The 144,179-nt window shown below is 41.1% G+C and overlaps 4 protein-coding genes across 15 annotated transcripts; 1 reads left to right on the top strand and 3 right to left on the bottom strand.

Moving 5' to 3' along the window:
• Positions 1-56,470: 56,470 nt before the first annotated feature.
• C4BPA (complement component 4 binding protein alpha) lies at positions 56,471-86,388 on the bottom strand. 2 transcript variants are annotated; one of them, XM_025429760.3, is made up of 12 exons: positions 86,274-86,388; positions 75,466-75,629; positions 74,309-74,494; positions 73,373-73,472; positions 69,915-70,000; positions 69,329-69,523; positions 67,507-67,689; positions 66,636-66,836; positions 61,419-61,604; positions 57,771-57,944; positions 57,406-57,581; positions 56,471-56,878 (listed from the first exon to the last, which is right to left on the bottom strand). In XM_025429760.3, exons 2-12 carry the CDS (start codon positions 75,623-75,625, stop codon positions 56,705-56,707), a joined length of 1,821 nt encoding a protein of 606 aa, XP_025285545.1. In that variant the 5' UTR covers positions 75,626-75,629; positions 86,274-86,388; the 3' UTR covers positions 56,471-56,704. The 2 variants fall into 2 exon arrangements, with proteins under 2 accessions (XP_025285545.1, XP_025285544.1); XM_025429759.3 differs by lacking the exon at positions 86,274-86,388 and adding an exon at positions 84,223-84,384.
• A 2,118-nt stretch (positions 86,389-88,506) lies between these two features.
• Positions 88,507-100,562, bottom strand: C4BPB (complement component 4 binding protein beta). Its single transcript, XM_025429758.3, has 6 exons — positions 100,027-100,562; positions 99,310-99,480; positions 97,603-97,779; positions 90,380-90,473; positions 89,269-89,395; positions 88,507-88,717 (listed from the first exon to the last, which is right to left on the bottom strand). The coding sequence occupies exons 1-6, from the start codon at positions 100,082-100,084 to the stop codon at positions 88,577-88,579; spliced, it is 768 nt and encodes a 255-aa protein (XP_025285543.1). The 5' UTR covers positions 100,085-100,562; the 3' UTR covers positions 88,507-88,576.
• Positions 100,563-105,184: 4,622 nt separating this feature from the next.
• On the bottom strand, positions 105,185-129,306 carry PFKFB2 (6-phosphofructo-2-kinase/fructose-2,6-biphosphatase 2). Of its 10 annotated transcripts, none has more exons than XM_025429752.3 (17): positions 129,147-129,306; positions 128,423-128,558; positions 127,715-127,822; positions 122,153-122,278; positions 121,551-121,647; positions 121,051-121,117; positions 120,847-120,921; positions 120,429-120,485; positions 119,419-119,543; positions 117,437-117,644; positions 116,845-116,991; positions 116,100-116,204; positions 115,261-115,390; positions 114,461-114,523; positions 113,932-113,996; positions 113,104-113,283; positions 105,185-107,211 (listed from the first exon to the last, which is right to left on the bottom strand). In XM_025429752.3, the coding sequence occupies exons 3-17, from the start codon at positions 127,800-127,802 to the stop codon at positions 107,179-107,181; spliced, it is 1,566 nt and encodes a 521-aa protein (XP_025285537.1). In that variant the 5' UTR covers positions 127,803-127,822; positions 128,423-128,558; positions 129,147-129,306; the 3' UTR covers positions 105,185-107,178. The 10 variants fall into 10 exon arrangements, with proteins under 10 accessions (XP_025285537.1, XP_025285532.1, XP_025285533.1 ...); XM_025429747.3 differs by having other exon boundaries at positions 127,712-127,822; positions 129,147-129,305; XM_025429748.3 differs by lacking the exon at positions 129,147-129,306 and adding an exon at positions 129,001-129,133 and having other exon boundaries at positions 127,712-127,822.
• A 1,870-nt stretch (positions 129,307-131,176) lies between these two features.
• Positions 131,177-139,418, top strand: YOD1 (YOD1 deubiquitinase). Of its 2 annotated transcripts, XM_025429757.3 has the most exons (3): positions 131,177-131,282; positions 132,056-132,215; positions 133,613-139,418. In XM_025429757.3, the coding sequence occupies exons 1-3, from the start codon at positions 131,274-131,276 to the stop codon at positions 134,314-134,316; spliced, it is 873 nt and encodes a 290-aa protein (XP_025285542.3). In that variant the 5' UTR covers positions 131,177-131,273; the 3' UTR covers positions 134,317-139,418. The 2 variants fall into 2 exon arrangements, with proteins under 2 accessions (XP_025285542.3, XP_025285541.3); XM_025429756.3 differs by having other exon boundaries at positions 131,204-132,215.
• The last annotated feature ends 4,761 nt before the right edge of the window (positions 139,419-144,179 follow it).

Raw genomic sequence — 144,179 nt, 5'->3', positions numbered from 1 at the left:
TCCTGCTTTGCCTAAGATTAGTTGACCATTAGTTGTGGGTCCATTTCTGGGTCTTTAACCTGTTCCATTGATCTGTGTGTCTATTTTTGTGCCCTTCCCATATAGTCTTGATGACTACAGCTTTGCAATACAGCTTTATGTTTGGATTTATGATGCCTCCTGCTTGGCTTTTCTTTTTCAAGACTCCTTTGGCATGGGAATCTCTCCTTTCAGCTGTAATTTCCTCAAATAAACCTTCTGCCCCTTTTTCCTCTCCTTCTGGGAGTCCTATGATATAAATGTTCTTATATTTCAGGAAGTTGCTGTGTTCCCTAAGTCTGCATTCATGATTCAATATCTTTCTTTCCACCTTCAGCTTAATTGTTTTTCACAGTTTTATCTTCTATATCATTTATTCATTCCTCTGCTTCTTCCATCCTTGTGGTCATTACCTCCAGTTGGTTTTGCATCTCAGTCATAGTATTTTTTACTTCAGCCTGACTAGTTTTTATGACTTCTATCTCTGTAGTAAGGGGTTGCCTGGTGTCCTCTATGCTTTTCTCAAGCCCAGGTAATATCCTTATTATTATTGTTTTAAATTTTGGATCAAGTATATTACTTATATTTGTTTCGATTAGATTCATGGCCATGAACTTTTCTCATTCTTTTTTGGGGGATAAATTCCTCCCTCTTGGCATTTTGTCTAGGTTTTTGCTTTCTGTGTATTAGGAAAACCTGTTATGTTTCCTGCTCCTGAGAGTAATGGCTTTATTAAGAAGAGGTCATACACTGTCTAGTGCCTCCTGCTTCAGGAAATGTTTCTGGTGTATGATCTGCTGCTGTGCTTTGGCTGCTCTTTCCCTCAGGTCAGTCCTCTGCAGAGTTTCTCCTTGCCTGCAGTGGGGAGGGTTTGAACCTTTTCCAGAGTCTGGTGAGTTTTAACTAGGCGCACTCTGGTTTGCTTGTTAAAAGAGGCCTGCTGATATTTCCACTAGAGCTGAAGCTTTGCACACTCTATAGTCCATAGACATGCTGCGTGTTGGGGGTTTGTGCTGGTGTTCTGGGGGAGGGGCCTGTTACTCTAGTTCTCAGGCACACTTGCCCTAGTAAAGAGGCACCTGCAGAGCACAGAGAGGTAGAGCTTGGTGTGAGCAGCCCTAGCCTCCAGTGTTGACACTGTGCTGTTCACTGAAGTCAGTCTGTGCTATTGGGTGGGGGAGAAAAATGGCACCAGGCCTCTCCTTCCCCAAAGAGTGAAGTTTGCACCCCCCCTTCTGTCTGAGAAGCCCTCCCAGAAGAGCAATCTCCTTTCCTGTGTCCCAGACATCCCTCATATTTGTGCCTTCATTCTGTCTTCATCTGGGCCATCTGCCTGCCTGGCCATGCAGGGCACCTGTGTTTTATTCCAGGCAGGCCAGGTGAATTCCCAAACTCCAAACTTTAGGGACCTGGCATGATGTGAACACATGCTTTGGGGGAGGGTCTCACCTCGCTGGGGCTGGTGCTGGTTTGTCCCAAGGCAGTTGCAGGAGCTTAAAGTTTGGAGTAAAACACAACAAAAATCTGGTGTCTAGGTTAGCCACACTCAGCAGATGTCTCCGCCCCTATGCTAAGGAATGGGGCAGTGCTATTGTGCCTGCTCGCTCTTTTGTCCCCTGAGATGCCTGCCCTTCCCAGATGTGATCCAAGAAGGGAGAACTCTCTCTCCCCGTCCATACCAGGGGATCCTCAGATTGCACCCTCCACTCCTGAGCCTCTGCCCTCCTCCACAGGAGCACTGCGGTACCTGCTGGGCTCAATACTAGCCAAGGCACTGACTTCTGACATCCAGCCTTTGAGCTCTGCTGGTTGAAAAACTGATGATAATCAGCCTGTCTGGTTTTCCTAGTCAATGACTTTGGGGAAGTGTTTACGTTGTGTGATCCCCCATATGCTGTCCTCCCTGTCTCTCGCTCACCTCTCTCCATGATCAGGGCTCAAGTCAATTTGATTAATAGATCAGTCACAAGAACATAGAAGAGTAGAAGAAACTCCCTATGCCCTACACCCAACAAACTCCCCAAATGGAAGATTAGCTATTTGGTCCTTATTGAGGATGTGTGCTTCTCATTCTAAGTTCATAACCATTCTAACTGCATGACAAATGTCTCAAAGCTAATGAGTAGGAAAAAGGAACCTGCTAAGTTATGGCAACAGTTTCCTCCTCTTTATTTTTTTATGTATGTCTTTAAGTTTTTTTTATCTCCACACCCATATGAGGCTTGAACTCACAACCCTGAGATCAAGAGTTACATGTTTCACCAAATAAGCCAGACAGGCACCCCATACTTCCTGCTCTTTAAAAACAATGATGAATATGACCTGAAACAAAAGGCTCTACTTCTCACTTCTGGCCTCTGAAGCCTGAGAAAAGCAGGGTATGGACTTCTGACCTATTAACCCTACCAAGTTCGTAAACTTGAATTCAAACAAAAACAAAATGTTTTCTATTCATTGGAGAAGGAAACAGCTCTAGAAGACATTTGTTGCTCAACTCATAAATATTTAATTAAATCCAAGAGTGATTATTTGGGATAAACTCGGAATAAATGAGCTATATAATAAACAATGAATAAATCTATCATCTTAAAATATTTCTGCTCACCCACCTCAAGCCCCCTTAGCCAATTGGATTTGCTTTCACTTCTCTTCCTGGCCCTACTGCCAAATTTTGTTCCCAACCTGCTACTTAAGCTTTCAATTTCCTTCATCCCTGCTACTTACTCCTACAACCTTAAACAAAACCAAACAAAACCAAAAACAAACAGGCCAAAACCATCACCCCTGCTTTCCCTTCAAAATAATCCAAGTGACTCCAACCCTGCTGCCCACCATCTGACTTTCCTGCTAGGCCCACACCCCACACCCACAACTGGCCTGTTGGAAGAGTTTACCTTTATTTCCTCCTATTTTAACAGAAACCAAGCTATCTTGATAATACTTCATGCCTGACTGCCTTTTCTTATGAAATCCCTACCGTCTACTCCTACTTTTTTTATGATAGAAGAGAAATTTATATCCTGTTGTGCCTTTAAACCCATCAATCTACTTTCATTTAAAGTCTTTCCAACCCTAGATTTAATTACTTCCAGAATATAAACACACAGTCCATATGGCTCTTATGATCACATTTGCTCTCCAATTTTTTTCTTTTTTTTTTTTTCTTTCTTTTTGTCTCAAGGAATCCATCTTCTCAGCTGAAGCTGGGATAATCTTTCTAAATTGCATATCTGATTATATTATTTCCCACTTTGAAACTGTTTAATGATTCTCTGTAACCTATTGGGTAAATTCTAATCCTCTCACATGCTTGGAAGTCACTTATTATGGCATTGTTCTAATTTTACTTTCTGCCATGTTCTACTCAAAATTTCATACCTTTCACTCCAGCCATGCCAAACTGCAGTCCATCCACATCTACATTCAGGGGTCTGCTTCTGCCCAACACCTTCCAGGGTAATTGATAATCCTCTCCATTTCGACACACACATCGGGGAAGCCCGTTTTTCACTTTTTAGGTGTCATAAGTATTTTCTACTATGTGTGTCATGCCACAAAAATTCCAGTATGACTGCGGCAAGAACAGAGTATATCTGGGGATGGATGGCTGGTTCATGGCTTTTCAACTATATGTGATCTGACCGGGGTGGTAGCCAGAACTCTCTTAGGGCCACGAGTTCTCTGAGCCTCCTGGACCAGAGTGTGACACATGGGTATTTTAATAACTGGCACCACCTTAAGTTGGTATTATTTAAACTATGGTTCAGTAATTATTTAGTAAAATGGGAAGAAGATGATCTTTAGTAATAAAAAAATGTGTTAAATTATGTTAAAACTTGTAATATGGGATTCCTGATATCATCATGAGTATTCCCATCACCCTAGCTAATACTGTTTGCAATATATCACATACTGATAAGTACGTTATATCCATTATTTCCTTTGTTCCTCAGACTATTTAATTCTACTCTTACCGCACTTCAAGTCACACCTCCACTCACTTCTGCTATTTCTAATCACCCTAACCTGCCATACTTCTCCTTTTCGATAGCAATCACATTCTAATGTATCGTTTATCTATTTATGGTGCCTACTGCTCTTTTTCTGTCTTTTCTTTACAGAATATAAATTCCACAAGGCATCACGCTTTAAAAAAAGTTCTACCCGATTGTAAAAGCACGTAGTAGGAATTCTATAAATATTTGCTTCTCTAGTAGCCAAAGTTCTATGAAATACACAATATTTTTTTAATACACAATATTTTTAAATCATTTTACAGTAAGGAAATTGAGACACAGAGAAGTTAGCATATACAGCCTCTTTCTTGGAAGACTCAGATTTTGGAGTATTCCAGAATCTACTTTCTTAACATCACACGGAAAGTAACATAGCAATTTATTTGGAATTATCATCCGTCTTGCTCACAAAGGCTAGCAGCCCCTTTTACAGATACAGTCATTGAATATTATTTAAAAACTCATGAAAACATCAAATATTGTTTAGGAAACTTTATTTCTGGTTTTTATGTTCCAAAGAGTGCTTCCCTTTTTAACATTGTTTATATAGTCTCTTTAGGTTTTATTTGTCTCTGTTGTGGTGGTAATTTTCCAAACCAGGAAACTATTTTGGGAGTATATTTAGGGTGTTTAAATTTAGATAATAAACTAAATTGCTTGTTCCAGGCAACGGAGTCATGCTTTCTATGGTTTCAGAATTCTAACTGCCAAATACAAAGGATTGTCAGCCAGATGGTTCTTTTTGGTGGTTACTGTCAGAGCTTTTAGCAACATGCATTCCCATGTCACAAATATCTCCACAGAGACAGGATACAACCAGCAAGGGCCAGTGAGTTCATTTTTTCTAAAGGATGTCAGCATATAAATGCACCAGGATGAAACTAATACGGATTTTTTTCTACTAAAGAAAAACATATTCCTCCTGTGTCTTCTCTATTCTCAATACTTCACCATAATACTACTTCACTTGTGACATCAGGTGCATGGGTTTTCCGCACACTAAGCAATTTTGCGACACCAGCTGGATACCTGACGATTCGATTTAATCCTGACACTATCTACCTGGTGATAGTGTCAGATCCCTACTTTAAGGGGTCATTCCTACCAGATTGCTCCCCACCCCACTTAGATGCCAATCACAAGTCCAGGTCGTCACCTGTGCTTCTGACCTATTGGTATAAATTGGAGGTCCCTAGGACACCCTCCTAAGGTTCCATTAATTTGCTACTCAGGAAATCACTTTACTTACTGGATTGCCAGTGTATTATAAAAGGATATAACTCAGAAACAGCCAAATGGGAGGTATGTTGGAAGGGGTGAGGACGTTCCATGCCTTCTCCGGCACCACCTACCTGCATTTCCACGTGTTCACCACCCCCAGATGCTCTTGGACCCAGTCCTTTGTTGCTTGTTTTTTTATGGCAGCTTCATTACATAGGAACAATTGATTAAATCATTGACCACTGATGATTGAACTCAATCTCTAACCCCTCCCTTCTTCCCTGAAGTCAGGTGGTGGGGCTGTAAGTTCCAACCCCATTGTAGAAAAAAAACCCACTGTGCTGGGAAATTGATAACATTGTTTGCTTTCTGGATAACTGTAAGGAATTATTCCAGCACTACTTTGATATACTGTGTCTGACCCTGTTCAGTGAACACAGATGTGGAGAGCTCTGAGGAGAGCTTTAAAAATGGATAGTCACATATAAATTGTGAGCCTTGAGAGGTGAAGCCATTCAAGTGGCAAAGTGGCCCCTGGAAGCAGAATGAGCTGTGTCCGGGAAAGCTTGAAGTTTGGCTTTAAGGTCAGAAGTGTACCACTTTTGAAAGGGTGTCTCCAAGGGCGCATCAAATATCTATTTTGGCCTGGTGGCAAAAGGCCAAGTGTCAGAGTATAATATTTGATCAAAGTGGAAGCCAAAGCTTGTTATGAGTACCATGGAATGTATTTGGATGCTGGAGAGAAAAAAAATTAGATATTTTGGGTAAACCAAAACAGTGTAACAGTTATTGCAAATACATCATGAAAATGTAATAGTCAAACATTTAATATTTACTGATCTCACACAGGAACAAAAATTTATCAAGATTTTATCAGCGCTGTCAGCTGCTGGACTGTTCCTCTGGCTTTTGGGCTGCCTCTGTGTGACACTTAAGAGATCTTCATTTTTGACCGAGGTCAGGAAAGCAAGCAACTACATTTTTTCTTACCAATTTCATTCTTCATATGTCTTATAATAATTTATTATATTACAATTGATGATACTTTATCATGAATGTCACATAGGATTTGGAAGTTTTTATCTCTTTTTGTCAAGCTCAAAGTGACAGCATTGACGTTCTTCTTTCTATTCTGCTTTGGTGAATTCCTCAAGGACTTGTGTAAAAACATAGTGGCCTAAAGGAAATAAAATAATTCAATACAGCTAAGAAAGATCTTTTTGTTTAACACAATAAGTGCTATTCCAGAACAATTCTCACTCTGATGCAAACTATTGTTTTGCCTTGTATAATGATTTAATTTCATTAGATGTTTGTTGGTTGGAAAATTATGTTTTCCTTAAAGTTGTCCTTATTATGCACTGTCAATATTTAATATTAACTGTCAAACTATTTCCCTACTTATTTAAATATTCAAACATTTTTGTACATACAATCAATAGGTTTAACAATGACTTATCACCGTAATACACATAAAGCATATTTGTAATAATACGTGTGTAGTATATATCCTTCAACAGACTGATAGAATCTTAATATAAAGCACATAAGGAGACTTTTCACCGAGTTGCATCTAGAATATCTACTGCCCATATTTAAAAGAAAATGTTCAGCAGTCAGTATACACTCCCATATTTAAAAGAAAAACTTCAGTAGTGACTCTACATTTCAACAACATTCTTTTTTCTTTACATTACCATCATTGTTATTTGGATTAGATGTGATCACATATAGCCTTGAGACATGCCAGAAATTATACTGCAAGAGGCATTCAGCTATTTGGCCTTTTACCAGACAAGGCTGAAAAGCAAATTATGATCAAGTACTGAGGCTACTAGGTGCATCTCTGGTATCTGTACCACTGAAATGGTAAAAAGGGGCTGGAGGGGAGTTGCTCTATTGTGAAATCGAATGTGATAGTGTTTCCGGGACACATGAACGGGGGTAGGTGCATGCATTCCTGGTCTGGGTGCATTGTCAGAAGTAGTAATGAATGGAAGGATGTCAGTTGTAGGCACATCACCAGAGACCCCCTGGGCCCTGCTCAGCATTTTGTAAGTACACCCTAATTGTTTGGATTATCCGTTGACAGGTTCTAGGTAAGTAGTCATCAAATATTGTTTACCATGAATCTTTTTACTTTGGTAGAAATAAAAAAATAATAGCCTTAGTCACGACTCCCTTTTAGACATGCACCCAAATAGTGTTCAGAACCACCTGTGACCTCTGGGAGCAGAATGTTAGGTTCTATGTGTATAACTGTTAATTTCTTCCACCTTCCCCATGAGTCAGGGTGTTAAAAATACCATCTCTTCCAATCATTCTAAAAGCCCATATTACTCATAAAAGATAGGAATTGCATAATAAGCTTTACATTGACTTTATATTTCCCTCCCATATGAACTCTGAAGTTTGGAATAAGGGCAGCCCTGGGAGGGTTGGGAGGCTGTAGAGGAAGGACTCACGAGAGGGAAAACATCTCCAGCAGAACTTTGCCTAATTAGCCTTCAAGGATTACTACCTCCTGGAGCCAGTAGGCTTGATCCTCTCTTGGGATCATATTTTAGGTGGGTAGGAGGTGGCAGGGAATAGAATGTGGCCACAAACTAGACTTAGTAAATGGCATGATAAAGGAAACATAGATTTACAGCAAAATACCTGAGCTCCCCTCCAGCCCCTTTGGAGGACCAGGCACCCTCATCAACCAGACAGACCAGTGATGGAATTGCAGGCCCCAGGAGGCAAGAGCTAAGGCAGAGAGTCCTGATCTCCAGAGGGCCAAGGATATCATTATTAGAGACCACTCAGGGATTTGGATGGAAATAAAGAGCCATGTGCCCAAGGGACTCAGGAATACCTGAATTATGCCTTGCCAAATACACCCTATCTTCTTTGTCATCACTCTATCCCCTCCCCTGCTCCCTTGTGTGGCTCCCTCACAGGGAGATGTAGGATCAGGAAATTACCCTCGCTAGTGCTTGGCCTCTCATTTCCTTGAGTTCCACAGCTCCAGTGATATTCTCCTCACTCAGCACCTTTTCCAATGGCCATCCTAGACTTGGTCATTACCCAGAACTCTTCTACTCGAAGAATAAAGAATTCAGATATGCCATTCTATGACTACAACCTTTTGTCTTTCCAGTTTGGTCATCCCTAATAGTTTCCTGCCATTGAACTTGTTTCTCCCCACAACATCACTATCTATCAGCCACTCTTTGGACTAAGGGTCAATGCACCATTTCAGTCTTGCTTAATATCTTAAGCTGCTTTGTCTTTTGGCCCCTTTGTTATATTCATCTAACAAAATCCAAGCCTTAAATGAATCAGGGCTCTGCTGTTTTAATCAGCAGAGGTCCTGGGGAAAAAAAAAAAAAAAAAAAAGCCCTTAACATTAGCCAGATTGGTACCACTATAAATTGATGTCTACCGGCTTCACCAGGGCCCTCAACTCTTTTCAATAAGGTTGCTCTTAATAGTTTCTATAACACTCTCAACGCTTTTTTTCCTTTCTTGAGATGCAGACCTTATTTCTTCCCTCTCTTTGAGGAAGTGTTCTTACCTCCTACTTAAGTGGGAAAACAGAAGCCATAACATATACCTCATATACAACCAAACAGCATCCAGACCTGTTCTTCCCTTTTCCCCCCATGCCCATCCTCCCATCTGAGGTCATTTTCAGCAACTGAGTTCTGAATCTCATCCATAGAGTTCTGAATCCCATCCACTATGGCTTTCTCAGGAGAACCATGTTACTCTCCTGTGCCAATCTCCTCCACACTACACTGTCTAGTGCAACCAATCTACCCTTTAACCTGATGCACCACTCCAGCTACTGCCCTCTGTCTTTACTCTCTTTAGCAGCCAAATACAATTTTTGTTAGTCTTTAAAATTATACCAGTGTTTTCATTATGTATATATAAAGTTATGGTCATTATATATAAAAAGACACTCATATTACATGAGTATAAAATGCCAAATAAATACTCTCTCTTCCCAGACTTCCCTCACATATATATCCAGGAGATAACCACTACGAAATTGTGCATATATGCATGTAATGGACATGGGTGCATAAGAATTTCTTACGGGGGGGGGCACCTGGGTGGCTCAGTCAGTTAGTGTCGGACTCTTGGTTTCGGCTCAGGTCATGATCTCAGGGTTGTGAGAGTGAGCCCCAACTCAGGCTCTGTGCTCTGTAAGGAGTCTGCTTAAAGATTCCCTCCCTCTGGCCCTCCCCCCACTTGCATGTGCACTCTCTGTCTCTCTCTAAAATAAGTAAATAATGATAAATAATGATAAATAAATAAAAGCATTTCTTACATGAATCGAATCATAGGATACATGCTGTTCTGCAACATGCTTTTTTCATTTTATGTATTTTAGATATCTTTCCACAGCAGTACATATAAATACATCTCATTCTTAATGTCTGCGCTAAATTTTAACTGTTTTTTTTTTAATATTCACAGCTCTGTCTTCAGAGACTGTAACAGTGCCCAGCACGTAGTAGATACTCTGTGAATATTGGTGAATGAGTGAATAAATTCCACTGTTTATAAGCACATCGTATTGGAAACTCAGTCCTCTGTTGATATTTGGATTATCTTCAGTGCTATCTTTATTGCTATCATCGGTAGACTTGGCTTTGCTCCACGCAAGACCATTCCTCCTCTATTGAAGCCTCGGGCTCCTTAGATCCTCCTGACTTTCTCTGCCTGGACTCCTGTGCCCATGCTCGTTAAAATAGGCTCTGCTTCCTCTGTGATCAGCCAAGAGATTGCCCTTAATTGGCATCAACAAGAAACCCAAGAGGAGTAAGCACGTATGATTATGTCGGTTTTGGAGGAAATTTGTGTAGTCACACATGTGGTACTCGTTAGTGTGGGTCACCAGTGATTCTGATTCCTCGCCTTCCAGGCACATAGTAGGATTGTTCTTCCCTGTTTCCTTTAAAGTGACTTGCTTTTTCCAGTAAAATGTGCAGTCTTCTTAAAGAGCCTCTTAAAGAGAGGCCCATGTTCCAGATATATGACTCTTCATAAGGGTGGTCATGTCATGTTCCCTGTCCCCCGTGGCAGAGGCTCATTTTGCGTGGGTCCCAGTGCAGATCCCACCTCACTCTCTGCGATGCCTGCCAACACGAGGTGGGCATTTAGCATTAGTAAGAAATACATCTTGTTTTTAAAGCCCCTGAGACTTGGGGATTTTTTGCTATGGGAATAAACCTAGCTCCTCCCAACTAATGCACATAGCGAAGGAACACACTGGGTGCTGTACAGCTTCTGAAGGCATCCTGTAGGGCCACTGCTTTATTTCTTCCCCCAAGGCTGGGCTGGGCACTCCGGGCACCTCCCATGGGGCCCATGTTCCAGATATATGACTCTTTTTTAAAAATATTTTACTTATTTATTTGAGAGAGAGAGAGAGAGAGAGAGAGAAGAGAGAGAGAGAGAGCACAAGCAGGGAGGAGAGGGAGAAGCAGGCTCCACACTTGAGCAGGGAGCCCTACATGGGGCTCCATCCCAGGACCCTGAGATCATGACCTGAGCTGAAGGCAGACACTTAACTCACTGAGCCCTCCGGGCACCCCAATATATGACTATTCTTTTAAGTGCAGTCCATCCATAGCCTCTGTGACTGACTTTTTCTGATAAACATGTTCTCTATCCACTGCTACTTCTCTTCAAAACATTGTTATCTCAACAAGTCTATTACACATTTCTCTCTCAGAGAAATTGCAAAAAGACAAAATATAACAGTTATTTTCAGGGATATTCTTATCTCCCCCATCACCCTCACCCAGAACAACAGTTCCACCAGGGCCCTGCACGTAATGTCTCTGAAACTCGTTTCCTGTTCCCTCGCTGGACCTGGTTCGTCACTGCCATGGGGAAATCCAGTCACTTGGGGGACTCCTGTCCCGCCCAGTACAGAGAGAAACTCCTTGGTATCAGAGGTTCTGTAACAACAGTAGAACAAACGTTTCATCACACCTCCTTTCCATCCCCACTCACATCCTGAGCTCAGGTCTCCCTCCCTGTGACTGGAAATAATGTGTTGGGTGAGTACCTCTTCAAGGTCTGTCAATTTTGCCTGAGTAGTCTACCACAAAGGCCACACCAACCACCATTTGAACAAAATAATAAAAAGTAAATTATTTCATGTGCGACAGCCCCAACTGGTTCTTTGTAAGCTGAATGTGTCCCATATATAATGAGCCCCGTGAAATGCCTGGGGCTGATACTCGACAGATCTGGGGCAAATACTTGAAAACTGCCAGATTGATAACTGCAACCCTTTCTGTGCTTTAGCTTAACAAACTGCTAGCAAATTACCAGGGTATTTTGATTGGCCTTTGCAGCAAAACAATCCTAAAATTTAGTCCCCTAAAAAAACTACTTATACTCAAGGATACTTCCTGGTGGTCTTTCTGGTATGGCTCAGGCTCTCCTGGTCTTGGTTAGACTAGCTCATGTATCTGTGGTCAGTTGGTGAGTTAGCTGGGGACAGGCTTGTCCCAGTGGCCCACTCACGTGTCTGGCAATTGGCCGCTCTCAGTTGAGCAAAGAAGGGGAACCTGTCTTTCCCCACCCTGCAGGTTAGCCTGGGCTTATTCACATGGTGGTGAACATGGGGTTCTAAGAGCAGCAGCAGGGCAATAATCCTCATGCCTAATGATTTGCAAGACTGCTTACATCATATTTGCTATTTTTGTCCCGTTGGTCAAATCAAATCAAAGGCAGCCCAAACCCTCAAAGGGTGAAGAAAGACTCTACCTCTAATAGGAGGGATTATTAAGGATGTGAATACAGTGACAGAAAGCAGCCATGGCCATTTTTAAAATTAATTTATTATTATTTTTTTGCCATCTGCCATAAAGAAGGCGGTCTCCATCCCAGGCCTCAGGCTTCCTCTGCAGATTTCCTGCTGAGAGGTGGTGAATCCACTCAGTATATTCATTCCACTCTCACTAGGACCCTTCAGAGGCCTAAGTCACTGCTGCCTCATACCCAGTTCCACAAATCTGCACTGGTGTTCATAGCACTAAGCGGCTATTCTCTATGACTTGGGATAAAAGTCTGTCACTCACACAGTCATCAAAATTGATTTTGAATCAATAACTTGATATTTAAAGTTTTGGTAACTCACCATTACTATGTACATTTTCAATAGCTGGAGGAATTAGAGCAGTGAGGAATTTTAATTTCTATTACCTCCTCACTTACGATACTGGCATTCCTGTAATATTTCACATTCTACTTTTAGATAAATACACTTCTCTCTTTTATTTGGCATTACATTCTCTGCACATTTCTCCTTTAATGGCTTCCAGATTCCAAGGTACATTTTAAAAAGTTAAACATGCCCCTAAAAATATGAAAACATTAACACATATTTGTTAGCATTTACATTGTAGAAAACCTAGAATTGCATTATATAATACAGTAGGCATTAGCCATAGGTGGCTATTGAACACTTGAAATGTGGCTAGCTCAAATTTAGATGTTCTGTGAATAAAAAAAATATAAACTGAATTTTGAAGATAGGAAAAGAATGTTAAATATCACATTAATACTTTTATGTTGGTTACATGGTAATATGAGAATATTTTTGCAAATTTGGGGTTAAAGAAAATATATTATTAAAGTTAATATCACTTGTTGATTTTTATTTTTCTTCATGTAACTAATACAAAATTATACAAAGTAGCTCACTCTCATTCTCAGAACTTATTTCAGAATTTAATCTAGGAAAAATAAAGGTGAAATGCTATATATTAATACCAAATTATATTTGCAAACAAAACATTATCAAAGATAAAGTTTATTACATAATGATAAAGGGGGTCAGTTCATCAAGAAAACATACAAATTCTAAACATTGGTGCCCCTAGTAATAGAGCTACAGAATACATAAAGCAAAAAATGAAAGCTGAATGGAAAAATATATGAATCCACAATTAGAGTTGGGAATTTTGATATTCCTCTCTCAATAATTGGTAGTTCAAGTAGACAGAAAATCAGCAAAGATAGAGAAGACTAGCAGCCAACTTGACCTAACTGGCATTTATAGGAAATGCCATTCAACAGCAGCAAAATACACAAGTATTTTTCAAGTGCACATGGAACCTTAGAAAGATCACATTCTGAGCTTTAAAACATGTACACATTTTAAAAGGATTCAAATCACACAGAACATGTTGTCATACTGGAATTAAGTTAGACATCTATAACAAAAGTACACTTGGAAAAGACCTTCAAATACTTGGAAATTAAAAAACACACTTCTAAGTAACCCATGGATCAACGAAGATATTGGAAAGGAAATTAGAAAGTATTTTGTACTGAATGAAATTGTAGCACAACGTATTGAAATTTGTGGAATGCCAGTATTGAGGTTCTCACAGTGAAATTTATAGTATTAACTGCTTATATTTGAAAAGAAGAGGGGCACCTGGGTGGCTCCGTCAGTTAAGCACCCCGTCTCGATTTAAGCTTAGGTCATGATCTCAGGGTTGTGAGATCAAGCTCTGTGTTGGACTCTGGGCATGAAGCCTGTTAGAAGTCTCTTTCTCCCTCTCCCTCTACCCCTCAACCTCATCTCCATCTCTCTCTCTCTCTAAGAGAAGAAAGAAAGAAAGAAAGAAAGAAAGAAAGAAAGAAAGAAAGAAAGAAAGAAAAAGAAAGACCGACTTATGTCAATGACTTCAGCGTCTATCTTAAGAAACTAGGATCAGAGGACCCAATTAAGGGATGCCTGGCTGGCTCAGTTGGTAGAGCACACAACTCTTGATCTCAGGGTTCTGAGTTTGAGCCTCATGTTGGGTGTAAAGATTGCTTAAAGATAAAATTAAAAAAAAAATAAAACCTGATTAAACCCAAAGTAAGCAGAAGAGATAACAATCACAGCAGAAACCAATGAAATGGCAAAGAGAAAAATAAATTGAATACAAAAGCTGGTTCTTTGAGAAGATGAACAAAATTGGTAAACCTATAGCCAGGCTGCTCAGAAGGAAAAAAGAGAGAGAGAGGAGAAGCTATGAATTAGCAACATCAGGAATGAGCATCACTACAGATTCCGCAACTACGAAAAGGATAAGGAAATCATCATTATGAAAATTAGTAAGGTAAATGCTACAGCATGTTACGTGAGTGTGGACAGAAAAGAAGTCTCCCACACAGTGAAGTAAAGTGATTCTAGAGCAACTTTCCTGAGCGTAGATCCAAGAGAAAGCCCCAAGCAGTATCATAAAGAGACACGTACAAGGATATTCACCACAGGGTTGTATGGGGTCCAGGGGAGTTGAAGGGAGCTAAGAGCTCATCACAAAGGAAGTGAATAGGCAAATGTAGGAGATACAGGTGTGGAATATTATGCCGCATTCAGGAGCAAGGACCATGAGAAACATATTCACATCCCAAACCTGTATGCGTGTTTGAGGGCATCTATCTTGAATTAAAGTGGGTTCCTGGAATTAAAGCAGGAAATGGGAATGGCAATCAAGAGATAAGAAAAGGCAGAGGGATGTTTACAGTCACCACAGATAACAGTTTCCTGTGAGCTAAGGAATATGCACCTGGTGTCCAGAAAGAGGGAAATAATCGCCTGAACACTACCAGGTAAACCCATTGCCCTTTACAACCACTAGGATATAATGAAATGAAAAGGAAACTTAACTCACTTTAGGAAGTAGACTTGTGCAGGGCACTCATATTATATGACATAGATATCCTAATGAAAACTAGGACAAGGAAAAAAAGAAAAGAAGGACAAACTGATTTTTAGTAGGTGATCATTTACTTCGGATAGCCTGACAAATCCAGAAAAGTACAACTCTAAGCTGAGCGATATGAAGTATTAATAGTTCCACATTCCAGGGCCACTATGTGTATTAGCAAGTTTTACCAAAGTTGTATATTGGAATAAATGATGGCATTTCAGTGGAGCTGATAAACGAGGTTTTCTTTCTAGAGCTGTAGACAAAAGCAAACCTTTTCTCCATCTTCTCGGGGGGAAAAGGTGCAGTATTATCTAAATGATTTTCTCCTTGCCTCTCTTGCTCTAGTTTTTCAATTTTCAGAGGCAGTTTATGTAAGTCTAGGACCGTTTTGAGTTCTGGAGACTTGAGAGACAGGGTAAACACTTTTTTTTTCCCTTTCAGGACTATCCCATAATCTTCAGGGACTTCCTAAAGAAGGAAAATCAAAAGGATGATTCCTCAAAATTTCTCAAAATCTCCATCCTTGTAAAAGGTTGTGCTTCTTCCGGAAATTGTGTGGTAGGAGGAAGATCAGATGATGAAGAATGACCACAGGACTGAGTCATGGACAGGACACTCCAGAAAAATACTTTGGGTCCTTAACAAAATATTTCCCTGAGAGCTGAGGCCACATCTGTTCGTTGGTAATTAGAATCAGCTCAAGCAGAGAGGGAATTTAATCAGCGAGAAGATCCCCTGAAAACATCTATGAGAACAAGCGGTATGTCAGTTCTGTTGACCAACTAGAAATGGAACAAAAACACATCAAATACTGGGGAAAATGCGAGGGCTAAGGCCAGGATACCTGGTCAGTAGACTGTCCTGTTCATAGACCCAGGCTGAGCTGTGATAAAATCCATGCAATAAACTTTGCTTCCACTGCAGACTCATCACAATTCTTCAAGGGGGAAAGAACCAGTAAGCACCTTATAAACTAACCCCAAGAACTGAGATAGTCCTTTAGGATATATTATTACTTTTCCTATTTTCTGAACCGTTCTATTTTCCTGTAATTTATTTCAAGGTGTCATAAGACATAAAATTCATTGAACGAGTGTAGTTCACCCTCTTGGACTTGTGCACATCCAGCTTCCAAGGTTTGTTCTCTAAGCAAAAGATACTGTGGGAGCCAACCATCCTATAGCAAGGATCACACTAGATGGTGACAGTTTCAGGGGAGACACACTGATCTTTCTCCACAGACAGATTTCCATTCAGTATATCTGGTTTTAGGCACAAAGGTATAATCAAAACACATTTTCTTAGCATCTTGAGTATCTCAGAGAAAACACATTTTTTAACACTGATAATTTCATCATAAAAGGGATAAGAAATATTGCTGAGTTCTACTTTTTTTGTACCCTACTGGATCCACTACTACTTCCTCCAACAACACCAGCTCTACCAACACTCCCACCGGCTAGTATTTACTGAGCACCATGTGCTTTGCACATTACATGTATTATTTCATGAAAGCCTTCAGAGACGCCATGAGGAAAGCAAGGCACTATGGTTATTCCCATTGTAGAAATGAGGAAACTGAGGCACAGGGAAGCTAAATGCTTTGCCCCAAATCACATAGCAACTTTTAAATGGCAGAACCAGAGTGTGAACTCAGGGGTGTTAATTCCAGACTCTGAGCGATTCTGCACCATTGGACCTCTCTTCTCACCTCAGTTTACCCCTGTGTAAAATGAAAGCAATGACAGCAACTCAGCTCTGGGAATCACTATGAGTAAAATGACCCAAACAACCTGCCTAGGAACACTTTGCTTAGTCTACTATTATCTTCACAGTGTCCTTGTTTCATTCTGGGTGATGCTGCCTCCTTGATTGGTAAAAGAAAGAGGACGAGAGACTTGTTTGATTTTGGTTTTTGACTCACTAAAGAAAATAGCACACAAGTAAGGGGATTTATTGGAAGACTTTCATCCTTCCTAATCAATGTCATTGCCCCATAAGACAACTTGGAATAATTCACAAAGTAGGGGTGCGTGCCAGGTTACCATGCGGCCGTGAATTAAGTGGGTATATGGATGGATGGGTGGATATCTGGGGAAACATAGGGACTCCTCACCTTGTACAGAACAGTTTTTTTTTTTCGATAAATTTAAGTCTTCAACAAAATGTGTGCATGTTTACTATAGTGTGCACATTTTAAACACTTAACAAATGTTAACTCATTTAATCACCCCAAACAACCCTAGGAGGCAAGCGTTATTATTATTATCCCCATTTTACAAAGGGTGCAACAGAGAGGTGGAGTGGGCAGGAGCAGAGTCGGTGCTGTGGTCTTGGCAAATATACTGTCCCAGCTGAGAGAATGGTTACTTGGGAACAGAGAGGAACCTTATAGATGATAAGGCTTAGAGTCAGCCACTAAGGAGTCCTTTTCTTTTTTCTTTTTTTCTCTTTTTCTTTCTTTTTTTTTTCTTTCTTTCTTTCTTTCTTTCTTTCTTTCTTTCTTTCTTTCTTTCTCTTTCTTCTTTCTTTCTTTCTTCTTTCTTTCTTTCTTTCTTTCTTTCTTTCTTTCTTTCTTCTTTCTTTCTTTCTTTCTTTCTTTCTTTCTTTCTTTCTTTCTTCTTTCTTTCTTTTTTTGAAACTGAAGTTACTCAAGAAATACCTGTGACAAGGAGACATTGTTCTGTGAATACTTGTAAGGACTGCGCAAATCCAGAATCGCCCAAGCACCTCCCTCCCTCTCCATCACCGCCAACAATGCTCTCTGGTTTTGAATCTTTTCTAGAAGAGAATCTTGGGAGAGAAGTTTTTTAAATTACTTGAATGGTGAACTAAGAATGAGTTCACATGAAAAGACATTGTATAAGATTTCATAAGCTCTTATTAGAGCACTTAATAATACATTTTAGTGCATTGGTAAATCCAGATACATTTAAAGAAATAGCTTTTAGGGAAGATGTCTTACTGAGATTAAGAAAGGTTTCATAATTGTGTATTTTCTGTAAATAAAAGGTTGAAACCACAGTGCATCCTTGAGGTTTTTAGAAAAGCTTTTTCCTGGTCTTGCTCATTGAAAATGCATGCTCAGCATTCTGCTATCATGCTTTGCGTTCCTATGTCTGTATCTTTACTTATGCAATCCCTTATCCCTACCATTTCCTTGATCCTTCTTCCCAGTATCTAATTCAATTCCCACCTTCCCTGCTCTTTTTGGTGTCCTTGGGCCCAAATTCAACATGTAGGGGGGTGGGCTAGCTTGGGCCGCGGGGGCCAGGAAACCATTCTCCATACCTTCAGCAAGCAGTACCCCCAACACCAGCGGGGTGTCCTACCACAGATAGCATAAGATCCTGCCAGACTGCACCTGCCCCCAACTTCAGACACCAGTCTCAAGCCCAGCAGCTTACCTGCACTTCTGACAGACTGGCTGTAAGTCAGGTTTCCACAATCCCCTCATCAGGTTAACTAATTTGCTAGAGAAGCTCACAGAACTCAGAGAAACATTTTACTTACTAGATCACCAGTTTATTGTAAAAGGAAGTAACTCAGGAACAGCCAGACAGTGTAGAAGCACAGGGCGAGGCCTGCGGGAAGGGCAGGAGCTTCCATGCTCTCTCCAGGCAGGGCACTCCTACCATCTCTGCGTGCTCACCGAGCCAGAAGCTCTCCAGATTCTGTCACAGTAGATTTTTATGGCAGCATCATTCCTTAGGCAAGATTGATTAAATCATCGGTCATTGGCGTTGATCCAATCTCCAGACCCTCTCCCTTCCCTGGAGGTCAGGGGCTGGGACTGAAAGATTCAACACTCACAGCATAAGATTGGTTCCCCAGGCAACCAGCATGAGGTACTTCACAAAAGTCATTACATAACCCAAGACACCTTTGTTGTTATCACTTAGGAAAAACTCTGGGTTTGTGGAGCTCTGAGCCAGGAACGGTGATCATCGGAATGACCAAATAGATGTTTTTCTTATAAATTACAACATCACCTCTGTGAACCTCTTCGACTGCCTTTAGCACGCAACAATCTTTGGTTTTTCTGAACTACCTTGTTAGTAAAAACAAGAATATTTATCTACGTAGCAAGCAGTGTGTTAAGCACTTCACTTAAAATATTCCATTTAATCCTCAGAAGAACTATGTTAAGTATTACGATGGTCCTCATTTGTAGATGAAGAAACAGACTAACAGAATAAATAAATTATAAATAAAAAGAGTAAGTAAATACATCACCCAAGGTTACTCAAGGAATGGAGTACAATTCAGGTCTATTTGCCTCCATAATCTGTGCTCTTAGCAAGATTCTTTGTCTCACTGATTTTGGAAGTTGTGGTGTGTGTGTGTGTGTGTGTATTTGTGCATCTATGTCTATGGATAGATAAATAAATGGACAGATTTTTACTATAACTTTTGCACTTTGAGAGCAAGGAGCATATTTCACACCTCTCCATGCCATGGACACTTAGCATACTCCTCTGAGAAGAGTAATTCTCAAATATGTATTTGTGTGAAGTTGATATTGTTACCTGTGTAGGAAGTCTAGAGCTGAAATATGGCATTTTCTGAGCTTCATACAAAATAAATTTTTGTTAACAGAATGGACACAAGATTGTTGCACCAAAATTCATGAAGAATATTAAGGCATATGCTGGCATCTTGTTGGGATCCTAAGGCACAGCACATGAATAGTTAAGTCAAAATACTAAGCAGAGTCTGGCAAATGTCAGAAGGTAGCAGACAATAGGTAATATAGGAAGAGAGAAAGAATACCGAGGGTTATATAGGTCAGGAAAATGGCTCCTGATATCAGGAATCAGAACGGGGTAGGTAGCTGTATTGGATGGTAGAAGGCATTTTGTATTAGGGGAGAATTATATTAGCAAGAGGGAGAATGAGTGAAATGTATGGAAATATTCATAGTAGATGAACTGGACTAGAGAATCATATGGGGCAGAAGTGAGATAAGTTGAGATAGAGTACAGCAGGTTTTGAACAACACGGGGTTAAAGACATAATTCCATAAACAATGGAGGGATTTTTAAAGGAATGAAAAATAAGGAATTTATTTAAAAAATAATTGAATAACTCACAAGACTTATTGACGAATAGTGTGTGGCCTTCCTTTGTTGACTTAGTCAACATGGAATAAGAAACAATGAACATGAAAGATTGGTAGAATAAATATACCACACACATGTGTGCAAAAGAAGAAAGAGAATTTGACTATTTATTAAATCTGGTCAAAACCCACCAGATCCAATTCTCAGCCACAAACTTGAAGGCATTCATGATTCCACATTGACTCCTTTGCCTAACTTTCAGTCTTCTCTTGATGATTTTCATCTTTTGCTATAAAAGAAATTTTCAAAAGAAAGATGTCTCCATACCCTTCTTTGAAAAAACTGCCCCAATGTCACCAGGGTATTAAGGCATTTCAAAAAGTCTAAAAAATGATAGTTCCAACTTTAATTTCTTTAGGCCTATAGGAATCAATCAGCACATCTTCCCTCATATACAAAATCTTGTATTTTAATGCTACAAGAGCTGGTATGGGAATCTCTGAATAAATATTTTAAATCTCAGGTTAAAAATTAATGCAAAAATCATAAGAGAAAAGGAAGGTTCTGTAAGTTCAAAAAGACTTGAGAGATGTATCAACCAGTTGCAATATGCAGACACTATTTGGATTCTAGTTTGAACAAATAAACTGTTCGAAAAACATTTATGAGACAATCAGGAAAATTTGAACACTAGATATTTGATCTTACAGAATTTTTATTTAATTTAAGGTATGATAATAGTTTGTGGTTATGCTTTTAAAAACAGAATGCTTATCTTTTTTTAAAGATTTTATTTATTTGAGAGAAAGAGAGCATGAGTGAGGGGCAGAGGGAGAGGGAGAAGCAGACTCCTTGCTGAGCAGGGAGCCTGATGCAGGGCTTGATCCCAGGATTCTGGGATCATGATCTGATCTGCAGGCAATGGCTTACCCAGCTGAGCCACCCAGGTGCCCCAGAATGCTTGTCTTTTAGAGATTTTAGAGATACCTATTGAAATAATTAGAGCTGAAATACTATATCTAAGATTTCCTCTAAATAACTTAGAATGGGCAGTGAGTGTAGGTGTGGCTTAAAAAGACTGACCATGACATGATATTTTTTTAGGGGAGGTGGGGAGAGAATCTCAAGCAGGCTCCATACCCAGTGTAGAAACCCAGTGAGGGGCCCTGTCTCATGACCTAGAGATCATGACCTGAGCTGAAATCAAGAGTCAGTCACTTAACCCACTGAACCACCTGGGCTGCCTGAGTTGATAATTACTCAAGTCAGGACATGAGTACATGGAGTTTTGTGTATGTTTTAAGAGGGGAAAATGTAATCATTATTGCCTAATTTAAAAAATCACCCTTAATTCATAAATATTCATTTATTTAAAACTTAATGAAATATTTCAGTCACCATATTTCCCCATGGAGTCCTACAGATACTGACTGTCTAACTTTTTCAGTGTTGATTAATTTATATATCCTTTGTGGGAGGTATAACCTGTTTTATTAATGTTAATCCTTATTAACAATAAAATTGTTTTATCAATGGTAAAATACATTGTTCATTAATTTCCACTTTGTTAATGAAAAGATTGAATTCAAAAGTATTTTCAAAAGGTTTTAATAATTTTTGGCATATGTTACTACCATTCCTAGAGAAAACAGTTTCTTTAGGAATTTTTTTTAATTTATTTATTCATGAGAGACATAGAGAGGATAGAGAGAGGCAGAGACACAGGCAGAGGGAGAAGCAGACTCCACGCAGGGAGCCTGACGTGGGACTCGATCCCAGGTCTCCAGGGTCATGTCCTGGGCTGAAGGAGGTGCTAAACCCCTGAGCTATCCGGGCTTCCCGAAAACAGTTTTTGATATACATTCCTTCCTTTATTTTTTTTAAGTGAGTTTTTTGTCCCAACTATTTTTGTTTGTAATTGTCACATTTTTACCATCTATAAAGCAAATTGAAATTGGAATTGTTTTCACTAATCATGAGAAAATTCATTAAAGTCTAAATTTATGAGTCATGTGTATAAAAGCCCTATGTAAACTATTAGACATTTCATAAGTGTAGTTGTACTTCTTGCAGTTTGGTAAGTCATTGTCATAAATTAATCAACCTTGAAAAAGTTTGACATACTGCAATCTGATCATACTTCTAGAATTTCTAGTAAGGAATACATTTGCAATTATTGGTCTAAACTACTCTCTCTTCACTAGTTGATCATTTCTCTGCTGTTTGTCTTGGGCTTGAAGCCAGTAACTGCCTTACTCACCAGGTAGGCGGGCTGGGTAGAGGAAGCCCAACAACCCGCCCGCCCCAGGAGAGAGGTGGGGAGTGGCTCCCTGGAGAGGCCTCATGACTTCTGTGGAGCTTGCACCAACAGAAGCTTCAAAGTGTCAGATCTCCCCTGGAAATTTATCTGGAAGAAAGAGAGTCAACGAGCAGCAACACTTGCCAAACTGGAGTTGAAATGTGTGCAATCGTCAGCAAAACCCTAGGGCAAAGTCCAAGACTAAGGTCTGAGTTAGGGACAAGCTGAGCGGAAGGGGGTAGAATTAGGGCTCTAGGAACCACCTGAGTCAAAGGGCACTTGAAACCTCTATGCCAGCATCCGTGGCTGGATGCCAGGTGCATGTAGACTTGTAGGACTCTGGCGGTATTTAGAAGTTTAACCCTACTCTTTTCATGGTAGGAGTGAGAAATCGCTATCTAGAAATGTAAATAATTTCTTTCCTTTTAATAAACAAGGGACGGTAAAAGAGCACTTTGGTTCAGAGTGGGCAGCCTCAGCAACCCCCAGAGCAAAACTTGAGTAAGATCAAGCTGAGGGCTAAGTCCAGTGGAGTCTGAAACTTAGTAGGAGAGCAAGCTATTCCTGAGAAGCAGTAAGTATCAGGAAAAGGTGTGACTTCAGTGACGCATTTGGTCTGGCAGCAGCAGAATGAAATTAGAAAACACACAAAACAAAACAAAAAAAAATGTTAGAGAAAGTTAAACCTCTTTCCTGAAATTCTAAAGCCTAGTAGGGAGAGAGAAGTCAGAAAAGACTCAGCATACGGGCTGGCCTGAAAAAAAAATTTCCTTGGACAATCTTTGAGTGGGACATTCATTTTTCTTATTCCTGATTTGCCTAAGACACCTAATGAAGCACCCTCGGGTGCCATTCTAGTCTGTTAGATAAGGAACAGTGGTGCCTGAAGCATCAAGAAAACAAACCCAGGACATTGAAGGGGTTTGGGTGGTGAACTATGAAGAGAAGAACGTTCCATAAGACCTTAAGAATATTTGGAATGAAAAAACAAAAACAAAAACAACAACAACAAAAAAAGAATATTTGGAATGTGTTCAATTGGCCAATAGATAGATATACCCAGTCCTATGTTATGTCCCTGGCTAAAGCAACAAATAGTAAGTATCTGGAAACAATCTTCCTGAGGTCAGCTGCAGACCATTATAGGGTTCAAAATCCAAAGTGCTTAGATCTCGCTAGAGATAAGTGGGTAAATTATGATGTAGTATTGGTTGCGGCACAGTTAAATTTCAACCTTCCTGAAAGAAAGGCAAATAAATTCACTAGGAATTTGCTTTACTTTAGAAAAAGTATCCAAGACAATACTAAACATAAGTTAGAAGAAAATAAGCAATTAAAAATACTCACTAGGGATCCCTGGGTGGCGCAGCGGTTTGGCGCCTGCCTTTGGCCCAGGGCGCGATCCTGGAGACCCGGGATCGAATCCCACATCAGGCTCCCGGTGCATGGAGCCTGCTTCTCCCTCTGCCTGTGTCTCTGCCTCTCTCTCTGTGACTATCATAAATAAATAAAAATTAAAAAAAAATACTCACTAGACTATTTTGGAAGGCAGCTATGCTCACCACTATACCACCAACGCGGTGCCTCACTAGACTATTTTGAATTATTCTACTAAGCACCTAATATGTTCTAAGCATTTTCTACAAATATTTCCATTTAATCTTACAACAATCCTGTGATTTTGTTTTTAAGTAGGCTGCATGCCCCACATGGAGCCCAATGTGGGGCTTGAACCCAGCACCCCGAGATGAAGACCTGAGCTGAGATAAAGAGTCAGATGTTTGACTGACTGAGCCACCCAGATGCTCCAGTCATGTGATTTTTTAAAAATTTTCTCAAAAAAGGTTAAGTAACACTTGTCAAAAACTTTACAAACAATCAGTGGCTGAGCCAGAATCTGAACTGAATACATGCTTTCCACCATTACCTAGTACTTTTAAAATAATGTAAATAATTGTCAAAAAAATAGATAACTATTTAGAGACAAGGGACACAGGAAAATGTGTTAAGATCCAGAATGCAGAAACACTATCTCCTTCCTCCAAACCACAAAAGGACTCAATCAAGAGCTATTGAGTGAATGTTTACATTGATACAATCTACTGTTTCTTATTCAGAGCTTTACACTCATGTGTGAGTGTATGCAGTTCTGTACAATTTCATCACACGTGTAAGTGTGTGTATCCACCATGACAGTCAAGATACAGAACAGTTCCATTACTAGGAAGATCCCTCATGTTGCTTTTTTATGACCACATCCACTTCCCTCCTGGCCATCTCTCCAGCCCTAACCCCTGGCAACCACGAATCTGATTTCCTTTTCTAACATTTGGTCATTTCGGGACTCCTGGGTGGCTCAGTGGTTGAGTGTCTAGCTCAGGACATGATCCCGGAGTCCCCAGATCGAGTTCCGCATCGGACTCCCCCCGAGGAGCCTGCTTCTCCTTCTACTTGTGTCTCTGACCATCTCTCTGTGTATCTCTCATGAATAAATAAATAAAATCTTTTTAAAAAATGTATCATTTCAAAACTGTATAGAAATAGAAGGATGCCATAGGTAATCTTTCGGAATTCGATTTTTTTTTTTTTACTTAGCATAATTTCTTTGACATCCATTCAAGTTATTTTATGTGTCCATAGTCTGTTCCTTTTAACTGCTGAGTAGTATTCCACAGTATGGGTGTAGCATAGTATGTTTAACCATTCACCTATTGAAGGACATCTGGACTGTTTCTAGTTTTTAACCAGTAGGCATAAAGGTGATAAGAACATTCATGTAAGGTTTTGGTGTGAACATAAGTTTTCATTTCCCTGGGACAAACAAAAGGAATGTACTTGGTGGGTCATGTAGCAGTTGCATGTTCATGTTTTTAAGAAACTGTCAGACTGTTTCCAGAGCAGCTGTACCATTTTACCTTACTATGGACATGTGCACATGACCTAGTTTCTCTACATCCTTGCCAGCATTTGATGTTGTCACCCTTTTTAATTTTAGCCTTTCTGATAGCCATTCTTGGAGTCTTAATTTCCATGTCCTTAATGGTTAATAATGTCAGACATCTTTTCACCTGCTCATTTGCCATTTATGTATTCCCTTCAGTGAAATGTCTATTCATGATTTTTGCCTATTTTCCAATTGGATTGTTTTGAGAGTTCTGTATCTATTCTAAATATCAGTCCTTAGTCAGATATGGTTTGAGGATATTTTCTCCTAGACTGTAGCTCATCTTTTGCCGCTTTCACATGATGTCTTGCAGATAAAAGGTTTTCATTTTAATGAGGTCCAATTTTTCCATTTGTGAATTGTGTTTTTGGTGTCAATTCTAAAAACTCTTGGCTTAGCCATATATGCTAAGATTTTCTCCTATATTTTTTTCTAAAACTGTTACGGTTTTGGAGCACCTGGGTGGCTCAGTCGGTTAAACATCTGCTTTGGCTCAGGTCATGATCTCCGGGTCCTGGGATCAAGCCCTGTGTCAAGCTCCCTGCTCATCAGGGGGTCTGCTTCTCCTTCTCCTTTTGCTCATTCTCTCTCTCCCTCTCAAATAAATAAATAAAATCTTTAAAAAACAATAAAAAAATAAATAAAAGTGTTACAGTTTTATAATTTACATTTAAGTCTTAGATTCATAATGTTTCTCCAGTGCTTTATTCTAAAAGTTTTTCTTTTTATGTTTTATATGTAAGTCCAAGATTGATTTTGAGTTCATTTTTATATGTGATGTGAAGTTTAGATCAAGGTTCATTTTTTGCCTCTAAATGTCCAGTTGCATACCATTATTTGTCAAAAAGGCTACCTTTCCTCCATTGATTTGTTTTTACATTGTCAAAAATCAGTTGAACATATTTGTGTATAAATTTGTTCTTCATTGTCTAGCATGGGCTACTAATTTAATGAGTATTTATTTGAGCCCCTACTATAAGCCAAGAATTCTAGGTGCTGAGGAGGCAACACCACCCCAAGCAGACAAAAATTCCCATATTCATAGGGCTTATAGTATAGTGGAAAAGAGGATCTACACAGAAATAGAAATTAGTGTGTAACAAAGTCAGAAAAAGAAATACTATGGAATTAAAATAACATAAGGTGGTAGACAGCCATGTGTGAGCTCTATGAAATAATGTGGTTAAAGAAGGCTTCTATGAATAACTGATATCTGAGCAAAGACTTAAATTAGTATGGGAGTAAACTGTGCAAATATCCAGGGGAGATTTTTCCATGAAGAGAAAACATGTTCTGCAAGTTTAAAAAACTACGTAGGTGTAAGAGTCTGGAGAATATGTGTGTGAGTTTCTGTGAGTTTTATCCTCCCACCGATAACTGTTAAAAATTCTAGAAAAGATAGAAGGTGAGGGGAAAGCCTACTTGAAGGGACCAGAGCATGAACCAACACAGAGTGTGTTTCCCATTTGTTATGGCAGCTAAGCTAAGAGAAAATGGCATTTGGCATGGTGAGGGATGGCTAAAACTTAATGGAAAACCAGTAGTCTTTCTGTCCTGAAGAAAGTTCCTGTTGCTTCAGGACAGAAAGAGTTTGGAGCAACAACAGCCACTGCAAAATGAAAGGACACCTAGTAATTAAAGAGCCAGAGAGGGGGGCCATACTGTGTAGAAACTTTGCCCAAATGGCAGCTGATTTCTAAATTGCTCATTAGGGGGGGGGACATACTGAAAATGGCCCAGCTGAGGAAAAAGAACAGATTGGAGCTGCTATTTAAGACAGAATTTTCAGTTTGGATCCAAATAAATTGTCTGCTTAGACAAACAAACAAACCCCTTCCTTTTAGAGGGCTACCACAGAATCCATTCCCAATGTCCAGGATACAATCCAAAACTAGTCAACATATAAAGAAACTACAAAGCCTAAATAAAATAAACATGTAACAAATAACCAATAAAGCCATATTATAGAAAAATTCCCATAATCCTAACATAATTTTTTTCCCATTCTCTCAAAAACATTTCAAAGGAAGAAGCAATTAAATCGCATGGCTGATTAGATATAGAGGGCAAGAAAGACGAGGTCATGCAACCTGTGATCGTTAGTCATGGAGAGAATGGTACTATTCTAGAGAAATATAATAACTTGGCTGCAGAGAGTTATCAAGATAGGCCTAATGGCCTGTTCCTTTGATTTCAGGAGGTGTCAGTAAGTAACCCTTGTTCTCATTCAGGAAGTATTAGCCAGGGCTTTGTTAGCCAAGGAGGCCCTCTCCATCTTCATACCTGCGGTCACCTTGTATACTGATGAGGTACACCTGGCCTAGATGAGTGGGCTCAGCATTTATCAAAAGCAGCCAGTGGGGAGAACTGTTCCAATGTTACAAGGCAATGCTCAGAAAGGAACATTTGAATTTCCAGAAATTCTGATGAGACTCCTGCTCAGAGGAAACGATCTCAACAGTACATTGACTATGATTTCGAAGTCTAGAAACTTGACCTTTGCCTAACTTGGAAAATGTGACTGATCTTTCTGCCCTATGCCCTGACCTCGAGGACTTCCTTCCCCATATTTGTATCTTTTCTGTAAGTACGTGGTTTGATTATTCAAGCATTTGACCTTCTCATCATTCTGGACTTCCTCTTAATAATTGTCAATACTGTAAATACCATCACTGTGTAGATTAGTGCTAACAGTAGGAATGATGCAGAGTCTCCACCTTTATTATGTCTAAATTTCTGTGAAGAAGTTGGGACAATGAAGCAATATGCTATTGTGCACCCAGATTATTTTACCATCCATAGTTTGAGCTACCTAAAGCCTTGAGATGTTTAAATGGAGGTAGAAATTACCAGTGGGACATAAAAACTATACCCCTTGTCCTAAGGATAGGAAAAATGTGGAGAAGACTACCAACAGAATTGAATGCCCTGGCTATTGTTTACCACACGAGTGAAAATCAGTGGGCCAATAGGGGGCAGCCAAAATAGCACAGATAAAACTTCTGGATACTGGGTTTTGTTTCTTCACCAGGATAGTGATACATGGGTTGTTTTGTTTTATATAGTTGCTTTTTCATTCTTTTTTTTTTTAAGATTTTATTTACTTATTCATGAGAGATACGGAGAGAGAGAGGCAGAGACCCAGGCAGAGGGAGAAGCAGGCTCCATGCAGGGAGCCTGATGTGGGACTTGATCCCGGGACCCCAGGATCACGCCCTGGGCCAAAGGCGGGCACTAACCACTGAACCACCCAGGCGTCCCTCATTCTTTCTCAGTACGTAACCACTGTATCTATACTTGAAATTTCTTATGAAAAAGCCTGATCCCTGGTGTATTTATAAGTAGGGGATGTGTGTGTGTGTGTTTTCTTGACCAACTTTAATTCTTAGGGAAATCAACAAACACTTAAAACATCCAACCAAATTTTTCTCTCCCAACTTTGCTCTCTAAGAAACAAAATTCAGCTGCAGCTTCTTTATTTCTGCAAAGCCATATTACATTTAAAGTTCATAGTCAAATAAGCAAATGCATTTCTAGAGAGGTCATTTGTTTTTTGCAATTTTTATGCCCTGTGGTATATTGAAATCTTGTTCTTTTGCTATCTGCATACATATTTATGGAAAAATATCTCATCAGTTTATGATGTTTATGCTTTCATATTAAAGGGCTTTTTGTTTTATTTTTATTTTAAGAAATTTATTCAATTTTTTTAAAATAAAAAAAAACAGTTTAGCCATTTCTCTTACCCCCCTCCTTACCCCTTATCTCTGTCAACTGCCAATTCCTTTCCCTGCATCTATGAGCTTAGTTATATGTATATTAGATTCCACATATAAGAGAGATCATATGGTGTTTGTGTTTCTCTGTCTGACTTATTTTACTTAGCCTAATGGCCTTGAGGTCCATCCATGTGGTAGTCCAACCATACACTGTTGTTTTAATTTTAATTTCTCTGGTAATTAATGAAATTGATCATCTTTTTATATGTCTATAAGCCAGTTGAATATCCTTTATTGTGGAAGCTCTTCGGGTCTTTCTCCATTCTTTTGGTGGGTTGATTATATTTTTCTTATTTATTTGGAAGAATTCTCTGTGTATTTTGAACAGAAGTCTTTGGTTGGACATGGGTACAAATACCACTTCCCAGCCTGGGGCTTGCCTTTTCACTCCCTTAATGGTGTCTGTAGTAGTGTGCTGGTACTGCCATAGCAAACTATCACAGATTGGGGGTCTTAAACCACAGAGATTTGTATTCTCACAGTTCTGAAGACTAGAAGTCTGAGATCAAAGTGTAGCAGGTTTGGTTTCTTCCGAGGGCTGGGAGGGAGAATTTTGTTCCAGAATATGGTCATCTCTCTGCATGTACACATGGCTAAGTTCTGTGTGTATGTGTCCAAATTTCCTCTTCTAAGGAGGACACAAGTCATATTGGACTAGGGCCCACTCTAGAGACTTCATTTGAACTTAGTCACCTTTTTAAAGACCTTATCTCTGAATACAGTTATATTCTGAAGTACTAGAGCACCACAGGCTTGAACATATGAATTTGTGTTGGGGGGTGGGGGGGCAATTTAGCCCAATTTTTTTTTTAGAGATTTCTTTTTTGAGATATAATTAACATTTCACAAATTCAGCATTTTATAGTGCATAATTCATATGGTTGTGTGACCATTACCACTAATTCCAGAACATTTTCATCACTCCAAAAAGAAATCCCAGACCCTTTAGTAGTTACTCTTCATTCTTTCCCCTCTCAGTCCCTGGCAATGGCTGATTTCCTTTCTGTCTCTATAGATTTGCCCATTTGGGACATTTCATATAAATGCAATCATCACCTTTGTGTCTGGCTTCTTTAATGTAGCATCATGTTTCAACGTTCATCTGTGTTGTAGAAGGTGTCAGAACTCCATTGTTTTTAATGCTGAATGGTATTCCATTGCATGGATAGGTCACGATTTATTTATCCACTTATCGGGTGGTTTGTTTCTACTTTTTGGTTATTATGAATAATGCTGTTATGAATGTTTGTATTTGTATGAAGATATGCTTTCAATTCTCTTGGGTGTAGAACTAGAAGTGAACTGCTGAGTCATAGAGTAACTTCAAGTTTTTGAGGAGCTGCCAAACAGTTTTTTTTGTAACAGCCACATTATTTTCCATTCTTCCCAACAATGTATGAGTGTCATCCTAGATGGTGGAACATGGGGTGTCATTATGGTTTTGATTTGTTTGATGATGCTGAGTAGCTTTTCCTGTGTTTATTGGCCATTTTTATGTCTTCTTTGGAGAACCTTAATAGTGTCTTTAAATGGACGGAAATGCTTATTTTAATATTGATAATTTATAACTTTTTTGATAATACTTTTTATATTGCTGTCTGTAAGAGGTATTGCCTACTTTAAGGTCATAAACTTTTTCTTCCATATGTTACCTTTCACATGTAGATCTATAATCCACTTTGGATTTCTTTTGGGCAGAGGTAAGGTAAGGATTGAGATACAATTTTTCCATATGGCTTTCCAATTGACCTAGAAAATATGAATTGGGGATCCCTGGGTGGCGCAGCTGTTTGGCGCCTGCCTTTGGCCCAGGGCGCGATAATGGAGACCCGGGATCGAATCCCACATCGGGCTCCCGGTGCATGGAGCCTGCTTCTCCCTCTGCCTGTGTCTCTGCCTCTCTCTCTCTCTGTGTGTGACTATCATAAATAAATAAAAATTAAAAAAAAAAGAAAATATGAATTGAAAAAAGCATCCTTTCCATCACACTGAATTTGTCACAATTTATTTATTTATTTATTTTTTAATTTGTCACAATTTAATATTATGTTAAATATTATATATAATTTATATTTGCCTTAATCTATTTACTTCTGGATTTTTTATTCAGTTGCATAATCAGCTTGATTTTATTTGTACCAGCATCACACTATCTTAATCTAGCTTTATAAACCCGTCTTTAAATCAAGCAGTATTAGTCTTCCAGCTTTGTTTTGTTTCAAGATTATCTTGATGATTCTTGGCCCTTTTCATGACTCTGGGCTTTCCTGTTAAACCCAGAAAAGAACAACAGATCACTTATTGTTGGTTTGTGGTATCATAGAAGGAATTACATTCAGCAGAGAATTTTTAAAACTAATCTTTTGTACTAAGTCTTACCTCATGGAACTTTAAACATCCCTTTATGAAATGATTATTGAACACTTACTGTGAACAAAGCCCATAAATGAAATAATAAGTGTACTGTGTCAAAGGTTAGTTCTGCCATCAATGAATAGTGGTCAAGTCAAAGGTGTTCAGTAGAACCAAAGAGCTAGAAATGTGCAATATAAAAATAATAGTATGTAGACAGAAGTTGACAGGTGTAAAGGGCAGTGAAATTGGATATAGACTTAGAAGCACTCATTTTTTTTTTAAATTTTACATGGTACACATAGGTAGTAGAAACTCAAGGGCACCTGGGTTCCTCCGTTAGTTAAGCATTTGCCTTTGGCTCAGGTCATGATCCTGGGATCCTGGGATCCTGGGATCAGGAACTGTATCAGGCTCTCTGCTCAGCGGGGAGTCTGCTTCTCCTTCTCCCTCTACCCCTCCCCCTTGCTCATGCTCTATCTCTCCCTCAAATAAATAAATAAAATCTTTTTTAAGAAAAGAAAGAAAGAAACTCAAGAGAAAAGAATGAATTTGATATATCAATCCAGAGGGAATTACAGAAATCTCAGGAGACAATGAGCATCCCCAAAGAAAAACACCTATAGATACATGTCCTATTTAAAAAAATTTTAAAAACATACACATAGTTAAACCTTCTTGCTGCCCATCTTGCTACAAAGAGGTTCACCATTGGAAAAGCCTTGCTCATTCATTCAGAGACATCAGTCAATATGTAAAGGTCTCATTCTTTTTTATGAGCAGAAAGCCAACAATATATAAAAAAAAAAAAACAACCCACCCTATGCTTAATACTTTCAGAGACAGAAAAAATTATATTGTATCCATTAGGAAAGAATAGGATACCACTTAAAAGGAACATGTAGAGACAACTAAAGGCTCTTGGAAATTAAAATGAAATAGACTTTTAAACTTCAGTAAAGGTCTTAAAATACAAGATCAAGAAGATCTCCCAGAAATAGAACACAAAGAAAAAAAAAAACATATGGGAAGTAAGGCAGAAAAGGTTAAAACAATATTTTACTGAAGCAAATTCCAGGGGCAAGAGGTAGGAAGACAGAAACAAAGAAGACAAGACAAAATAAAACCAGAAAATAACAGAAAAAAAATTCTAAATTCTAAGACGTATGTGTTTCCAGATCAAAAATTCCCAGAAGGTACCCATGTTGATGCACAAAGAGCACCCTAGAGCAAGGCCACAGAGATAAAGAGTATATAGTAAAATCACTGGAGCTGGGGGGGGGGGGGGGAGGGTGGAGATCAATAACACTGTATCAAGGATTGGAATACCATGGACTATTTTGTAGCAGCACCAGAAGGCCAACTACAATGGATAAATGCCTTCAAAATTCTGAGAGAAAAAAAAAATTCTGAGAGAACCTGGACTTTTATGTACAAGTAATCTATCAATTAACCATGAGGGTTAAAAAAAAAAAAAGATTTTAAAACATGTAAGGATGTTAATTCTCAGGCACCTTTTCTTAGGCATTTTGTGAAGGATCTTTTCCAGAAAAAAAAGGAGGAAATAAACCGAAATACATGAGGACTTGGAATCAAAGTAATGAAGAGCATAGCGAAGGGAAGACCTAAGATTTAAAAGTAAACACTTCATTTCAGAACCACTGAGTAGACAGCCTGGAAAGGAAATCTCTAAGAGGGGTGGCATGGAGGGAGGTGGTACTGAAATGGTATCTGCAATATCTGAACATACTCAGAAATTAATTGCTAGACTATAAAAGATCTATTGGAGCACATAGCAAGAATCAATAACAGAAGCAGAAAACAGCCAAAAAGCAAGATAAAATATTCAAGTCATAAAAATTAAAGCATTTTCTGGTAACAAAATACATTCATGAGTATTGAATGCTTGGCTTCAATACTGCTTGGCTTACTGTGTGTTAGCAGAGATTACAATTTGCTCAGTCATAATAAGGTAAACACTGAGTATAATTCAATCAAGGGGTAGGATACAACTACACTGAGGGAAGATGATAATTATAAAAAAACCTAAACTCTATTCTCTCCAGATTGTAAGTTGATACGTAATGTTGAAAAAAATAAACATAAGTAGAATGAGAATATCATTTGGAAACCTGTAGATAAATACCCTAAGAAAGTGCTAAAGGAGTTGAAAGTGGTTATTTTGGGGGCATACGACCAAGAGATAGGATTGCCAAAATACCAGTTTCCATTACAAATCTTTTTGGATTGATTATTTGACTTTTTAACTACTTGCTTGTATTACTTTAGTAAAACAGTAAATTACTAAAAAATTAGAGTTGCATAAATAATAATAGAGGTTTAAGTCAGTTATTTAAAGCCATAAAGATAAATCACCAATAAGAGAAAATAAAATTAAATGAGACTGACCAATGGAGAGAGAGAAGTGAGGAAAAATCAGAGCTAGACTGATCATTTTATAGCAGGAAATCAAAATATTTGTGTTAGAGAGAAAAAGCCAAATGACATAGTGTGTGCTTCCTCTTCAGAATAAATAAGTTCACCAGTAGAAAAACTCAAAACAGAATGGGACTTAGGCAGAAGGAGAGAAGAATTTCATTTTCATTTTTTATATATACCTTCATGAGGCTTTGGGTCTCATTCATAAATATATATATATTATAATTATGTGTAATTAATTTGGACTTAACAAATACAAAGGTTACGATGTAATTCACATCAGTGTGAAAATGTCTCCACAAAAGCCCTCCAGAGACTGCAGGGAAGGACACATGGAAAGGTTCATATTTCAGAGATTTTCCTGAATCTTCTCTATAGCTTGGTGTCCAGACCTGGAATGGATGGCCCTTTGTTTGTGTACATTCATGAATTTTTGGATATAAAAGCCCTGAGACTAGGGAAAGATGGTGAGCTAAACTGCTCTCCTTAATAAAGTGAAGGGAAATGAATTTCTGGGGCAGTGGTAGCAAGGATAGATAAAGTCTGACAAGGAGAGATTTGAGAAGGGTAATTGGCAGCCCCGAAAAGCCCAGAGGCTGACAAGGTCATGCAGGGATAGTCAAGAGATTCCTGGTGGCAGGAAAAGGCAACGGTCTTTTAAGATCACCGTTCTGGAACATTCACTGGGGAAGTCCTGTCTTGTTTAGTCAACCCTATTAGCCCTCTGCGAACTCTGAAGTTTTAGGAAAAGTCTTCTACAAAACTTTCTCGTGTGACAGCTGTTTTAAAGAAATCCAAGAAAAGAGGCGATGTTCTGTATTATGGATCAAGATGTAGTGGAGAAGCAGAGACCAGGAAAGCAAGCATGAGTAGAAATGCGACTTCAGAGGAGGTGAAGGATTGACAGGAGAGGTGACGTCAGAAATAGAACTTTCCCAAGAGTATCCAGAGCTATAAGAAGGATACAAGAGGGCCAAGCCTCCAGGAGCTCTGCCTACCACCCTCGGTCCCTCCTAGCATTTCTGTGGGCTCCTCTGCAGGCTTCCATGGGTTCTGGTTTCTCATGGTCCTACCTTCTCTTCTCTTGAGGGCATTCCCCTCAGGCTGCTAGACAGTTTTGTCTCACAGAGAGAGCTGGATGCCCCAGGCACTTGTGTGCACCCAGGGTGGCCCTTCACCAGTATCTGATAGGTACTGCAGAATGAAAGCCCAGTTCTTTTACCTGGAATTGGGACAAATTAAGCAAATTCATGATCCAGAGTTCCCTTTGGGGACAAGTCTAAGCCACTTTCTGTAGGACTTTCCCTGATCACCATGCTAGGGTCCTTCTCTGTCCTGTCCTGCTCACTCTACTCCTTTTCCTGTTTCTCCTTAGAACAACTCCTTAATAATTACTTGCACATGATTCCTTTTCTCAGGGTCTGCTTCTGGAGAATCTTATCTAAGAGAGACACTAAAGCCATTTTAATTGGAATATTAAGAAGAGAGTTGGAAGCCTTGGCCATGCCCAAGGGGAGTGCTGGGTGGCACCAAGATTAGGCTTTCAAAGACCTGCAAGGTGATTAATATTGGGTGGAAGGGATGTCAAGCAAAACGAAATGTAAAGAAGTAATAAGTTGTTCCAGAGAAATACTGGTGATCAAATAGAGAAGGAAAGCAGAAGACCTGGAGGAAAATGTGATGTTTGGCCCTGGCAGTGAAGGATGGGTAGGAAGTAAAGATGTAGGGTCAAGACAACTCAGCTAAGGCACAAGTATATATTTTTGAGGACGATATACACTCTGTGATACAGTAAAATAGGAAAGGAAGTTAACTAGAGAAACATTAGGAAGTGATTTGTATAGGGCCCTAATTTTTCATTTTACAGGTATCAGGGTGAAAACAGGGACCCTGGATTTTTGACAAGTGGTTATTTATTTCTGTCATTCCACCATGTCCTGGACAGCAGAAGCGTAGGCTGAGCAAAGATACAAATCAATAGCTCCACATTATTGGTGGCACTTAGAATATCAACAGATTCTTCTACAATGGGTATTTTTTTTTTAAGCAAACAGTACTTAAGGAATGATTAGTAGAGTTACTAATGACAAAAGTATACCTAATTCTCTATTTTTTGGGGGGAAGGTAGAAGGAGAGACGTACTGGTTTCAAAATGGCATTCCTCTTCATATCCGACCCTTGCCTGGGTGTTCAGTCTCCAGAGACAGCTTATGCTCCTCCAGGGCCTTTTCATGTCCTCTGGTAGGGGAGACACTGCAGGAGCTTACTGCGGACTAGCACTTGCTCCCAGCCCATCTGGACTTCCTAAAAGAGATAAAAGGATAGATTTGGAGACTTCTCTCCAACTGTGAAAGTATCAGATTTCTTCAGGATGCCTCAGTGATGACAGGAAAAGGAACATCAAGCCCATTCTCAGGACTGGTGAAGGAAAAGATAGCTAGTCTGGGCAGAGTGCCCAGCACTGCACCAGCACAACTCAGATGGGGTGAATAACAATTGAAGCAGGGAAGGAAGGAGGCAACTGAAGGAATGGTTCTGACCATTCTATGCAAAAGCATAGCATGCATTGTAGAAAATACAGGACTGGGGGCCAGGTCACCTGGATCTATGGAACCCTCCTACCTCGGGGCTTGGTTCTTCTCTCTATAAAATGAGAGAATCAGGACTTGCTTTAAGGAGTTCACCAAGTGCTGTGAGGATGATTTCCAAAGTGATCTAAACAACTCGTGAATCCTAATACAAGTCAGAGTCCATCCATCTTGGTTGACAGGGCTCTGACACTGGCTACGATTTTGAGACCATGGTAGGACATCCTGAAATGTGTGCCACTTACCCACTTACACTTGGGCACTGCTGGGAACCAGATTCCATTCTCTGAGCAGGTAATACTTTGAGAACCAACTACACCATTGCCAGTGTCACCGGGGCAGTAATACTTTCAGGCTCAACATACTGGTCCTTATCCACAGATCTCCATTTTCCATGTCTGGTTTCAGACACAGAGCTGTAATGGAAACACAATTTTGATCATCTTATGATTCTCAGCATAAAATCTTATAAAAGTGAAGAATCCTGAGGGGGTGAGAAACACTGATAATAAATTATACCTGCATGCTGAGAGTTGTTCTCTACTTCCATTAATTGTATGATAATAATAACAATAATAATAATAATAATAAATAATGTTATTTTATATTCTATTCTCAACATAATACACTATTTTTTTAAAGATTTTATTTATTTATTTTAGAGAAAGAGTGAGAGCATGCAAGCTGGGGGTGGGAGGGCCAGGGCAGGAGGGAGGGAAGGAATCTCAAGCAGACTCTACACTGAGTGTAAACCCTGACTCAGGGCTCAATCTCATCACCCAGATATCATGACCTGAGCTGAAACCAAGATTTGGATACTTAACCAACTGAGCTTACTCAGGTGCCCCATAAAACACTATAACTATCACCATTTGGCTAGAGAAAAAAATTAAGTACAGTTTATGTGACTTGTTTAAGGTTCCATAGCTTTTAGGTGGCATGATTATGATATAAACCTAAGTACTGTGGTCCTAGAATTTGAGTTTTTAAAACTACTGTATCTCAAAACGTCACTCTTTTTGTGATCCTAAATATGTGACTTTTACTCACATACTCTTAACATCTTCCTATGTTAAATGAAAATAATGATGGGAAATTAGCCCTTTGAGTTGTTATTAGCAGTGTGATTTTTAGAAAGGCACACCTCATCTTGGTGGTCAGCCAGAAATCTCTTATTAGGTCAACCTCACCATGAGAAGATGAACGGCATGCATGAGGCTCTCTAATGGAGATAGCAGACACCTCAAGGAGGTTTGGATTTTATCCGTAAGAGTAGTCATTTAAAACGGATCAGGTACTTACTAAAATGTTGCTAAATCCTCACCGAGTGTCTCAAATCAAAAATTGCTATCTCTGTGTGCCTACATACACAGGCACTTGAATTATGCCAAAGGTAGCGGTGGAAACTACGGTTCACTTAATAAGAGGTACACAGTTAATTGATTATCCGCTGGGGAAAACCAAACTCCCCCCCCCCCCCACTTTCTACTATAAACACATAGGGATGTCAAGTGGTCGGTGATATCATTGTGAAAGGTAAACAGTAAAACTCTGTAAGAGAACATTGGTGAATACTTTTTGTTGTATTTTGTTGTTGTATAGAATATTGCCTTGTGGTAGGCAAACATTTCTCAAACAAGACACAAAGGTTTCTAACATCAAGGAAAATATTGATAATTTGAAATAAATTGGAATTTATAATTTACGTTTATCAAAACTAGAACACTCATAGCCTATGGGTAGAAATAGAAATTGTTATGATCACTTTTGAACAAAATTCAGCATCATCTATGAAAGATGAAAATGTGTACACTTCACAAAACAGCAAATCTACTCCTGAGTTTATGCCTAACAGAAATATGAGGAGGATCCTTGGGTGGCTCAGCAGTTTGGCACCTGCCTTCCACCCAGGGTGTGATCCTGGAGTCCTGGAATCGAGTCCCATGTCAGTGTCCCTGCATGGAGCCTGCTTCTCCCTCTGCCTGTGTCTCTGCCTCTCTCTCTCTCTCTCTCTTTCTCTGTGTCTCTCATGAATAAATTTTTAAAATGTTAAAAAAAAAAGAAATATGCACACATTAGTACCAAGGGACATGTACAAAGTGTTCATAAGAGCATTATTCATAATAGCTAAAACAAGAAAAACTCAGACTTTTATAAAATACCTAAAATGTAGCATATTCATCCAGAAGAACATTATAAAGCAATGAAAATGAAAAACAAACAAACAAACAAACAAACAAAAAAACTATCACTATGTGTAAGAACATAGATGACTTTCCAAAAGTAATGAAGAAAGAAGCCAGGCACAGAAGAGTACAAGCATGATTTCCTTTATACAAAGCTAAAAAGTTGGCAAGACTAATCCATGGAGTTAGAGGGTGGGAGAGAGACAATCAAGGATTTCCCAGGATGAAAAGGTACTTTGAAACCAAAAAAAAAAGAGCAAGCCATTGTGTGCGCTTTACACAGTTTTATTCAGGATAATTTACTGACAGGAGGGGAATCAGGAAGACAACAATCCAGGCCCTGCGCAGCTATTCTCTGGAAAGTCTGGCCTTGAGTCCACATTATTTTTCAGATGTTTCATGGGCCACTGAAGGGAGATGGAGGGCGCCCATGCACCTGATTGATTAGATCTTGTGGCGCCATCTATAGGTCAGTAAGAGGAAAGACTATTTTATCTCTAAGACTCAAGGGAGGCCAAAACCGGCCTCCCCTCCATGGGCCTTGGTGGGCATTTCTAAGGATGAGCCAGGAACACACAGCCCCGGGGGAGGGCATCAAGCGAACATGAACAAGAGGTAGGGCCAAAGATGGGGTCAGGATTGTCATCACTCCTACACGTGGTGTCGGTATAGCGACGTCTTGGGGGAGAGTCAGGAGTCACTGCAAGAGGACATGTGGTGCTTCAAGGGTGGGTTCCCCTTGTGGTAATTGTTCACCTTCACACCTAAGATTTGCACACTGTTCTGTAGTAGGTTACATTTCAATTGAAACTTTTATTAAAACGAACAAAAAGTGGTCCTCTAGGTTACCTCTGAAAAGGTATGCATTGGTAACCATGGTTACTTCCAAGAGTGATAAGCTGGGTGATGGTTCAGACTTTTAAAATATTGTACCCTAGGCATGTGTTAACTACACGAAATGAACAAATACGGTAAAAAAAAAAAAAAAAATAAGTGTTTCCCTAGGCTGGGAAGAGACTGTATGGTCAGAACTTTCACGGAGGCCCCATGGTTTTTGTCAGGGGCCATCAGTGAGTTTGAAGTTACCTTTACATTCAGGGGCTGGAGAGGACCAGTGGGAGTTCCTGCAGGTGATTTTAGGCTGTCCAACCAGAATGTATCCTTCGTCACATTCATATGGCACCACGGTAGGTTGGGAGAAAAACGAACTCACGTCTTTATGGGATCCATGGGCAATGCATGGAACTACTCTACAATTTTGAATGGTAAAAAGAGAAGGGTGGGAGACAATGAGCTAGAGTCTAATTTAATTAACAATTCAGAGTGAGGGACTCTTCCGATTTGATAGAGTGAAATAAAATTATACTGCAGAGGTATATCTCATTTCCTTGACAAAGTCAATAGGAATGATTTACTGAGATCTTAGCTACTTGCTGTATTAATCATCTTATATATGTTAAGCAAATTAATCCTCACTCTAACTCTCCGAGGTGGTATGATCATCATCCCAAGGAAACACAACCTTAAAGGGGTCAGATATCCCACATAAGGTCACAGCTGGTAAGTGCCGGTAACATCCATCACACTTAGGGATTAAGCTGAGGTTTGTATCAAAGTCCACTGGTACTTTCTGGAATGTGACTATTTTCTGCTCTCTGTAGCAATCATTGGGTACTTACTTTATATGGCATCAATGGATATTTAAGGCCATAAAATGGAAGTTTTGGTTTAAGAACAAAACTCATGCAACGTCAAGTAACATCCCATAATTAATGAAGTAGGTAGCTCAGAATCTGTTAGAAAGCTCTTAACTCCTTCACCCAAATCAAAGGTACAGGAAGATTAGGAATTGTTTAAATTCAGATTAGTCCCACGTAAGGCAAAGTGTGGGTACATTTCTCCTTCACACTGACAGAGGGGCTCCGAGGAGCCCGCTGAGAGAAGCCAATATATCTCTTATTAATTTGGAGGTTACATCAGACACAGTGGCTTCGCATCAAGCTCCTGCCTGGGAAATCTAAAATGCAAGAGTGGGCTGCCTTAGAGGCTCTGCTGGTGAGGGTGGAGGACAGATTTCTGTTGCTTGGAGATTGGCCTATATTCCTGATGTTATTGGGAATAAAGAATGAGCAAGTACTTCCAGTGAATTGGAAATGGGATCCATGAAAAGGACAGCCCTGGTGGCTTTGCCTTCAGGCCTGTGCAAAAGGACCCCCTGAGGTGGGAAGAAAGCCTCAGTAAAAGTAAATCTCCAGGAGTCACGAGGTATTTAGGAGATAGGAAAGAGGAAATGATCAACCAGAGTTGGAGATGGATCCAGGGATCAAGCGGACCAGAAAATTGCAGTTAGCAGATCCTCGGTGATGATGAAGGCCCATGGGCAAACCACAACAGCAACAACAACAAAACACAAGAGGGAGAGCAAGCTTGAAACACTCTTGACGTGAAGCATCAGCGCAGCTCAAGCACTGTTTCCCTTACCTCTGCTCCCCTCAAAGCTTTAACTCTGAGGGGTTCAGAAAACATAAGAGCAGTAATTCCATAGAAAATTCTCTTTTAGTAAAGAGGAAAAGGAATTCACCTGTGTATGAGTCAACAGCTTCCATATAGCATTTCTTAAACTGCAGATTAAGCCCTTCCATAGACATAGAAAAAAAATGGCTTTTAATTTATGACCAAGCACACACAGAGAGTTCTGTACTCCACTTTCAGGTACTATCATGGAGGAATACTTGCAAGGGAGTTAAAAAGATAAGGTGTCGCTACATATGTAGTTATACCGCAGCACCAGTCACTCTAGTGCCAGATTAGGACAGGAAATGAGTTCTGTAGGAGAAGGTGTTCGCAGTAATGGAGGGGAGGCCTCCAAGGGTAAGCTGGAGATATGCCTTGACCGCCGGGTGGAAGCTGAGTGGTTGATAAGATAGGAGAGGCAGAGCAGTATGGGCAGGGAGCAGAGTCTGGCGTCAGGAGCTGGTTACTGTGACCGGAGGGTGACTCAGGTCAGACATTAAGTACCTTTTCAGAGGGTTGGGGCCATGGGAACTGGGACAAGATGAGGGAACAGAAGGGAAAAGGGGAAGGGAAATGGAAACCTGAAGAAATAATTGAAAGACGTGACAAATTCGATGAGGCCTTCCTCTGCCACCTCAGACTGGAGGAGAAGAGAACTAAGAGATGAGGCTGGAGGACCGGAAGATCCCCTGAGCACAAAACCCTTTACCCGGTAACAACTCTACCGCCTAGATCAACACTGCCGCTCAATACTTTTCATGCATCTGATGGGAAAAATCTTCTCCCAGATATTGCTTCCTTAATTAGCGCATGCTGCCCCCCTGCCCACGCTCAGGGATGAGGAAAGCATGGCTTCCACATTTTTATATCAACAGGCCACCTCACAGAGGAGCATTTGGCTAATTATGTTAGGGTCGGGATTTTCCCTCTAAGCTATATCAGATCCTCAGTTTTTAGGCCACAATAGCTGTTTCATAGAATATGTTTATAAATATTTTTAAGTATGAAAATTAATGACCTCAGATAAATAATGTCAGTTAACAAAAGAGGAAAAATACCACTTTGCTTAAAGGACATTTCCACTTAAATAACAGAGCAACAAATTAATTTCCACAGCAGCAGGCCTTCCATCTTGTTCTTTTTTTTTTTAATAAAATAATTTTTTATTGGTGTTCAATTTACCAACATACAGAATAACACCCAGTGCTCATCCCCTCAGTGCCCGTCACCCACTCACCCCCACCCCCGCCCTCCTCCCCTTCCACCACCCCTAGTTCGTTTCCCAGAGTTAGGAGTCTTTATGTTCTGTCTCCCTTTCTGATATTTCCCACACATTTCTTCTCCCTTCCCTTCTATTCCCTTTCACTATTATTTATATTCCCCAAATGAATGAGAACATATAATGTTTGTGCTTCTCCGATTGACTTACTTCACTCAGCATAATACCCTCCAGTTCCATCCACGTTGAAGCAAATGGTAGTTATTTGTCATTTCTAATAGCTGAGTAATATTCCATTGTATACATAAACCACATCTTCTTTATCCATTCATCTTTCCATGGACACCGAGACTCCTTCCACAGTTTGGCTATTGTGGACATTGCTGCTATAAACATCAGGGTGCAGGTGTCCCGGCGTTTCATTGCATCTGTATCTTTGGGGTAAATCCCCAACAGTGCAATTGCTGGGTCGTAGGGCAGGTCTATTTTTAACTCTTTGAGGAACCTCCACACAGTTTTCCACAGTGGCTGCACCAGTTCACATTCCCACCAACAGTGTAAGAGGGTTCCCTTTTCGCCACATCCTCTCCAACATTTGTGGTTTCCTGCCTTGTTAATTTTCCCCATTCTCACTGGTGTGAGGTGGTATCTCATTGTGGTTTTGATTTGTATTTCCCTGATGGCAAGTGATGCAGAGCATTTTCTCATGTGCATGTTGGCCATGTCTATGTCTTCCTCTGTGAGATTTCTCTTCATGTCTTTTGCCCATTTCACGATTGGATTGTTTGTTTCTTTGGTGTTGAGTTTAATAAGTTCTTTATAGATCTTGGAAACTAGCCCTTTATCTGATACATCATTTGCAAATATCTTCTTCCATTCTGTAGGTTGTCTTGTAGTTTTGTTGACTGTATCCTTTGCTGTGCAAAAGCTTCTTATCTTGATGAAGTCCCAATAGTTCATTTTTGCTTTTGTTTCTTTTGCCTTCGTGGGTGTATCTTCACCGATGACATGATACTCTACATAGAAAACCCAAAAGCCTCCACCCCAAGATTGCTAGAACTCATACAGCAATTTGGCAGTGTGGCAGGATACAAAATCAATGCCCAGAAATCAATGGCATTTCTATACACTAACAATGAGACTGAAGAAAGAGCAATTCAGGAGTCAATCCCATTTACAATTGCACCCAAAAGCATAAGATACCTAGGAATAAACCTAACCAAAGAGGTAAAGGATCTATACCCTCAAAACTATAGAACACTTCTGAAAGAAATTGAGGAAGACACAAAGAGATGGAAAAATATTCCATGCTCATGGATTGGCAGAATTAATATTGTGAAAATGTCAATGTTACCCAGGGCAATATACACGTTTAATGCAATCCCTATCAAAATACCATGGACTTTCTTCAGAGAGTTAGAACAAATTATTTTAAGATTTGTGTGGAATCAGAAAAGACCCCGAATAGCCAGGGGAATTTTAAAAAAGAAAACCATATCTGGGGGCATCACAATGCCAGATTTCAGGTTGTACTACAAAGCTGTGGTCATCAAGACAGTGTGGTACTGGCACAAAAACAGACACATAGATCAATGGAACAGAATAGAGAACCCAGAAGTGGACCCTGAACTTTATGGTCAACTAATATTCGATAAAGGAGGAAAGACTATCCACTGGAAGAAAGACAGTCTCTTCAATAGATGGTGCTGGGAAAATTGGACATCCACATCCAGAAGAATGAAACTAGACCACTCTCTTGCACCATACACAAAGATAAACTCAGAATGGATGAAAGATCTAAATGTGAGACAAGATTCCATCAAAATCCTAGAGGAGAACACAGGCAACACCCTTTTTGAACTCGGCCACAGTAACTTCTTGCAAGATACATCCACGAAGGCAAAAGAAACATCTTGTTCTGATGAGTTCTCTCAAACACTTTCGCTTCTCAGTCTGGCAAAGGTTTCCCTACATTTCCATAACAATGTCTTATCATTTATGTAGCGGTTTACAGTTCACAACGTGCCCTGTAATAATACCTCAGAAAATTTACTCAACATTGAATAACAGAAAATGTATTTTAAAATTTTTATTTATCATTACTTTTTAATCCCAGTGTACTTAACATACAAGATTAGTTTTAGGTGTACAATACAGTGACTCAACACTTCCATAGGACACCCTGGTGCTCATGAGGACAAGTGCCCTCCTTAATCCCCATCACCTATGTCACCCGTCCCCCACCCACCTCCCCTCTAGTCACCATCAGTTTGTTCTCTAGCGTGAAGAGTCTCTTTCTTGGTTTCTTTCTTCCTTCCTTCCTTCCTTCCTTCCTTCCTTCCTTCCTTCCTTCCTTCCTTCCTTCGTTTCATTTCTTAAATTCCACATATGGGTGAATCCTATGGCATTTGTTTTTCTCTGACTTATTCTACTTTGCATTATCCTCTCTCACTCCATCTGACAACAGAAAATAGGTTTGCTTTTCAGATGGAAATTATTTCTAATCAATCAGTAACCAAGTTTGGGGATGGCATAATTAACCTATCTGGAAAGAAGATTGGTTTGAAGGATTTTGGAGCACTGAAATATAAGAAATTGATCTGAAAATTCAAGATTATTCCTTGCCTAAAGCCTCATAAGGATTTTTGCATATCAACAACACTTTTTTTTTTTTATTCTGGACATAACAACAGCTGAATTAAAACAATTTCCTTTATATTTAAAAATTCTTCATTTTTATTAATACACAGGTCATTAGATGCTCTCAAAAACATTATGAAGTACTATTTGCCTATATTCAGTTAATTCTTAATTGGGTACTCATCCTCCATATCATAGAGAAATTACTCTCCTTTCCCCATAACTACTGTACCCACCACACAGGCCAGAAGGGCACATCAGTAGGGTCAAGACCCCAAAGAGGTACAGAGCTGGGAAGGTGTTCTGCAACTTGGGGGCGGTGGCACAGTCCTCGGACACTTGAACCAGTATGAAGAAAAGAATTCTAAGTAACAATTGAAATGGTGCCCAAGCCAAACTAACCAGCCTTGGCAAAGCCCAACTGTGTGTCACTAAAGGGGAGAGACGGGGGAGTGACCAGGTGCTAAGCACAGCTCTGACAGGGGTAAACGGATAAGGTCCCCTTCTTGGAGAGAGAAATGGGAGGTCCTCTGGGATCTGTCTATAGTTACTGTTATAATCCTCAGACTCCCTTGCTGTTCAGATGGAGCACCTGTTGAGTTCCTTTCTGGATATACCCATGATTCCTCTCTGGGTAAACAAGAGTAAAAAAGGCACAAGGCACTGTGGCTCACAAGGCACAGTGTATGTTGTGGCTTCTACAGGAATTAGAAGTCATAGCATGAGACACAATAGAATGTCTGAGAAGTGGTGCCTGTTTGGGAAATGGTTTCTGTGAATAGAAGTAGGTATAACTTTCCCATAGAAGAATGGATTTTTTTTTAATTTTGAAAATTAAATTTCTTTCTAGATCACACATAGTCTAGTCAGAACAGAGTAGTATGAGTCTCTCAGTGTGAAAATACTCAAGGATCCAGTCCACACAGTTACAATTACAATTACAGTACTTCAGTAGGCACTGCTTTTTCCTAATTCCTGGGTTTTATAAGGTACATAAAACACCAAATGATTCTCTCTGTGAAACTGTTCTAGTGTGGAAGTTATCCTAGTCGGTGTTTGCAACACAGAAAAAGCATGCACTGAATGTTAAATGGTTGAGGATGATTAATTAAGGAGAAAGAAAGATTTATTATGACTCATCTGAATGATGAGAACCCAGTATTTTGCTTCCAAGCATGAAAGACAGCTGAATGGAAGGCACATTTGTTACTCGTCTTGGATTGTTAACCCCAAGTCTAAGTTTCCCTTAACTCTGGGATTGCCTGGCTAGTCATCTAGATCATTTCCTAAATTTAGTCTGAAGTGGGACAGATGAAGCTACCAACTGGGATTCTACTTCTTGCCCACCAACTGTGGATATCTGTTCTGGGAAGAGACAGAGATGGTTGTCTGAACAAAAGAGTAAACTCTGAAAATTGTCCTAACATGAGCTTCATCACTCAGCTGAACTGGAATGACCACTACATACCAGCAATAGCCAAAATGCTTATTCCTCAGAAATAAGAATTACCAAATATAGCTGAACAAAATTCTTTGGAATATTGAGGGAAGCACAATTAAATTTCAACTTCTTAAAGAAAAAAGAAAGCAAGTAAATCCACTAAATGATTGCTTCCTTTAGAACAAGGAACCACAATAAAAAGAACTAATTTAAATAATCAGTCAACATGTTGCATTAACTTACTTTTAATATTTAAGCATGTAGAGTACCATTACTTTACATAAATTATTATAATGAATCTTCAAAAACATGTGACATGGCTCTTGCCTTCCTTGTTGCATAGATGAGGAAACAGGTTCAGATAAATTAAGTAAACCATCTCCCCCAAACTCCTCAGATAATTAGTGGCTAAGTCAAATTCTGAACCCAAGATTTATACTAAAATCCAAGTTTTGTCTCTAAACCAAAATAATTTGTACTTTTTGGCCAATAACGTTTTCCTGTCAGGGCACAGAACTAGCCATTTGGGAGTAAATCAACACTATTGGCTTTTACCCAATGGTATGTCCATCCTCCAGACACTGCTGGCACTGCAATTAATGGCTTAGACTTGTGACCTCCAAAACATGAACTGTGAGGACAGAAGCCACCTCGTTCCTAATATAGGAAGTTACACCCCACTCCCCCAGGAGAAACCAATGCCTGACTGAGCTTAGGATACAAAAACACTTGCCTCAAGTCTGGATGACTCTGTGGTAAAATTGATGCCTTAGAGCCCACAGTGGATCAGGTGAAGTCTACACTTAACCTGTGAGTACATTTTTGCTCAGCTACCCTCTTGTTCCTTTTCTACCCTGAAAAGCACACATCAAAAATTCATATGCATGTGAATCCCTTCTAGAGAAACTCACTGAAGACAGTTGATGCCACAAATGGATCTAAAAACCAAACTCTAAGAATGAGATTCTAGAATGAGATCACCCACCAGCCAAATGACAATCAAGACTCCATCACTAGTGAGAGGTAAAGTATCCATAGCCCTGTCTTACTGTGGCATTGCAACTATGAACATTTTCACCTGGTAAACTGTCATGAAATATAGATGGGAAAAGATGCATTGGCTAGTGAAATATCTCCGACATTTGAGAAGTGCAGTGGAAATAGGATTGTGAAAAAGAGTTGTGAAATTGAGTGGCTGAGTACTGTCGATGCAAGCTCAGCACCCCTTAGCTTAAAATGAAAGTTCAAGGCAATCAATCACAATTCAAATCCAAGTGTGAAATCCAGAAGTTCACCTCCCTCCCAGCTAGTATTTAAATAAATTCTTATCTTAGCTTGCTTAGAGACTAATTATGCTACGAGCTAGGGACAAGATATAATCTTAAAACAATAGTAAAACTTCAGTAAAAAATAAATTCTTAGCCTTGGCAAGTCTCTACTAAAAGTCAAGACCCTCATGGAAGGAGTGGTATCTCTAGACTTGGCATTAGGATATCTGGGTAGATGACCACAGAGCCTTGAACTCCAGATTTCCCTAAGCCCAAAGAGCTTATATGATCGGCCCACTTTCCCTTGTTGTAAGAGAGTGCTCCTGCTGCTTGAAGACCATGCAAAGGAATCAAATACATCGGATATCTTATGAGATCATAACTACTCTCCTCAAGATCTGCCACCATCTCACCTCCAGACATCAGACCAATAACTGAAATCAAATCTTGGTATGAACTGACTGGGGACACGCTGAGTCTGCTAAGAGAGGAGAGGAATCATATACAGGATCGGTGAGACCAAAGTAGCATGTGTTAGGACTTGGGAGGGTATGCCTACGAGGGGATCATAAAGCTCTATAAGGGAGAGTTTGTCAGGATGGAGACACTGTTCCACAACACAAGATAGCAGTGCAAGTGCCCTGGGAGTCAGTTGTTGTGTGCTTCTGGGATGCTGTTGGAAGCTTAGGGAAAATAATGGTCAAAAATGATATAAAGATGCCAGAACTGCTGAGGCAAACTAAGTAGAAAATGATTAAAGACTCATAGACATAGGAACAATCTATGTTAGGGGCACCAGTGGCTCATTCAGTTAAGTGTCTGCCTTTGGCTCAAGTCATAATCCCAGGCTCTGGGATCAAGCCCTGAGATGGGCTCCCTAATTACTCAGTGGGAAGTCTGCTCTTCCTCCTCCTGCTTGTGCTCTCTCTCTCTCTCTCTCTCTCTCAGACAAAAAAAATAAATAAGTAAATAAAAAATAAAAAAATAATGATTTATTTTCTAAAACCAGAAGACGTGACAGCTATTTTCTTTATGAGAACCCTAGGATGTACCATTTACCAGGACAATAAAGAATGCACCAATGGCAGGGACCAATATTACAGAGCAACTATATTCTGGCTACCTATCTGTAGGCTGCATTTTTGGTAAGAGATGCTATTATCAAATGTAGCTGCCTAATAGCAGTGGGGATTATAGAACCCAAGAATAGCAGGACTAAGTAATAGCACTTAAGCTACAGAAGCAGACTAGGTGAAAAATACTGGAGGGCAGGACTAAGTGATACAAGACTGTGCCTAGGATGCAAAATCAAAGAAGGCACTCATTCTCAGGGCTGTGCAAGTACTGACCCCCAGAATGAGTGCCTACTTCAGAATAAGGCATGTAAGGCACCAGGGTTGGGAGACAGCCAGGAGAGAGGACATCCTGACCTGTAGGAATCTCTGAAGAAGGTTAATAGAATATGGTGTTCCATAGGGTAAAGGTCTGCCAACATAGGTATCGCATGATCAAAAAAGGCCAAGAATGAATGATCTAAAGACTGAGATAAGCCATTCCAATAAAAGTCATGATCTCTTGCCCAAGTATTTTTTTTTTTTAACTTGGCAATTTTCTCCCCCCATCCTCAGGCTTAAAGTAAGGACAGATCCCTATGGGGAAGGACCATGTAACACCATAGGAAGTACATATAGTAGTATTTCTCCAATCCTTTCCCAAAGGAAACTTCAATGATTTACTCTAGTAATTGTGTACTAGGATATTTTAGAGAACTTGTTGGATCTGAGCTGTCTGTAATGCCTGGGAACAAAAAGTATCTCCATGACCCCAGTTAAAATAGGAGCTACAGGAGCCAGGCAATGAAAGGATCCCTAGTTCATGTTTATCTCACAATGATCCATTGGGTTTATGGGCCCACAGGGCAGTCATTTCTGTGGCTCTTAAGTGTATATAGTTTGCAGTAGTTTGTAGGACACTCACATTAGTTCTCTGACCTTTGAAAAGAGAGCTATCAAAGCAAGAAAATCCATGTAAAAAAATTTACAAATAATATTTAATACTGAAACACTGAATGATTTTCCCTTACGACTAGGAATCAAAGCAGGGATATTTATTCTCATCATTTCTATTCAGCAATATATTGGAGGTCTCAGCTAATGCAATAAGACAAGAAAAACAAATAAAAAGCAATCAGTTTGGAAAGACAGAAACAAAACTGTATTTTCAGACAACATGATTGTTTATTTGGTAAATGCCAAAGAATTTATAGAGAATCTGTGAGTACTTATGAAAGAATCTCATAAGGTCACAACATACATGATCAATATATAAAAGTCAATTGTATTTCTATATACTAGCAATGAAAAATTGGAAATTAAAATTTAAAAAGTACTACCATCTTAAGAGCAATATGCTACATGACAAAGGCCATTTCCAAAAGATCACACAACATAGAATTCCATTTTGTAAGACTTTGTCAAAGTGACAAAATGATAGAAATGGAAAAGATATTAGTAGTTACCAGTGGTAGGTATGGGTCAGGGGAAGGAGGTGAGTATAAATTTAGAAAGGTAATTCAAGGGGGATTGAGTCCCTTATCAGGCTCACTGCATGGAGTCTGCTTCTTCCTCTGCCTCTGTCTCTGTCTCTCTCTGTCTCTGTCTCTGTGTGTGTCTCTCATGAATAAATAAATAAAATCTTTCTTAAAAAAATTAACTTCTATCTCTTTCATAATTTTGATTTTTCATTTTTATTTTAGCAATTTAAATTATGCATATCTACTATAAACTGATATATTCTAACTCTTTTTGAAATTATTATGTTTCTACTGGTTACTGAATTTTAAACACAGAGGAAAGAAAAACTACTTAAGAAAACTCTTTAGCAAGAAAAATTTTCAGTTATATAAATATGCGTTATTTGTTAATTATAAATATTTATAGTGAATGATGTTATTTTTTTGACAATGTTATTTTTAAGCCTAAAAATATCAGTATCAGACAGTTGATGATCTGCTCAAACGATGAGAATAGAGTATTAGGAGCTATTCACAAGACCATTTTTGAATCGGATAAATTTTTGGAAAACACTGTTCCTTTTCTGACCATTTGCATCCCTCATTAGAAAACAGCAGCTCAGGGCACCTAGATGAATCAGTCATTAAGCATCTGTTTATTGATTTCAGTGAGTCAATCTCAGTGGATCTCAGTGCCCTGAGATGGAGCCTAGTGCTGGGCCCACACTCAGCGGGGAGTCTGCTTAAGATTCTTTCTCCCTCTTCTTCTGCCCCCCACCCCGCCCTGCTTGCACACTCTCCCTTCTCTCTCTAAAATAAATAAATCTTAAAAATAAAAAAGGAGTAAAGAAAATAGCGGCTCAATCCATAGTCTCCATTCATATATTCTTTTTTCATATATAAATTTTCATCTGAAAGTCTCTGATTTACCACCTTCTTTCTCCCCAAGATATTTTCTACGCATGGGAGAAATCACTTCAAGAAGGATAGTAAAGCCTATCAATGCTGACAGGGTCAAAGTAATGTTGCATTAGAAACAGGCCAAGGTGGAACACCTGGGTTGCTCAGTGATAGAGCCTCTGCCTATGGCTTAGGGGTCAAGTCATGATCCCAGAGTCCCAGGATAGAGTCTGCCTTTGGATTCCCTGCAGGGAGCCTATTTCTCCCTCTGCCTGTGTCTCTGCCTTTCTCTATGTGTCTGTCATGAATAAATAAATAAAATATTTAAAAAACAAAAAAACAGGCCAAGAGGTTTAGGAAGAAGCAGAGATGCAGTAATGCCATTTTACATGCAAAAAATTCTAGTTAATAAAGAAGCAGGCAGGAAACTGGAGATCTTTTTTGTAAGAAACTAAACAGCAACAGAGAAGACACCAATAAACACTGATATTTGGGGAATCCTCTGAATGTGTTAGGGTCTAAGTTAAGTTGCTAAAAAGAAAAGCAGAGGTTTATATCTCTCTTATGCAACAATCTAGAGGCAGAGACATATTCAGGGTGGTCAGCCACTCTGTTCAAGGAGGTCATCTCCGGATGAGGCCCCTGCTTCCCTGTCACTCTAACATCCCCTGGGGCGTTATCCTCATCAGCATGGTACAAGCTTACTCACCAGCACCCTTTAGGCATTTCAGAGTGAAAGACGTAAAGTAAGCAGCTTCCTTTTTAAGAAAATGACTAGGAAATTATTCCAAGGGATCATGTGTACTGCTGACATTTAAAGGAGTGGGAGTAGTTCTATTACTTAAAGAAGGTAAATCCAGAAAATGGATACCAGGAAACAATTAGCAGTCTCTGCCATAGCTCCCCGAAAGAAAAGCTTAGCTTACTGTCTAGTCTCCTCATATACATAGAACTTAAATCATCTTATGTGGACATAAGAATGAACATATAATATAGAATCATCAATAACAGAAGTTTGCTAAGACTGGAACTTCCAAGGACACTATTAGCAATATTCTATAATATCTATGAGTAGTCCATGTATTCATAGCTTGTGAACATTTGTAAAATTGATAAAACAATTAAAATACAAAGACAAGGAAATATTCCCAAAGAACATGGGGGGGGGGAGGCAAAACAGAGATGAAGGTATAGGAAACAGGAAGAAAAAATTATAAAAATTATAATTATAAAAATTATAAGCTTGACAAAGAGATCCAACATGTGACCAGTAGGATATCCATAAAGAAAGAGAAAAATTAGAGAAGAGAAAATTACTGAAAAAACTGTACAAAGAAAATTTCTCAGAAATAAAGAATGAGTTTCCTTATGGAGGAAAAGAGAGAAAGAGAAAAAAAAATCCTGTACACTCTATAATAAAAATGGCTTCTGACTTTTCAGCTGCAATATTGGAAAATACTATACAAAGTAGATACTCTTGAAAAGTCCTAAAAGAAAACTATTTTTAACCAGTTTTCTACACTCAATGAACTTATCAACCGACTATTCAAATAAAGACAGTTTCAAATATGCAAAAGTTCAGTATTTTACTCTCTAGGGACCATTTCCTAGGCAGCTCATTGAGGAAGTCCTCTAGTAAAGAGAGGAAATAAGCCAAGAAAGAAGGAAATGTGAATCCAAAAGCAAAAACAGAGCAGGAAGGTGAGTATTACAGATGTGAGAGCACCTGCTCATACTGAAGTGTGTGGCAGACACTGTCAAGTTCCTGTTGATATCACTAGGGCTCTACTGCTTTGGCACACTCTGGACAACTTCTAGAAGTTAGTATCTGCTTTGCTTGTCCAGGCTTTTTCAAGAACTATTGAAGGCTATTCTGACAACATAACAGCAGGTCAAAAATACAGGTAATTAAAACTTCCCAGTAGCAGATCTTAATATCCATAGAAATCACTGTATCAATGCCCTAGCTCCCTTGCCCTTTGAGCAGGATAGCTCTCAGATAGTGACATCCCTTCATAGTTTCCCCATGGATTCAGTTCATCCAGAGGTGAGTGGCTTGACAATGCACCTCTTATTGGCTCCCTTCCCTTCTCTGTCTCAGTGCTCCACTCAATTTCTGAAATATTCATACAAACATTTTGAGCACATATATAGCTATCCATCCAAGTATCCATCCATCCAAGTATCCATCCATTCAAGTATCCTGAATATATAACGCATTTAAAATATCAATTTTCTAATTATCTAACACTCAATGAACTCAAGAATGAGTTTTTACAAGCAGAATGAAGTATGACACAACACAAAATACAAGAAGGTTTCCATTCTATTCTCTTTTTTTTTTTTTTAAACTTTTTTTTTTTTTAATTTTTATTTATTTATGATAGTCACAGAGAGAGAGAGAGAGAGAGGCAGAGACACAGGCAGAGGGAGAAGCAGGCTCCATGCACCGGGAGCCCGACGTGGGATTCAATCCCGGGTCTCCAGGATCGCGCCCTGGGCCAAAGGCAGGCGCCAAACCGCTGCGCCACCCAGGGATCCCATCCATTCTATTCTCAAAAAAGTTTATTCTAATGTAAATGAACAGTGAAATACTTTGTTTAAGACATAAAACGAGTTCGAAAATCACCTAACAGAGAAAATCGGTGGCTTTAAAAATTACTTTTTAATGATTGAAGACTTCTGGGAGATGCTAGGTGGCAACAAGAAGGAGGTGGGGAGGGTTTAGTCACGCTGGCTCGTGGGAGAAGATAAGTGAAAATTAGTGAGAGCAAGTAAATGAAACAGATAGTTACTCATATCTAACCCTAAGGAACTGGTTAACATCCTCTTTTTTTCCAGGCTATGCAGACCTTGGAAGTGCATAGAAAGCACCACTGCAGGAAGCTGGATACATAAAATGGACATCTGTCGGTGGCGTGGCCACACACGTGGCTCTCCAGCATCTTAGGGATGGTGGAAGTGGTAAAAAAGATACAAAAGATACCAAGAAGAGACATGTCACTGAGGAAGAAGTACATGAGGCTGTGGAGATGAGGGTCCAAGAGGATGGCCAGGATAGGGGGCAGATTCTCCATGCACCCAATCAGATGCAGGCTGGAGGACAGAGCAAAGAGCCCCCACTCTGCAGCGGCTGCTCAGTAAGGCCGAGGAGGGTGAATGCAAAGATTCAGGACTGTTTGTCCATGTGCAGGCAGTTCTAAAGCCAGAAACAAGGTCATCAACTGTGAGTGCCCCCACCCGGGGTGGGTGAGAGAGGGGGGAGAAACAGATTATCGTACTCATGTCCTTCCCATCCACCTTTTGTGGTGCATCTCACTAACCTCCTGAGCCTCGGCTCCCTCATTGGATTCAGGGGACTAATAATTCTAACCTTTTGGGATCATCACCAGGATTAACTAAGAAAAAAATGTGTAAGGAGCTTAAATCCATGCCTGACATATACAATATGGGCAACTACTTTGTTAGTGGGAACTTCTAGTGATGCTGTCAAAATAAAGAGTGATATGTAAAATAAAAAATAAAATAAAATAAAATAAAAATAAAATGGGCATCTGGTTGAGTTTCCTTGGCTTACAATAAAATAGCTCCTGCTAACATGAGACTACACTGGCAATCCAGTTTTGCTTGTGTTTTTGTTTTTTAATGTGATACAGCTGCCCCCCCCCCCCCCATGGCAAAGAAAAGGCAATGATTTTTCTGTATGTTCTAAAATTTATTTTTAATATTTGGTATAAAATTATTCAGTCTCCTTCCCTTCCTCTTCCTCCAAGCATCACTGAGCATCAGACAGAACAAATTCCTCTTTTATAAATTCTCTGAGAAGGCTCTTCTGTGCATCCTTAGCCTCACCTACAACCCTGGTTTTCAGGAAATAAAGTGGAAAATGATATTTAAAATGCATATGAATTTAAACAACAAGTAGCAGATTTCCTCCTCTTGAGAAAATGGCTGAGGCACCCCAGGGGCTCCTGGGACATCCTCTTGCCCCAAACCAGCAAGGAAAACTCACTCTTTGTCATAATGGATTTTTAACTTATTTGTAAATTTTACTCAAGGTATTTTTCAGGCAGGCTTAGGAAATGTTTGATTTATGAGGCAGCAGGTAACAAAAGATACACTGTAAGCCCAGGGTCCAATGGGAGATGGAAAGTTGAATGACTCTCTAAGAAAGTGAAGAGAATTCTGTTTGGAGCCAACTAATAGCACATAATGCAAAGGTCTGATCATGGGAGAAGTCTGAGTAGAGAGAGAGACAGGCCAGGAGAGATGTCAGAGGAGAGCCAGAGAGAAGAGGCAACTGTGGTAGAGGCCAGCAGAGCTCTGTCCATGTCCCTGCCCTGGAGGCTACAGCAGGCAGTGCCATTGGGCCCTGGGATACCAGGGTCTCTGCACCAGATGGCGATCCCTGTCCACAGGAGCCTGTTCCGGGGGCCCACAGTGTTGGCTATCCAAGCTGTTGGAGCAAGTCTTCACCAACGAGAGGAGGGAATTGGTAGCCAAATGCCTCAGGTCCTCAGCCTTGGAAAGACTACTCAGAACCGTGTCCCACGTGCTCTCAGAGCACGGTCGGCATTGTTGAGCTCTGTTAACTAACCAAATAATCACCCCCCAAAAAGCTCCTTCCTTCACTTGTATACTCTCTGCAGAGTATAGTTGGTGAAATTAAAACAAAAAGAGGCCAACATTCCTCCCTAGAGGTGTGTGTACAGAGAAGAGACAACCGAAGGAATGGGGACATGAATGAGAGATTTCAGAGGAGGTAAACCCTGGAGGAGGTGGTGAGTAGAAGAAACAAGAGTCTCCAGGATACCCCCAAGATATATAGGTATCCAGCTATACAGATGGGGGTTGCTCCTCATGAGTGGGATACTTGCTCAGGCCGTTTGACTTTTCTATTAAGGAGAATGGGGACCAGATAAGATGGAGGAGCTGGGAACACACAGAGGCCACCATGTGGGCCTCATCCATCAGGCTTTCAGAGTTTGTTCTCTCAAAGTGGAGTAAGGAGGCCCAGACACAAACATGAATCCCTCCCCTGTGAGGCAGAAGTTGAGAGGTAGTATCAGTGAGGCAGAGGGTGAGTGCATGGGGTTTGGTAAAGGGCATGACTCCCTTCAAATGGGGAGAATGGAACAGGATTAGGGAGGGTGTTGACATTTAATCTCAAATCTCAGGATATGCACCTGTGGAAGTGTGCAGGGAGGCAATCGGGGAAATGCTTTGCTGGGAGCCCACATCCGTGTCCAAGGCCCTTACAGGAAAGGAAATGTTTTAGCTTTATGTAATGGCTCTGTGTGGGGACCTCATTAAGGACAGAGTCCTAATGACCACAAAGACAAAATCATCTCTGACCCATAAATTTTACTTGGAAAAGCATGTGCACTTTGTGTCCAGAAGCAAAGGCATGAACTACAAGATAATTAATAAGTTTACAGTCACAAAGCATAGATGTGAACAAGTGATTCTTTCTAGACATTTATTGCCTTGAATGGTGGTGCAAAGGGGACCGGAGAGTTGGAAACCTGAAGTGGTCTGTATTGTATAGAAGGCAGCACATTTTTCTCCCTCTTTTGAGGGAAATCAGACTGGTGACTGCACAGTCGATTCCTTTGCCCTGTCTCTCTGTAGTTCCAGTAGTTCAATATCCAAAGACAATTTATATATCTCCAGGGCCATTTTCACATCCTCTGGGTTGGGGAGACACTGCATCGTCTTTCTGCCTTTGAGGATATGTTCACAGCCTTCAGGGACCACCTAAAAGAGACGTAGGTGTGAGTGGGATTGAGTGGCTTCTCTCCAGATCAAGAAGGAGCAGGGTTGGGGGTATCTTCTGACAATGACAGGACTACAGGCCCAGGGTCAAGACCAAGCCCAGGACTGCCTGGTGAGCAGGTCCCATCACCATTCTCTCCAGAGGGATAGGGACCTGTTCTGAGACAGCTTCGCAGGGGGCTTCTGTGAGGATAGAGGCTGTGTCTGAGACCATCCAGAAATGGAACACAATCTATTAAATAGTCTAGAAAGAGTCAAGTTAGGACTCAGTACTCCCAGGCATCTGAGACCAGAGGGGCTCAGCTTTTCCTTATTTTCCAGTGAAAAAGGAATACTCATCACTCCCACCTGAGCACAGGGCTTCAAGAAAAAAGGGAGTTCCTTTGAAGGATTCAGATGACTCCCGACAAGTCAGATCTCACCATTGCTGGCTGGAACAGTGCTTGCGGGGAGGCCTCATTTTTAGGGTTGGATAGCACAGGATATTTTTTTTGAATCGTGCCACTTACCCATTCACACTTGGGCATCTCGGGGTACCAGGTTCTGCTCTCTAAGCAAGTGATACTTTGGGGACCAACCAACTTATACTTAGAGTCACACTGGATGGTGACATTTTCGGATTGAATATACTGATCCTTATCCATGGACAGCGTTGCGTGGGCTATTTCTGGTTTCAGACACAGAGCTACAATGGAAACATGGTTTTAAGCAATATGTGAATCTAAGAAAAAAAGACATGACAACAGGCTAGGATTATAAGAATTGACTATCTGAACATAGTAATGATTTCAAATAAACCAAATCAAATCAAATCAAATGTTTCTGTGCTTTTGTGATACTTCCACCACCTGACTGAAAAGGGAGCTGGAGTTACCTTTACATTGAGGGACTGCAGGTGACCAGCGTGAGTAACTACAAGAGAGTCTAGGCTCCCCAACCAAAGTGTATCCTTGGTGACATTTATATATCACTTCTTCTTTTTTGAATACACTGAATCCATTTACTCGTTCATGATATCCATGGGGAAGAAAAGGAGGATAATCACAACCTTGATGGTGAGAGATAAAAGTGAGAGAGCATGAGCTTGTAGAATATAAAAATGACATCCCAGAATCTGTGTGTTTTAGAAGGCTTCATTCTGTCCTGTCATATTCTCTATCCATAAGATCATTCAGCCAAAACCAAGACCTGTGCTACCCTCCTGTAAGCCTCAGGCTGAGGAACCATCATGGCTCCACCATTAGGCCACTTGGTGGTCATCTCTAACATCTTCAAAAATATAATGAGAATGGAAAAAATTACTACTTTGTTCAACCCCCACATTGAGTTCTTGACCTATGGGGTAAGATCTGTCATATCTAAGAAGTCAAGTAGAAACCACTGATACTGTCCTTACCCAACCCCCTTGAAGCAAAGACAGTATATTTAAAAAATACATCATATACCAAGGTGGCAGATGAAATGGAGCAATTGGTGCCACTCTTAAAGAACTAAAGCTGCCTTCCCATCATATTGCCACTTAATTCCCCAATCAGTCTACAAGAAAATTAAGATTCTGAGAATTACAGTAGACTATTGAAAACTCAACAACATTTTAGTTCTCATTTCAGATATGGTATCTTTGTTAGAGTAGATTTTTTTGTATCTATAGGTAGATGGGGGCCACTGGTCTAGCAGATGCCTTCTTTTCATCCCTATCAGAAAAGAGGGCCAGAAACAATTTGCATACACACAGAAGGATCAAATCACACATTTATAGTTTTAGCTCTGGGGTATGATAACACACTTGCCCTTGTCATGATAGAGTCTGAAAATACTACAGTTATCTGTACATCTACATTGATCCAGTATATCAAGGGCATCACGTTAATTCTGTAAAATTTGTCCAGGTTCCTGGTGCAAACTTCCTAAAATAAACTCTTATAAATTCCTAGGTGCTGAGAACACTAAGAACATCTTTTGTTCTTTTGAGGCAACGCTTAGTGGCTCCTGGATTAGTGCTAGTCACCAGAAAGATCAAGTCATGATGAAAAGCTTAGAGGCTTAGAATTTTTCAGGCCTTCTCTCCTCTCCAAAGAGGGGAGAACTTGGAAATAGTATTAATAATTGATCAGGCCTATAGTGAGCAAACCTTCCTAAAATCTCCCTATTGTTCAGAGAGCTGCCAGGTGGGTGAGCACATCCATGTACTGGTGGGGGATACACCCCAAATCCACAGGGACAGAGGCTCTTGTGCTTGGGACCCTCTTAAAATTCACCCTATGCATCTCTTCATTTATATCCTTCACTATATCCTTTAATAAAATGGTAAATATTTCCCTGAGTTCTGTGAGCCACTCTAGCAAATTAATGGAATTCAAGAAGGGAGCCATAGGAACCTCCAATTTTAGCCAAGTTGAACAGACTTTGGTAATAACCTGGGGACATACTACCCATAATTGGCATCTATAGTGGGAGGCAGTTTCGTGAGACTGAGCCTTCAACCCGTGGGATCTGACACTATCTCCAGGTAGATAGTGCTGGAATTGAGTTAAATTATAGCACACCCACATGGTGTTGTAGAGAATTCTTTGTTGCAAGAAAAAAAAAAAAAAAAACCCTCAGGGCACCTGGGGACCTCTGTGGTTGAGCGTCTATTTGGCTCAGGTTGTGATCCTGGGGTCCTAGGATTGAGTCCTGCATCAGGATCCTCACAGGGAGCCTGCTTCTCCCTCTGCCTGTGTCTCTGCCTCTCTCTCTGTGCCTCTCATGAATAAATAAGTAAAATCTTAAAAAAAAAAAAAACCCTCAACCATTTGATCACCAGAAATGTTGAGTATTCTGTGTGAGTAGTAAAAGAGACACACAAGAAAAACATGGGAAGTGAAGGGGAAGACTGGGTTTTTCCAACTCCCATAATGATGCTCCAGAATATAGAAGATAAGGATTCAAGGGTTGCCATATCAATACAGTCTTTAGAGGTCCAGGACTCAGGGCTTGCTAGGCTATCCCATCCAAACTAATGGGATGTGCACATTGCACCATAAAAAAGCTTGTATAACATCATGTAGAACTTTCTAGACTATAGAGGCAGTACATTCTGTACTTGACCAGTGATGTCACAAGAAGAAGAGGAGCAAAGCAGTGGTATGGATGAAGAACAAGCATGGGCACAACAACATGGACTCCCATTTACCACGGCTGTCCCTGAATCTTCTAACCAGCCACAATGCTGAGCCACATACCCCTAATATGATACCAGCCCTTGAGATAACAACAAAGCCACTTGGTAGCTAGTTGACTGTATTGGACCCCTTCTGCCTGAAAGGGACAAATATTTATTTTGACAGAAATAGACAAGTATTCTAGGTATGGGTTTGCCTTTTCTGCTTGTGGGACTTCAGTCAGCACTGTTATCTGAAGGTTAGAGTGCTTAAATAATTGGCATAGAATTATACTATGTGGGACTAGAAGACCTACTCACAGCAAAAGAGGTGTGGTACTGAGACTATGGCCATGGAATGTACTACTCACATTACAGACTACATCACCCAGAACCTGTAGACCTGTTGGACATTGGAATGGCCTGATAAAGGCACAGCTGAAGTGCGGGTTGAGGGGCAATATTTAATGGTGATGAGACTTTACAATATGACTTTGCCATATCTTTCAGAACACAGTATCTTGAACCACTTTAGATCTCCTTTGGGCTCCTACCTACACACAAGGCAAGAAGAAAAAGCATTGCTATTCAGCAGGGGTAATTGTTCTTGGTCATCAAGAGATAGAGCCATGGAAAAACAATGGGAGAGGTAGAACTGTGTTTAGCACTGACGTACTCTTGGTGAGGGATAGGTATCTCACACTGGGGGATCGTCTGAAGGAGGACTTAGAGGTAGCAGAAGGAAGGAAGTTTGAGGAAGACAGGAAGCAAGTTTAGAAAAATGGGTTCGAAGAAATGTGAGTGGGTCTTCAGCCATAGATTTAGGCATATGGACAGAAAGAAGAGAAGACAATAAATACCAAGAAACAGAAGGCAATCATGGAAAAGTTCAGCTGATCTATTTGATGTGGCCTATTTTTCCTGATCCAGGAAAGAAAAGAAAAGCAGCAAGGTCAAGAGAATGGGAATAAATAATGAGAGGGGGAGGGGAAAGAAATTTGGACCGGGGGTGGGGGGGTGGGGGGAGTGGGCAATGCTTTTTAACAAATTTATCCACTCCAAAAATCATGCAAGGTATACATATTCTTTTTACCTAATTTGAAGCCTTCCCTTAACAATCTCCATCACTTTGATATGAAGAAACATGGAACAAACTGAGGGTTACTGGAGGGGAGCAGGAATGGGGGGATGGGATAACTGGGTGATGGACACTAAAGAGGGGGCACTTGATGGAATGAGTGCTGGGTGCAATATGCAACTGATGAATCACTAAACTCTACCCCAGAACTAACAATACATTCTATGTTAACCAACTTGAATTTAAATTTAAAAAGAAGAAAAGAAAAGAAAAAAATAACATAAAATTCCATAAGCTCTTACTTTCATCACATGTTGGTGTTTTGGGATTCCATGTGCCATCTCCTTGGCATCTAGATTCACGTTGGTATTTCTTATAACACTTGTATAAAATTGTGTCTCCAAGGAAATAAGTACAGTTATTCCTAGAACTAGTTCTTGATCTAATGATTTCACCATTCTCCAGCTTTGGTACTGGGCAACATATCTCTAAAAAAATAAAAAGTGAGGCTAATGGTTAGTAAAATCACTGCAACGAAGATCCTATGGATAATAAGCTCATTTCTGCCTTTTGAAGATTTCACCACTGAAGAGAGATTTGGGAAACAGAAAAGGAGAACTGAGACACTTTGGGTCTGCTTTCACTGTCCCTGATTGCTAAGGTATTCCAACCCAGTCACTTCCCTCCAGCTAAATAATTTCACTGGGAGCCTCCAAAATGAGACATTGAATGAAACTTGCATGAAAATGTAAATTTTCAGAAATATTCAAAAGCAATAACAAATAACATCATCCATTGCTTATGGCTTCATTAGGGTTACATCACTATTAACCTCTCTTAATACCTTACACTTCCTCAGTCACGGGAGGAAAAATGTCCTTGAAAGCTTATATCCACCTGACAGCTAATGCACAAAAATAAATTATTGCAAATGACCAGGATTTTACTTTTTTGATGCTGAATATAAGAGAAATAGCTACTCAAATTTCATTTTTAATGCAATAAGAGCTGCTATGAAGATATTTTTTATTCATTAGTAAAAATACTTTCAGGTAGAACTTGATATTGCTTGATTTAAGAGAAAGTATCAGAGCAGATTAAAATGCCCTATTCACATAAGGAGCTTGACTAGCACTATATATAATAGGGGTCTTTTTTGCATATGCAAATATTATTACCACTCATTTATTTGTGAATTACAATAAAAATACCCAATATTCATGTTTTCTAAATTATAACATTAGTGTATATGTAATACTGTAGAAGATACTTTTAAATATTTAAGTCATGAATCCAAATCCACACTGAATCAGATTTTCTGATACCTAGGACAAATAACCATTTCACTTCTGCTTTTTAAGTGGTTAAAAAATATCCTTTATTAAATAATTAAATCAATAAAACTATAGTTTCTAAAATAAATATAATTTTAAAGTAGGTTTTTAAATTCCCAACAAACAATTCCAGGGCCAAATGACTTCACCATTCACAAGTGAATTCTATCAAACATTCAAAGAAAAGTTAATAGTTATTTTTCTCAAACTGTTCCAAAAATAGAAGAGGAAGGAAAACTTCTAAATTAATTCTACAAGGTCAGTATTACCTTGATACTAAAACCGGACAAAGACACCACAAAAAAGAAAACTGCAGGCAATACTCCTGATGAACAAAGATGCAAAAATCCCCAACAAAATTTTAGCAAATTAAATGTAACAATACTTTAAAGGGACCATTCAGCATGATCAAGGGGGATGTATACCAGGGATGGAAGTATGGTTCAATATTGGCAAATCAATGAATGTGATATATCAAATTAACAAGAGGAAAAAATTCTTAAAAACATATGATCATTTCGAAAGATGCAGAAAAAGTACTTGACAAAATACAACATCCATTCATAACAAAATGTCTCAACAAAGTGGGTGTAGAGAAAACATACCTCAGCATAACAAAGGCCACATATGAAAAACTCATAGCTAACATCATACTCAGTGGTGAAAAACTTTTCCTCCCAGATCAGAAAACTTTTCCTCCAAGATCAGAAACAAGACAAAGATGCCCACTCTTGCCACTTTTATTCAACACAATACTGCAAGTCCTGGCTGTAGCAATCATACAAGAGAAAGAAATAAAAGGGATTCAAACTGGTAAGAAGAAGTACAGCTGTCACTATTAGCAGATGACATGATACTGTATATAGAAAACCCTAAAGACTTCACCAAAAAAACTATTAGAACTAATAAATTCGGAACTGTTGCAGGATATAAAATTAATATATAAAAATATATTGTGTTTCTATATACTAACAACAAAGTAGCAGAAAGAAAAATTAAGAAAATTCCATTTATAATTGTACCAAGAAGAATAAAATACTCAGGAATAAATTTAACCAAGGAAGTGAAAGACCTCTACTCTGAAAACTATAAGATATTGATGAAAGAAATGGAAGATGACACACAAAGAAGGAGTGATATACCACGCTGATAGTTTGGAAGAATTACTATAATTAAAATGTCCATACTACCTAAAACAATCTATACATTTAATGTAATCCCTATAAAGATACCAATAGCATTTTTTCACAGAACTAGAACAAGTAATCCCAAAATTTATATGGAACCATAAAGACTTCTAACAGCCAAAGCAATCCTTAGAAAGAACAAATCTGGAAGTATCACAATCTCAGATTTTAAGACACACCACAAAACTATAGTAATGAAAACAGTATGGTACTAGCACAAAAATAGACACACAGATCAATAGAACAGAATAGAGAGTTCCAAAATTGGAACTACACTGGGGAGTAAAGGCATGCTTATAGAGGCAGGTAATCTATAGCAAAGGGGGCAAGAATATACAGTGGGAAAACACAGTCTTTTCAATAAATGGTATTGGGAAAACTAGACAGATACGTGCAAAAGAATGAAATTGGACCACTCCCTTACACCATACACAAAAGTAAACCCAGAATGGACTAAAAACCTAAATGTGAGACCTGAAACCATAAAACTCCTAAAAGAAAACATAGGCATTAATCTCTTGGACACTAGCATCAGCAACATCTTTATGGATCTGTCTCCTCAGGCAAGGGAAGCAAAACCAAAAATAAACTATTGGGATTACACCAAAGTGAAACACTTTTGCACAGTGTAGAAAACCATTAACAAAACAAAAAGGCAACCTACTGAATGGGGGAAGATATCTGTAGACAATATATTCTATAAGGGGTAAATATCCAAAATATGCAAAGAACTTATCAAACTCAACACTGAAAAATCAAGTAATCTGACTAAAGAATGGGCAGAGAACCTGAATAGACATTTTTCTAAAGAAGACATACAGATAGCCAACAGACACATGAAAAGACGCTCAGCATCACTCACCATCAGAGAAATGCAAATCAAAACCACCATGAGATATCACCTCACATCTGTCAGAATGGCTAGTATCAAAAAGATAAGAAATAGCATGTATTTGGTGAGGATGCAGTGGAAGGGGAATCCTTGTGCACTCCCAGTTGGAATGTAAATCGGTGCAACCAAGATATGCGGCAACCCAAATGTCCATTGATAACAGATCAAGAAGATGTAGATAATTGAATATTACTCAGGAAAAAAATAAAATAAAATCTTGCCATTTGTGACACATGGATGGGCCTAGAAGGCCCATGACAAAGAACCGACAAATCAGAGAATGACAAATACCATATGATTTCACTTATATGTAAAATCTAAAAAACAAACAAACACAGGCTTTTAAATGCAGAGAACAACTGGTGATTGCCAGAAAGGAGACTGGAGGATGGGTGAAAAAGGTGATGGCAAAAAAAAAAAAAAAAAAAAGTGATGGCAATTAAGAGGTACAAACTTTTAGTTATAAAGTAAACAAGTGGGATCCCTGGGTGGCGCAGCGGTTTGGCGCCTGCCTTTGGCCCAGGGCGCGATCCTGGAGACGCGGGATCGAATCCCACGTCAGGCTCCCGGTGCATGGAGCCTGCTTCTCCCTCTGCCTATGTCTCTGCCTCTCTCTCTCTCTGTGTGTGACTATCATAAATAAATAAAATCTTTAAAAAAAAAAAATAAAGTAAACAAGTCATGGAGATGAAAGGTACAGAAGAATATAGAGAATATAGTCGGTAATATTGTAATAACAAATGGTGGCAGATAGTGACTTTACTTCTTGTGATGAGCGCTAAGTAATGCACAGAATTGTTGAATTCTGTTGTACACTTGAAAGTAATATAACATTGTATGTCAACTACACCTCCGTAATAAGAAAGAAGAAAAGAAAACGATGGAGAAAAAAAGAAGTAGGTTTTTAAACATGTATAAATAAATATTCATTTATATAGAAAAATTAGGGTATAATTACAAGTCGCTATTTTGTATTCATTAAGGAGAATCCTCAAAGGCTTGCACTTATTAATACTTTGTTATTTAAGTGGTGGCAATCATTGTTAAATATATTTTAATTCAGTAATTTTGTTAAAACTTTTCAACTTTTCAATCATTGTTAAATATATTTTAATTCAGTAATTTTGTTAAAACTTTTCAACTTTTCAATCATTGTTAAATATATTTTAATTCAGCAATTTTGTTAAAACTTTTCAATAAAACTTTTCGGTTTATTGCCCCCAAATGAGTCTAAATAACTGCAATTAAACCTTGAGTCCTACTGTGAAATGAATGGTCTTCCATTGGGTTGATCTAAACTACTGTTTTTCATTACTTGTTCATTTTATACACTTTTCAAGTTCCAATCTGCAGACTAAAGTTCTCTATATCCTGGGCCTCTGTGTCTTCACCTCTAAAATGGCAAGATTCTGATGTGTGGAAGGAAACATTTTCTCCCTCTGTCATCAATTCCACTGAAGCCCATAAAATTGCATCTGCCTGTCTTTCAGCCCCTCACACATTCTCTCAAAAAGAGAAAAGACATCTTGAGATTGAAGAAAGTCTCCTTTTTATCCTTCTGAGGCAGGAGTACTGGGTCAGGGATCAGGGGTCAGGGGTCAGGGTCTGTCTTCTAGAGGCAGGTCACAAGACCCAGCTCCTGCAGCCCGCAGTCCCATAGCTCAAAGACATGAGACACAAGTCACTTTGCAGCTGATTGAATTCATGGCTGTTTCACACACTTTCTTTCTATTAAGCACCCCAAAGTCTACACTGGGGAGTAAAGGGTGATGATGGAGGTCTGGCTCTGGTCATTCTTGAGCAGTATTCTCCATGCTACTTTCACCAGTGATGAAGCTAATACTCAGTCTGCATAATGGTTCGCTTCTGTGTTCCTTCTGTGTATCCATGTCTCATTTGATTTTGAAATGGGATAAGGAAAAAGGTTATCGTTTCTCAGCCCCTCCAAGACTTTCATGATCCTTTCTGACAATAATACTTCGCTCTTCTGTTGAATTATAATAATGCTGAATTTATCTCAAAAGATAAAATTGCATTCATTTTAAGAAAAAAAAAGTCTATGCTGGGCACTTGATATACAAAAAGATTGAAGAAACAGAGACTCACCCTTACATTCTATGTGTGGGGTCCAAGTCAAATTTTTCTGACAGGTCAGAGTTGTAGGACCATCTGAAGCAGGTTCATAGCCAAAATGGCACCTGTAGCTCAATGTCGTTCCAATACTAAACATTTGCTGTTTTTTTGACAAGAACGAGTTTTGTCTTTCCCAGTAGGCATTTGGGATGTTTGGTAACTCAGGACAACTATCTGTTCGTAAAGGAAAAACAAAGGGAAAAGACGTTACTGAGAATGCAACAGTGATCATCACCAAGCCCGTCCTATCAAAGGATGCTATGTGTTCATTGTGCAGCAACCCTCTTGCCATGGCTGATGCAGCAGCCACATCAAAAAACAAACTAGCACCAAGTTATCATTATCACTATTAACATAGTTTTTAATGATCCACATGGTTTATAGTTGCAGAGTGTCAGAATCATAGCTAGTCCATATAATATTTTTGTGGAAGTTAGAAAAAGGCATCTCCCCCACAGTCACTTTGCTATTTATCTTTCAAGTCACTTATCATAATGTAATGATTTTGATAGAACAAAACAGTTTCCTACTAACTGCAAGAAAATTATTGAAATAAATACACTAATCCACAATGTCTACAATGCTGATGTCTCCCTTTAGGGTTGGAGTGTTCACAATCTGTACAACTGTATACGGGAGCCTTTTGTGATATTATGTAAGTCCTTGCCCAGTGTACCGTAACCTTTCTTTTTTCCAACAACTAGAAAAAATAGACCCAATTACTGTTCTAAATTTAAATTTCTACTGTGGTTCATGTGAATTTAGGCATGCAAGTATGCCCCCACCAACATTTCTGGGTCATTTAGATGCCAAACATTGAAATTCCTTCATGGTCCATACTTACTGAGCTCACAAGTGGGAGGAGGAGGATTCCATTCACCATCTTCTCCACAATAGATTAACTTGCTTCCCTTGAGAATATAACCTTCATTGCACTCAAATACCATGTTGTTTTGGTAATTATAGGTGGGTCTAAGTCCAGAGATTATTTTTCCATTTCTAACCTCTGGCCTAGAACAGATGATTTCTAAAGAATCACAAGAAAAGAGAAGTGGGTTGTCAAAGAGAAAGGGCAATAAGAATGGTACTTGCTATTGCTAATCCAGTTTCAACTATAACACAAAAGCCTCAAACAGTATATGTCAGGTAGATACAAGGAAAACTTTTTTTTTTAAGATTTTCTTTATTTATTCATGAAAGACACAGAGAGCCTGAGACACAGGCAGAGGGAAAAGGAGGCTCCTTGTGGGGACCCCGATGGGAACTCAATCCCAGGATCCCAGGATCACAACCTGAGCCAAAGGCTGACGCTCAACTGCTGAGCCATCCAGGTATCCACAAGGAAAAAATTTTAAAGCAAACATAATTGCAGCTTTTAAAAGCCGCGGTAAAATGAGGCCCCCTCATATTGGTTCTGTTATGATACGATTGTGAATAACTCCAGCTTACTCAAGGAAAACTTGCCCTATATAACCTAGAAGAAACACATCCCTCAAAGTCCTCAAATCCTCCGCTTACGGTGGCCTACTTTTCTGCATGATTTTGGTATGGGACAGTGGCCCATGGTAATGATATGGTGGTCATGAGGAGGAGGCAGCCAGGCATCAGCAATCGGTGCTCTCACAAAGAACCAACTGCCCACCAGCTACCATATCAGTCCTGCCACCCTGATTCGTCATGGCTAGGATTGAAGCTACCTCCGCTACTTGGCTAGATGGTTGCAACTAGTGTCTATGTGTTGAATTTTGTCCCACTTTGAATCGTTGTCCATTCTGTAGTCAGACTTGTCTTTCTGAAACGCAACACATTTACTTCCCTGGTTAAAGCCTTTCAATGTTCACCTTTGCTCCGAACTCCTCAGAGTGACACATGAGGCCCTTCGTAACCTGCTATTTCAGTCTCTGCCATTTCCACCTCTTGCTGTCTGGATTCCTGGCATTTTGAATCGTTTGCAGTATCATGTTTTTTCATCCCCTGATTTGATCGTGTTCTATGGTGAATCAGAATTGTAAGGGATATCCCATAGGCACTTAGGAGCAAAGGAAGATGCCTCATATTAGCCAACTAACAATACACAATAGAGTTTCTAATTTAATTACCATTGGCCTTGTTCTATAAGCACTTGAGATGGACATTATAACCACTAACCAATATTCCCACTTACTCTCCCTGAAGAGACAAAAGGCAATATTCCTCAGTTTCCTCAAGGTAGGGTCTACACATTATTAGTTTGGAACAAAAGGCTGTAAAGTGATAGGTGTTCACTTCAGACCAAAGCTCTTTTAGGGAGCCAGGGCATAATTTACTTTTCTCTCTTCACCTACTGAACAGATTTTGAAAGCACGTTTTGATGTGGAAAAACCACAAGATCAAAGTAACCTGGATTGCTAAGCTTCTCACTAAATTAACTTGTAGACTACAGCTGGCCCTGGATGAGCAGCAGACTCCATATGAATGAAAATCAACTTGTACTTTGCAAAGCCATGAGATATTGGTGCTGTTTGTTACTGCACACCAGTACATCATACACAAATATTGGTTGAGCAAATAAATGACTGTGTTGCAGCAATAATTCATCTTGGAATCATTCCCTTTCTCCCAACAAATTTACCTACCTTTTTCTTTTAAACAAACAGTTCAAACCAAAATTCATCACTCTGACTTACTTTTACAAATAGGAGGACCTGGGCTCCAGACACCTATTGTTTTATTTTCCACCATGCAAGAAATGGAGGCTTTGCCTAACATTGAGAAGTTGGGGTCACATCTGTAGGTGACAGACGAGCCATATGTGTAGAAATCTTCATCTCCACCACTGTGCTTCCCATTGTCAATGTTGGGAGGTGGCTCACATTTAGCAACTGAGGGTGAGTGAAGAAGAAATAATCAGGGCACCTAGTATCTATCGTGGCATCTAGCATTCATGATGAAAATTCTTTTTGTTTTAAAATTTTTATTTATTTATTCATAAGAGAGAGAGAGAGAAAGAGACAGAGAGAGAGAGACAGAGAGAGAGATGGAGGCAGAGGGAGAAGCAGGCTCCATGCAGGAAGGCTGATGGGGACTCAATCCCAAGACTCCAGGATCACGCCCTGGGCCAAAGGCAGGTGCTAAACCACTGAGCATACTGAGCCACCTGGGAATCCCCTAAAAATTCTAACAGAGGGTACAAGAAGCAACAAAGATGCACTAGAGTTTTATTTTCTAACATGGCTTAGGTTTACAGTTAAGTCAGAAAAAGTCTTTACTTACTTATACATAGTGGGAGAGGATCACTCCAATCAACTCCTTTATCTTGGATCTCACAATAACTAGTAGCTGGGCCAATTAAAATATATCTGAATGAGATAGTATTGAAGATTTTAATGAAATTTTTCTTATCCTAAATTAAGTTGAATAAAAGGGTCTGAACAAATGAACAGGTTATTCAATAGTAAAAAGGAAGAAAGAATGTTTTCCAGAGAACATTTGCCATTGAGCCTTCCATACAACTAAAACTTCATCATTGCAATGAGCTGTGTGTGTGTGTTCATTCCCTCTTATATTCTGGAATCTGTTATTGGGGAGCAGCTATATATTATGCATGGAGTTCATCCAGAGCTCAACCAGCACAATGTCGGGTAAAAGACTCATTTGAATGTGTTCCACAATTTTGTCTAAATGACAGTACCAGCCAGGTTACCAGCCCCAAACCCTCAGGCCCTCTGACATGCAGCCTCCCTCTGACTTCCAGATCTCACCTTCTCCAATATACCCTTAACTCCCCCATTCACGATCCCCATTTTTATGGCTCTTGGCAAATTCTAAGCCTTCTTCAGTTTGTCTTACTGCCCTCTGTGTATCATGGTAACAGAAAGAGCTTTGTCCGTATGTTTTAAAATGATAATCATCAAGGAATAAATGTACACTATGATTGAATACTATCTTCAGCAAACTAGAGCCCCTGGGATTTATTTAGTAATAACTTAAAGAAAAATGAACCTTTTAATAAGATACAAGACAGTGAGAATCAAGCATTTTTTTATCTTGAAATTTCTTAAAAATCTAAGTTTTCTAAACTACCCAGGAAACCAAGGGAAAGGTATGGTTTCCGGTTATTCCAGTAGGAACACTTCAGCATTCCAACAGCACTTCCCTTCTGAATCGTCTCACTTTCCATCTGGGGAGCCATACACAGTAAGAGATAAATAAGGATTCATGTGAGAAAACCAAACAAAAGGAAACAACATTAGAGGAAAATGTTAAACGCAGATGACAAGCAAAGGACAATCAGCATATACTTAGTTGGAGAACCTGAAGAAGGAACACAAAACAGAACAAAACAGGTATTTTAAAATGTATTTCAAGTAAGCCTTAGAGAAATAAAATAATACTTAATCTACATTTGAAAATAGCAGTACATAGCAACAAAGTATTGAACTCAATGGCCTGTGTCAAAAAAACTAAAATTACTAAAGATCATTTTGAGTGAAAACCACATAAAATACACAAAGGAAGGGCACCCGGACTTCCCCTTTTCTTCCTGAATTCAGGAGATAAAACTCTCATGTGAAAGATGCTCTCCCTATACAGGAGGAAAAGAATAATCTTATCACCAGAGATGGGGAGGTGAAGCCAAGAGAAATCTGTACAAATAGACCTCGTCAAAATAACTCTTATCTTCCTGTAGCCCTCCCATGGATTTTTGTTCCTTTTCCACAATTGCTACTTTTGGTTCAATCTACTATATAAAGACTGTGGCCTAACCACTTTTTGGGTCTTAGTTTTCATGAAGGTTCCCATGTACATCAAAAATAAAATTTGTGTGCTTTTCTTCTGCTAATCTGCTTTATGTCAATTTAATTCTCAAGCCCAGTCAGAGACCCTAAGACCATAGAGGAAAAGTTTTCCCTTCCTTATACTAGCCTATTCTTGTCCAGGGAGATTCAACGTAAAAACAAACAAACAAACAAACAAACAAACAAAAATCTATTCTTCAAAAATTAAGTTAAACACTAATCCAGCACTGATTTTAAAATATGCCTAACTTCTTTAATATATAGAAAAATAAACAAGTACTGTCAGGAAATTTTTTAAAAAGCAATAAGGTGGAGTACTCAAATTGGGTATTAAAACATATTATAAAGCCTGAAATGTGTATATGAGTATGTAGACAAAATAATGGCATTGAATAGAACATATGCAGATACATACAAGATACATTTGAGAATTTAGTATAATATTAAAAAGCTTCCTCAAATCAGTGAACTGAAGATGGACTTTCGAGATAATGTGAAAGTCATATGGAAAAATATAGCCTAGGATATTTACCTTACACTGTAAATTATATATTGACTCCAAATGGATCAAAGCTTTAAACATTAAAAAAATATGAAAACATAAAAATAGCAGAAGAATTCTAGGCAAATAGTTTAAAATCCTGTGCTGGAGAAGGGCTTTTACATGAAGACCTAAGGGATGCCTGGGTGGCTCAGCAGTTGAGCGTCTGCCTTTGGTTCAAGGCATGATCCTGGAATCCTAGGATGGAGTCCCACATTGGGCTCCCTGCATGGAGCCTGCTTCTCCCTCTGCCTGTGTCTTTACCTCTCTGTGTGTGTGTCTCTCATGAATAAATAAACAAAATATTAAAAATAAATAAATAAATAAATAAAGAGATAAAATCCAGAAGCCATTTTAAAAAGAGAATTTTATAAATTCGAAGCATAAAACAATTTTTCCCTGAAAAGAAAAAATGTATCAATAGCCAAGTCAAAAGAAAAATAATATACTCAACTCCTACCAGAAACAAGTCCTAAACCCTAATATGCATATATATATGTTCATGTATGTATGTATCTATCCTAGAAATTAATAAAAATTTCATGAAATTAATTGAAAAAATAGGCAAAGGATATGCCAAATAGTTCAAAAACTAATACAAATATCTCTTGAACACACAAAAAAATATGCTCAACCTCACTCATAATAAGAGAACTATACCTTGACAGTATACCATAAGATTTCATTTTTACCTCTTAAATTGGAAAATTTTTGAAAATTTCACATTTTCAAAAGATTGACAACACAGTTGGAAAGTTTATGAAGACACAGATGTTTACATACTCTGTAAAACATTGTAACCTCTAAGGAGAGCAATTTGGCAAAAATCTTTCAAATTTTCAAATATGTGTACTCATTGACCCAGAAAACACACTCTAGAAATTTACCCTACTGATATAACTACATCTGTGCAAAATTATATATGTACAAAATGATGCATCAGAGCACCGATCAGAATAGCAAAACATTGGAAACATCTGTGGATCCATCAGATTGTTAATCCGCGACACATCACAGGATAACATTCTGTGAAGCTGTAAAGGCGAATCAGTGAGGTATTTCTATGCACAAATGCGATACGATGTCCTATGCATATTGATGAGTCAAAAATAAAGCAAGAATCAAAACTACACTTGTCATTGGAGAGGTGTAAAATAAAAACGTACTAATTTTTAGCTTGAATTTGTAAAAGCAAACACCAGAAAGATACATAAGAAACCAATAAAAGTGGATCCCTGTATAAGGACATGAAAGAATGGGGTGGATGGCAAGAGGGTAGAAGTGAGAATTCTCAGTGTATATGGTTTTACATCATTTTTACTTTTGAAAAATATGAGCTATTTATGAAAAATTAATTTAAAAGCATTGTATCTAGACGGCTTCACACTCACCCTTCTGAACAAACGAATTCCAAGTGTGATCCAAACAAGTGATCTGGCTTAGCTATCACTTGCCCATTTTGTAATTCTCCTGGGTTTTTGCATCGTCTCTCTGACAGAAAAATTAAAATGATAATTAGTGATTCCGAGTACTCACAGATAAGGCATTAGAAAAGAAGACCGAGTGATTATCTTCGACAGAGGCTTCCAGAAAGATCTGGAGGTTGAGATCCAAATTTATGTCTGATCCCGACTCACTGAATTTTTACTTTGGAGGATAAATGATTACAAAATTTGATCTCATGTTTTTCTGGTACATTTCACCAACAGTGAAAAACAGTTAAAACTCTGTGGTAATGGAGTCTGTGGTCCAGGACAGTAGGTCACTGTTCAGGGAGCTACGCTCCATTCCGGATCTGTGGTACGTACTTCATATTGAGGCATGCATGTCCTTGGTCACAAAAGGGACAACACAAAGTGTAAATACCCTCACTGTTGGGAGGATATTACAGAATTTATTCTCAGCTGTAAGTGAATCACAGAATCTTCTCTCAAACATAGCAGATATTTTGGGTGAAGTTTCTTTGGAAACCACACTGCCTCTCTCTAGCTACATAACTTTTTGTAACTTTGGAGAGAATGAATCTGGGTCTCAAAATATTAAAATTCAATTTGTAGTTCATCTCAGAAGGAAGTGTTTAGTGAGTTACACTGTAAAGGATAAGCTTCTTTTTCACTGCAACTAGGTAATTCATAATTTCTGCTTTATTTGGTTTTTAGTTTATGCTTTTCCAAAAAGCAGCACATGTATGTACTTTGAGATCAGTGACTTAACAACGATGGTTTCTTAGTGATCAAAGATTCTCATCTGGTCATTCTCTTAATTCCTGAGACAACTTTGCAAAGAAAGGAAAAGTATAGGTAAGAAAAATAAATGTTCATACTTACTGGTACAGAATTCAGAGTAGTTCCATGTGTCATCCAGACAGGTAAGAGTCGAACTTTTATAACTAACCCTACCGTAGCCGGGACGGCAGGTGTATTTTACGGTAGCTCCAGGGTTGAAGTGTGTCTGATTTACCACAGTTGTCATTGGAAAAGCAAAGAGTAAATTTGGTGGAGGGCCACAATCTCCTGGAGAGTAAAAAGGACAAAGAGAGCCATCAGTTATGGCTTGAAACACACATCTTAATGTTTCAGTAGTATGATTTTCAGATCAAGGGCCATGCTTTTCTCCTCTAATTAAGAAAAATAACAACTCCTATTGTCCCCATTGTTCGACGAATCCAGTGAGTGATCACTAATGTCCATTTGCTGACAAATGATAATGATGAAAGGCAGAAATGTTTCATTCCCTTTCTACTGTAAATGAGATAATTTATCCAAAGGATGGCAGACATGATTTTATCTACCCATCAGATTCCTTCTATCTGCTGACCCAGAGATAGCTGGACAAAGCCAGTAGTTCCTACAATTTTCCTCAGTAGAAACATTATTTAATCAATAATAACATTATGTAAGATTGGTTGTCTTGGGAAAGGGAAACTAGGTGGCTGGGAGATGGATAAAAACCACATTTTTAATCTGCATCTTTTTGTATATGTTGGATGTTGAATGATGCAAAGGAAGATACATGGAGTCCTGGAAACATAAAGATTTTAATTCAGCTTTCCTTGCAAAAATTAAATAGGGGATTAAATTACCTTACAGGAGACCTAGGAGAAGTCTTTACTTATTTCTCCTCTCTATTCTGGATAGACCTAGAGGCAGTGAAAATTGTTCAGTTGGGCTGATAGATCCCACACACTTGTTTTAAGTCATGGTTGGGAGACAAATTGTTTTGGAAACTCCTGGAGGAGAAATGCTAGGGGGCATTCTAGTCTAGAAAACTATCCCTTTTGTGGATAAAACAAATTCTCTCTACATCCCAAATAATTCCAAATCCGCTTAAATGCCAAATTCCAAACTCCTGGTGAAATAAACCTCTTGTTGCTGAAGGTGGCTTTTTACCAAAAGCTTAATCATCTGTTCATCTTAAAAGCAAATGGGTGGATGATCTTGAAAGTTTGTTGCTGATCTGAACTTATCTCTCTATTATTACTCACCAAGAACAGTAGCCAATAGAGCAGCGACCAAGGTCATTTGGAACAGAGTTGGATCAGAGACTTTCCATAACCTAGACAAGGGCCGAGCTGCCATTTTCTCATTTCTGTGAAGGATCCCATTTGGAGCTCTGAGGTGCTTGACCTGATGATTCCCCCACATTTTTCTGCCAAAAGAACTCAGTTTAATCAGCAGTCATTGATTCCTAGTTGTCATAAAGCATGAGGATAAATACTATGGGTACGGTCCACATCTTCAAGGAAATCATGGCCTGGAGTAGAAGGAAGCACATGCACATAAATGTTCCAACACAAGGCAGGGGGTGTCAGCCTTGGCTCAGAGGAGAGATGGGGAGGTGGTTGCTAAGAAGGGACAGATTATAGATGTGTCTGAATGGGACACAAGAGGCAGGTTTAGGAATGTATAGATGCTACCCTTTAGGGAATAAAGAACCACTGTTTTTCATTTTGGATTTTGTTTTCCCTTTGTGTTTTTAAGATTTTGTTTATTCATGAGAGATACACAGAGAGAGGGGCAGAGACACAGGCAGATGGAGAAGCAGGCTCCCTGTGGGGAGCCCAAGGGGGACTTGATCCCAGGATCCTGGAATCAGGACCTGAGCCAAAAGCAGATGCTCAACCACTGAGCCACCCAGGCATCCCTTTGTTTGCTTTTAAGCTAAGAAAGGACTCATGATTGCACTTTAAAAAGATCATTGTGAAATCAATCAATCAATCAATCAATCAATCAATCATTGTGGCAGATGTGTACCTGATAGACCACAGTAAACAAAGAGAAGAAACTGGACGGTTGAGGAAGAAGACTATTGCAATTGTCCAGGTGAGCCGCAGAGATGGTCCAAACCCAGAAAATGGCAGAGGAGGTGGAGAAGAGGGAACAAATTGGAGACAAAATAATAACAAAGGCAAGAAAATGATGAGATGGAGAAAAGGAGTCAAATCTTTAGAGTACTGAGAGTTCCTCATGACAACTGTCGACAGAGGCAATAGACATTCATGCAATTTGCAGTTTTAAGAGAATGGTTTATGGAGAGATACGTATATATGTATGTGTGTTATACATGCAGCTGTATAAAGAGAAAGAAAAATATTTATGACAAATTGTACTTTCATATTTGATCACAAAATTTAAAGACTTCTTTATTTTTTTAATTTTTTAATTTTTTATTTTATAGAATCTTTTTTATATATAAATTTATTTTTTATTGGTGTTCAATTTGCCAACATATAGAATAACACCCAGTGCTCATCCCATCAAGTGCCCCCCTCAGTGCCCGTCACCCAGTCACCCCCACCCCCCGCCCACCTCCCCTTCCACCCCCGTAGTTCGTTTCCCAGAGTTACGAGTCTCTCATGTTCTGTCTCCCTTTCTGATATTTCCCACTCATTTTTTCTCTTTTCCCCTTTATTCCCTTTCACTATTTTTTATATTCCCCAAATGAATGAGACCATATAATGTTTGTCCTTCTCTGATTGACTTATTTCACTCAGCATAATACCCTCCAGTTCCATCCACATAAAGACTTCTTTAAAGCAAAATCACGAAGACCCCTTTTCACTGCCACTCCTGTTCCCTTTGGGAAAAACAATCTATCTTAAATTTACATTAGAAAGAGTCCTTGTCCTTAAAGGAATATTCAAAGTTAACTCCCAAAGAAATACTGAATTTCATTGTTTATTCTGATACCTGTTATAACCAGGCGATTCTCTATGCCCCATGTGTTCACAATTCATACGATGCGTGAATCTTTTGAGGGCCTTCAAAATTTCCCTCAAAGATGCTTCTGTCCCACATTTTACAGGAAGAGACAAGTTTCTAATGACTCTTCATACCATAGGGGTGGGCCTAACTTCTTCATTGAGTAATGACTCATTTGGTCTTATCTTTCTAAAATTCAGTTCTGCTAAAGCTATTCTTCCAAAGACTGTCAGTCTACCTTGACAGACACCCTGACCCCTGAGCTCTGGACGTGGCCACTAGGACAATTCCACCAAAAAAGAAGTTCAACCTGATGATCCACTTGCCAAATGCATTTGCTTACTAAAATATGTTTACAGAATCTGTACTGAATACCTTGATGTGGTCTAAAGAGGTGTTAGGAGTCAGGATCAGCATTTGGGGCCCTGACACACCTCCTTTCTTTTTTGTTTGCCCCCTTCCTCCTCTCCCAACCTCTGGACTCTCTTCCTCTTGCCTTAACAATCCAGATGAGATGGAAGACAGATGGGGATAAGGGTAGTTCCAGGTAGTGAAACCCAGTCCATTAAATCATCCATGAAATTTGCAAAATATAAATTTCTCCCATCCAATGAAAACTGTTATGAATTGTAAAACCTATAGAAATGAGTTTCTTTCCTTTTTTTATGAGTTCAGAGAGTTGGTATGGTTGCTGAATTTCAGTGAACTTGGAGAGATTTAAAAATATACCACTAAAAAATAGAGAATAATAAAAATATACCAATATAAAAATATACCAAAAATATACCATGTATTTTTTTAAAATTTCAAAATAAGCTGGAAACTGTTTTTAATTTTTTAAAAAATGAAGAAAACTAAAATAAAATAAAAATACCAATATATTGACATCATAGAATTTGACTGTAAAAACTCAAGAGGCTGATAGTATAAAGTGCAAATTGCCCATATGAATTGTTGCAGTTCTTATGTTCACAATAGAAGCATATACATTGTATATACTCAGGAAAATGAGTATATATACTCATATACTCAGTATAATATACTCCTGAGTATATTTATAAAAATATAGCCATAAGACTACATCCTTACTTTTAAGAATTGAAAAGAAATACTTAAAATGCTGCTACAAAGAACATATTCATTAGCTGTGTTCGAAGAGAATATATTTATAATCATTGAGTAGACTCAAAATGAGTATTTAAAATGATGTTCAGTAAGTTGATCATCTGATGAACTTAGCAAATTGATCTCAGTGAACTGATCCTTCAGGAGTTGGCATTCACTCAACTGGCTTCTGGCAAGGAGTTTTTCAGTTGTGTGGTATGAGCCCCCAGGGTTTGGCTGTGCTGGACAACCTGGAGCTCTCATAGTCCCAAACATTTTCCTGTAACGCACCCCTGCCCATATCACCTGCCCTCTTGTCCTTCTTCCCTCTCCAATTCCTACTCGTTCTGCCCGTCTTTTCTCCAGTGATTCCTCCTTTCCTCCTGGCCAGCCTTCATATTCTAATTACAACTCGGTGTTTATCATTTTTGTTCAGCTGTGGCCTATCACTGACATCTGAAGTCTGTCTTCAACTCTAGGCCATAAGGTCCTTGAAGTCAGAGGTGGGTTCCTACTTGCCTCTGCCCCACCTAGTACCTAGCACCCTGCCTCCCACAGTTAAGGCGCTCAATCCATGTCTGTTGAAGTTACATTCAAAAGCACCTAGTGATAAAATGCTTTGAAGAACAATAATACTGTTCCACGTCCATAGTTACTCTTAACAGCATTTGTTTTGTCAAGGTCAGATTTTAACTGACTTTAATAAGCAAGGCACACCTGTATCTTCATGAAAAAAGACCCCAGTGATTTTACTCTAAGCTCTTCCCCATCCTTAAACTGAAGCCATCAAATCCTCAGTCATTCACCAGAGGACAGTGAGGAGGGAAGGAATGGACAAAGACTAGTTCTCCTCCCTCCACAGGTTATAAAAGAGGAGAAAAGGCAGCCATCCATACAGACCCTGCATTGTGCTGAGGAATTCATGTCACTTGGCCTCACACTGAGGCCACAGACAACAGTGCTGGAGACACAAGAGGAAAGTATGTGGCCAGACCATGAAGCACGGACTCTGGAGTCAGATCCAGGCTATGTGGATTGAATCCTGGCTCCAGCAGATGGGAACCGGTATCCCTGGGCAGGATACTCTACTCCACTAAGCTTCAATTTCCTCCTTTATAAAATAGGAATGAGGAATATACACATTTCTCAGAACTGCTGAGAGCCATCTTGGCTCGGTGCACAGATGGCACACAGAAAACATTCAAAAGAAATGTCAGAGAAGAAAGTGAAGGGATTGGGACCATGTGCCAACCCCACCTGAAGTCAAAACATCATCATCAAAATGATGTATGTATGGGGCACCTGGGTGGCTCAGTCAGCCTCTGACTCTTGATTTTGGCTCAGGTTATGATCTTAGGGTCTTGAGATTGAGCCCAGAGTCGGGCTCTGTGCTCAGTGCAGTCTGCTTGCCTGTCTCCCTCTGCTGCTCCCCGTGCCTGGTCTCTCTCTCTCTCTCTCTCTCTCATAAATAAAAATAAAATTTAAAAAATTAGTGATGAAAATTACAATGACATTTGGCTGCATCACCAGGTACTTCAATTAAACTCCAGTGCAGAGGAAAGCCCACTGGACTTGGGCCAGAAGCCATCAGTTCAGTCTTCACCGTGGCCTTTGGCGATGGTGACATGCAGGGCCACCTGCAAAGCAGAGACTCTGGAGCCCAAAGGGGCCTGTCCTGGGGCTTCTTCTTCCCCCAGTTTTCACTGTCTTCCTGAGAGGAACTCGCGTAGTCCCATTGATATTGACCATCACCCATGAATCACTCACAGACCTCTGGGCCCAGCTGTCTTCTATAAGTGCAAGAACTTACAGGCTTCATAAACTCAGTTGTTAATAAAAATCTTACTTGACCCTATTCAGTCCCATACATAAATTTTGAGTCTTTGGGCCCACCTCCATTGATCTTGTCACTAGCAACTGGAATTCCAGTGTTTAGCTTTGAAATAGTGAACATTTCTAAAAATCAGTGAAAGAAATCCCAGCAAAGTAAGGAGAAGCTATTTTGTCTTCCCCTGTAGCTGCACAAAAGACGACATCCTCATCAAAACGATGACCTTGCAAATATTATTTCGGGACTTTAGAGATCATTGCTCTGCCACTTGAACAAAACTTTTCGATTATAGACTCCGGAAAAGTCTATCATTCTAACTGGTTATCTTCACAAATTACTTTTTTGTCTGGGATAATATTTAAATTACATTTCTGTTTTTGAGTGTGACAAATACCTGTGAGTGTTCTTTGCAAATCCAGAAATAGATGATTACAATTTTCATTTGTAATTCTGAAAGTAAATTCAAACTTGTCTCTTTGTTGGACTTCTCTCTCTCTCTTTCTTTAAAAGATTTTATTTGTTTAGTTATTTACTCATTTAGTGAGTGAGCTGTTTGAGTAGGAGGAGGGGTAGATGGAGAGGGAGAAAGAGAATCTCAAGCAGACTAGACTCGGGGCTCAAGCCCAAGACCATGAGATGAGGAGCTGAGCTTAAATCAAGAGTCTGATGCTTAACTAGCTGAGCTACTCAGGCATCTTGTTAGATTTCTTTTTTTAAAATATCAGCTTTATTGAGGTATAAGTGCCTAAACTGTGAGATATTTAAAGTGTATATCATGGTGATTTGACACAGGTACACCTAGTGAAAGGACTGCCTCCCTTTCAGCCACCCATTTTGTCAATGAACATGTCTATCACCTCAATATTTATCTTTTTTTGTGTGATAACATTTAAGTTCTACTCTCTTAGCAAATTTTAATTATACAGTACAGTGTTATCAAATATAGTCATCATGTTTTACATTAGATCCTCAGAACCTCTTTATCTTACAGATGAAAATTTGTATCCTTTTACCAAGCTCTCCCTATTCCCTACCCCCAACCCCTGGCAACCGATTGTTGAATTTCTTATTTAAGCAAAATCCTTTTTTTATTGTTTTTTACGCTTAAGGTATAATTCCAAGGTTTACATCAGTTTTCTAACTGCATCATTAGTATCTCCCATGTACCTTGAATCCAATGTATCCCAAAGGAAACCCACTATCTTCTCTCCAACACACTTGACCTCTGTGTTTTCTGTCTGGGCTAAGGTAATCATCTCCATCCAGCCCCCCTGGACTAGAAACCTGAGCCATCCTGGCCTCCTCTCTCTTGCCCACCACTGCCCCCCATGTTCAGTCTCCAAGTCCCATTACGTTGGCCATAGCAGCACTAGAATCTGCACTCTTTCCTACACCCACCCCCCTTCCATAGTCTGGATTTATGTACTTATAATTTCCTTCACCCACCCTAGACCACCACTAAAGCCCCTAAACATTTGTAAACCAGCTTGTAGGCTGATTCCAAAAAAGCAATTTACTTAAAAACTCCAATGGTCCCAAATTCACTAGGTTTCCATACCTCTCCCAACCTTCCTCTGCTTCTACTCACTTGAAACACTGTGCCTTAACTTCGTGAAGGTTTCTATCTTTCTCAAACACATTCTGGATCTCTTTAAAGATTTTTTTAATTAATTAATTAATTTATTTATTTATTTATTTATTTATTGAGAAAGAATGCATGCGAGAGAGCACAAGTAGGCAAAGCAGCAGGCAGAGGGAGAGGGAGAAGCAGACTTGTCATGGAGCAGGGAGCTTAACACTGGGGCTGGATCTCAGGACCCTGGGATCATGACCTGAGCTGAAGACATATGCTTAATGGATTGAGCCACCCAATTGCCCCATCCTGGATTTTTTTTTAACTCTTACAAGCATTTGCATATAACATCTCTTGTGCACGGATGCTCTTGATTCACTGTCCAGATCAAATGTCACCTCCTTAATGAAGTATTGTCCAAACCCATCGAGAAATATGAGTCACTTCTATGCTCCCCTAGTATTTCCCTGATACCTTAATCGTAATACCACATTGTATTGTTTCTATTCACTATTCACTTACTTCCTAAAATAGATTGCAGGTCCCATGAAGACATGAAGATGTTAATTCAACTTCTTAATTTGCTGACCTGATACTGTAACTATAATAGCTTATCCAATAAATGTGAAATAAATAAAACTCAATATAGTTTTATCTTCAGAGCAAGAATGACTAACTGCCTTACTGAAGACCAAGTGGAATAATGTCTATGAAGTGTTTCATAAATTTTGGAGAGATAAATAATACAGTGATCCCACTTCCCTCACTAGTTCTCAGGTTGTACGGTGGCTCAGTGGGCCAGGGGTGGCATCCGCAGTTCACCATCATGATGCCTGTGGTCCATCAGTAGAACCTGCACAGGATTCAGCAAACCACAGAGGATGGGGCGACTAGGACTTGAGAGTTAAGGAGACCCGAATTGGAGCCCCAGTCACACTACAGTCTAATCCTATGATCTTGAAGAAGCCATGTCAGCTCCGTGGGTCTTAGTTTCTCAACTCTCAAACGATGACAGTAAACTTATATCATCTTTCCATTCCATACAAAGTCTGGAATGCTATTAGCTACCCACTGAAAAGCTTAGACTTCCCAGGCAAATGCCCTAATATTTTGATGACATCTTCACCTTTTAAATTCCTATAGAAGTGAAACCAACTCAAGAGTTATAGCCAACATGGCAGGTCTCTGATGGCTTGCACAGTGCAGCACAATTTGAGAGGCACTGGAAAAATCCTCAGCTCCCAACTTTCTCCTTCCATTAAAGATTACTTTTTTAAGTCCATGTATTTATTTTGTCTAAACTCTAAAGCATACATACGTCCTGGGGTGCCTGGGTGGCTCAGTCAGTTATGCATAGCAGTAGCAGCTTCAGCTCAGGTCATGATCCCAGGGTCCTGGGATTGAGCCCTGAGGTTGGGCTCCCTGCTCATCAGGGGAGTTTGCTTCTCCCTCTCCCTCCTGCTCATGTTCTCTCTCAAATAAATAAGATCTTTAAAAAAAAAAAAAAAAAAAAAAGGAAAAAAGCTTGCCTACCTTTGGAAAGGGTAATATTTTTCTCCAGTCTCAGCTCCTTTCTTATAGCTGCACACTCAATCACATCACTTCCAGATCCCAGAAAGAAATTGCTTACACACTTTCACTTCCTTCCTGGAATCTCTTTATCTATCAGCTTCTTCCTTGTGTGCTCATATTATATTCAAGTGTATCACTACACTTAAGCCTAACCTTCTGTGATGCTTCTGCTCATTCTAGATATTCTATTTTTCATTCTCTTTGTAATACTGTATTTAGAGAGACAGAACAGGAATCAGCTAAGAGTGGTTGAGGAGTCAAAAATAAGAACAAGAATAGTACTGTGTCTTGCCCCACCAAGGGAGAAGGAAACTTCAAGAAAGAAGAGTAATCAACATTGCTGAATTCAGAGAAGTGAGGAAGAGAAAGGAGGTGAGAACAACTAAGGTTTCTAGCTTCAGAAAGCTAACTGGAGGCTGAGCAACATCCTTCTTATTACCAAATCAAAAGATCTTTGCTGTTGATGGTGGAGAGGATGTGAGGGGGGTTAATTAAATCTCAAAGGGCATTGCATCAATTTTTAGGCTGTAGCCTATACAAACCAGGTCTTCTGTGAAACCCTTTGGAAAGTCTGCTTTACCTCCTGCCTCAACTCCTGTGTGGAGTGATGGTAAAGAATCAATGAACCAACACTCTTGACTTTTAGATACAATAGCGAGAGTCACCTTTCACTTCCTTTCTGCTTTAGTTTATTAGTATGCATTATTATTCCCCATTTATAATTTAAAAAAATTTAAAATAAATTTAAATTTAATTTAAAAAAATTTAAAAAATTTTAAATAATTTAAAAGTACATTTATATGTACTTTTCAAGTCATATAATCCACTAATGCAGTACTCCTGAAAAGATTTCAGCTGAAAATACCCTCCAAGTGTTTGTCTTATCTTTCTAATCTTGTCCTCCTTAAAAGGCCAAACACACCGGCCTTTTCCTCAAGGTACCCCAAGTAACCCACTGACCTGCAGGTAGCTGAAGAAGAAGTAGAAGACTCTATTGTGGGGCCTTGGGTCGTTTCTCCAGGGAAAAACGGTCTGGATCTCTAATAATTTTAGTTCCTCCCCAGATCAGTTTACCAGAGTCCCCTGAAGCTAGCTGGTAATTGCACCACCACAAAGTCCCTGAATTCCAGGCATGTGATTGGCTGATCAGGGATGGCTAAATTGTAATGGATGGGCAGAGACTTTCTACTGGCCCAGTGAATGATTAACAACAGAAATAAAGCACTGGTATTTACCTAATCTCCTTTTCTGGGCACTAACCCTTATTCTTGATAACATGTTGCAATCATTTGTTTTCTTCTCTGCCAAGCATTTCCCCTAAGTGGAAAGGCAATATGAATTTGATGCCAAGATTCTTTTTTCTTTTCATAAATACAAGGCAGACATATATGTTGCAATGCAGCTAGCCTAGAAAACTTGGGTACTGTAGGGTTGCGACTAGGTCCACTTTGATCCACTTTCCACGATGCTAGGTCCAGCAGGCCTTCCTGGGGCTCAGTGACTGATGACTTTGCCCTTGTTGGTCTTCATTCCACCCCAAGAAAGCACAATGGTGGGGGAGTTTAACAAATTTACCCAATTTCTGCAATGTGCAATACATGTTCATTGACTACTACATTGTCGGACACCAAATTATTTCCAGAAGTTGATCTGTCACGGAGCGCTGTTTGTGATCATTCAGATCTAGGAAGAACCTCAAACTCTGACATTTATCTAATTAAGGTATTATTCCTCAAAGTCGAGGTTTGTGTGCTCGGGAGATGGCTATTAAAGGGGAATTTTTCCTGAAAACTTCACTTTTTCTGTCATAAATATCAGAAGTCTCTTAAGGGTCTCAGAAAAGAGCAGAATCGAAGCATCTCACAAGCTTTGACAGAGATACGAGATTTGAGCTGGGCTTTGAATGAAAAGTAGCAAAATTATTAGATAAAAATGAGAAGGTAAAGAGAACATGGGCCAAGTCACAAGGTGAGACTGATTTGCTGATTTGCCGAGAATGAGTGTAGAGGATTCCAGATTATGCCAAATCTTGAGAGCTAAATTGAAGGAAATACCACCTTTAAAGTTGAGTTTTCGAAATACCATTTCCCAAATCTACAGTGCTTTGCTTTCCTTTCCACAGTGACTGTTCCAAGTTTTTCTCTCCAGGTCACCGAACTGTTTTCCTCTCAGCTGGTGATCTTGCCTCCTAGTCCACTAAACAATCATTCTACAGTAGCTTCTATTCACCTCACATTTCTCTCCTAGTTTTTTTTTTTTTTTCAAGATTTTATTTGAGAAAGAGAATGAGAAGGAGAGGGAGAGAGAGAGCAGGAGGAGGAGGGGCAGAGGGAGAAGGAGAAGCAGACTCCCCGCTGAGCAGGGAGCCGGATACAGGACTGGATCCCAGGAACCCAGGATCAAGACTTGAGCCAAAGGCAGACCCTTAACCGACTGAGCCACTCAGGTGCCGCCTCTTAGTCACTCTTGCTTCAGAAGAGATCTCTGTTCTTTTCTTATTTTCAATGCATCTTTCATCCTGAAATATTCCTTAAATCTTGCCAAAACCTCAAATTTCATTTTTGCTCGGTCATGAGATAATTAAGTTCTTAGGTCTCCTGAGTTTCCTGCTTACTTTCTCCTTAATCCCCCTCCTTCCGCCCCTCCTGTTGTGGCCTCCCATTCTGGCTTCTTCCCTTGCTTAGGGACACACCTCTTTCAGGCATGCTCTTAATTTCTTATCTCCTGATTTCTCATCAGCCCTGCTGATAATCTCCTTTCTGAAACTCTTCTCCTTTGACTTCCATTTTCATGAACTTTTCTGATTCACCTCTTTTACAAAATGCTTATTTGTTCTTACCTCTTCTTGTTCTTTCTCATCCCTACATATAGATATGTCCCAGGTTCTTCTTTTCAAAAATATTTCTCTTCATTACCTTTATCGTACCTGCCGTCATGGCTTTATTCCTTATAAGAGAACTACCCCATGACCACCTCTGTATCTCTGATCACTCTCCTTAATGCAGACTTACTGTGTTTGTTGCCCATCGGACACCTTAGAAGCACCTTACATGCCGCACATCCAAAGGGGAACTTCTCATTTCCTGCCCAGAAAGATGCTTCACCTTCTGACCCCAACAGTAATTTGGACTTCCGGGAATGGAATTTCAAATTCACCTTTAAACCCTTCCTCTCCCTCATCCTCCAATGTTTGATGAGTTGATAAGTTGTTTTTATTTGATTTTCCAATGTCCCTCACATATTCTCTCTCTGTTTCTGCTGCTCAGGTTATCATTGTCTCCTGCATGGACTACTGCAGTAGCCCTTAAAATGGTTCCTTTCTCTCTATTCTTTTCCTACTTCTACAGGTACTACATACTGTTGTGAGCCAAGTCTGTGTTCGGTGCTTATCACTTCCTTTCTTGGATGTCTTCGATCTCTTCTCACTGCGTACCAAATAAAGTTTAAATTCTCTAACATGCCCTTTAAAAGCCTCCAGAAACTGGCCTTAATGTGTCTGTCCAGACTTCTTTCTCATCACTTCATGCTTTATCCAGGCCAACCTAGGCCATGTCCCATTCCCTAAACATGCTCCATCTCCCTTGCCTCTGCACGTTTTTTTTTTTTTTAATTATTATTAAAAACTCAACTTAAAACATTAAAGATTTTTAAGAGAATAAACACCTGGAGTTTCATCATCCTAAGACAATGGTTTTCATCTGTGCCTGTTATTGTCTGGTCTTTACAAGAAGAAAGGTTTTATAGAAATGCAATCATAAGTTCTTATTATTCTGTATTCTACTTTTACGTAGAATTATATTTTTAAGATTTTCTGTTCATAAGTAACTTGTAAAAGGTTGCATTACATTTGATGTACCATAATATACTAAAAATTTTCCTAAGATTGGACATTTCAAATGTTCACAAGGTCTCCCAGTACAGAAAATATATACAATGATAGAATGACTAGCTTCAAACTAAAAATAATAATCTGAGGAGTAGATTTACTTGGTTCAAAAGCTTATGACTCTTTATGATGCTCTTACTGCATCTCACTTGTAATATCCTTTGCACTAATCTTTGTCTCTTAATCCTGCTTACTTTTAAAGGCCCAATAACTGACTCTCCTTAACAATTTTCCTGCCTCCTCCTCTTCAAGGCTGAGTTCCCTTAGCACACTGTTCTGTAAAAAGTGTTAATTTTATTCGAACCACCCTGAATTAATGATATGTGTATACCTGTCTTGTGTCTTAGTAAACTGTGGGCTACTCGAGAGTTTCTTTTTTTTTTTTTTTAAGATTTTATTTATTTACTCATGAGAGACACACACACACAGAGGCAGAGGGAAAAGCAGGCTCCCTGCTGGGAGCCCAATTTGGCCCGGGGCGGGGGGGGGGGGGGGGGGGGGGGGGCGGGGGGACTTGACCCTGGGACTCTTGGGGGGTCATGCCCTGAGCTGAAGGCAGACACCCTCAACTGCTGAGCCACCCAGGTGTCCCTACTTGAGAATTTCTTATTCCTATTTCTTATTCTTCTTCATAACTTCATCTAGGGACATTCCATTATTTCAAGTTCTCTTCTGTATTTTGTTTGTATTTCATCCAAATTTCCTATGTGGTTTGGTAGAGGTCAGAGTGAGAGATGGGAGAAGCTTGTCATATCATCTCAATATGGCATCCTGATAGGAAAACCTACGCTACCTCAGGATTCTTGCTTCTTCTGCCCTCTAAAAAGAGAAGAAAATATATTCACTTATATTTCACCATCTCAAATTTACCTTGCAGGGCTGGGTTTCATCCAAAGGTGGTAAGCAGTATTACTGCAGAAGATTTAGGAACTTGGTTCCTTAAACAGAATATAGGGGAGACTCAGAAGAGAGTTTAGGTCCTAATTCTACTTTTGTCTCAACAGATCATTTTAAGGATATAACTATCCTGAATCTATTTTCCCAAATTGAGAGGTTAATTTTTGCTTCATAAGTTTTGGTTAATTTGAAGTTATTTTTTGCCTCATCATTTGTGTCTCATTAAAATATGAGGCATACCCTTAGCTGTGATCTGAGCTTCCCATTCTCCTTACAGACAGGAAATTAGACCCTTCACTCCCCATTAATGTGCTGCTAATTCTGGTCTTAAACAGACAACCACCATACTTGATCTTTCCACATTGTGAGAACAACACAGACACACACACACACACACACACACACACACACGTTGTTACTATGAAGTTGCTTTCCAATCCAATGAGAAAAAAATTTGAAAATAGTTTTAGAACCAAGAGGAAAATTTATTCGTAGATGCAATTCTATTACCCAGTCTGCTCAGCTACAATGTCAGGACATTTTGGCCAACAACACAGCTTTCTTTATTTCCAGAGAATGTTTTAGCTCCTCCATTGTTAAGCCATTTTCCTTTAGTCTTTGCATAAAGTCTTCTATGGCTTTGCAATATTCTATGTCCTTCTGAAAGGCAAACTGAAGAAAAGAAAAAAAATTAAGTTAAAATGTAATAACTGAGATCCAGCTGGATGGTCTGAAGCTAATGAGTAAGTAGTGCTCAGGCCCGTGACTGGGGGCTCAGAACCAGGCTAGCTTAAAGACAAATCGGAGTCTTCAACATGATGAATCATTTAAATTTGCTGGCTTTTATATACTTATTATTATCGCAGTAATAAATATAAATAAAAGAGGGAATTTCAATGGAAATTTATCTGTTCAGTGGTTTTTGGATCCTAGAAGAATTTGAGACTTTTCACAGCAATACACACAAGTCTAAGACACGAGTTTATAAAACTTGTTCTCTAAAGTCCATGGGACAACTCCTACCAATAGGTCCTCATGAGGTGTTTGTGATGATGGTAGCAAATGAGAACTTCCACATATGAGTTAATAGCTCATGAGCCCCCTTCTAACAGCCCTTCAAAAACATCCCATATTGAACAGGTATTTACTGAGCATGTACCAGAAATGATGTTAGGCTCTAGGGATACAACTGTGAATAAGACAGACAAAAGCCTACTACTTACAATTGTCTTCTCACACTCAGTCTGTGGAGTCGGTTTGGGAGTTTCTTGGATCAATTTACAGACTGGAAGTGCACTGTTCCACTCCCCATCAATGCACTGTTGGTCCTGTGTGCCCACTAAGTGGTATCTGAACAGAAATCAGAAGGGCAATGAATTTAGCCTTCTCACCTTCTGAACTGGGCAAGTAAGGCTGGTTTTGTGTAGTTGTATTTCATTATTTCCTACTGTGATAGCATCCACCCCTGACCCTTAATGCATGCTTAAGTTCTATCAGTATTACAAAACAGTAACCAACTAAAACTGTTCTCCTTGGGGGTGGACAGGACCCAAGTGCCAGTTCAATCTATAAAACATGGAGGAGTGAGATTCTGAATGTGTGTGTTTACAACAGTTGTTGGGTGGAGAGCGTGAGGGAAAAAGCTTGTCATCATTCAGTAACTTAAAAAAGCATCTGCTATCTATACTCTAAAAGGGATTGGGAAGCTAGAGATAGCCCTCAAATAAATTTTATGAAGGAGTTACAGCTTTTAATCAGAAAAACATAAAAGTTGACTGCAAAGTCCACTAGAAGTATATAATGAAATTGAAATGCTAATGAGGAGACATGACCCTGAATAAAGACTTGAAGTCAAGGAAAGAATAGATCTGTAAGGTGGGTGACCGGGTAGTCTAAATTAAAATTAGCCTTTAATTAAGATGTATTAAAGCTCTATAAATCATTCTCTAAATCTTTCTTTTTCTTTAAAGGATTTTTTTTTTAATTCAAGTAACTACCAACAGGAAACCAGATGGGGTGGGGCAGGATGGAACAATAAATCATTCTCTTTCTGCAGTTCCATATGTTCTATATTTCTTTGAGTTTGTTCTGAGATTATTTAGAAAAATATCCATTTTAAATATCTTCTCTAGGATAAATAAGAGGATCAGTCTGTCTTCTAGAGATTGAGGAGAGCTGGCAATGGGCTAAAGCAGCTCTCAAAATCAGAATGAGCTCTGATACCAGAGGCAGTAGGAAATCAGGGCATTAGGTGAGATGGACTGGGTCATTCGCCAAAACAATGCTAGCAGTCAATGGGCAAGATCTTGCATTTGAAAGGCTGCATACACTTACCCGTCTTCACAGTGATAAGTAATGGTAGATCCTGAGCTGAAATCTCCCCCTTCAAAATAGCCATGAGCTGGATTCTCAGGAGGGCCACAGTTTCCTGAGAAACAGGAGTACAGGAGTGACAGTCATGGGTTGTACTCAATTAATAGTACCCCCTAAGTGTAACTGTCATCCACGTGGGATCTGGGGACACATTCTCCATTCATTTCCTTCTGGTCAAAATCATGTTTTTCCATTGGAAAGACTCCTTCCCCCTGCTTATCCTCTGAGTCATTAACAGTTTAAGAGTACTTCTTCATTGGCATGAGCTTGAGGAAAGGAAGTTTAAGTTGTAGAGATGGTCAGTGAACAAGAAAAGAAAAAAATTGAGGGGATCCCTGGGTGGCTCAGCAGTTGAGCGTCTGCCTTCGGCCCAGGGTGTGATCTTGAAGTCCTGGGATCGAGTCCCCATCGGGATCCCCGCAGGGAGCCTGCTTCTCCCTCTGCCTGTGTCTCTGCCTCTCTGTCTGTGTCTCTCGTAAATAAATAAATAAAATCTTCGAAAAGAAAAAGAAAAGAAAAGAAAAGAAAAGAAAAGAAAGAAAGAAAGAAAGAAAGAAAGAAAGAAAGAAAGAAAGAAAGAAAGAAAGAAAGAAAGAAAGAAAGAAAGAAAAAAGAAAAAATTCAAATCAGAGGTAGAGGTGGGAAAAGTTAACTCCCTAAGTTGGGAGATAAATGGCGCAAGTTCAAATGGAAGCTGACATTCTCTGTAGGACAGAATTGTGCAATATGAGAGCTTCAGAAACAAGGAGAAAACAGCTGGGAGGAAAGAAGGGGAGTGTATAAAGAGAGTTGAACAAAGTATTAGATGTTGTGAATTTCAGTTCTGGTTCTTCCACTAACCACCATTTCATCCTTCTTGGCTTCCTTCCTAACCTGTAAGATGAGCAGTTTATTTATTTTTAAAAAGATTTTTTTTATTTATTCATGAGAGACACAGAGACACAGGCAGAGACAGAAGCAGGCTCCTCACCGGATCCCAGGACCCCACGATCATGACCTAGGCCAAAGGCAGATGCTCAACCGCTGAGCCACCTAGGTGCCCCGATGAGCAGTTTAAATAGTACTACCTCTAAAGTCCCTTTGAGCTCTGACATTATGAGTCTAAACATGGTGATCAAGATTAAAAGATAAATTAAGAATAATTAGGTATGTATATATCTATAGAAACAAATGCCTTCAAAACAAATAGTTGGGTAAAAACAGCAAAGCATAAAAGAGCATGCATTAGTATAGTACATAGTATAGGATACTATGTATAATAATGCATACAAATAAAAATGTAATTATAACAATAGCATAGAATACTATTTCTGTAAAAAATACACAATATGCATAAACATATATGAACAGAAAAAAAAAGCCTGAAAATTACATATCAAAGTATTCTATTATTTCTGGATAGTAGGCTTGTAGATAATTAAATGTTTCTTTTATTTTCTGTATTTTTTCCACAACACAGATGTTTTCTTTGAACAGTTAATAAATAATTTTTAAAGGATAAGAAACTGAGTTCAAAAGCTGTATAGAGGAAAGGAAAAGAATTTCAGTGAATTGATCATAGGCATCCCAGTTTATACAGGGCTCTACTGGTGACTTTGAAGAATATAGTTGTGAACTGAAAGAGATGATACAGATCTTGGGTCTAAGCAGAAAAGGATTTGCTTTACTCAGGGACCCAACAAGCTTCCCCTAAAATTGGGCAATGAACTAACATAAAAAGACAGAAATCCTGCATTTTATTCGTAGGATAGAATGTATTAAATTAAAGAGAGTGAAACAGAAAAGGTCTTTGAGAAATAAATACTTCAAGCTTATGTCCAGCTAATGATAATGTTATATGCTTGTAGTTTAACTTCATGTAGCACGTATGCACGTTTTAAGTAACCACAAACTCCTTAAAAGAAGTTAGCTCTAGTTTGTGCTTTTAAACTGCCTATCTACTATTTTAATAGCTACTGCCAAAATACATCCACAGAGTGTTATCTCTTTCTCTGACCTAAGTGGCTAGTCCCTCGTATCCTGAATGATGTTAGATCAAATCAAAATTTTAAATTATTTGTCAACCTGATCAGTAAAACATGTGTACCTAATATTCATTTCTGCAATTATTAGTTACATTCACTGTTCTTCCATAAATTTGAGGAATATAAATGCTATTTGGGGCTTATCTTGGAATTATCTATCTTTAAAATCTGCCATTTTGCTATTAGGTTGCCTATTTGTCACAGATTTTAGGAGGGGGGGTGTCTTTGTATATTAAAAACACTAACTTCTTAGCCATCAAATATGTTGCAAATATTTTTCTAAGCCTATTATCTTTTACTTTTTATGATGTCTTTGAATAGATAAAAGTTTTGATTTAAAAAATTCGTTTAAATCTGTCCATTTTCTTCCTTTAGGACTTCAGGGGTTTTGTTACTTCTTAGGAAAACCTTCTCCAATCCAAGATAATAAATTTTCATACTTTCTTCAATAATTTTGCTTTTTCAGTTATACACTTAAACCCATTTGGAATTAATTTTTAATATGACATGAGTAGAGTTCTAATTTTGTTTTTTCTTTTTTTTTTCTTTTTTAAATATATTCTTTATTCATGAGAGACAGAGAGAGAGAGAGAGAGAGAGAGAGAGAAACAGGCAGAGGGAGAAGCAGGCTCCATGCGGGGTGCCAGATGTGGGACTTGATCCCAGGACTCCAGAATGACATCCTGGGCGGAAGGCAGGCGCTAAATCACTGAGCCACCCAGGGATCCCTAATTTTGTTTTTTCTAAATAGATAATTATCCCATTATCATTGAATACAGACTTTTCCCACTAATTTAAAATAAACTGTTCTACTTTTCTGTGTCATTACTTAGTTGTTTTAATGATATATGAATTATAGCATCTATAATTTGTCATTTTAATGCTCTTTCACTTATAGTAATTTTGTTTTACATTTTATCATCTGATAAAGGGTTTCCTCCCCTTTTATCTAGCCAAATATATATATTACTCATTATTTTCCAAAAAATAAATTTGTAAAATGTTTCCTCTCACTATTCCTTCAAACAATCATATTGAAAGTCCTTGCTAGTGCAATAAGAAAAGGAAGGAAAATAGAAGGTATACATATTGGGAAGGAGATATAAAACTGTCTTTTTCACAGATTACATGATTCTTTATGTAGAAAATCCAAAGAATTGGCCAAAAAATCTCCTGAAACTTATAAGCTATTATGTCAAAGTTGCAGGATACAAGTTTAATATACAGAGCTCAATTATTTTCTTATATATCAACAATGAGCAAGTGGAACTTAAAATTAAAAGTATAATACCATTTACATTAGCAACCACGAAAAATTAAATACTTACGTATAAATCTAAAAATACATACAAGGTCTATTAGAGAAAAACTATAAAATTCTGATGAATGAAATCAAAGAAGAACTAAATAGATGCAGAGGTATTCCATGTTCATGGTTAGGAAGACTCAATACTGTCATGATGTCAGCTCTTCCCAATGTGATCTATATTAAATCTTCAATGCAATATTAATCAAAATTCCACCAAATTATTTTAGGAATATTAACAAAAGGTTTATGTGATAGTTTTATAAAGGAGGCAAAAGAACCAGAATAGCCAATACAATATTTAAAATGTAGGACAAAGTTGCAGAATTAAAGCTACCTGACTTCAAGACTTACATAAAGCTACAATAATCAAGACAGTGTGGTATTAGTAAAAGAATAAACAAATAAATCAGTGAAATGGAATAGAAAACCCAGAAATAGACCCACATAAATAGAGTCAGGTGATCTTTAAAGGAGCAGAGGCAATACAATAAAGATAGTTTTTTTTTTTTTTTAAACAAATCGTGCTGGTACAACTGAACATCCACATGCAAAAAAGCGAATTGAGATATAAATTTTATATCCTTCATAAAAAATTAACTCAAAATGGATCATAGGCCTGACTGTAAAATATAAAAATATGAAAATCTAGAAGATAATGTAGGAGAAAACTTATATGACCTTAAGTATAGTGGTGCCTTTTTAGATACAGCAGTAAAGACATCATCCATGAAATAATGGATCGGCTGCAATTCATTAAAACTTAACACTTCAGTGCTATGGATGACATATCAAGAGAATGAGAAGATAAGCCACAGGCTGGGAGAAAATAATTGCAAAAGACGAATCAAATAAAGGACTGTTATCCAAAGCATACAAAGAACTCTTAAAACTCAACAAGAAGATAACCTGATTAAAAAATAGGCCAACGACTTTACAGACACCTCACCAAAGAAGAGACACAGATGGAAAATTAGCGCATATCATCAGGAAATGCAAATTAAAGCAACAATGGGATACCACTAAACATCTATCAGAATGGCCAAGATCTCGGACACTGATAACACCAAATGCTGACAAGGATGTAGAGCAACAAGACCTTTCATACATTGTTGGTGGGGATGTAAAATGATATAACCACTTTGTAAGACAGTTGGGTGATTTCTCACAAAGCTAAATACACTAAAATCCAACAATTGCACTCCTTGGTACTTATCCAAAGGAGTTGAAAACTTTTGTCCCCACAAAAACCTGCACCTGCTATATCTATAGCAGCTTTGTTCATAATTGCCAAACTTTGGAAGCAACCTAGATGTTCTTTAGAAGATGAGTGGATCAATAAGCAGTGGTACATCCAGAAATAGGATATTATTTAATAAAAGAAAATGAGCTATTAAGCTATGAAAAGACATGGAGGAATCTTAAATGCATATGGAATCTTTTTTAAAATATTTATTTATTTATTTATTTATTTATTTATTTATTTATTTATTTATGATAGTCACACAGAGAGAGAGAGGCAGAGACATAGGCAGAGGGAGAAGCAGGCTCCATGCACCGGGAGCCCGATGTGGGATTCGATCCCGGGTCTCCAGGATCGCGCCCTGGGCCAAAGGCAGGCGCTAAACCGCTGCGCCACCCAGGGATCCCCTGCATATGGAATCTTAAATGCATATTACTAAGTAGAAAAAGCCAATCTGAAAAGACTACATACTGTATGATTCCAAATATAAGACATCTGTAAAAGGCAAAACTATGGAAACAATAAGAAGATCAGTGGTTGAAAGGGGTGGGGTGAGTAGAGAGATGAATAAACAGCACAGAGGATTTTTAGGGCAGCAAAAAAAATCTGCATGATATTATAATGGTAAATATGTGTCATTATGCATCTGTCCAAACCCACTGAATGTACACCACCAAGAGTGAGTCCTTAGGTAACTATAGACTTAGGGTGATCATGATGTGTCAACATTGGCTCATCTTTGGTAAACAATTAAAAAAAAGTACTATTCTGGTGAATGATCAATAATGTGCATATGTGGGGGTAGGGATTATATGGGAAATCTCTGTATCTTCCCTTCAGTTTTATTATAAACCTAAAGCTGCTCTAAAAAATTAAGTCTTTAAATAAATAAATCTGTAATGTTAGATAGGTACCTTTCCAAATGAGATTTTAAACTTAATTTTTTTATTTTATATTTTTAAATTTGAAATTCTGGTCAGAATTACATTGTAACGTGTAATCTATCCATCCAGGATCATGGAATATATTTTCTTTTATTTAAGTCTTATTTTATGTCCTTCAGGTAAATTTTCAAATAGGTCTCATGAATGAAATTATTTTACATTTCAGTATTCATCTCATAACTATTATTAGCAAGTAATACTATTGATTTTTCAATATTTATTTTTGTTCAAGAATAAAGTTTTTTGGTAGAATTTCTGGATCTTTTAAATATATTTGGCAAGTAAGTATACCCTGTGACCCATTGATCATTCTAGGAATCTAGACTACAGAAATAAGAGCTAGATATAAAGATATATGTATATGTATACAAATATATAACAATCATTTCAGCATTGTAATAGCAAAAATACAGAAATAGAATAAATGTTCATCAATTATGGCATATCCATATTATTATTTAAAAGTTTAATATAGGGGTACCTGGGATGGCTCAGTCGGTTAAGCATCTGCCTTTGGCTCAGGTCATGATCCCAGGGTCCTGGGATCCAGTGATGTATCAAGCTTCTTACCCAGCAGGAAGTCTGCTTCTCTTTCTCTCTGCTCATGCTCTGTCTCTCTCAAATTAATATTTAAAAAATAAATAAAAGCAGAAGATAAAGGGATGCTTGGTGGCTCAGAGGTTGCACATCTGCCTTCGGTTCAGGGTGTGATCCTGGAGTCTCCTGGGATCGAGTCCCACTTTGGGCTTCCTGCATGGAGCCTGCTTCTCCCTCTGCCTAGGTCTCTGCCTTTCTGTGTCTCTCATTAATAAATAAATACAATCTTAAGAAAAAACAAATAGGGAATAGAGCAACATATACTGATCTGAAAATGGTTCCCATGTATAATGTTACACCAAAAAAGCAATTAAAAAATTACATAAAGTCCCATTTTTGTAGGTGTATATGTGTGTAGATATGTGTGAGTATGCTTTTATTAAAATGTCTGCACAAACATAAAAGTCATGAAACAAACACATCCAACTAAGTACCTCTGAAAGCTGTGAATTACCGTGTTAGAAGGAGGTACTTTCTTTTTATATTTTTTCTTAAAGATTATATTTATTTATTCCTGAGAGACGCAGAGAGAGAGGCAGAGACACAGGCAGAGGGAGAAACAGGCTCCCTGTGGGGAGCCCGATGTGGGACTCGATCCCCAGACCCTAAGTTCACGACCTGAGCCAAAGGCAGACGCTGAACCATTCAACCACTGAGCCACCCAGGCATCCCAGAAGGAAGTACTTTCAACTCTTATTTTATATAACTTTGCAATGGATGAGTTATGATCCTTTCCCCCTGTTTTTGTGTATTCCTCAAATAAGAACTTTAAGTCAGTATTGTGAAATTAAAAAAAAAAGTCAGATGCCTCAAACTAACCTTGTTTTGGACTTAGTGGGTGGGATCTGAATCCTACTTGAAAGGGGTAGAAAAAGAATTTACTGTTTGGAAGCTATTCTTTTCACTGAAACACATTGTTTGAGGTAGCACTTGGCTCTGTGAGCTCCACTTGTTTCTTGGTTGCTTCCTAGTTCCCAAGCCTTCCCAGGTACAAAAAAAAAAAAAAAAAAGATATCTAATTGGTATCTAATTGGTACCTTTGGATTTGCACTTGTTTCTCTCATACTTACTGCTTTTGCAGGTAGGCAAGGGAGGCATCCAGGTGTGGTTGTCCAGGCACTGACTCCAACTGCTGCCCTTGAGGATATAGTGCTCATTGCACTCAAAAGTGATTTTGTCACCCACATTCACAGGACCCAGGAAACTGGAGTTACCATTCACCAGCACAGGGACAGGACAGTGGCCCACTAAAGGAGAAAACAGGAAGGGATCTGAAAGGACACCACTGCAAAGGCTAGACCTCCTCAGACCTCACTGAGAAAATAGAAATCAGAACTAAAACTGCACTTTAAAAAAAAATATTTTATTTATTTATTCATGAGACACACACAGAGAGAGGCAGAGACACAGGCAGAGGGAGAAGCAGGCTCCATGCAGGGAGCCAATGTGGGACTCGATCCTGGAACCCCCAGATCATGCTCTGAGCTGAAGGTAGATGCTCAACCACTGAGCTGCCCAGGCACCCCAAAACTGCATTTTTTCATAGGGACTACAAACTGCACTTGTACATGGCACTAAACCATGTCAATGTCCGATGAAAGACTAGGTTGGTATAAGAGAGACTGGAAAGGTCTCCAGTCATGCACTAGGGTGACAGTTGGCAGTTGGTACTTGAACTTGCTAAAAGAAATTAATTAAGCATATAACTGGAAATGACCAATAGTGTGTTCATCCTCCTGTCAAGCACTGCTGAAAATTCTGCACCCTATGTCTGAGGCAAGTGTTCCCTTCCCCTTCATCCAATCAAATGTTTGTCATCCAGTCACTTTGTTTCGTTTTGCTTTTCCCAGGTGAAAAAACAGGAGAGAATACAGAGAGATGAATTTGGTTATACAAATAAAGGACAGACATATTGATGTACTTTAAGTGTAAGGGAGAATGAACCCAGCTAGTCCTACAAATAGTAATAATAATGAGGATATTGACCAGTGGTTCTGTCTCTACAGACTTCACAAGTGAGTTTTCTATACTTGAGCAAATCACTTGGATCTCAGTTATCACATTTGTATATTGAGAACATGAATTTTTCTCGGTTCAAAAGTTATATAATGGATGAAATAGACTATGACATATTTACCTAAAAATTATAATAATAATAATAATGGGGATGCCTGGGTGGCTCTGCCTTTGGCTCAGGGCGTGATCCCGAGGTCCTGGGAACGAGTCCCACACTGGGCTCCCTGCATGGAGCCTGCTTCTCCTTCTGCCTGTGTCTCTTCCTCTCTCTCTGTGTGTCTCATGAATAAATAAATAAAATCTTAAAAAAATAATAATGCAAAATAGGATTGTAGAAAAGATTGGTTATAGGTGGATAATTGTTGAAGGTAAGTGGTAAGTAATATGAATTGATTTTACTCTTCCATCTTTTGTATGCTTAAAATTTCTTATAACATAAATATTTTAAAGGCGTATGATACTAAACAAATGATAGCCCCCCAAAGGTTGTTTTAATACATGGAAGAAATTCTTTTCTTCCTGCAGGGTTGATAGTGTCTATTCATTCCATCAATTAATTAGTTAATTGCATCAGTACTGAGCAAGAGCTGATCATGTAGCTTCTCAGAGAAGACATTCCACCCTAGAGTGCTTTAAAAATGAATTCCTAGAAATTGAGAATTTTTGTCTTATAAAGTTTGAACATGGCCTCCTGGAAGTGGGATGTGAAAGCATCGAGTGGGACGGAAAGCTGTATGAAGAAACAGAAAGCTCAAACTTACACTGACATGTGGGAACGGGGGCGTTCCACTCCAGAGAGGCATTGCAAAAAAAGGTTTTCTTTCCGACCAGGTGGTAGCCCTTGATACAGACATAAATTCCCTGAATTTGTCCTTCTGACTCCTCTGCAACGAATATGCTATTTTCCACCGGAGGAAGTTCTGAACAGCTCTCTGTTGGAAGAAAAAAGATAAGGGATTCACCTGACATACCCCATGCCGGGAGGAGGCCCCTCAAATTGCCAACCAAGGGTCTTCATGCAGGAGTACGGCTTCTGATTCCTTGTCCTCTTCCACGTCCAGGTCTACCCACATGCCTCCCTTCCCGATAATTCCCAAAGTTGTGTTTTCGAAAGGCTAATAGGATTCACTCAAATTCAGCCATAGGTCATCTACCCCCTAAAGAAACAGTCCCCTTTCTAAGGAGCAGTCTTGGGGGGTTACAACAGATCTCTCAAGATTCTGAAATTGGTACTCTTTGCCCCCAGAACAGAAAGGGAAAGTAAACAGTTAACCACCCACTTCATAGAGCAGAATCATCATTAAATTTTACTAAGCTCCTACTGAGTACAGAGCATTAGGCCAAGTAATGAGATTTTTCAACAAAGGAAATGCATTTCAGAAATTTAAGTTTCATTAAAACCCTAAGACAGAATGCCTCATACCCCCCCAAACTGGTAGCAAGTGGCTTGTAAACCAATCTTAATCAGGCATACGCACCATCTGAGGCAGGAATCAGCCACACAACCACGAGATAGCACACGAACCGAAAAAACATTTCGTGATCGGTTGCTTGAGCCAGGCTGGGATTAACCCAAACCAGCCAACACCTGGTTCGGATCAAAGCAGATCTTCTAACACTGCCTGCGATACCTCCTTTCCAGGGAAGAGGTTAAGAGGTTGTCCTGATTTCTCTTCCCTGGAAAGAATTAAAAAAAAAAAAAAAATCCTACAACAGAAAATAAGAACAGCTATGAGGAAGTTAGTACAGGGAGGGATTCTGGTGGCTTGACGAGCTGCCAGTTTTAAAACTCAGTTTTAGAACTTGCCAGGGTCCATTGTGCAAATCCAGTTGACCAGTTCCTTTGGATCTGCAGGCTTATCCCTCCACAGCCGACTTGGCCAGAGGGTGTTACCCTGACCCTCGCTTCTGTCAATATTTGCTATCGTTTCCAGTCCAGCTTCTGCAACTCTCTTCAGCTCTACAGGTGGAGGAGGGCAGGCCGATGTCCAGTGCTTTCAGGAGAGCAACACAGCTCTGAGTGCCACGTTCCCCCGGGCTCTCAAACGCCAGGTTGTCTACAAGCAGCACTGATCACTGCAGCCTGGAAGGCTCAAGGAAGTGAACTAACCTTACCTGGTCTTGGATCTTCCAGATCCGAGGCTTCCCAGCAAGGAGCCCACCCTGATAATGTCCCAACCTGAGAAAAACTCCAAAGCCCTACAGCAACACCTGGTCCTCATTTGCCAGGCCTGCACCAGGGTTCCCATTCTGCAGGGCTTTGGGCCTCAGGCTTGAGCCTGAGTCCAGGGTCAACCAAATGAACTAAGAGGGAGATGAGGGAAAAAACCTTGGTTTCAGGAATGAAAACATGTGAAATTGTTTGGGTGCTCCTGCCTTCTTATTCATGACTGTTACAGCGATCAGCTGGTTGTCCTTGCTCTGGTTATGAAACTGGGGTAAAAGTTCCTCCACGATTTTAGGTTGTAATGAACTAATATAAAGCATCATAATGAGTATAAAGCATTAAGGACACAGAAAGGTCTTAAGTGTTTTTTTCTTCTCTGCCCATTACCATTACCTATGATGATTTGCTCATGCCTTTTTCCCACGTGAGGCTGTTAACTCTAGGACAAGGATTGTGTCCCACATGCCTTTCCTTCCTCAGCACTCCATAATGTAAAGCAGAATTGTCTGCTAGGTAAATAAGAGCAACAGGGGACCAATAAAAAGAGCACAGTCGTCATACAGAAACTCTCCCAGAGCCGCTCAAATCCATACTGATATGGATTTGCAGTGCATTTGCTGTGCACTGCCCTTTACGGGGTTTCCATAGCTTATCCTCACTCAACAACTGTATGAGTTCCTATGTGCAGACACCTTTTTAAGTATAGTTCTCGAAAGAGTAAACAACATGACGTGCCTATAAACATAAAATGAATTCATGTCAAAGATTTTATTCAACTCCTTCATGAGAAAACCTTGAAGATGCTAGAACTAATTCAGAGAATGCGAGGAACAGAGATTTACATATTCAAGGCAAAGGCCTTCTGAGGTGACTTGCCTAATCGATGGCAAACTGGTTAATAGCATACATGGTAACAAACTGTAATATTTGGAATGAGCTTTTCTCATTGGAGATGGAAATTAATTGAATTTCTACTGGACAAAATTCACTGGCCTCATTATTAGGAATACTTTGCGTTGCTTTCAGAAAGAATCATTTGTATTCCCATCTATTTCCTACAAATTAACCTCTAGTCTTCTGGAGTTGTAAAAACGACTAATTAGGGCGCCTTTGGCTCCGGATGTGATCCCAGGGTCCTGAGATCGAGTCCGGCATCAGGCTTCCCACAGGGAGCCTGCTTCTCCCTCTGCCTGTGTCCCTGCCTCTCTCTGTAGGTCTCATGAATAAATAAAATCTTTAAAAGACTAATTAATAGAAAGTCAATAAAAATTACCCCACCCCCATGAAATCAATAATCCCAGGGAGGGTCTACAAAACAATACTCAGCAACCCACTGAAAAATTTCTCCAGTGATTTCTTTTTGTCTCTTTTGTCAGGTTTTGAGTAATTTTGCTTAACACATCACATATTCTACTTCTTGAGGCATATAAGTTCCCCTGCATGCAAATGTGTATGTCTGTAAAATAAATGATTTAAAAAATAGTGAAAGAAAATTTTGTTTACTCTTAAAATTAGGAATTCTTTCATCGCTGAGAAATTCCTCAATTCCTAATAAAATGGAGCATTCTTACAGGAAGTAACTGCCAATAATTCTTCACCTCAATTCATTTCAGATTCCAATTAGGGCCTTAGAAAGGTACTATATTATTCATAATATTATCTTAGTAATATTTTTCTATGAAATGTAAAAATCTTTAAGTGAGATATACAGAGACTATAAATATCCTCACAACGGTTAGGTCAGATTTTCCTGTTAAATAAAATGGGAGAAAACTTTGCTTTCAAAGCTTTGTGGATTTGGGGATTGCCTATAAGGGATTTTAGGATTATATGCTTTATTATGAGTGTCCAAGCTTTAGAAAAATTACTAAATGAGGATTCATAAACCCCTCTAGCCCTTTGGACATTAACGGCAATTTGATCTCATCCAGGTTGTTTTCTGGAGAACTGAGGTAACACACCAAACACAGAAGCTGTACTGACCGGTCGGCTTGCTCGTCCAAGGAATGAGGAGACCGCGATTGGTGGAGGAGACGCGGGAGTGAGCAGGGAAGTCAGCGGTGCCTAGGCTGGCAGTAGAGTGAGGGGGCGGCGGGGGGTTAGACTGCAGTGTGTGTGTGTGTGAGATTTCAAGAGAATTGGGAAAAGAGGACTTTAAGAAGTCTCTAGGATGTTACAATTAGATTCCCTTTGGTCTTGGGCAAGATAATTCAGAAGAGATTGAAAATGCTTCTCCAACTATTTTTTTAATGTATTGAGCTGGTGTTTCTTGAATGCCTTACCAGGAACAAGCTGGGCCAGGAAAGTAGCCTTTCTACAGACTACATGAGACTAAAACACATATAAATGTCTAAAAGCTCTAATTGTTCGTGAAACACTGTGTGGTGTGAGCTGTGATGGTGAGTCAAGACCAACGTGCACCAGGGCCTGAAGTTAGTGTGGCCTTGAGGCCCCTTCCCGGTGCTTGGATAGCTACGCTGTGCGAGGGGGTAGGCTCCCAGCGCATTTTGAGGACGATGTGTCAACGTGATGGGATAGAAGGACTGCAGGACGGAAGGTCCTGGTGACTGAGGAAGCAGCTTTCCGGCCCGGGGCTGCTCCTCTCCACACCTCAGTGAGACCAGAGTAATCTGTCACATAAAAGCTGCTGCTCTTCTGGGTTTGCCAGCACCTTCACTTGCTGATCTGAATCACTGACCAATGCAAGCAAAGGGAAGGTCTACCACGGTTTGAGCAAAAGGACCCAGGAGTTGAAACTCGGGAAATAATTGTAATAGGCTTTCTTACATTGTGCCCACAGACTGTTTCCCTCTCCACCCACAAATTCTGAAAAGGCAACGGGCAGAAGAGGAGACACTCTGGCAAATGAAAACTGAATGTGAACGATGAGGAAAGAGGATCACTAACAAAGAAAATCCAAAGGGATAAAGAAGCTATTCCCTGAAAGTGGGCTGAACACTTGGGGAAGGCACTGCCAGTGTTGAGGCGAGGCCCTATAAGCTCTGGAAGGCTCTTCCCAAGGGTTCTCGTGCTGGTGGAATTACTCAACTGCCAAGAGCAGTTTGTCTCTCGAAAGCGACCAGTTTTCACAGGGAAGGTACTGCACAGCACACCACCAGGAGGGAATCTGGGTGCCCTTGGGCATTTAGAAGGGAGCCCGCAAGTGAGGTGTTCCGCCTGTGGTGACTGGAACGGTGTGGCACTGGCTTGACAAGAACATACGTGCTCCGTGCCTTGAGGTTGTGGAGAAAATATTGCCCCCCCCGCAGACTCCCCCCCCGTTAGTGATTCTATCCTGTTATAATCCATTCAAATTCCTGAATAGCCTACAATGTCCAATTTTAAGAAAGTAAGCATTTCAGAATCCCACATATTCTTCCCCTCTGCTTAAAAAAAGTTTTTTTTTTTAATGTCAAAGAAAGGGACATGGTGTATGTGTGTGTGTGTGTACATTATCATCTAGTTCCTGCTTTGCTACCCTGAGGTCATGACTCCCGCTCCACTGTATGCAGAACTTATATGCATCTATCTTTTTGGGGTGGGGGAAGAGAGGCCTTAGCTTTTGTCAAATTCTCAGATGAGCTCAAGACAATGAATGTAGGTTGGATGGCGTGGATACTTCAAGGCTGAAAAGCATGGTGATGGGCGACTGCTGGACTGCCATGGGACGTGCCTGTGGGGTTGTCACTTACCAGGCCAAGCTAGTGAGGCTGGCCTCCTCACAAAGTCCCCAGTAAGATCCTGGAGAGGCTGATGACATGAGGAAATAATTAAGTCTACAGAAATAAGGCAAATAATGACCGTCACCCAACACTGGAGACTTCCTGAGTCATATCCTAATTCTTGATTAAAATTCTAGCTACATTTAAAAATAGTGTCTTGATTAAAATTCTAGCTACATTTAAAAATAGTAGTTATAGGTTTGTTGGACCCTCACTATTACACATCTTACCATTTACCCTGTTCTGAGAATGGGATTTGACAAAAAAATCCATCAGTGTTGAGGTAAGTCACTTAACGGAGGCATTCATTCACCTACGTGAAATAAGAATGATCCCAGACATGCTTATCCTTCTACGAACGATGGCTTGACCGCTGGGTCAGATAACACTCGCAAAAGTGCTTGGAGAGCTTTCCAAGGTCAGAGGACGGGGACTGGGTTTTACTCAGTGCATGGCAACCAAGAGGTGGTCATTAAATATTTGTTAAATAAATTTTTAAAAGCTCCAGAATGTCAGTAATTACATGGCAATAATGATCTCACTCTTAATCATTTTGAAATGCTAATGTAACTTAATAAAGGACCAGTTCAAACACTAGCTTGAAATATACATATATATGATCTAAAAATTTGAGAATCACTTTAAAGAAGCTAGTTTCAAAGACATTTTGCACAATGTTATTAACATTTTGTGTGTTTAATGCACCAAATGCTATCCTATTTTGTGATTTCAAAAAGTAATTACATCTTTAAATTAAAAATAACTTTTATTTCTTATTACAAAGCAATACATATTACTGACGTATTTTAGCATGATTTTTATTTATCCAGGAGATAAACTTCTCACCAGAGAAATGCATCTCTTGGCTGATACTTATAATACAAATCAATCAGAAAGAAAAATATTCAAAAGAAATCCACTGTGCCCTACCGTAGTTGTCATCCTTTTCAGAAGGCAGGTACCTAGACCCTGGAAATTTAATTTAAGGTAATACTATGGACATCAGACTTAAAATCTCAACCTCCCTAAATTTCTACTGAAAAACATACAACACCAATTATCTAACATTCCGATCAACATACATGCAGACACTACTACGGGATTTAAAAGTATCTCACATGGATGAATAAATAGCTAAATAAAAACATTATCTGATTATCAACAGGCATTGCGTTCAGATGCAGAAAGAAACCTGCATCACAAGAACAAAATCATCACAGTACCGCACGCTACGAGCGGCCAAATGAAAAGCCCCTGCTACAGAGCAGAGTCAGGAGCCTTTCTGAAGGCAGCTTTGTGCGTATAAAATAAGCTCCTGGTTGCTGGATGCTGAACTGCCTGCAGCCCAGCTCATCACATCTTAGGTAACAGAGCCCTGTATCATCCACAGTATAAAAGAACCATTAAAAGCTGCATTTCATTACCTTTCTCTTTACTTACCCTCTTGCCCAGCAAGTGGGTATCTGCATGAAAGGAAAAAAGTATTTAGAAAGCTAAAAACTTACTATTCTTAAAAAAAAAAAAAAAAAAAAAAAAGGATTTTGCTTATCTTTATCCTTTGGAGCTTCCATACCCTCCTTTGGAGTAGTGACATATTTAAATCACATTGACAGAGAATCACATTGCTCTAGAGAACTACCTGGCTTAACTTCACAGGAAACCAAATGATGGATGCACCAAGGACTTGGCTCTCCCAGCATAAGACACCTACATAAGAGGTCTGCGTAAGAGACCAGCAGACCCAATAGTGACAATTAGCTAGGAGGTAGGCATCAGAACCAGCTGCTTTCTTAGAGACAGACCCCACAGAAAGTCATGTCCCCCTGCACTGGTTGTGAAGCAAGAACTCCCAAGGAACCCTCTTTCATTCTTCAGGTAATGTCAACGGCACCCTACCTTTCTCTCCAGCCCTCATTCCCAACTGGTAGAGGATGACCTAGCCCTCTGCAGCTATGAGGGGACACAGCATCCAGTAGAAAATACTGGATGTAGCTACTTGTGAAACAGGAACTTTGACGATGGGTACTCGTTCTGGGGAGCCTTGCAGTCAGGATGATCCTACCCTTATGGGGCCTGGAACAAGGAAAAACTTCTCTAATGACAAGAAGGCTGACCGAGACTGCTCTTCCATCACCGCAGAAGAGACAATTCAGGGACTGAATTTCTCAGATACCCGCTATTCACCTGGTGAGTTTGTCTCGTTTCCAATGTGACAAAAAAGGGACTGCTAGCATGCATCCGTTGTGTGCGCGCCCGCGAGCCTGGAAGGGATGCAGAGACCAGCTCTCACAGCACAGAACAGGCTTGCGGCAGTGCAGCCCTCCCCTTGGAAACACATCTCAAGAGGTGCGTTCACATTTCAGAAAAGAATAGGCAGCCAGGGATACAATCGCAGGTGAGAAGTGAAATACAGAAACAGAACAAGACTGGCCAACTGGGCTCACACCCCAGCAGAGATAATACAAACTCATCGGCTCAGGCTGTTGGATGTTTTGAGGCACAGGGAAGTCAAGTCTTCCTGTGTAACAGACATTCCCATTAGGCCCGAGGGGAAGAAATGTAATGTTTTTCCAGGCCTCATTTTGGTGGCCCCGAATGTCCAATCCCAGCTTAACTTCCTGATGGAGCCCCCGTGGAGCTGGCATCCCCAGGCTCTGCAGTAGTAGATCTCAGAGAGGTCTGGCCTCGGCCTTCACGTCATCGGCAAAGCGGGGTGAGGGGCGCTGAAGGGGAGTGAGTGCCTAAGCACAGCCAACCCAGTTTCCGCCTGGGAGCTAGAGGGGAAGAGAGACAGAGCCATTACACCACACCGACAAAGGACAAAACACAAGAATCCCTCCCCTCCCCTCCTTTGCACTGGCCCCCCCACTGCCCATGACCCCACGTCCACACACACATGCATGGACCCTCTGTTGTGCTCCCCTTGACCCTTTACCAAACTCCGACAGCACAGTCAGGGGCTTCTTTCCCTGAGAAACCAACCTTTGTGACCTTGTTGGATCAGGCACTCCTTCCAGACCTAGACCATAAGCTATATACCCAAGATAGGAGGCAGAGGCTGTGGGAAGCCCTGTGGTAAAAAGGAGAGCATGTAGGCTGCTATCAACCAAAAGACCATGGTGACAAAATGGCACTGCAGTCAGAGGCTCCTCGGCTTCTGAGGAGGCTCTCTACGGTCCCTTCCGAAATCCGAAATCCGTCAGGGCAGAGATCAGCTTCTTCCCAGAAGCTGGGGCTGAACTTTTTGTGAGGAACTCTTCCCCCTAGAGCAGTGAATCCCAAGTGTTAAATTTGCATGTGAATCACTTGGTAATAAGTCTATGAAGATGAGGATTCCGATGACAGGGCCGAGAGTCTGCATGGCTAATGAGTTCCTGCTCCTCGTGAGGCTAACAGGGAATGAGGCGCCAGGCGGTGACACACTTCCACCTGTATTTCCTGTCCCAGAAGTTTAATGCCATTTCATTCTGTTGACTGCAAGGTTTTTAGAAACAGGCAGGTCACGTTCTAGAAGGGGCAGCCCACTAAATTCTAAGAGATCTCCACCTTTTTTTCTTTACAATAATGAGTTACATGTTGCTAACGGGAGTCATAGTACAGTGTAGGCAAAGGCAATTTTTTCTTAATTCTTAAAGAGGTGCCAAAAACGTACACACAGCTTCTACCGGAGTTCACGTGCCTTCCATAATGTCCTACTACCCATCCTTCCCAGAAGGTGGTGGAAGAGAGCCATGCCCACACCAAGGAATCCAGTCATGCTGCCAACTGGCTTTCACGAGTCTGAGCTCAATCATGGAGCAGCAGCACACAGCTTTGGAGGTGGGGTAGTGGATGGAGAACACAACTCAAAATACAAAACAAAAAACCCAGAAGCCTTCTGATAGGTTCAAGTTACTCAACGATTTTATTTACCCGTTCTATACACACACACACACACACACATACACACAAAAGCACATTTCAAATATAGTTATAAACACCTTCTGTGGATCTGAGTGCATATTTTGATATCATGTCACCACATTAAATCAGAATGCTGGTAAGGACTCACATTACTGTTTCACCAGAGCTGTGCCTAGAAAATCCGCAGGATAACTCTAGTACATGAGTTCCCAATTCAGTCCGTTCCCTTCAACCATTTCCTATTCCCTCCAAGGGGCACAGCTGGTGATCAGTCCTTTGCTTTTGCCACAGTAAAACCATCACCATATCAGACGAGTTGATTTTGTTATTTCAACACAATAAAAAAGAAATGTACACAAGCAATTCAGATACAAAAACATTGAGTTGATAGATATTGGTCCTAGGTCCCCAGTGAAAGGCTGATTGGAAAGAATACTTTTGCCACCTCTTAAAATCCATTTTTAAATGTAAAATTTCCTTTGCATTTTTATTTATTAGAGTAAGAGCTAGATGCATGGGAGACAGAAAACAACAGCATTATCCACTGCTGTATCCCGGGACAGGGAAGCTGAGGACACAGCAGGGTCAGCAGCCGCTGGTGAAAGGCAAGTCGTGCCTACAAGTGGGTGAGTGAGTGGAATGAATGCAGGCAGAGGTAACAATTTCAGGCTTTGAGCAGGCATCTCCTTCGCTGAGTTCACAAAACATTATACACAAGTGATGTTCAATCTTCGTTTGCTACAAAATGATGAGAATTTGGCTGCTACCCTAAATGAAATGTCTATTAAAAATCATAGTATACAGAACTTCCCCCTGAAAAAACATGTGGAGTGTTTACGTCCTTTTGTTGAAGGACACATGCGACAGACACAGAATTCTAGTAATACGCATCTGCTACTAAAGGGTACAATCAGCAAACAGACTGTTGGATGACAAGAAACCTACTGGAGTCCGTCAGCCAGTCAGCCAGCATATTGTTATCGCGAGATACAGTCTTCTAGACACCAGGCGTCTACATTAAATTCCTGGGAAGTCAGAGATCCATCCTATCAATGCTGCAACCTGGCTCAACTGTTAGATCTTTTTAAAATTAAAATTTTTAAAACATGACCAAGTCAAAATGTATGCTAGGAAACCTGGGTAAATTGGTCAAATTTCTGGAAAACAAACACAACATGGCTTCTGAACTCAGCACAGACAATGGAATGTCCGTAAGACTGTATAACCCAGACACGGTCCCTCAATCATTAGACTTTCTTCCCCCTGTCCTTTGGCTACCCCAATGGGTTTCTCCAGAACCTAGACCTCCTACTCAGAGAACAACCGTAAGATGGATTTATTTCCACAGTTATGTCAAGTTTCTTGAGAATGCTGGTGCCACTGTAGATCCGTTTGTGGGTTACAAAGAGGAGCACCCAGAACATCACAGGAAACACTCATCCATTCAGCCTGGGAATACAGACACATTGTATTCCTAACTCTAACTTCTTGGGGGGGAACAACCAACCAACCAACCCTGAGACAACAAGATAGGACAGACCCAACAGCACAATGCAATGTTCTTAAAAGATTTTCTTACTCTACTTTGGGGCTAAATGTAAAACACTCTCCTTATCAAAATCAAACCAAACCAAAGGCAATACAGATTAAGAACTAAATTCTAATTTGAGGGTTAAGAAACAAGAGAAGCTAGTTCCCTAAATCTGCTTCAGATTCCTCTTTCAAGTCTGTCACGAAATTCATCATTCAGCTTCCAAACAAGAAAATAAAATATACAGGGATTTTCCTTTCCCCATTTACTGGATTAAATAATTTAAACAGGCTAAAGCCTTCCCTTATTTCTCCCACAATGAAACTTGAAAGCCTCAGCAAAAGGTGCTCTGGGACCCCTCCTTTCTTTGTACGATCTGTGATCTAGACGTGATTATGGTAACGTGTAGATACAACTAACACATGTTCCAGTAAGAAAGGAAGAAGAGGAGAGAAAGGGCAGGAAGCCGAGTGTCTCTGAAATGTGGAGCAAGAGCTCTGTTCCGCTCTATTCTCCTGGCTTCTTGCTGCTCAAACTTCTCTGGAGGGATCTTGCTCTAAAACCTGAAGGGTGCCGAGAGCCTCACTACCGTCAAGTTCTAATTTCTCGTATCTTAATTTCTTGTGTCACCTCGGGCTCTCCCTTTGGGGGAAGCAAACTAGCACGGGGGAGGGTGGAGAAACGAGGAGCAGGCTGAGGGCCACAGAGGACATCCTGGCAACCTGTGTCTCACGCTGGGGTTCACAAAAAGGGTAACACAAGGCTCGTGCGCTGGAGAATCCTCCTCTAAGAGTATGCACAGCTCAGATCCAAAGTCTTTGGATCAAAATGCTCCTGCTTGTCATTCATTAGTTCTGAATTTTCTTAGTGCACAGCAGGAAAAAAAAAAAAAAAAAGACTTGAATGAATAACCATTTGGCCTAAGGGTGCTGCCGGCCACTCAGGTTCCACCAGGGCTTGTAAAAATGCCCCACCTTGTGCCTAGATCACATCTCATCCCCACCTGCGGGAGGAGGATTCTCACCTCCTACCCCCTTTAGTCTCACAGGACAAGAGAAAAGCCAGAAGTAATCTAAACTCCACTTTGATGTCCACACTTACAGACTCAAGGTGTTGCTCTTTCACAAACGTTCATTTGTTATAATTATATAACCTGTCTTCAAAATAACCTTCTTCAGGGCAAGAACCTTCTCTTCTACTTCCCTGTCCTCTACCATCATCACTGCCTCCCACCCAGCCCGAAGCCCTCACGAAGACCCTACGTACACGGAATGTAACGGCAAAGCTGTACGGCAGCTTAGATGCAACGAGGGGCAGAAGCTAGGCATGCAACCTTTTTGGAAACACTGTGATGTCCTACTCGGGATGTAAGAATAAAGGACTCCAGGTCACAAGTCAGCTGCTTGTGATGATAACCTTTACCATCTAAAGGGTGGGGGGGGGGGGAACCCTGGATGGCTCAGCAGCTTAGCGCCTGCCTTTGGCCCAGGGCGCGATCCTGGAGTCCCGGGATCGAGTCCCGCATCAGGCTCCCTGCATGGAGCCTGCTTCTCCCTCTGCCTGTGTCTCTGCCTCTCTCTATGTCTATCATAAATAAATAAATCTTTAAAAAAAAAATTCTAAAGAGGATTCGAATGAATGCTCCTAGATGAGAACCATGACAAAAGGTCTTCTATTAGCAAACAAAAACACCCTTGGCCTAAAGCTCACTGGCTCTTGCCGGTTTCCTCTGAATGACAAATTGATAACTTTAAGGTGTGGATTCATCCCATCACTTATAAAAATCTCATGAGAAATCGGGACTTCCCTCTCAGAAGACTGCACATATGTTCATGTTTTATATGCACAATTGGAGGGCCACCAAGGAGCTAAGAATCCCCTGCTCTAAACATTTCCTGTTTAACCCTGCGGAGAAAATAAAATGACAGAAGCAAATAGGCAATTCCAGACAACTCAGAGCTAGACCCCTCAGGGTCCCAAAGACTCCAGGACATTAAGATGGAAGAAAGAATACACCCGTGAGAAGATTAAGTTCATCATCAGGCCTCTCCCAGATTTAGGAGAAAACAACAACAACAACAACATTGCTCATGCAAAATTTTTTTAATCTAAAGTGGAGTGTTGAAAATTCCAGGAAAATAAGCTCTAGTGACCTCTTCCCTGCTGTCTGCCTTGAGCAATGCCAGCATCACTGGTGACTCTTTAACCTAACTCTGTCCTACACAGCCCCAGAGGTCACTGGCCTCGGCAGGAAAGTTGCTGTGGATGGCAAAGCTGGGAGCCACTGGAAAAATAGGCATGGCTGCCCTACAAGAGACCTGCAAGAGCTAGAGAATGTCCCCTTCACCTAAACCTCACTCTACAGCTGCCAAAACAACCTATGCCTGGCTTTTGAAGTGAAAAATACCAACCAAGACATTTTGCACACACTCAGAGCCAACTGCCCCCAGGGCCTCGTAGATTCAGGACTGGTTCTCACGAAAGGAGGCACGTACTCTCACCCTACGTCCACTTGCAGGCTCCAGAGCATCTGTGGATGTTCTACAGCCTAGACTGACCCTTTCAGGACCTGGCTTGAGAGGAAAGGAGAGGGGGAAAAAAAAAAGCTCCCCCAGTCTGGATCCATTGAGGCCCCCTGCCGAGAGCATCAACAGAGCCTAGACTTCTCTCTGGCCACCCCTCCCCTGCTCCACAGACACCACGACGACAATGCCATGCACCACACCGGACAATCCAAAGGGGAGGTGAGCGAGGGGGGGCACAAAGCAGGCAAGTAAGGACTGTGAGTAGAGCACACCTCGAAGAGACAAAGGTGAAGGAAAAATGGGCTTCTGCATCCCCCTCCGCCCCACCCCCCACTTTACCAACACAAGGACGTTAGGGGTTTAGACACCAGGGACAAGAACCAAGTCTACGGGGCAGGCTTAACCTCAGACCCAGCTATGCTAAGCACCCAGGGGAGCGTATCCCTTTTCCTCCTTCTCCAGACCACCCCAAATGAGGACGTGTCCTGAAATACCCACTGGTCAAATGGCCCCTGGGCGGGGACATGTTTCACACTGGAGAACAGCTAAGATTGGTCTGGAAACACGTGAGCTCACGTTCTGTGTTAAGATCCGTGGTGGAGCACTGGGGGTAGGGGCTGGAAGTTAAATGACTCCTTGGTGCTTAGTGACAAGGGCAGGAGGCCAAGCCTGGAGGGGACACACGGTTACACCACCGGAATGCTGACTTGGGTCTTCGGCTGGTCGGCCCCTTCTTGCGTGTCCAGGGCACGGAGAGGGCTGAGGGGCTTGAGGGGCCGGCTCCCAACACTGTAATTTCTTGGACGCCTTATTGTATTCGAACTGGACAGAGGCGTAAAGCTGTTCCTTCTCATCCTTACAGGGGTTTGGTTCTTGGGGAAGTTGTTCTGATTGGAAATGGAGGGACACCACACAAATGAAAGCCAAGCCAAAAGCTCACTCATAAAGGTTAAATAATGCTTGTAACCACAACAGTTTTCTCCACTCCTGCTCCTCTGCAGAGAGAGTCTCTCATAAGACATGGGCCATGGCCTTATCGCTAAGTCCCAGGACACTAAGGGTTGTAGAAGGAGAAGCTCCTTGAGTATCATACTCCAGAGGAGGAAGGAGGGTCCATGAAAGGAAGGGTCTTATTTAAGATCACACGAATTATCAGGACACACCTAGGAACAAACCCTATACCTCCTGACCCCACCTTACAGGCTCCTCTGGATCCTACTTTCTAAAGGGAGCACTCCCGGGGGCGGGGGGGGGGGGGGGGGGATCTGTATCTCACTTCGGCCAAACACCTGCCATACTTAACTGGATTTCCAGGAGCCAACTTTCAAAGTTAAAACTCATGAAAGAGGTACTAATTTAAAAAGCCATTAATTCCAACATCTCTTCCTTTTGGAAGTAAGCAGACTACATAGGACATGAATTCTGGATGTTGTCTTCCTTTTGTACGTGAACAAAACCCCAGTCTTGTGATGTCAAAGGTTCAAAGACTCAAGGTGGCAGGGAGCCTGCACGATCATCTGTGGGAAAATACTTACAGCTGGCTTGTCGCGGTGAGTGTTCACAGCCTCCACATTGAGTTTAATTGTTTCCACTTTGCATCCTGGGGAAACAGGAAAGAGAAAGGCCTTCAGGAAAAAAGCTCCAAAAAATATTTAGTTTCAGTGTGAGAAACATACCACATAAGAATGTATATATTCCCAAACACACATATATATCCCTTTTCTAAAAGATTTTATTCATTTATTAGAGACAGGACATGCACATGCACACGTGAGCTCTCACACAAAAGGGGGAGGGGCAGAGGGAGCAGCAGTCCTGGCTAGGCGCAGAGCCCGACTCGCAGTGGGATTCCAGGTCCCCCGAGATCATGACCCGAGACGAAGTCAGACGCCTCACCGACTGAGCCACCCAGGCGCCCCCCCATACATCCTTTCAAAAATGGAAGGCACTGATGCAATTCCTCTGGTACACAGGGGTGATGGCAGGCTTCTAGAGAAGATTCAAACAGCCTGACTTTCTTCAATTCCCCCACCCCCGCCCAGCAGCCGCCAAGCTTATGGTTACCGTAGGCCACAGGAGTAAGTTTGAAGATGGTATGGAGAGGGCACCTCAAGTACGGTAGCTCATCTGAAAGCAGAAAGGCAGGGGAGAGAAGTCTCTCAGTACCGCGTCGTAAGGTCAAGTCGGTGGGGAAATCTAAGGAGCTTGCGGGGTTGTCTTTACCTTGACCTCGGGTTGTACAACTCCACCCCTAAACCCCAGACAATGATCAGGATGGCCACCAAGAAGCTGCCCAAGCTACTGAGAGGCTAACATCCGTCCATTTTAGATTTTTCCATGCAGCAGAACAGGAACAAGTGCAGAAGCCAGGACCTGGTGGAAGCACAGACTGTGGCCCCCTGGGTGTCCCGAAGGCCCAATCCTCAGGCTTCCCAGCAGCTCAGATAGAGGAGAAAGGGAAGGGGCAGGGGCAGAAAAGCCAGCAACTTCCTTACAGTTCTACCCAGAAACTATCCTGTGCTGCATCCAAAGGATGAAGATGCTTCTAAGACACGGCCCTCCTTACAGCCAAACAAGCCGGGAATATTCAACCACTTTTCTGATTCTGCCAAGAGAGTCAGCTTGACGCCGGCCCTTTAGCCAAGCTGGATGAAGGAGCTCCAGCAGCAGCCACTCTCCACTGGGGGCTTTTGTACCAAAGGAGTAAATTCAGCAAGTAGTTGGCGCGGTGGCTGCTGGGAGCCCCACACTGCTGCCGGAAGAATGCACTCCAATTTGAGTAGAAGAGGGGGAGGTTCGGTTGCCATCCCAAATCCAGGCCCCTCCCCATAAATGTGTCCCCTGGCCCTTTCCTCAAATGTCACCTGCACCCTTGTCCAAGAAGTAGGCCAGCAGGCAGCGCATGACAGCCTGGTGGGAGATGACGAGGACGTTGCCCTGGCGCTCCAGCTCCATGATGACGGGCTCCAGCCGCTGCACCAGGTCCTGGTAGGACTGTGGGGGAAGTGAGGCAGACTGGTAGAAGGCCAGGCTCAGGCTGGCAGCCAAGGCGGTAGCTGGCTCCAGAGTCAAGAGGCCACTTCTCCTTCCCCAGCTGGCTTTCCTCCTGGAGATTCAGCGACTTCGAGTCGCCGGCTAACTCCCCCAGCCCTGGGATCCCTTGAGAATACTCAGACCTCTCAAGAGTAAGAGTCAGGTCAAGAAAACTACAGGTCAAAAAGAGGAAATGTGAATTCAGCCTGTGTCTTATATTTCCTTCCCACAGACGAACAGGCAGTGCGTGAGGCAAGGAGAGGCTCCTAGGGGTTTCCAGAACCTCTCCCATTGGCTCTAGCTATGAAGTCGCTCAGGCCAGCCAACAGCCTCAAACACAAAAGGTGACAGGGAAATCATTCATCCCCCATATATTTACCCGAGCCTATGCCTGCTTGGGTGGGGGTGGGACCTAGGGAGTGCAATGAAGAAAAAAAAAGTAAAAAAAAAAAAAAAAAAAGATGTTGATTCTACAACTAATCAACACAGAAGACATCCTGGCACTCTCTTCCCCGGAGAGACATTCGACTGTCTAAGCTGAATTAAATGTGACCCAAAGGCCAGAGGACGAAACTACATGATGCCTTGACTACCCTTTCTAGACCCCCCACCTCCCACCCGATCCTTCCCCCAAGTTAAAGCAGTCGCCCCACATGAGGAGAAACCTCACCTCCCCACCAGGGTACCGATACAGGTATTTCTCTTGATCTCGAAGAGCGAACTCGTCCGGGTACTGCTTCTCAATCTGTGCATAGGTCATCTCCTCGCACACGCCCTGCAGGGAGCCACACGGGCTGCAGGAGGGAGGCCAGCCCCCGCGGCCCACCCAAACTGAGGAATCCCAGCAGGAATCTTACTGCGCACCAGGCACTGTGCCAGGTCCTTGCCTGGGCGGCTGGGACTAGCAGGAGGAGGGCCACTGCACAGAGGATGTGGCATCTCCAGTTTATGCTGCCACTTGCTCGGACTCTTCAGAGAAGTTAAAGGTCCGAGAAAAGTCAGCAGGATAAAGGGATCAGGAAGCAGGGGAGGAGAAGAAACTGAAGGGACAAGAAAATTCTTGCAGAAGGCGTTAAGAGTACAGAGGAAGAAAAGAAAAAGAAATGCTTGCTTTTGTGTTCAAGGACGGGGAAGCCAAAAATTGGAAAGGAGTTTTCTAAGCAGAAATTAAAGAAGTGAATTGTCAGCTATTTCTTCTTCCCAAGAGAAAAAAATACAAGGGAACCAAATGGAGCTGCATTCTCCCCAGGTGCCAGGGGGCCTAGGTCACAGAATGGTTTGGGGCCGTCACTGGCACAGGTGCTACCTGGTAGTTCTAGTCTTCTAGGTCAAACCGCCCATATCATGACTTCTGAGGGCTCTTGCTGGAATATGAGACTCTTACTGGCTTTGTAGCCATCAGAGTTCCTACTCACAGCATCGATCTCGTTCAGAATCTTCCACTGCTCATAGGTCACACCCAGGGATTCAGCGGTCTGGATAGTCCTCTTTAGCTGGCTCGTCCACACTTTGAGGTCTGCTATCTCCTGTTCCTCCAGAAACTTCCTTAAAGCCTGGGCAAACTGAGGTTGGAGATAGAAATTTTCAAAGGAGAGAAACAGGTGCGTGCGCGCATACACACATACACTCACAATTGCTAACTCGGCCTGTAAAGGATGATATGTAGGACCATGATCAAAATCCAAAAAGTGCTACACAGTTATGATAAACCCAAGAGGAAATGAACTTCCACTGGAGCATCCTGTACTGTGCTAAGCATACAAGTCGTGCCCAATAAATAACTGACGGTTGAATTAACAGCAGAAGTGGTTCCCAAGTTACCATATTACAACACAGCCAGAATGAGTGGATGAGAAGAGGTCTTCAGCATTTGCTTGACCATCTGAAACTACGGTCTAAGCCCCAATGGGATTTAGGAAGAAGGAAGGGGATAAGAGAGAGGACCTCCACCATGCCCTTCCTCCAACTCTAAGCCTGGGAAATCCAGCCTACTGCTGAACGTCTCACCTGTTTTCCCCGAGCCGAGAGGCCAGAGTCACCCCCAATCTTCCCCAAGAGGTTGAATTCGCTCTCTCCATGCCGGCAAAGGTAAATGGTACGAGGCTGCACGTGGATATTCATGAGGTAGTAGACGATCTTGCTCTGGATGTAGTCCTGGACTCTGTTCACTAAAAATCGCTGGCCCACATTTATCACCTTGATGAAAGAAAGATCCCTAGGACAGAGCAGGAGAAAGAGAGAACCTGTGAGATTGATAATTTGAGGAGAACAGCAGGAAGGGAAGGATTCCCACAATGACTTGTGGGCTCAAGGCCCCTCTTCCTCCTCTCCTGTCAGAGTTGATCCCTATGTAAGGAACCAAGCAGTAAGAGATTATACCTCGGACCCGAGGAGGTAAGATGTCCCAAACTTCTGGCCAACCTACCACTTCTTCAGTGCCTATGGTATGCCATGTAGTGTAGGTAAGTATGATATGAAGAATCCAGGCTTTCCCTCAAGAGCTAGGCTAGGTGACCTCACAATTTTGCTAACCCTAAATTTTAGTGAGAAGCACAACCCCCATGTGAGGCAGTCAAGACCCGGCCCGGGGACAGCATCACAGGCAAGCAAGATCTCTGCAGAATCTTAGAGATCTCTACACATCCCCTGCATCCACCTAATCAAGCCTCTCTCAGAAGTACTTCCACAGTGGTTGCGTCATCAGAGAATTTCTCTCACTGTAAAAATAATAAATGCATATTCCAAAAAAAACTTTCAAAAAAAGGTGGAATGATGCGAACAAAAATCACCCAAACGCTATCATCAGAAATACTATCTATAAATCTACACACACTGTTCTATTCTAGAATGTTTTCCTACATAGGGCTTCAATGTAGAAGAATATACTATTACACCATTTCTAGAACAATGGTTTCAACCTCTGTAGGAAGGAACACCTCCCAATACTAACATTCTGGGCAACTGACTTGAAGGAACTTAAAAGACACAAAATATTGAGCAGACCACTGACACCCCGGAACAGAGAACTATGCACGCTTTTCTCACCATCTTCAACATGGATTTGTCATTTTACTATGGCTCTTACATCTCACACACACCAAGTTAACCCACACTGAGGACTGTGTTGCCAACAGACACTACCACATTAATAATGGCTGGCACCCCATCAGACATTTCTGATGAGCCAGGCATGTTCTTAAGGACTTTACATGCTTTATATACATATGCGTGCGTATATACATACACACCTATCTGTACATACACACATTTTATATATAACATTTATATATGTTTGTTACATTTTTACTTACATTTGTATCATGTGCAATTATACATAACATTATATATATATATATATATTTGTACGGTACATTTTACATAAACATACATTTTTACTGTTACTATTCCAAGTGTAATATGCGTACTTCTACATTAATGTATGTTACACTGTAATGTGTGTGTATATATATATAGTACATATATGTAGAGTATAAATACATACACATACACACAATAAACTTTAAAATTGATCAAAAGCTGATGACGCATCTCTACAACACCCTAGATCCGAACTACTGATTTTGCTCCTCAGGGACACATGGCAACACCTGAAAACATCTTGGGTCATCGCGGGTTGGGAGTGTTACTGACAGCTAGTGAGCAGAGGCCAGGGATGCTGCTGGACATCCTACCGGGCCCCCTAGGGCTGTAACAAAGAATAAGCTGGCTCAAAATGTCAGCAGTGCAGAGACTGAGAAATCCTGTTTTAGAGGACAGAGAGGAAGAACTGACGATAGAAGACACTTCACTGTGCGAGTATGAGATGCAACCTACACAGAAGCCACAAATCCATACCTTGTTTCTCTGGAATGATGGAAACATTACAGGCCTGGATGGTCAGCAGAAAGTATGCGGACAGAGGGAGGAAGGCTCTTTTCTCAAGCGAGACCCCTGCCTCAGGCCCTTCAAACCGTGGCCTCAAACCTTACTTGTCATAGTTGTCTGGGTCAAGGGGTCGGTAGGTGACTTTGTAGCACTCGATTCTCTTTAGGAAGTCCTCCATCACATTCTCCCTGTTCCTTTCAGGGTAGTCCGGGCTCGACACCTTTACCTCCTGGAATCAGGGAGAGTAGGGCCTGGTCAGAGGTGTGCCCTTAACAGCCCTCCTGCAAACAGCCAATGCTAAATAAAGAGAAGGAAGTCCATAGAAGGGCCCTTTTGCTGGCGCGCTGGCAGTCCTTGTTTACTGAGCACCCCCTCCCTGTCCTGTGACCCTGGCAACCAAGAAAGGAAAGACAACTGGGAGTCATGTGCCTGCCCTTGGCTGAAGGACTGAGACAGTCACACAGCTCAAACTGCTCCTGGGCCCCAATCCCTTTATGGGTCCTGCTAGGGACACAGAATGGGTTTCAATTTCTCCGTACGGTCACTCTGAATAGGGTGCATGAAGTGGCACGCCTGACTTGGACCAGGTGCCTCTTCTTAGACGTGTCCAAGTTCCCACACTGCTAGGAGAGCACTACATGATACCAGGTCTACATAGCACAGTACAACCCATCAGATGGGCACTGGTTTATACCATGACCGGACAGGGCATGAGGCACTCAGGGCATAGAGCACTGACAGTCAGTGGGCAGAGCACTTTCCTGCATGGTGGCCCTGACAATGAAGAGACTAATCTACTCTGAAGACATCCCCAGGTCTCAGCATCCAGCTAATCCCCAGATAACAGAACCAAAACTCCTACAGTCTAAGTCTTGGCTTCAAATACAGCCCATTCTTCCTTTATTCCTCAAAGTCTCAGTTTCTTCTCCTAAGGGAAGAACATGGAAGTCTAAAATGTTGCTCTGGAAGATCAAAAAGATCACCCTGCACTGTTAACCGGGTCTCTTTCTTTCTTTCTTTCATTACCCAGCAGACTCTCCCCCCATCACCCACCAACATACACATAACCCAAGGGAGAAAGGACAGGAGATGGTATGCAAGGGGTGTCACCTACCAGGATGTTGGCAGCAATGACATCAGGATCATCGCAGACAGATTCCACAAAGAATACCTGGCCAGGGAGAGAAGGCGGTGATAAATGAGCCAAAAATGCCCAGGCTGTGCATTAACAGCCTATGTTCACGCCTACCCCACTGCAGCCACCACAGCCCCCAGGATTTTCTTTCATGGATGTGGCCTTCAAGGCCTCTTCATTCAGAAGTAGCTCTTACCACATCCCCCAGGCCTCAGACATACAGGCTAAGGGGCTGAGAAAGGACCTGAAAGAAAACACTCAAGGAGTGGGGGTATTCCCCAAGAGAAGCAAAGCAGATAGCCAATCCAGTCCTCACCCGCCAGAGTCAGATCCGCACGTCCCTCCTGACTCCCCACCTCCACTCATCCCTTTCCTCCAGCATGGAGCCAGATCCTACCTTGAAGGAATTCTCCTTGGCAAAGCTCAAAATCATGTCCCTCCTCTCCCTGGTGGTATTGGTGGCATCGAACACCTGGGAAGAGAGGCCACGAAGTAGATGAGTAGGCTAGGATAACTGCAATCCCACCAAGGCAGACCTAACGTGAGGCTGTGCAATCTCTTGGATGGAGATCGAGATGGGGAAGAAGCAGGGAAGGCTTACAGCAATCTGCCCGTTCTCCTCAGTAAGATACGCCTTCACATCTTCCAGCGCCACCAAAGCACACTGTCTGCCATCAGAACAGAGGACATCATAAGGGTAGTACCAGGTAAGTTCAGGCACAGCCAGAGACACGAACCACTGGGCTGCTGGGGGAGTCACGTGCCTTCCCTCCTGGTTTTCCCTGTGGTCAAAATTTTCCCCTAACTAGACTTTTCAACTTCCCCACTGTTTTTGGACCAGCCTAGATCTTTCCCCTTCCCCTGCCCCATGCATATAAGGTATCCCTCTATAGGTTTACTCTGCAAACATACATGCATCTCCCTGAGCCTGTTCTTCTACGTACCTAAGCCCAACGTGACCTGTCCACCAAATAATTTCCAGTTCAAATTCCCACTGATCTTACTGAATATTTAGTGAAAGGAAAACCCAAGCCCTGCAACATCCAGTCTTATGATGGCAGAGAAAGAGCTGGCTGGGAGGTCAGGCCTAAGAAGACTCACTTGCGGATCTTCATGGCCTCCTCATTGTCGTGTCGGAAGAAGTCGTAGGACTTATAGGACTTGACTGCTTCACGTCGATATACCCCAAGATTAAACACTGCAGATGACACCAACAGCCTTCAGCAGTGAAATAATACAATGGCCCCACCAAAGGGGACTTCTTGATCTAACGTCAGAGTGGCCAAGGAAATGAAAAAAAAAAAGCACCATGGTACGTTGGGAACAATACCAGATTTAAGAGTCAAGTTAGAATCAAGTTCAGGCTTATTAGACCTTGAACAAGTCTTAAACTGTCTGAGTTTCAATTTCCTCAGCCACTTTGGCTATTTCACAGTAGTACTACTAGGATTAGACAAGATGATATAGAAGGACGTAAAGCCCTATACCGTCAAAGGCATGCCTTCAAAACTAGGGCAGTCCACCCAGGCGAAGAGAAAACAAGTCTATAAACAGAGAATAAATCTAGTAAATCAGGAATCAACTACTATTTCTTCCAGGAGCACCCTGTAATCCTGATGCCAAGGAGAGTGAGTCTCCCAAAGGCCTGGGAGGCCCAAGAACTAGTCCTTTCCCTTCCCAAGGAATAAATGACCTGCACCTACCTTTGGTGGGCACCCCAATCCAGTTGAGGTAGCGTGTGAGTTTCTTAGACACATAGGTTTTGCCCCGGGCTGGCAAGCCAATCATAACGATGAGAGTTGGGGAGTTGGTCATATAAGATGCCCACGCTAGAATGGAAAGAGAACAGAACTGAATGGCTTAGGGGCTGCGGAAGGTTTGTGCCCTGGGCTAGGAACTTATAGACCATAACCTCATTTAATCTTCATACACTTCAGTAAAGCCAGGGGGAGGACTGGGATGGCAAATAGAAGAGCTATCAGATCAACCTCCTAAAAGAAAACTAAAAGGTCATATAAATTTCCAAGTACCCAACCAAGACATGTCTTCCCAACATGGACAAAGTCTCCACAGAGGTACCTAAGGTGGAAAGAGAGGCAAATGTGGCAAGGATGGAAAGATTAAGAACCACGGCACCTTCCTTAACATAAAAATATCTAATAACACAAGAACAATAGGGCTGTGGAGGCACGCCTTGTGCCTGGAGATTCTCCAGTGATGAGCCAGCCTGACTCCTACAATAGGTCCAACAGAGTTTCTATCCTGAGGATCCCATCTATCCCTTCAGAGCCATGGGCAAGAACTAGCTTGCCCACTGTAAAAAGGGCCTGGTCTCAAGCCGTTCTGGCCTTTGTGCTCAAGACAAGCTTAAGCCAGAATTTCTAAACCATAGTGCAGACTGTGGCAAACCCTACTTGACACAAGTTCTATCTGTGTCCTGAGGTCTATGAGTAGACCTCCGGAAGCTTCACAGTAAAGCTAGCCTATAAGGGCATCATGGCCAGTCGGCCTCATTGGCCATGTGAAAACAAGACATTTAAAAGCAGGAACAGCCACTCATCCATCCTTCCTTACGAGATTTATTTCAGGAACGCTCACGTACAGAGCTAGGGCTCACTCGACAGGCAGGGCAACCTAGATGGTCAAGTGACTTGCCTAAGGCTACAGGATGAGTCATGGAAGCGCTGGCATTAGAATCCAGAGCTTGTGCCTCCTCCGCAGCTTGCTCAACAGGGGCTGGTTCCTCCCTGCCCATCCTGCCACAGAGGGGTGGGAGGAGAGGGGCCTCCATTGCGGCTGCCCACTTTCCTGGGGCCAGCACCCAAACTGAGGTTGGGTAAGGAGGACTCAGGCTCTGTGGGCTCCTGTGAGGGGAGGCCCTGCCCAGGGATGGGAGGGAGAAAGAATGGCCTTCGCTTTCCACTTCCCAGCACTGCTTTCCGGAAGGTGTCCTGCAGGTTGCTGCTGCTTCTCTGCTCTGGGACAAGGTGACCCTGTGAAGCTAAGAAACCATTCAGTAAAGCTGAGGTACTTGCATGGGAAAGTCATTTTCAACAGATCTCATCTCACTGGAGAAGCGGGCAGAAGGACCTATAGTTGACCTCGGAAGGAAGAGCGTTTCCTGGGGATGTGGGGCAACAAGTACCCAGAAACCAACGAGTGGCCCCAGTGCTGAGGGAGGAGTGGATGCCCGGACTCCAGGTCAGAGGACTTGGCCTTTGGTCCTTCACCCGTGGCCCACATGGAAACTTCCTGGGAGTGGGCAGGGACTCCTCCAGAGCAGGTAAAGAGCAACGTAAGTGATTTTCATCTGTGTCCAAACAGGGAGCACGAAGGCAGGCAAACATCAGCCGGCAGCCTCAGCTCATGTGAACCCCTGATCTCTGACCAGACAGGTCTGCCCGGGGAAAGCTGCCTCGGGTGTCAGCAGTACAGTCCTCATGAATCTTCACTTTCTCCAGCTCAGCACCACACTCTGCTCAATCCCTCATGATCTGCCTCATTACCTGCATTTCTGGGTCTGCTTTGTCCACAACTTCCAGCCCATTAGGCACTTCCCCACAAAGGTCCTCTTGCTCTCCCCTAAAGCTAAAAATGAACTGATGCTCGGGAGCTGCTCTGAAGCTGAACATTGGACCAGCTGCTGCATGTTTACCTAACTGAAGAGAGAATGCTAAGAGCAAAAGAAAACCGGGGTCCCTAAGGACTCCCCAAGGCACCACACCTCCCACCTCCGGGCTTCTCGTTTTTCAGAGTACAAAACTAAAACTCACTTCCCATCTCAAACTGCCACGTTGACAAAACTAGGAACGTTCTGTCCTGCCTGTTACAAAACAAAACCACTGCCACCTTAATTTGAACAGTAGATAGTTCAAGCTGATTCATTTGAGACAATATAACCTACCTCTTGGCATATAATGGAAAGCCTGAAACGCTCTCCTACCTTCTTTACACAAGATTTAATTCACTTTCTCAAACTTGGCTCTGCCTCCCGAACATACTTAGAGGAACTGAGGGCTTGGGAACTTCCCTCCTACAAACAGAAACAAACCCAGGCAAGTGAAGAGCTTGGCCCACAATTCCACAGTAGAAAGTCAAGGTCAGGGCTCTGACCGGACTCCTGGTTTCGTGACTGCCCCATCAGCCCCAGCCACCAGATCTCGTCAGCACCTGGCGAAGGGAGCCATGTGGTGAGCATGACTATGCTCTCTAATCTAATCCTGAAGGGTGCTCTAGTAGGTCAGTGGTTCCCAGCCTTTTGGTGAACAAGGCTTTCTTCCACTGTTTGTTCTAAACAGGCCCAATATTTTTGAAATACGCAAGCTGATTAAAATGTGTTGCATTTGTATTTTTTCCATTCATGAGACGTCATAAAACTGCTAATTATCTCCTACTATTTGACTGATAGGCATGAAATAACCAAGTTCTGTGGCTAAACACTGAGAAAGTTAACGTTGCAGCTCTAGGTGACAATGCTGATTTCCATCCATGCACTTTGAAATATTAAGAATACCTAACAATATAGACCTTTTTAGGAGAATAGATTAGCAATATTGATCAACATTTCAATTGTCTTTCCTCCTATTACATCTAAAGGAAAAGTTGCTGGTGCAAACATGCAGCTTTCTGTGCAAGGATGCTCCTGCAGCACTGTTTGTGATGGTGGGAAACCGGAAACAGGGCAATTCAAATGTCCATAAGGAAGGAAGCTGGCCTACCCATAAAATGCTATACTATGCAGAAAGAGGTAAATCTGGATTTACAAACACAAGGAAAACCCCATGATATAGTAAGGTTTTTTTTGTTTGTTTTTTTAAAGAAACAAAAAAAGGAAAATTGCAGCAGAACAGAATATATGCAGTGTGAATCTATTTTCGTTAACAGGATACACCAGAAGATGTCAGAAAAATCAAACTTAAGGACAGGAGAAATTGTGGGAGATTTTTTTACTTTTCACTTTGTTTTGTTTGAATTTTTCACAAACATGTCTTGCTTTTGTAAATGAGGAAAGGTACACATGGGAAGCTGTTTCGGACCTACTCAAAATCCCATAGAATAAAAGAAACAAAGAAAAGCGTGTATACACTCACCCCTGCCCCCACCTGCCTAATTCCTGAGGTGCCTGAAACCAGTCTATCTGAGCACCTTAAAGGAACCTCTGCCAGCAACCACTCGCTGATGTTCCAGTAACGCTCCTTTGGGAGGTTTTGGCTCCCTGAAGTCCTTCTCCAGTCCTTCTCTGAGTGAAGTTAGCCAACAAGGTGTAATTGGCAGCAAGGGGATAACGGCTGAGCTATTAATAAAGCAATTGCTAGGTGTGAGCACAACCAGGGGAGCCTGCTCCAACACCCAGGCAGGCGATGGAGAGAAGGAAATAAACACCTTTTTCTCCTTTGAATTTGGCTGCAGCAGTCTCCCAGTCCAACCCATGAGGGGGGAAGAGAGAGAGTAAATGAATGATGGTGGAGTCAGGACAACCCAGATGCTTCTAGTGGGGGCGAAGAGGATGGAGTTTGGAGAGGAGAAATCAGAGCACGGAGCAGGAATCAGGGTCTAGAGGATCAAAAGGGGAGACCTGGGATTACTGTCTCCTTGACTATCAAGAGCCCTCAAGGCAGAAAAACTGCAGAAGAGTTTGAATGGCACATAGCAGGTTTCTGTGGAGAATAAAGCTGACGCTGGACACTGTGCAGTCCAGGTTGCCACCTGTACTCTATAACCTTTTGAATCAAGTGTTCCAATAACACAAATGCAGCTCTCTTTAGTACTCCCAAATCTGGGTTACAGTATTGTCTAGAGGAGAAAACATTCTTTACTGAAAATCTAATCCTTCATAGGGCTCTTTTAAATGGTTAGCTCCCAGCACGGCATTTACAGTACGATTCAATTCATATGCAACGAAAAGTCACCAGTGAAAAATAATACGCTTTCGCTCTATAAACACTCTTCTAAGTGCTTACTTATATTTACTCATTTAGTTCTCACATTGCTCTTCGGGGACGCCCTATTAGCATCTTACTTATTTTATAAGTAGGCATACTAAGGCGCAGAGAGGATAAGCAACTTGCTCAAGGGCATGCAGCTAGAAAGTAGTAAAACAAGGATTCAAACCCAGGCAGTCCAACTCCAAGGGCTGCACTCAAACATCATGCTATCCTAGTTTTCTTTCATGGGGTCTTGCACTCAGTACCTGGCTTCCTGCCCTGGTAGAGGAAGGAGACCCTAATCGTGCAGATGTGCCAACCCCCGTATCACATCCAAACAAGCTGCCTCTGTCGCAGCACAAAGCCCAGCAAGCTTCATTAGTGATAGATGAAAACAGATTATCATCATCAATCACGAGACTGACAAGGACATGACATCAAGGTTGAGACTCTGGGGAAAGACTTGATCATGACAGGATTGATTTTCCAGGTCTTATTCTGGTCGGCTATTTCCACTTGCTGTATACAGGACTGCTGACGTGAGAATGGCCTGACAGGGTTCCAAAGGAAAGGTACATCTGGAAGCAAGGGCAAGGGTTAGCATTCCTGGAGGGTCCCCAGAAACTGTAGGGACCAGTTGCCCAGGACCTTTTGGCCATACAGTCTATAAATGAGGATTAGGAACTCAGATGCAGAGGGAGAAGAAACGATGTTTCATTTCTATGCAAACCCACCTGCTGTCTCTGTTTATAGAACTGGCATGGAAACTGTCTCAGTGAAACCTGTCTCCAGAGGAATGAACCTGCAGGAAAGGCAGCTTGCAAAGTGCAAAGGCTAGCCCAGTGGGAAAACAGGGTGCCCAAGTCACAGTGAGAGATCAGATGTCAGAACCTGACTCTCCTGAGGCCTGTCAAAATTAACTACTACTGGCTTTTACCCGCAATTTCTGCAGTGTGCAGCACCCTCACAAAACATGGCCCCAAAATAAAGGGAAACTGTTAACAGTATCAGCCCTAAGTAATCCCCGCACCTGCCACTCTGCCTTAATCTCTGTGTGGGTAACTTTCAACATCAATCAAGTGTGCAGATCCCCCTACGAGACAGCTAGAGAAAGCAGTAAGAAAATGTGGGGATATACCAGCAGTCTGGCCCCAGTGACAGACATTTCACTGGGCCTACTCATTTGAGACAAGAAATTCCCCTGGTAGACTTGGGTTTTAAGTTCCCATGTCAAAGAATTCTCTCTCCCACCATGTATCAAAATCTAGCATTACAACTATAGCCCTAAGAGAAAAATCCCGGGAGGGAGCAGCCCCCCTCCTGTTTCCCCAGACTCACAACATTTCTTCTCTGACATTCGAAGATTGGAGGTTTTGGTTTCATAGCTGTTGTTGTTCTGTTCCGAGGAAGATTCAATATTCCCAGACATGGCAGCACTTCCGGAGATGTCTGAAAGGGACAAAAGGAATGTAAGGAAGGAGACATCCCTCAAGAGACTCAGTGAAGAGGACAGGTGCAGAGCAGTGAAAGAATCTTGGGCCAAGGGGATCCCTGGGTGGCTCAGCAGTTTAGAGCCTGCCTTCAGCCCAGGGCGTGATCCTGGAGACTTGGATGGAGTCCCACGTCGGGCTCCCTGCATGGAGCCTGCTCCTCCCTCTGCCTGTGTCTCTACCTCTTTCTCTATGTCTCTCATAAATAAATACAATCTTTAAAAACATTTTTTTTAAAAAGGGGTTGTTTAAAAAAAAAAAAAAAAAGAACCTTGGGCCAAGAATCAAGTTCAGCCCTCTTGCTCCGGGTTAGTAGCTCCGATGCCCCTAGATAAGTCCTCCTTAGCCCTGTTTCTTCATCTGTAAACTCCGTTGCACTAGAACCTTGCCCTTTTAATGCTGACTTGGGAGTTACATTTACATAAATTGGCTCCTTCAATCCTCCTAATAATACTTCGGCAAGGCATAGGTGGCTACCATTGTTACTTTCGCCCAAAATGTACAGGTTGAAAGACGGAATTCAATCAAATGAAGTGGCTCATCCACATTCCTTCCTGACCTCAGATTCTCGTTTTCGGAACTGGGGAGAAGAGCGGCACGAGTCAAAAAGTCAAGGGTGTGCGAATGGGCTGCAGAGATAGGTCGAGTTCGTGATTGTGAAGTCAGTCATTGCAGTCCAAGGGCAGGATTCGGTCCTGCCAAAAAACGGGAGAAGTGGGGGGGGAGCTCAAACACGGTCCCTGATGGAAAAGCTGTGCCCGGCCCCGGTGACGACCGCGGCGCGTCATCGTCATCTCTCCTCCGGGGTTCCCACCCTCCAGCCCTTGCTCTGCACCGTCTCCCCACCTGCCCCTCGGCTCGCAGTCTGTAAGGAACACTGGGGAGCCAAGAGGTGGTAAATGACTTCCCCAAGGTCACCTGCTGAATGCGAAGCCGTGACTCCCAGCTGGGGTGGGCGAGCCTCGTGCTCACGCCCCGCAGCCAGACAGGCAGCGCGTGGGGACCAAAGGTCCTACTGCTCCGAGCACCTTGCACGGTTCTTCCGCGGACCGCACCAACCCTCCGAGCCAAGGCACCAGCCGCCGCCCCCTCCCCCGCCCCGCCCCGCCCCGGGCCCTGCGGCGCGGCAGCGCTCACCCTCGGAGCCCTCCGCAGCTCCCCCCGGCAGTGGCCCCGGCCCCGGCCCCGGCCCCGTCCCCGGCCCCGGCCCCGGGACGCCGCGGACGGGAGCCGGCACATCACGTGCCCCGGCCAGGCTCCGCCACCCTGGCGTCGGTCCTCACCTGGAGAGGCTCATCCGCCAATCCGGCGGCCGCAGGCTCCCCGGGGCGGGGCTCCGATCGCAGCCGCGGACGGCGGCCGCGGAAGGTGGAAGGAGAAACCGCGCAGCCCGGGGCTCGCGAGCTGCCGAGCGTCCCCGCACCGGGGAGGTGCGTTGCGTCGTTGCTAGGCAACTCCCAGGGCTGGGGGCGGGGCCGACCAGGACGACGCCCCGCCCCCCGGGAGACGGGCCGCGGGAAGGGGGGGGGGGTGGCCTCCTCTCGCGAGAGTGGACGGAACAGACGTCGGGAGGGGCTGGGACTTTTTAGCAACCGGGAAGCCTTGCGGGGTTAACGCTTTCCTCCCTGGACCCCGGGGGGACCTCGGGACGCCCGTGGACTGCAACGTAGACTCGGGAAGGTGCTTGAGCCGACGGCGCCGTGGGGCGCGTGCGTGCCCTCGTAGGCCGGACCCCGAGGCCACTCTGGTTGCCCCCGCAGGAGCCTCCCGGGCGGTCCGCGGCGCCGCGGGTCCTCTGCCCCCCTCCCCGCGGCCCCCCGGCGCCGGCCGCCTCCGAGCACCAGATGGGAAACCGCTTCGGCAGAAACAAACGTTAAGACACGGGGTCACGAAAGGTGTCCAAAAAGGCAAAAAGCTTTCATAAAACTTAGAGGCAGGGAGGGGGGGGGGGCTTGTAGGGTAGAGAGGGGAGTTTGCGAATTTCGCGTGCACTTTTCAGCTGCCCCCAGGCCTTTTCTGATGATGCTGGATTCTGTTGATAAACCCAAACCCCAGGGTACGCAGGTGTGCTGCTTCGGATCCCGGATGCCCTGCGTGCGTGCGTGCCTGCATGCATAAATAGGTAAGGACTATGGATTTCTTGGAAAAGAAAGAAATTCAGGGAGGCAGAAATAAATAAATAAATAAATAAATAAATAAATAAGGACTATGGATTTCTTGGGAAAGAAAGAAATTCAGAGAGGCAAAAATAAAGATGGACTATGGATTTCTTGGAAAAGAAAGAAATTCAGAGAGGCAAAAATGAATGAATGAGTGAATAAATAAGGACTATGGATTTCTTGGAAAAGAAAAATTCAGAGGCAAAAATAAATAATACATAAATAAATAAAGACTAGGGGGATCCCTGGGTGGCGCAGCGGTTTGGCGCCTGCCTTTGGCCCAGGGCGCGATCCTGGAGACCCGGGATCGAATCCCACGTCGGGCTCCCGGTGCATGGAGCCTGCTTCTCCCTCTGCCTGTGTCTCTGCCTCTCTCTCTCTCTCTGTGACTATCATAAATAAATAAATTAAAAAAACAAAAAGACTAGGGATTTTTGGAAAAGAAAGAAATTCAGAGGCAAAAATGAATGAATGAATGAGTGAATAAGTAAGGACTATGGATTTCTTGGAAAAGAAAGAAATTCAGGGAGGCAAAAATAAATAAATAAGGACTATGGATTTCTTGAGAAAGAAATCCAGAGAGGCCAAAATAAATAAATACTATGGATTTCTTGGAAAAGAAAGAAATTCAGAGGCAAAAATAAATAAATAAGTAAATAAATAAATAAATAAATAAATAAATAAATAAAGACTATGGATTTCTTGGAAAAGAAAGAAATTCAGAGAGGCAAAAATGAATGAATGAATGAATGAATGAATAAGTAAGTAAGTAAATAAAGACTATGGATTTCTTGGAAAAGAAAGAAATTCAGAGAGGCAAAAATGAATGAATGAATGAATGAATGAATAAGTAAGTAAGTAAATAAAGACTATGGATTTCTTGGAAAAAGAAGGAATTCAGAGGTGTTTATTCCTCCTTCCCCTGGGGATTAAACTCATCCTTCAAAAAGAGCTCAGGCAGGATCTCCTCTTGGGGGCTCCGCGGCTGCCTCCTCCGCAGCGCGCCGCGGCCGCCTCCATCCGTCCAGCAGGCGTTCGCTGAGCGCTTATTCGTGGGGCGCGGTCCTCGGTGCTGGGGGCGCAGCGCTGGAAAGGTGACCGCGTCCTGCATTATCGCGTGGCCGTGACAGCCAAGGGTCCTGCCCCCCCCACCCCCACCCCGCCGCCTCCCGATGCGGGGAGGACTCGGGTTACCCGAGCGGCCGTGGAGGCCCCTCCCTGGCCGCGACCCCAGGACGGCCTGGAGTCCGGATGACACAGGTCGGTCCTCTTCGCTCCTGCTCTTAGGGCCACCACCCCAGGGAGCAAGTGCCCCGGGCGCAGGTGCCGACCTCGGGCGCTCTCTGGGGTGGCCGGGGCACGGGTGCAAGTCCCAGCGCCCTGCAGGTGGCGGGGCCGGCCGTCCGGCTCCCTCGGCCTCGATGAGTCAAAGTTTGCTGCAGCCGCGGGCCCGCTCACGAGCGTCAGATTGTCCCTGACTCACTGACCATTCTTGGCATTCGTCTGCGTCCTGAACCATGACTCGGATCTCTCCAGGTGTCGTTTGCAAGCCACACACTTTAATAGTTTCCGACCTCACCAAGTGCAAGGTCACATGCCGAGGTGCCCGACTCAGGATCCCCTCCCTCCGCCCTCTTTCCTGGAGCATATATGCCGCCAAGGCAAGAGGGCACCTCACTCGCTCTACAGGGAGCAAGGCCACCTGGCCTGTATACAGCGAAGTCTTCATCCTCCGGCTCGCGCGCGGTCGGCTGCACCGAGGGACTTGTCACTTTAAGAGAGTTCGCGCTTCTTAAAGGGCTGAGGCCCGAGCCGCAGCCAACCCTCGCGAGAACTGCAGCCCCCGGCGGTTTCTCGCGATGTCTGGCCCGGCCAAGGGTGGCCATTTTGGAGTCCCCCGGGCGGCTGGTTGCCCCGGCGGCGTCTGCCCACCTGCTGCCGGGACCCGGGCTGGCCGCGCCGCTGCCCGGAGCTGCACCCACACGATGTGGCGGCTCCGCTGCAAGGCCAAGGATGGCACCCATGTGTTGCAGGGCTTGTCCAGCCGGACCCGAGTGCGGGAGCTCCAGGGCCAGATTGCCGCCATCACCGGGATCGCGCCGGGCTGTCAGCGGATCCTCGTGGGGTACCCGCCCGAGGGCCTGGATCTCAGCGACGAGGACACCGTTCTAGGGGATCTGCCCATCCAGTCCGGTGAGGGGGGCGAGCCTGGGGCCGGGGAGAGCCCTGGGAGGACGGAGAGAGGCGTGCGGGGGGGACAGAGATCCTGGTCTGCAGAGGCGGGAGGACTGCGGGCCAGGCGGGGGCGGGGGGCGAGGATCGCGGAGGGGGGGGTGAGGAGGGGGAGTGAGGGTGAGGACGGGGCTGAGGATGGGGGGGGGTGAGGACCGGAGCTGAGGATGGGGGGTGAGGACGGGGCTGAGGATGGGGGGTGAGGACCGGGCTGAGGAAAGGGGGATGAGGAAAGGGGGGTGAGGAGCAGGGCTAAGGATGGAGGGGTGAGGAGCGGGGGGTAAGGATGGGGGGGTGAGGAGCAGGGCCAAGGATGGGGGGTGAGGAGCGGGGGGTAAGGACGGGGGGGGGGTGAGGACGGGGCTAAGGATCAATTGAAGAGCAGAGGACTCTGACGGGGGCCGGGGCTGGCAACTCCTCCACTCTGTATAGGGTTGAAGGAGAGAGGGTGAGCCCAACCCATAGGACAACCCAGAGCCTCATAGCCCACCCCCCCCTCTCAGCTTTCTAGCCTACCTGGAAAACATCTCATTCCTTTTGTTTTCCTTCTGTGTCCACAAAAGTCTGAAAAATAATAATAATAATAAGTTAATAAAATAAAATGAGGTCTGTTTCCTGTCCCGGTAGCTCTTTCCCCCTCTGTCCCTGAAGGAAGCTTAGCAGGACCCAAGGCTGCAGGAGACTTTTCACTTTTGCTGCCCTGGTTGGTTTTTGCCGTCACGTTCGTATATATGTAGCTGCACAGGTACGCTCAGTTGGGAGTATGCTTTTGACACGTCCACGGGAGGCCCTTTCAAATCCGAAACCGTAGCAGTTGTTTCTGTCCATCACTAAAACTTGACTAGCAGCATGGGTCATTGAAGGCTTCTCAGCTGTTGTCTGGAGGATCCTTGTAAACAATCACCGCCCCCCCCCCCCGCCCCCCATGGTAGGGATGTTAACTTTCAGAGAAGAACGAGGACCCCCCCCCCCCCCCCCCCGCAGTGGTCTAGTCTGGGGTAAACACATTTTTTGGGAAGACTTGTGCTCTTAGGACGCAGAGGAAGCTGTAAGGAAATTGTGTTGTCGGAGAGGTCTTTTTAAAGCCGATACGAAAGCGTAAAACCAGGGGCTCCTTCCCTCAACTGGAACGCAGCCCCCAGTGTTTCTCTCTTTGTTCTGTTTTCATCTTTATGGAGATGGAGCGGACCCCAAGTGTCCCTGGCCTGCTTGTTTGCAGAGCCGTGCTCTCTGTCCCTAGTCACCCAGGCTCTTCCTACTTCAGCTCCTCCTGCGTGTAATTTGCACACTTGGCTAGTGAACAACCCGTCTCACCTGCGATTTCTCTGCAGTTCTGGATTTGTTTTATTTTCCAACAGGCGACATGCTGATCGTGGAAGAAGACCAAACCAGGCCCAAAAAGTCGCCTACATTCACAAAACATGGTGCTCCCAGTTACGTCAGGGAACCTTTGCCCGTGCTTAGCAGAACTGTGGTCCCAGCAGACAACTCTTGCCTCTTTACCAGTGTGTACTATGTCGTGGAAGGAGGAGTGTTGAATCCTGCTTGCGCCCCTGAGATGAGACGCCTCATAGCACAAATCGTAGCAAGCGATCCAGACTTCTATAGCGAGCCAATACTGGGAAAGACGAATCAAGAGTACTGTGACTGGATCAAAAGGGATGACACCTGGGGAGGAGCTATTGAGATATCAATTCTGTCTAAGTTTTATCAATGTGAAATCTGTGTAGTGGATACACAGACAGTAAGAATTGACCGTTTTGGGGAAGATGCAGGATACACCAAAAGGGTCCTGCTTATTTATGATGGCATTCACTATGATCCGCTTCAGCGGAACTTCCCTGACCCAGACACCCCGCCTCTGACCATTTTCTCCTCTAATGATGATATTGTTCTTGTACAAGCACTGGAATTAGCAGATGAAGCCAGAAGAAAGAGACAGTTTACTGATGTAAACCGCTTCACCCTGAGGTGCATGGTATGTCAGAAGGGATTAACTGGACAAGCAGAAGCAAGGGACCATGCCAAGGAGACAGGCCATACCAACTTTGGAGAAGTGTGATCTATGCATGATGAGGATTGCCGCCTACTACCTCACAGATCCAGAAGGCTCTGGGTTTTCCAATAAGCTATTTGTAACCCTTAAAGAACAAAGGACACAATGCTTGAACCATCTTTTTAACTTAAAACCACTAAGACACTGAAATTCCTTGTTAAGATTAAAATTAGTGTGCAAGTTTACAGGTGTGTGTCTACAGTGGTGATACATCCATGCCCTTTCTCTGCTGGGGTGACAGAAGCGGTGGTCCTTGCTACCTACCGACAGTAACCTGAGGAGTTGAATCTTAGTACCGTAAACTGGCACCCAGCAGCATTAACCTGTTAGAAGAAAACAACTTCGTATTTTGAGTAATGCGGAAGGCCTCACATGAGGCCACTGGACATAAACCACAGTGTCTCCGTAATTGAATCCTTTTAAAAACTCTGCCTGAGTTAATATTGTTTCTAAATTATGAATTGATTCCTCAAATGAAGACACTCAGAATTGTCAAAATCAATTTTATATTGCAATTTGGTAGACTTTATAAATGTGTACTTAACCAGTTATAAGTACATTGCAAGCAATTTTTACAGGGATGAGTGCGTTCCTTAAGAATATTACCTAAGGAACTGATAGTGCCCAATTTAAGATTTCTAGTGTATAAAAGCAGAATGTATGAGGGAAAAGGTGCCTGAGCAGCTTACTAAAGCTTTAAAAGACCGTCGGCCTCGTGTTTTAACACAACTCATTTATTGATGTTTGTCACGTTGGATAAAAATTTTAAATTAAGCAGGGTATTTATTTTTTAATTGAAGTTTCTTGAAATTTGAGTGCTTGGTTTTTGCTTTTTTACATAAAGAGTTGTCTGGAGGGATTAACTTTTCTCAGCTTTTTCTCCAACTCCTAAAAAACAAGTCTTCATCTAAAGTGATAATGCTGTGCTCTGACTTGGTTTTTGTGAGATCTTTGGCTTACCTAAACAGTATCCTTTTTTCATGCCAGCCTTATCTGGCCACTGATGTGCTTTTGAGTAATTTAATGTTTCTGCAAATTAGCACTTTGCTCATCTACAATCTTTGACTTTCGGAGAGTTTTAAAGTAGTTGGGATAATAATGTTGAATGAATTTATTTCACTTCCAAAATAACGACAGTTTTTAAATCCTTGCCTTATTTAACAGCTCTTTTGGAATTCTGCTTCTTCCTAATAATAGACGTGTAGTCATTTGCTTGGTGGGCTAACCTGCAAGACACATCCTCTAAAATTAGCTCCACCATGAGATCTTCCAGATAAAAGTTTTCTACCTCTTTTCGTAATTCTTCTGAAGATCAGGGATGCTAAATTATAATTTGTTATGTATTATCTCACAGAATGTGAAGAGGCTTAGTGTTGTGAAGTTTTGTTATCTCGGTCTCATTTTTTGATGAAGTATCTCACTTACAAAACCGATGGTATACTTTAAAGCACTTCTGGCTCTTTCAGCATATCTTCTTGGCAAATGTTTTAAAATTGAGATTTACTTTTAGCACTTTCACGTGGTGGAGGTGGCCATATAAAATTAAGGAGCATGTGAACAATTCAGTGAACAAGTTCCTTTAAGGAAGAATTCCCAAAGTATGCTTGAAATCATTAGGTGACATTTCTTGAGTACCTATTTTGTGAATAGCTGCTTGAGATATAAGTTACCGATCGTTGTAACTTAAAAGTGTTTTTCTATTTTACTGAGCCTTAAAAATAGCACTTGTGAACTTGCGATAACGTTTGGCAATCATAATATGTACAAATGAGTGTGTTTGAAAATCTCTTTGTACCTGGCTGTCTTCTTGGTCTAAAGATTTTTCTATCCCTTATTCTACCCCACCCCACCCCTCCCCCGAAAATAATTACACTTAAAACTAGAAGTTAAGAGTATACCACGGGGTAACATACATCAAATTGAGCTTTACACATCATTATTCATAAAGCTTGCCTTTCTGTCTTTAGGTACTTCAGGAGCCAAACTTGACATTTGTTTACTGGAATTTAGAGAAGTTTGTTCATGCAACAAATATTTATTGGGTAATTTATAATGTACCAGGCATGTATTGATCTGTTTTCCAACATAAATTTCTGTCACTTTAAAATTGAGTATATTTTATCTACATTGGATTAATTTAACAAATAGAAATAGAACATGGTATTTTATAAAAGTAAACATTTACATTTTAAGTGTTTTTGTTTGCGTATTTAAGCTTCTCCTTTTATAGCAAGTGTCAGATATTCCGGGGATCATACTCAATTTTACCTGTTATCTAGGATGTCCGTTCACCAACTGGACACTGATAGTCAAATGGCTCTCAGTAATGAGTTCTAAATTAATCAGTTGCTGAAATTCAGCACTAGGACTTGAATGTTCTGATCATGGAAAATCCAAGATGATGCATTATTTGCAGGCAATGTGATTTAGTTCCTGCGGATTAAAAAACCTAAACTTGTGCTCTTTCTAAAACTCAAGCTTATAAACCTCACAGAATCTAAAGATTTTTTTAATTGCACTTATGAAACTCTTGAAATTAGTTTATTAATGTGTGTAAATTCTAATCTTCAGAATTTTGAAAGCCTATGGATTTAGTACTTGCAGCAGGATCCAAAACTTTTTCTTAAATTTGCACTTGAGCAGAATGAAACCTTTCTCCCTATTTATTCCGTTTTTGAGTGCCATACCAGAATATTTTTTTAATTCAAATAAGGATAGTTTACATTAGTGGCTGAGTGAAGGAAAATTACACTTTCCTGTCCCCCACTCCTCTTTTATTTTTTCTTTCCCTTAACTCTTCTTTGGATTTAGAGATTTGGTATATGGCAGTGAAGATGCACTTCTAGGTAGAATGTTTTCAGAGGTTAAAATTAATATCCCTGGGAATTTTGTGATGTGATAGCCATATAAGGCCATCAGTGTGGTACATTCTTAGTTAATCATTCCTAGTTGATTTCTTGATTATTTCGCATTAATGAAAATTAGCATAGTCAAGGGGTACCCTTGAAAGTTTGGCTGCTGGTCAGCTTGACCCTATTGGCAAAAACTAATATAATCATGCCAGTTGATTATTCCATAAAGTTCAAGCCCCAGCAGAGTCATAGTCAGGAACGCATTAATGTGTTATCTCACTATAAATGCCCCTAAGTGCCCACGCCTAACTTGCTTATCTAGCATATTCTTCTTATCCTGTGTAGGCATTAAAACATATGTTGCAAGTTGCCCTAGCTAAACATAGTTTTTTCTATGTCTTTTTTGAAAAAGTTAGAATGAGGAGTATGTAAAATTAGCAGAATAATTGTTTTCTTTATGGATCAGGTGGCCTTCCAAAAACTTTCATATATTAAGATTTATGTTCTTTCATGTGTTGAGACACACATTTGTTATTATTTGCAGCACTTTAAAAAAATATGAAGTAAAAGTTTACATGTTAGCCCTCTCTAGGGATCTTGTTAAAGGCATTAAAAAATAATTCTTGACCTGCTAACAATCAGCTCTTCTTAATCAATAATTGCCATCAGTGTATAGCGTATCCAGTGGTACAACATTCTGGTGTTTTGATTACAGTGGAACTTGATTTCAGTAACTTAGGAGCATGCTCTGTGCCCTAGCATTCAAAAATTATCTGTTTCTGTAATGTGATTGTTCTTTATCATTCATTGTGCAGTGCAGTATTCAAATTTGTTCTTGTAGCACAAGGTTGGCTATACCAACTTGGAAAAGACTAAATTCTTAAAACTCTTCATTTATTTCTAAGCAAACTTATTTTAAGGGAGCTGATTTTTTTAGCCTTAAAAGTATCATTTTTAAGTCTAAAGTGCAACACTTGATTTTGAATAAGCTAGTTCATTAGCTAACAATGTTCTCTTACTAAGAGTTATAATATTTCAACACATCTAATTCAACTTAGACAAAAAAACTTGCCTGATTTGGGGAAAGGGTTTTATTATTTTTTTTTTTCTTTTCTGAAAATCAGCTGACATTTTGTTTACAGTGCTTTGAATATTTGGCTTTGAAGAAATTGTTACATTGATACTGAGTTGTGGGGTGCTGATTTAGGTCTTGGTCCATATGAATTTAAAGGAGATTACTCTTTTAAAAAGTTTAAAGAGGAAAGGGGATAAACAGAAAGATCTTCAAATGGATACATCTCTCCAGAAGAGATCCTCAAATGGATACATTCCCTAGTCATGAATAATAGTTTTCAAAAAATTTTTCAAGCAATGCCTTTGTGTCCTCCTAACCCTCCTCACCCTTTTCTTGGCATAGAATGTAGCAGGGCCATAACTGAGAAGCTTGTCATTAATGTATAAACCACAAATAGAAGCATTTTGCTATGATGCCTTTTTATACTTGTCTTTTAAAAATACCCACATCAAGGCGCTTATGGATGTGAAAATAGGATTTGGCTAAGTTGTAGGTAACAGGTTAACCTAAGAAAGTTTTAGAATTTCTACGAAGATTACATGAGCCTGATTTTAGAGCTGGTATAGGATATGCAGTAAGTTGTAGTCCATGAATTACTTAAAAGGACCAGGGCACCTAATTCTTGTCAGGTTTCCAGTCCACCTTGGTGCCATTCATGACTCAAGCTGTTTACAGGAAATATAATTTCCATAGCAAAGAGTAGTTTTTCCCTTTAAAGTATTGAATTCAGCTTAAAGTGCAAAATAAATATGTGTAAGTTTGTCAAAAGGAATAGAGAATGACAATAGTCCTCTATTTCCTGTACTGATGTAGTAGAGGTGGAGATTCCTGAAGCAAGAAGGAAACCCCAGATTGTCAAATTTAGAGCTTAGAACATGACTTGTAAAAGTAGTTGGGAAGGGCAGAACAGAAGGAAGTTCTGTTTCTTGGCATATTTTTCTTTATTAAGATAGTGTTTTCTTGTTTTAAAAATGTTCTTTTGTCTACTTGCCAGCATTTTTTTTTTCAAAGTTAATGCACTGCTGCTACCTGGGAGATGTCTTACTTCATTTTGTACAACTCTTATGTGATTTTGCCATTGTCATTAAGATGAATTGATTTTATTTATGAGGTCTGTGATTTTAAATACCAAATGCTGTATGAAGTGACTTGTTTTGAAGGAATAAATGAAGTGAAAATACTGTTGTCTGAGCGTATTTTGGGGTGAGGACAGAGGGCCAGTGAACAGCCACCACACTCAGGTTACATATTTATCACCAAAAGCTAATAGGCCACTGCTTTGACTAGGGTGTCAACATCTGCCAAATCTCACTCTGTAGATGGAATCTTAAATGACTTTGACCGAAGAAATGAAAATGTTTCTTTTTGACACCACAGGACATTTGAAATTTTCCTTCCTTGACTCCAAATTTCCTGTAGTTGATTCGATGAAGAAATAGCACTTATATTTTAACTCTAATTCTATCCCAACAGGGTGATGTGACGTAGGCTGCAGAAGCGGTTGCATTTTGATAGTTAAACCAGAAAAAAGGAAGCAATAGTGTTAATGTACACTGCTTTAGTCATATTGCATTGGGGGTTTGAATAAAGGTTTTACATGTAAGACAATGAAAAACTAAAGAGCCAAGACTATAGCTCTTTTCCCTCCAACTTGTCTGACCACAATTGTCATGATAGCTGAAGGAACTGAGGAGAGAAGAGGTCTCAGGTCGATGTAACATCTTCACATTCTGGGAAACAGTGTGAAAGATGAAGTAGATTTATTCCCTAAGGCTCTAGAGGAGAGAACTCAGACCAGTAAGGGGTGAGTATTGCAAAATAAAATCTACCTTTTATTAAAACCTAATGCAAATAGAAAAGGATGCTTTCACATTGAAATTCAAGTATTATGAAATGGCCTCCTGCATTGTGAGAAAAAGAGCTACAAGTCATAAGGTCCCTGACATCTTGAAAATTTTGTTTCCAGAGCTAGTTATGAAATAAATAGATCACTTACAAAAAGAACGTCTCCACTAGAGGAAAACCCATTTTTCTTTGTTTTGATTTTTCCTCTTTCCTGTCCCATCAGTGTTTCGAAGGGAGTGACTTGTGCTCTTACTTAGTAATCCAGCAGAGGCTGCAAAGCAGGACTTACATACTGAGCAGTAGTATATACTATGCTTATTTTATCTTGAAGACTAAAAATGAGAGGTTCAAGAAAAAAGTAGGCATCTTATTTTTCCTATTTAAAAAAATGTGTTCTAATGTGGACTGCCTTTGTCTCTGTTGTGTTTATAGATTTTGAGGGTATTTATCTGATGGAATCAAGTGCCAGGGTATCATGAACATACTTCCCTAAAGCTTACTAAACTTAAGGTTTCCCTATATGTGAGTTAAAGGGGGAAAAAAAAAAGTCAAGAATTTGTGAGGAACAAACAAAACAAGTCCTTTTTCTGCTTCCGTGACAGCCTCTCTCAGCTGCTTCTCTGCCTTTCTGTCCTCTAAAATTCCTTCTGTACACCAAGAAGAGTTTTTTGATCTTACTTGATGGCATTTCTTTGTATTCAAATAGATGGACTTCATTAGTGAATCTTCAGACATCAGAGCAGGTGTCACAGTGACTTAAGTGGTCATGTTCTAAAACCCTACAACTGAATAATTGAAGTAGGTTAAAAGCTATGATTTTGAAGTTGGAAGCTTACTCGGCTCAAAGTCAATGGATGCTGATGTTAAGTACAAGATTTGGGCAAAATTATTCCTGATAATCCCTTAATTGGCCCAGAGTATGTAGACATCACCACAACAATAAGTCCAATCCAGCTAGTGTTGAAAGAGTTCATGCTCACTCCTCCAGCTCTTTTGAGTTCCCAACCTACAGCAAAGATGGTTCACTAGATCCTATGCATTGGTGGGATTCCAGACTCCAATCCCTGATTCCCTGCTTATGTAAAGCTGTCAGAAGCACCACTCAGGGTCTCAGTCACCCATTCTGGAATAGAGAAATGTCTTCAGAGGAAAAGTGGTCCCAAATGTTGGGGCCCCACACCTATCCTTATCCTTTCCAAGCCTGGCATTTCTTCAAATTCTTCACTATAGTTTTAGCCCCCCACTACTTCAGCAAGAAGGTTTATTTGAATTACCTAGTCCAATGTTACAGGATATGAAAGTCCTCAGCAACACCTTTCACATGACAATCAAGAAACAGCTACCACAGGGGATCCCTGGGTGGCTCAGCGGTTTAGCACCTGCCTTTGGCCCAGGGCATGATCCTGGAGTCCTGGGATCGAGTCCCACGTTAGGTTCCCGGCATGGAACCTGCTTCTCCCTCCTCCTGTGTCTCTGCCTTTCTCTCTCTATGTCTATCACGAATAAATAAATAAATCTTAAAAAAAAAAAAGTAAAGAAAAGAAACAGCTACCATAAAATTGGTATTTAAAAAAAGAAGGAGGAGGAGAAATAACTTGGAAATATCAGGTATGAAGTAAATGATTTAACAATATTAATTTTCTGTCATCAATGGGGGGAGGGTAGTAAGAATTTGTCAGTGTTTATTTTAAAAAGTCCGGAAGGAAGAAGCATTTTTCTCAAGTAACCATGAATATTTCTAGCACAATTCATTTCAATTCTGTTAGATATTTATATTGAAATCAGTAGAAATTGTGTCCCTTATGGAATGAGAATAATTTTTTAGAGTCTTATATGAGTATTTCATGAAATTATTCATCCCCTAATTGCCCATGGGACATTCTACCTATTAGACTTCCAAACTTCTTTCAACTGTGACTTAACCCTTTTGCATTGGAATTGATAAGTTTTTCTCTTAGGAATTGTGTTGCCTTGGGGATCCCTGGGTGGCTCAGCGATTTAGCACCTGCCTTCGGCTCAGGCCATGATCCTGGAGTCCTGGGATTGAGTCCTGCATCGGGCTCCCTGCATGGGGAGGGAGTGTCTATGTGTCTGCCTCTCTCTCTCTTTCTCTGTGTCTGTCATAAATAAATAAATAAAATCTTTAAAAAAAATTGTTTTGCCTTGAATTACTTCTCTTGGAGCTTGAATATTAATGGAGTAAACTGATAAAACCAAGATTTTAAACCAACAAAACCACAGAACAGATTCTGAATTACGTTGATCTTCTGTCAAAGTGACCCTATTAGATCCAGCCTTATTTTACTCTTAACCTATAACAATGAAGACTGAGAAAATGATCTTGGATTTAGTCAGAATTGGCTAAAGTCAATTTATCTTTAACTGAAATATTGTTAAGCAGTTTAACAACCCACGATTGAGTGTTTATTGTAAAGTATACGGTCATATACCGTAGGATTTGACAAGGATAGTCATTTATTCAATAAGCATATTTTGGGGCAGCCTGCGTAGCTCAGGGGTTTAGTGCTGCCTTCAGCCCAGGGCCTGATCCTGGAGACCCGGGATTGAGTCCCACGTCAGGCTCCCTGCATGGAGCCTGCTTCTCCCTCTGTCTGTGTCTCTGCCTCTCTCTATGTGTCTCCCATGAATAAATAAAATCTTTAAAAAAAATTTTTTTTGAATGCTAAATTTCAGGAACTGTCCTAGGTGCTGGATATACATAGGTTGGAGGACTGGGGGACACAAACAATGCTATAAAGAAATAGAAATGAAGGTGCTATGAAGAGAATAATGGTGGGGGAGATTTTAATTTAAAGCGGTGAATCTGGGAGAGTTTTTTTGAGAAAGTGACTAAGTTGAAACCTGAAGCATGAATAGGAGATAGTCATTTGAAGAGTATGAAGAGCATTCCAGGTAAGGGGTGTAGTATTTGCAAACCTGATATTGCAGGAAGAAACATTTTCTAGGCCAGTTTGGCCATAGTGTGATAATCAGAAAAAGAGGGACATTAGGTGAAATTTTAGAAGTGAGCAAGGATCCAGATTTGCATCATCGATAAGCTATATTAAGCAGTTAACTGAATACATACCTGCCATATTTTATTTGCTTGTTCATTTTATACGTGTATCTCAAAATAGTTTGTCCACAATGGCAGGGATCAGTTCTCCTTTATTACCCTTGTATTCTCAGCACCTAACAAAGTACTGGACACATAGTAAATGTTCTTATGTATTTGAATGAACTTATGAATGAATGAATTCAATGTATAACTTAAGAATAAAATTATCCTGGCTTGTCTACGTGACTCAGTTAAGTGTCCAGCTCTTGATTTTGGCTCAAGTTGTGAGATCAATCCCTGTGTTGGGCTCCCTGCTGGCCATGGAGCCTGCTTAAGATTCTCTCCCTCTCCCTCTGCCCCTCATCACCCCAGCTCATGCTTTCTCTCTCTCTCTCTCTCAAAAAAATAAATAAATAAATATATAAATAAAATTAAAAATTAAAGTTATCCTAAGATAAATGGGAGGACATTATAGCATATTAAGGAAGGGCATGAGATTTATGTTTCTCCAAGGCCTTTGAACTGCTCTGTGGACAATGGATTGAAGGGGACAAGAATGGAAGTGGAGGACCAGTTAGGAGGAGGCTGGTGCAGTCCCCTATTGAAGTGGTGATGGTAATAATTATGATAGCATTTGTTGAGTGCTAACAATGCTGTGAGCATTTTTCATGTATAATCTCATGTAATCTTCACAATGACTATGAGATTCATTGAAAGGCATAAACTCTGAAGGACAAAGAAATGGTGGGGTAAACAATAGTCACAAATTTTTGGAAGCTAGCCAGCAGTTGGATGAGTATCAACGGACCTAGCAGATTTGAAAAAGCTGATCCTAAGCCATCAACTCTACTTTTTCCATGAAGATCCCCCCTCAAAAATCCAAGAATTGGTGGCATTAGTACCCCTGGAAACAGAGATGGGGAAAAAAAGATCTTCTCTCCCACTCAGAGCAACTAAGAGCTTGTTACATCCCCTCTCAGGACAGGGTAAAATAGGGTCTCTGTACTAAAACTAAGGGAATGAAGTCATGTTTATACAC

The sequence above is a fragment of the Canis lupus genome, chromosome 7 (assembly GCF_003254725.2).
Source record: "Canis lupus dingo isolate Sandy chromosome 7, ASM325472v2, whole genome shotgun sequence".
NCBI lineage: Eukaryota > Metazoa > Chordata > Mammalia > Carnivora > Canidae > Canis > Canis lupus.
Note: the sequence above shows the minus strand (reverse complement) of the source record. Positions and strands in the feature narration are given on the sequence as shown.

Excerpts from the sequence above, each read along its gene's own strand:
- C4BPA (XM_025429760.3), bottom strand. The coding sequence starts at position 75,625 with ATGTGGGGGAATCATCAGGTCAAGCACCTCAGAGCTCCAAATGGGATC. Across the intron at positions 69,524-69,914 it reads TCCTCTCCCACTATGTATAA|TTGCTAAATGTGAGCCACCT; the intron begins GTAAGTAAAGAC and ends ACTCACCCTCAG. Across the intron at positions 57,945-61,418 it reads AACACCAACATGTGATGAAA|GTTGTGATTATCCTCCTTTT; the intron begins GTAAGAGCTTAT and ends CTCACCATCAAG.
- C4BPB (XM_025429758.3), bottom strand. The coding sequence starts at position 100,084 with ATGTTTTTTCGGTTCGTGTGCTATCTCGTGGTTGTGTGGCTGATTCCT. Across the intron at positions 99,481-100,026 it reads GCTGATTCCTGCCTCAGATG|AGAGCTGTTCAGAACTTCCT; the intron begins GTGCGTATGCCT and ends TTCTTCCAACAG. Across the intron at positions 97,780-99,309 it reads CCCCGTTCCCACATGTCAGT|TGGGCCACTGTCCTGTCCCT; the intron begins GTAAGTTTGAGC and ends TTTCTCCTTTAG.
- PFKFB2 (XM_025429747.3), bottom strand. The coding sequence starts at position 127,802 with ATGTCTGGGAATATTGAATCTTCCTCGGAACAGAACAACAACAGCTAT. Across the intron at positions 122,279-127,711 it reads AATGTCAGAGAAGAAATGTT|CGTGGGCATCTTATATGACC; the intron begins GTGAGTCTGGGG and ends TTTCCATTCTAG. Across the intron at positions 116,992-117,436 it reads TCTCGGCTCGGGGAAAACAG|TTTGCCCAGGCTTTAAGGAA; the intron begins GTGAGACGTTCA and ends CTCCAACCTCAG.
- YOD1 (XM_025429756.3), top strand. The coding sequence starts at position 131,882 with ATGTCTGGCCCGGCCAAGGGTGGCCATTTTGGAGTCCCCCGGGCGGCT. Across the intron at positions 132,216-133,612 it reads GGATCTGCCCATCCAGTCCG|GCGACATGCTGATCGTGGAA; the intron begins GTGAGGGGGGCG and ends ATTTTCCAACAG.